We start from the raw sequence: 112,301 nt of genomic DNA, 5'->3' as shown, positions 1-112,301 counted from the left end.
GTGAACTTTAGATGATTCCTCAAGAAAATGCAGCGCTGTGTAACTCAGGCTTTTCTTGCAGGGACCCCCGCCTTGCTCTGTCTGATCTGGGCAGGGACGTGGCTGCAGCCTGCTGGGCCAGGCCCCGCCCTGCGGTCCCCCAGCGCCGGAGCCTGGGGCAGGCAGCAGGAGCTCCGTGCGGTTGGCCCTTCCTGTCTGGGCCAGCCCTCACGTTCTCAGAGTACAAGAGAGCTTTATATTCTCAGCCAGGCCCTCAGTGGGACGTTAAGGGCCAAAGATTAAGCAACCCACGAGGGAGTCTTGCTTCCTGGAACTCTGGGTGGGTAGCACACGGCAAGAGAAATTATGGTTCTCTTTTTCTTTTTAAAACTCCATTGCCTTCCTGATGGTCTCTCCTTGGCTCTTGGGCAGCAGGGAAATGGGAGGAGTCTGTTTCCTGGTACAAGGCCAGGGCAGGCCCGATTGTGGAGGCCGTGCCCTGGGTAGGCTGGGGAGGAGGTCCTAGAGGAGCCACTCAGAAGCCTGGAACTCTCTGCTCTGGGGCTTATCCTGCAGGAGCCGCATGGGAGCTGGGCTGCATCCGGCCTGCCTGGGACTGTTCTCACCCGGCCAGTCCCTCGGTCACTGCACCACATGCCCCTGTCATTGTGCGGCCCTGGGGGTGCAAGGCACCCACTGTGCCAGCGGGGCTGCGGTGGCCTCTCCAGAGGCACGTAGCCCACCATCTCTCAATCTCTGAGCTAGAAAGCTGAGTGGAAGAGGCTGCCTGCTTTAACCGCCTCTCGATATGTGATGTCCTTTTCCATTGATTTCCATGTGCCTTCCTGGAACAAGCAGCTCATTACTCTACAAAATAGCTGGTTCCATCATTAGACGCTTGGCTTTTTATAAAGTCCCCCTGTGCTGAGGCAGTTCCCTGGTGCACCAGAACAGTCGTTTAAGCGGTCAGCAAATGTCAGCAATATACAGCCTTGACATGCTCCTTTCCCGATTTGGAACCAGTCACCCTGCTTATTTAACTTAGATGCAGAGTACATCATGTGGAATGCCGGGCAGGATGAAGCACAGGCTGCAATCAAGACTGCCGGGAAAAATAGCAATAACCTCAGATACACAGATGACACCACCCTTACGGCAGAAAGCGAAGAAGAACTAAAGAGCCTCTTGATGAAAGTGAAAGAGGAGAGAGAAAAAGTTGGCTTAAAGCTCAACATTCAGAAAACTAAGATTATGGCATCTGGTCCCATCACTTCATGGCAAATAGACGGGGAAACAATGGAAACAGTGACAGACTTTATTTCTTGGGCTCCAAAATCATTGCAGATGGTGAGTGCAGGCATGAAATTAAAAGACACCTGCTCCCTGGAAGAAAAGCTATGACCAATCTAGACAGCATATTAAAAAGCTGAGACATTACTTTGCCAATAAAGGTCTGTCTAGTCAAAGCTGTGGTTTTTACAGTAGTCATGTATGGATGTGAGAGTTGGACCATAAATAAAGCTGAGCACTGAAGAATCAATGCTTTTGAACTGTGGTGTTGGAGAAGACTCTTGAGAGTCCCTTGGACTGCAAGGAGATCCAACTAGTCCATCCTAAAGGAGATCAGTCCTGAATATTCATTGGAAGGACTGATGCTGAAGCTGAAACTCTAATAGTTTGGCCACCTGATGTGAAGAACTAACTCATTGGAAAAGACTCTGATGCTGGGAAAGACTGAAGGCAGGAGGAGAACGGGACGACAGAGGATGAGATGGCTGGATGGCATCCCTGACTCAATGTACATGAGTTTGAGTAAACTCTGGGAGATGGTGATGGACAGGGAAGCCTGGCGTGCTGCAGTCCACGGTGTCGCAAAGAGTCAGACTCGACTGAGTGACTGAACTGACAACTGAAATGTTGGCACCTGGCCTTCCGGTCCCTCCTTGATTGTCTCTTCTCCTTGGTCCTTCTCTTCCTTCCAACTTTCCTTCTAAGGTATGGTTCCTGGACTTTTTATCTTCTTGAAAGCATCTTTGGATAGAATTCTGCTTGCCACAGTCCTCACTGTGTTTGTGTTTGTGCGTGTTCTCAAGGACTCTGCTGTGGACAGGGGCCTGTGTCCCCTGTGTTCAGAATGGACACGCTATTCAGAAAGGCACTCTTTGTAGACACAGCATGCCTCATTTGCTGCCTACGTTGAGCTTAGGGCTGTTAACCCCCTGGGTCCTCTTGTCCAGGCCTAGTTTGCCCCGGCCAGGTGAGGACCATTTCGGCCACCTGCAGTGGACTCACCACCCTCCCAGCTTAAAAGACCTTCTCGTGGACCGTCCCCCAGGCCTCTACCAGCGGAAGGGCACCAAGCAGGGGGCGCTTCAGCCAGGAGATCATGCGGGGTTACCGTTCACAAGTCAAAGGAAAGGTCTTTGCACTCACACCCCACCCTCAGGGCCCAGTATTCTCCCATCAATTTCCCTGCACAAAGAATCATTTTGGCAACAAAGCCAGAGGCAGAAAAATCTGAAGAGAGCTCGGAAAGGCACATTTCAGTTTTGTTTTCTCCCTCCCAAGCTGCTGGAGATCTGAGTTATATAAAACAAGCACTGGCCACCCCACCCACGTCGTGCACGGATGAAAACATCCCCCACCCCCAACCCTCTTCGCGCACAGATGTTTCCTCTTAGCTCCGCTGGCCCTGGGTCAACAGAAATGTGGCTCGCCTATGGAGCAGAGAACTTTCCACACTCTGTTCAAAGGTAAGAACATCCAGGCTGCACATCTCCAAGAATACTGCAAGGGCCAAAGACCAGCATCCTGTTGCCACGGTCTCAGTGACCCTCATTAGGAAAGTCACTCGTTCCTTTCCGAAACTTTTGTTGGCCTGGTTCTGTCATTCATTCAGCGAGTACTGCCTGTGCCCCTGTGTGCCAGGCCCTCAGGCACCCACAGCGCGGAAGGCAGTACACCATCTGGCCAGGTTCTCGGCTCCATGGGGCCACGTTTCTGGTTGTTTTGTCCCTAAAGGTCAGCAGTACCCTAGTGGAAAGAGAGCTGGGAGCCTTGGATTCTAAGCAGAGCTCAGACATCCAGCACTTGGGTCTTCTGGGGCAAGTTATTCCAGACCCGGATATCTCTTTCATAAAACAGGATAATAATCTCTACCCTGCCTACACAACGGGATTAAAAAAAACAAAAAACCTTTTTACTTTATTTTTGAGTATAGTCGATTAACAGTGTTGTGATGGTTTCCGGTGAACAGCCGAGGGACTCATGTATCCATTATCCATATATACAATGTATCCATTCTCCCCCAAACTCTCCTCTCATCCAGGCTGCCACATAACATTGAGCAGAATTTCATGTTATACAGCAGGTCCTTGTTGGTTATCCATTTTGAATACAGCAGTGTGTCCATCCCAGACTCCCTATCTCTTGCCCCTCCCCCAACCAACCATGAGTTTGCTCTCTAAGCCTCTGCGTCTGTTTCTTCCGTAAGTTCATCTGTCATTTCTTCGTAGACTTCGCATATAAGGGATGTCATCCAGTGCTCCTCTGCACAGTGGAACCCTGGGTGTGAGGTGGCCGGGCCACCTGGAAAGGTGTGGGAGGCTGGAGGATGGGGGTGAGATGGTGCACGGCCCTCAGGGCTCCACGGCCTCTGTCCGCCGCCTTCCTCCTCCCACCCCAGGGCTGAGACACTAAATGACCTGACCTGTAAATTTGGGAGGAGTCAGTCTTGCCTGTGCAGCCCAGTTCTGCACTTACCTGATGTCTTCAGCTGTTAACAGCTCACGCAGGAATAGAAAATCTGATTAACTGTGTAGGATACTATAGATGGCCATCTGCCTTTTTGACACCTTTCCCCCACCCTTCCGCAAATGGCCTTAAAATTCAGCAAATACAAACCCGGTTGTGCATTTAGGGATCCTGAACATTTCATGTTATCACACGAGCCATGCACAATCTCAGTTTTGCTGGTTTCTTTTTTCCCTCATAGAACCCCTCTCTGTGCACCAGGTCTGATCCTTAGCTCATGTCCAGAATCTGTGTCCCCAGGGAAGGAATGGGCTGGTGGCAGACTGCTCCCATCCAAAGCTCTGCCTCCTCTGGAATTTTTCAGAGAACAAGCTTTTTTTTCCATTGATTTTCTCTATTGATTTCCTGTTTTCAATTTTGTTGACATCTATATTGCTACGTTGATTTTTTATAATTTCTCTCCCTCTGCTGACTTTGGATTTAATTTGCTCTTCTTTTTCTGATTTCCTAAAGGTGGGAGCTTAGGTGGCTGATTTTAGATCTTTCATCTGTCCTAATATTCAATGATTTAAATTTCCTTCTAAGCACTGCTTTTGCTGCATCCCACAAATTTTGATAAATAGTGTTTTCCTTTTCATTTAGTTCAAAATAAAGGTTTCATCTGAGGTGTTTTTTCTTTGACCCAAGTATTACTTAAAACTGTGCTGTTGAATCCCCAAGTGTGTGTGTGGTTTCCAGCTACTTTCTGTGATTGATTTACAGTAGAATTCTATCATGGTCTGGGAGCAGGTCACTGTGATTTCTGTTGTATTAGATTTGTTGAGGTGCATTTTATGGTTCAGAACGTGGTCTGTCTGCATGAATGTTTCCAAGTGAGCCTGAGAGGAATGTGTGTCCAGCTGTTGATGGATAAAGCGGTCTGTGGGTGCCAAGTCCCTTCAGTCGGGTGCGACTCTTTGTGATGCAATGGACTGTCTTTGCAACCCACCGGGCCCTTCTGTCCAGGGGATTCCTTCAGGCAAGAATACTGAAGTGGGTTGCCGTGCCTTCCTCCAGCGGAATCTCCCCCACCCAGGGATCGAACGCCCATCTCTTATGCCTTCTGCATTGGCAGGTGGGTTCTTTACCACCAGCGCCACCTGGGAAGCCCCAGAAGCAGTCTGTAGATGTCCGTTATATCCAGATTGATGCTGTTGGCAAGTCCAAACACGCCCTTACCAATTTCCTGCCTGCTCCATCTGTTCATCTCTGACAGAGCGATGTTGAATTCTCCGGCTATGATAGTGGGCTCGCGTATTCCTCCTTGCTATCCTGTCAGAGTTTTTTACCTCATGTATTTTAATGCTCTGTTGTTAGGCATATACACGTTACAGATTTTTATGTCTTCTTGGATTTTTATGTCTTTTTATTTTTTGGCTTTATCATTATGTAATGCTCTTTATCCCTGATAACTTTCCTTGCTCTGAAGTCTCCTCTGTCTGAAATTAAGATAGCTACTGTAGCTTTCTTTTGATGAATGCTACCATGGTTTATCTTTCTTCCTCCATTTACTTTTATTCTATATGTGTCTCCTGGTTAGTGAGCTTCACGCAGCTTTATTGATTTCTCTGGATTTGCCTGTGGGCCTCCCCAGTTTGGGGAGCAGTGGTTGCCTCGGTCCTCTCCTCTCTTCCAGCTCTGAGAAGCCTTGCTGCTCTTCCAGCCTGTTCAGTTCTGGCTTCTCCTCCTCATTTACTCCAGGTGCCGGCGAGGCCCAACTTCAGGGGCTGTCCCAGCAGTGAATTAGGAAAACTTCAGATCTCCGTGCCAGGACATTCGGCCCCCGCCCAGCCCTGACCCTGGTCCAGCGCCCTCAGAGCCACTCCCAGCTCTGTTTCCTTGGTACCTGCCAAGCCAGGTCTTGCGACTATTTTGATGAGTCGTGTCTTTCTTCCCAGGGCAGGGCCTGTTTCCCTGCTCAGGCTGGGCTGTCATCAGTCCCTAGTTATGGGCCTGGAGCCAAGGAGGGAAGGTGTTATCACTTTATGAGAAATCTGCCTCAGGTATGGTGCCTGTGTGGAAACTGGTATAGTGTTTCTCTGGGGAATGCTTCTCTACAGGTGGGAGTTTCTTCTGCCTGCCCAAAGCATCCAGAGGAATATGAGGGGCCAAGATGCTGTCTTTCTCCCAGGTCAGAGTCCCTTTCTCCTGACCAAAGCCCCATCTCTGACAGAGGACCCTGCCAAGGGTATCCCTTTAGTTTCCTGTGCTGCTCGGCCTTTCTCGCACAAGCACTGGGATGAACTTCTGTTTTTACTCTTTGGTGACATTTCCAGAACTCAATTATTAGGTCAACGGGCATGAAAGTTTTAAGACTTTTAATACACGCTGCCAGACTATCTTAAAAAAAATATTGAATAACATAGATTTACGCTCAACTGGCAGTTATAAGATTGCTGGGAGAAATATCAATAACCTCAGTATGCAGATGACACCACCCTTATGGAAGAAAGTGCAGAGGAACTAAAAAGCCTCTTGATGAAAGTGAAGGAGAGTGAAAAAGTTGGCTTAAAGCTCAAAGTTCAGAAAACTAAGATCATGGCATCTGGTTCCATCACTTCATGGCAAATAGATGGGGAAACAGTGGAAACAGTGGCAGACTTTATTTTTTTGGGCTCCAAAATCACTGCAGCCATGAAATTAAAAGACGCTTACTTGGAAGGAAAGTTACGACCAACCTAGATAGCATATTGAAAAGCAGAGACATTACTTTGCCAACAAAGGTCCATCTAGTCAAGGCTATGGTTTTTCCAGTAGTCATGTATGGATGTGAGAGTTGGACTATAAAGAAAGCTGAGCACCGAAGAATTGATGCTTTTGGACTGTGGTGTTGGAGAAGACTCTTGAGAGTCCCTTGGACTGCAAGGAGATCTAACCAGTCCATCCTAAAGATCAGTCCTGGGTGTTCTTTGGAAGGAATGATGCTAAAGCTGAAACTCCAGTACTTTGGCCACCTCATGCAAAGAGTTGACTCACTGGAAAAGACCCTGATGCTGGGAGGGATTGGGGGCAGGAGGAGAAGGGGACGACAGAGGATGAGATGGCTGGATGGCATCACCAACTCGATCGATGTGAGTGTGAGTGAACTCTGGGAGTTGGTGATGGACAGGGAGGCCTGGTGTGCTGCAATTCATGGGGTCGCAGAGAGTAGGACATGACTGAGCGACTGAACTGAACTGAACCAGCAGTTATATGGGAGACCACTGCTTTTACTGAGCAAAACGCAAACTGCTGTCAATTTTCGAAATTCATGTGCTTTGTAGGCTTGAATTTACACGATTTGAGAGACCAAGGAATCAGAGAAAGAATAAAAGCAATTAGAATATTCTGTAATACTCCATTCCTTCCATGCCCACCCTCACTGAGCCCCCCGCCCACAAGCTCCTGATGGCCTTCTGGCTGATTATAGCTCTTCTCCCCAACACTGATTTAATGGCCACTAAAGACAGCTCTGGTTCTGCTGAATGAAGTAGTGGATTTCTCTGGGACAGTATTTTCCCAAGTCTTTGCCAGTCTCTGCCTTCAGTTCTCTTTCCTTATTCTGAGAGCTGCAGTAACCAGACAATTCCAGGAAAGCCTCTCTGGAGAGACCCTGCTTACTTGGTGTTTTGTTTCATTTGTGATGGACGCTTCTTCCAGGCAGGGTGGCCCTCAAGGAAAGGTACGGATGGGGCGGTAGAGACATGCCGACATCTGCCTCTCCCCTTCATCTGCACTGGACGGGCTCCGCCAGCAGGCCCAGGAGGGTAGCTGTGGCACAGCTGGACTGGGACAGCGTCACCTGTCTGTCGCAACTCTCTGATGTCTCTGATCACCGAAACCGAAGGCTTCTCAACCGTGTTCACGTTCTGGTTGCAGCTGCGCAGCCCCACTGTGAACGCTCCATCACAGGCAGCCAACCAGCGCCAGGGGAAGAGGAACAGGCTGATTGCCGCCTCGCTGGCAGCACCGTGGCAGCACCCGTGAGGACTCTCCCTGGAAATAAAGCAAAAGAAGCAAGCCCCGGCCGTTCTCTCCACAGGGCAGCAGCTCCAAGTCTAGGCAGCCGCTCCTCTCCACTGGGCACCCCTGGCCAGGCCGGGAGGAGGCGCCCACGCCAGGACCTCTGCAGTCAGCCTGCAAGGGCTTCAGTGCACATTATGTTCTTTCCACCTGGCAATAAAAATTCCTAACTCCTTACCCTGTTTGTTTAATGATATGAAGAGAGTAAAATGCCACGCTGAAACACTCCTTCATGAATCAGCTCCTTCCCCAGGGCTCTCTTGATCGATTGGGGAGTTTCAGTTCCCCCAGAAAAGGAATACCAAGACTGCTTCAACCCATGAATAGACTGAATTCCAGCACGCTGTCCTGTGAGTAGAACACGGGCTCACAGAAAGCGCGTTCTGAAAGCCAGAAGAATGGCTTCCCCTTCTGTCCCCAGAGTATGAAGGCGGGCTGAGTAATCAAATGGCAACATCTCTAAAGCAGCCTTCTTAATATTGATAAAACCTGGAAATCTTACAAAACACCAGGGAGTGGTTATAAAACATGAAGCAATTTCCAAACAAGAGTGATAAGAAAGGCTGGCTCAGGACCAGACCCTAGGGGAGCTCGGCTGGGATCTCTTAGAGGGCCAGTAGCAAGAACTGGGCTTGCCCAAAACTCGGGAAGGCTCACCAGCCAGGCAGAAGCCCTGGGTCGGTACCCAGGGCAGAATGTCTTCTCCATCTCCTCAACCAGGAAGCCCCCAAATGCACGAGCTGCATTTATATTGTGTGTGAGTGTCATCTTGAAAGCTCGAAGGGGGAGAAAATTGACAATATATATATCATAAGAAGATGGTGATTGCAGCCATGAAATTAAAAGACGCTTACTCCTTGGAAGGAAAGTTATGACCAACCTAGATAGCATATTAAAAAACAGAGACATTACTTTGCCAACAAAGGTCTATCTAGTCAAGGCTATGGTTTTCCCAGTGGTCATGTATGGATGTGAGCGTTGGACTATAAAGAAAGCGGAGCGCCGAAGAATTGATGCTTTTGAACTGTGGTGTTGGAGAAGACTCTTGCGAGTCCCTTGGACTGCAAGGAGATCCAACCAGTCCATCCTAAAGGAGATCAGTCCTGGGTGTTCATTGGAAGGACTGATGTTGAAGCTGGAACTCCAATACTTTGGCCACCTCATGCGAAGAGCTGACTCATTTGAAAAGACCCTGATGCTGGGAAAGATTGAGGGCAGGAGGAGAAGGGGACGACAGAGGATGAGATGGTTGGATGGCATCACTGACTCAATGGATGTGGGTTTGGGTGAACTCTGGGAGTTGGTGATGGACAGGGAGGCCTGGTGTGCTGCAGTTCGTGGGGTCGCAAAGAGTCAGATACGACTGAGCGACTGAACTGATACTGATATCATAAGCATTTCCTTTGAACTATTTTTCTGCTAGGTCTTATTTTAGTGTGTGTGTTTGTTGTTCTGATTTCCTGCAGCAGGAGACAAGTCTCCCTGGAGAGGCCTGGGACCAGAGTCCTCCACTGGAGCAGGTCTCTGGACTTAGTTGTCATTTCCTAGATAAGGGTCAGTTGTGGCGGAGCCACAAATGGCATCCTGGCGTACAGCTGAAGAAGTCAAGCCATACCACACGCAAGACCAGAAAATAGACTTTAATTTCACATGTACAAATGTTGCCTTAAATTCACAGCAGTTAAGAAAACAATGTTACAAACTTCAGCTTCCAGGGAAAAGGAGAAGGCGAACATTCCGCAGTTGGAGGCTGCTGTGCATATCAGCCCAGGAATCCGACTTTCTGTCTCTTGGGCCCCAGGCTCTCCTCCTTGTGTAGAATACTCTGCAGGGAGGCATGCAGCACCTTGCCCACGCGCTTGCCAGTCTGCAGGACGGAGAAGGGCAGACAGAAGAGGGCACACGCCCGCCCGTGAGGCACGCGTACTCTGACTGAGAGAAGCGTCCCTGCCAACCAGCCATTCCAAAGCTGCACACATTCCATCGGCCTTACAGGACTTTCATTCAACATAAAAACCCCAGGGAGTTCCTGGTGGTCCAGAGGCTGAGACTCTGCACTCCCAATGCAGGGGGTTCGAGTTCGATCCCTGGACAGGGAACTGTAGATCCCACATGCCACCACTAAAGATCCTGCATGCTGCAACTAAGACCAGGTGCTGCCAAAAAAAACCAACCCTCCAAACCCCAACACCACAATAGTTAACCTTCTGGGAAGGCCTCTATTCTGAGAAAGGGGAAAAAGAAGAAGGCAGCCCCCAAGCAGCAAGCAGCAAGGAACCAAAGTGGCCTCGGTCCTTAGCTGCTGCCACTGGAAGCAGCAGAACAGTCAGCCCAGTCAGAACTTGGCTACAGCCACTGCGTTGCAGAGAGAAGGCCTGGGCAGACCACGGGGAATCCAGAATCTGTCTGATGAAGGAGCGGATGGTGCTGGGAACCCTTCTTAACAAGCAGTGTCTAATCTGCCTGCCACCAAAGGAGACCTGCTCAGATAGGACCAAAGTCAATACCTGAATAGAGTCTTTGATGTTACTGCCATGCAGAGATGCTAAAAGCATACGTTGCTGGAATCAAGGCATGTCACGAGGTCAGACAACGCCATAGATTTCCTAATTAGCCCCCTACACAGCAGACAGAAGGGGGCTTTGACAAAAAAATCCCAACTATATAAAAATCTTTCTTCATGCAACTGTTTTTGGGTCACGTGAATCAGTTCAAGAACATTATGAACCGACTACAAGTTTCCTCTCCAAGCCTTCCACGGTCTCATACCAGCTTTAGTTCACTTGTGCTACTGGTTCCATTCCCGACAATGTCAGGGAGAAAGACACCCAGGCCCTGGCACCACCCCAGTCCTCCTAGTCATCGGTGGACTCTCCCCAGGGCTGTGGGGCTTTTCCCCTGACCCCGGACTATAACAAGGGATGAGACCCCCATATCACGAAAACTCATATGAAGAGAAGCTTAGTGTAAAGACCAGGAAGGGACTGAGTCTATGAAATGCGAAATCAGGATTAAGGTCCAAAGTGACTTTGGAAAGATTTTTATCGCAACATTAAGAAAAGGAAAAAATGTCCAAGTAGGGGACACTGACTAGGGAAACTGATTATTCATAGGAATGAAGACGGAGAGAACAGGAAATGAGACAAACAGGCCACCAGGGCTTGCGAGATCTGGACCTGGATTTGCAGGAGAGGTTACAGTGGCTGGGGCGGCAGACACACAACCAGCTGAGTGTCTAAGCTTTATCAGGAGTGGAGGGGATGGGAGTGCCAACCAGTCAGTTCAGGAGCAGCTGGAAAGCGCCCGAGTGCTGCTGCCAGGCCTGGGGGCACCGAGGGGAGCAACCCACCCAGAGGCCGTGGGGGGCTTTCCCCCATCCTTCTTCATCTCCATTTACATGCTTCCAGGCCCACACAGAATGGGGAGACCACCATCCTGTGCCCCCAGCTCCACCTCTGCCCACTCTCCTTAGCAGGCAGGAAGCAGTCAGCCAGGATTTCAGTTCTCTCATCCAATCACCGAAGCCTGGGATTTGGCAGTTACAAGTGACTCTTAACATTATCAGTCCAACATTCTTATTCAGAAACGTGGCACTGGGGTCAGAGAAGGAGAGGATAAGGAACTCTTATGGGCCAGTCGCTACCTCCTGGTCCCAAGCTCAGCGACATCTGCCTTATACCAGCTGCCCTCCAATCCCCAAAACTGGGGTGAAGAGGGGAAAATGGGGAGAATGTCCCGTGTGACCAAGGGGGCAGGAGGCAGCAAGCGCCCCCAGCCAGGTACCAGCACCCACTTCAGAACCAAACGCACCTCCAGCATCTCGAAGATGCTCTCTGGGTCCAGGCTGCCCTTTCCCACCTTCCTCACGCACGTCACGACTCCCTTGCTGGTCACGGACACCAGCAAACTGGCCAAGGAGCAGGCCTCCTCCTGAAGAGTAGCGTCCACCACGTGCCGATAGCCAATCTGCAAGATGAGGGCAGCAGTGCGCACGCGTGGGCAACGCACACCCCGAGGGCCTCGCAGAGGCAATGCCCATACACCCATTCAGGCCTAATGTTAGATTCTGTTCATAAGGAGAATATCTGAAGCACTGTTTGCCGTGCTGTTGAAAGGCTGTGTAAACTGTAACAGAAGCATGAAATGGAAATACATGGTGCGGGGGATGGTGGTCAGAATTAAAATTCAGAGACCTTCCAAGTCAGGGGCTATCCAGGGGTCTCCAGCAGAGGTCTCCTGGATGTTTCACTGATGACAGAGATGAATGCTGAGGGCCCATGCTGATGGACGCGCTCAAGAATGAGTCAAGGGCAGGTGGCTCTGGTCGTCCCAACATTTCACAAAGCCCAGGCTCATGTAGCGATCCTGGTGGAATTAAACCTGGCTTGTCAGCCTGATCTGTATCCAGTGAATCCCGAGTGGAATCATGACAGTCTCAGTCAGAACAGGCCTCTTTGCACAGTCCTGGGCGGTGCCAGTCACGCCTCAGCGTCAGCTAGCCGCTCCGCTCCACAGGCCTCGGCGCTCCACGCTTGATGTATTAGACACCCAGGCCCTGCTCCAGCCCTCATTTCACAGATGTGCTCATTAGGGCCCACAGAGGGGACAGTGTCCGCCTTTCAACCACCTTTTTACTATTCAAGCAGCCCAGACACCAGAGTTGAAAGAAGTAAAGGAAATATGCACTCAAGATATTTTGGTGAAATGCCTGGTAGACAGAAGGAGCTCTGCAAACTCTGGCTACTGTTACTATGAACCCATTCATGTGCTCCTGAGACCAGAGCCACATCTTCCAGTTAAAAAGAGAAAGCTGTTTATGGTAGTAGTCTCTAATATAACAAAATTAGTGGATTTAGGTTAAAGGTACTTCTGTACGGGTTGTAAACCATAACTTCTCAACCTACTAGGTAACCTTAACGGGCCACGGTTGGAGGAGATTGACAGGGAAGAAAAAACCATGAGGTGTAAGCTCATACTTTGCACAGGGTGACGATGCAGGGGACATTCTCCACGCTTAGCTGGATGCAGTCGTAGGGGTCATCGGACAGTTCAATGTCCTTCGACCCTTCTTCGTCTTCCAGAACACGAACTCTTGGTATCCTAGAAGCAGAATTAAAATTCCCAGTTACTGAAAGGAAGCATGGTAACTTCTTTTTCTTGAGTTGGAATCCCTGTGCCTCAGAAGATGAAGTCATGCTGTGCTTGAGTTTGCCCTCAGCCCTGCCAAAAGGGTGCAGTGAGGAAAGGAGGTCTTTTAAAAAGTGATGCTGGGCAGAGGCAAGTGGAGAGGGGCTAGAGAGGGGGGAGATCGAGAGGCACAAACTAAGTACTGTGAATGAGATAAGTAAGCTTCACGGATACATTGTACAGCACAGAGAATATAGTCAATATTTTAGAGTAACTGTAAATGGAGTATAATATATAAAAATACTAAATCACTATGTTATACACCTGAAGCTACATGAATTATACCTCAGCCAACAACAAAAAATTTAAAAATGAAATTTAAAACAATACTTGGTCAACAGAGATCCAAAAATGAGCCCTGATCCCTACCTTCTCACCAAACACAAAAATCCATACTAAACGGACCACAGATGTAAAAGGTGAAACAATAAAGCTTTTAACTAAGAACATCTTCACGACCTTCAAGTAGACAAAGATTATTAAATAGGACACAGAGTACTCGTTGTAAAGGAAACAAAACTAGCCTTCAATTATAACTGAACACACACACACACATCTTGGCGACACGGCAGGTCTGGTTGCAGACATCACAATAAAGCAAGTCCCATGAAAACTCGGCCACTCCCCAGTGCATATGCAGCCATGTTTATACTATAGTGCAGTCTATAAGCTTGGCGCAAGCATTATACCTAGAAAATGAAAAAAGAAAAAAGTGCACATACCTTAATTTTAAAAGACTCTTAAAACAAACTGGAGGATATTTTTAACTGGAGGATAACTGCTTTACAATATTGTGTTGGTTTCTGCCGTGTACCAACATGAATTAGCCATAGGTATGCGTATGTCCCCGCCCTCTTGAACCTCCCTCCCACCTCCCACCCCATCCCACCCACCTCGGTTGTCACAGAACACTGGATTTGAGCTCGCTGTGAAAAACACATTAAAAAATGTTAAACATCATGTGAACCTTCTTGCAATAGTAACGTCAAAAATTACTGATCACAGGTCACTGTGACAAATATGTACATAAGGAAGAAGTCTGAATACTGCAAGAGACGTGAGGTGAGAAGATGCCGTTGGGAAAATGGTGCTGACGGACCTGCTGGCTGCAGCACGGCCACAGATCTTCACTTTGCAGAGAAGGCCGCACCTGCTAAGCACAATCCAGCGGCGTGCAGTGAGACAAGGTGCGCCTGTGCATGTGCACGATGTAACACAGACGATAAGCTTCTGTTTGTCAAAAGGCATTATCTGGAAACTAAAAGATCATCCAGAATGGAGAAAACAAATTATTTCTCTGTGTGAGTGTATAAACTGACACATTACACAAAGAATTCCTACCGAACAGAAAAGACAGACGACTCAACAGAAATGGGCGAAAGACTTCAACAGGAACCTCAAAAAAGAGCCTATTCACATAGCCGATAAGACACTCAGAAAGGTGCTCAACTTAAAATATTCATCAGGAAAGTGCAAAATAAAACTACAATGTGATACCAAGACACACCTACCAGAATGGCTAATATTAAAAAGACCAAAAAAAAAAGGGGGGGGGGGTGGGCTGGCAAAGACGCAGAGCAGCTCAGACTCTACACAAAGCTAGCAGTATCATTTGGTAAAAGCAATCTGGAAAACTGTTTCACAGTATCTGCTACCACTATTTGCAGGAGCTCAAAACTGGCAACTACTCAGGTGCTCGTCAGCAGAAGAATGGATACATCAGTGTGGCATATTCACCGGCAGTGGAACAGCACACAGCAAAACAGAGGGCCATGACCACAAGCCACAACACAGAAGTCTCGAAACATAATGCTCAGTGACCGAGGCAGACATCAGCGAGAAAACACCACGGGATTCCGTGTGGACCACGCACAAAGCGACCTATTGCTTTAGGGCTGTGGTTATCCTCGGGGGGTGCAGTGACTGCATGGGGGTACAGGGTGGGAGGACTTCCGGGGGCGGGCGCTGTTCTTGTTTCTTGAGCTGGGTGCTAGAAACACAGTGGCGCCATAAAGCCGGCTCATTCCAGTGTGGGGTGGGGCCAGGAAGGAAGAGGCGGTCCATCCAGCTCCGGTTATGGAAGCAGCGCCGGTGCTTTTCCCTGTGACTCTGACAAGAGCCCCCTCTGATTCAGTCCTGGTGCCTGTCCCTACACACGCCAAGGTCCAGAGCAGAGGGGTTTCAGCCAGAGAACGTGCTGCTAGGGTCCTGCCCCGAGGAGTCCTGCTATGGTCTGCCCCGCGTGAAGTCTCCATGCCAGGGGCCCCCAGGGTTGAAGTACTAAGTAATATCAGGTGAACAGTTTGAATTCTGATACGGTAAAAAATAGGCACGCATACACACACACACACCCCTTCCCATCACACACGCACAAAGCACACATACACACTCACACATACCCCTTCCCATCTCTCTCACACACACACACAATCACACATACCCCTTCCCATCTCACACACACACCCCTTCCCATCACATACACACTAAGCACGAATACACACTCACACATACCCCTTCCCATCTCTTACATACACACACACACACCCCTTCCCATCACACACAAAGCACACATACACACTCACACATTCCCCTTCCCATCTCACACACACACACACACCCCTTCCCATCATATACGCACTAAGCACGCATACACACACACATACCCCTTCCCATCTCTTACACACACACACACACACACCCCTTCCCATCACAAAGCACGCATACACACTCACACATACCCCTTCCCATCTCACACACACACACACACACCCCCACCCCTTCCCAATCCTCTGGCCATAATGTGGTTCATCAGAAGGGCTAGAGGATGTTCTCGAGAGAATGGCCGCCACCCTTCTAGCAGGCCCTGACTATACAGAGTCCTCTCCACACACCAGGGGCACCGAGTGCCTTGCAGAGTCCGCACCCCCTGCTGCCGGCATGGCTGCTGTGCTCTGGGAATGGGACTTGAAAGCTATGCCCACGACAGCTGTCCTCCCCAGCCTGAGCAGCTGGGTTTACCATTCTGATGTACAGTTTGCCCAACACTTCCCCTACAGCCCAACAGCCTCATCTGGTTCTCCTCTCCCTTTCTGCCTTGGTGCCCATGGCAACCAGCTGGCAAGACAGGGAGTGATTTCTGAGGCTTGAGGTACAACAGACGGCAACTTCCTTTCTTCTCCAACAGAGCCCAAGGCCAGGCTGCTGCGGACAGCATCTGGGACGCGAGGCCTCACAGTGGCCACGAGGGCCAGGCCTGCCCTTGGCTAGTGTCGGCCAGGAGTCTAAAGGCCCAGCAAGGGGAAGGGGACTCTACAGCTTTCGTCTCAACAGAGCTTTGATCCTGCAACATCTGACCTACATTTATTCAACTTTGTTTTTGTTTGTTGTATTTTAAACTGTGCAAGTGGTCTAAATTCCACCACAGGAAAACTCTGAAATCACTTTTTTAATCACCCATAATGTGAGCACTTGAAAATAACCGTAATGTCCATTTGGGGGTATTTATGTTTGTCATCGTTGTTGTTCAGTTGCTAAGTCGTGTCTGACTCTTTGGGACCCTGTGGATTGTAGCCCATCAGGCTCCTCTATCCATGAGATTTCTCGGGCAAGAACACTGGAGTGCATTGCCATTTCCTTCTCCAGGAGGTCTTCCCAACCCAGGGATCGAACCCATGTCCCCCGAGTTGGCGGGTGGGTTCTTGACCCCTGAGCCACGAGGGAGGCCCAGAGAGCAGAGTACAAAGCGAGCAAAGCCCTGGCCCCTGTGGAGCTTTATCTAGTGAGAGTATCTGGACGGTTGGCTGGGCCACTGGTTTCGACTCATTCTGCTGTTCTGTGGTTTTCGAACATTTTTCTACATGGTGCATGTTTACTTATGAAAATAATAATCCAAAATATAAACACAGAAATATATCTATTTTTAACTTATGAAATCTGTTTTCTGAAGCTTAAAATTAAATACCACCACTGTCGACGGGGAAGCCCCTTATTATCCTCTCCGACGAGCTTCAGTCGTAACGCCATCCGCGGTCCACTGCAAGTGCCCCTCAGGGTCTCCACGGGCCCCGGCGCTGTCTGCAGCAAGGCTTACCTTGTGTTGAAGAGCGCAGCCTTCACAGCTATGGAGATGGCATCGAACAAATTCCCACCACATTCCAGCAGCTAAGGGAGACAGGGAGTGAGGCGGGGAGAAGCAGTGAGCATCATTTCTCACCTTATGAAAGCACGCTGGTTCCTAAAAAATATGGACCAAGTGTTTATACAGACCAGGAAGCCGGGCTGCTCGGGCGGCTCGCCGCCACACACAGGCTCTTCACCCTAACTGCAAGCGCTGCCTGCTGCCCCAGCTGTGGGACCACCGCTCAGAGGCCCCAGACTGTGTGGACAGGCAGTCGGGCCTACGCTAAGGGAAAAACTGCTCACTGGCGTTTTGCCCCAGCTAACTCTCAGAAGCACTCGGCAAGCATTCCGGTCATCGCTGCTTGCATATACCCAGCCTCCAGACAGGTTACAGAACTGCGGCCACTGATGCTGCCGCCGCCACCAGGATCACGCTGACGACCGCAGTCACTGCTGCTCGTAATGACCGATGTAAATCTGATGCTCAAACACCTCTCACTCCATGGTCTCTGTTAAGCGTAGCAACAACCAAGGTCTTTCGCACGTCTTCACCCATGAGCAAAAGTATTAACTGTACTCGAGTGCTCCTGTCCAGGGAGGGTTGGAGCCCATCATTAAGTGGAGGGCAACACACCCTTCTTCCTTACTCTCAAGAAGCCTTGGCCTGAGGTTATGGAATAAAGCCAATGGGAAGAGAGGAGAGGAAGTCACGTGGAGAAAGAAAAGCAGTGTATTTCCATGGGTGTTTATTTAGGGTCTGTCTCCTCTTCATCTCAACTACTGATCCCTGAGGCTGGCCGCTGTCGGCTCTGTTTATTCTTTTCTCTTCAGAGCCCAGCAGAAGGGCTGCTGGGAAGGAGGAGCTTGGCAATTATTTATGGAAGACAGGCAGGCTCAAAGCCCGGGCCTTCCCAACTCTGAGAATCAACAGTCACACCTGGCATGTCTCACGCACTGCGTCCACGCCCAGTACCGACTCTAATTCCCACCTTTAAGCTTTCTGGGCAAGCCTCCAGTAGACTCCAAGCATCTCTCCTCCACCTCATATAATTACTGCTTATCAGAATATGATCTCCCAGCCTGTATTACCAGCTGGCTTGATAACTGCAGCATGTTGGTCGAGCAGCCGGACTAGCTCCCCTGCACCCTGGTTCACGTACAGACTGCTGCACGGCTAGACGCTGGCGCTGGACAGGCTGCTTCGATTCCTGTCTTTGCTAGGTGACTGCTGACTTCCCCAGTCTGGACCCACTTTTCCAGGGTTCACAAAGGGTGAAAGCCACTCTATCTTCCAGAGGTGTTCAACATATGAGTCTTTGTAAAGTCCTCCACAGTGTCGGGCACACAGGAGGCATCAGCTAAGTGTTTTAAAAATGTATCCTAATTTGCTCTTTCATCTTCCCTTTGTTCTCCTCCCACTGTCCAGTGTGTCCACAGCTTCTCCATCTTCATTGCTGACAACCCCTTTGGAGAAGAAATTCCGATGCAGAAGGCCTGCGGGTGACCAGGACTCAGTGCACCCTGAGCTGTTCCTGTTCACCATGTATCCCTGCTCATGGGAGAAGCCTACGGTTCTAAGGTGAGACAGTGTCTCTTTGATGTTCACCAGTTTTGCAAGAGGCTGCACTGAGAGGACAAGCCTGTCCAAATCAAAAGTGCATGAGGCCCCCGCGCTGGGCCAGCCTCCTAACGAACCACACGTGTGTGGGGTGGCACCTCCCTGGGCAGCTGTGAAGCATGACTCTTGGCAATGACTACAGGCTACCAGTTCCCGCCCTCCTCAAAACCAGCACCTGTAAAACTACCTGCTTAGTAGGAATCAAACTCCTTTTTCTTAGTAGGAAGCAAACTCCTTTTTCTTAGTAGGAAGCAAACTCCAAATACAGACTGGAGATGAAAAAAAGGAAATGAACTTGTGATTTCATTATTTTTACCCCAAAGCATCAGCATTCAGAACAGACCCAAACCTGCTGGACAGTTAAGCACTGCTCTTTTGGCTAGCTCTGCCCCATCTATGAGCAAACTAATTTAAAAGTTTCCAGAAAGCCCTGCCCTGTTTCACACAGGGCCGACAATTAGACAGCCAGGCTGTTCCCAGTAATGAAGCTCACTATCAGCCCACAAGATCAGCCTTATCTTCATACTCATGAAAGGACTTGTTTGGTCCCTGGCTTTGCCCTCTGCCCTCAATATGAAGTGGAAGATGTAGTCACTCACCTCAAGGTTCACAAGATTAAAGGGAAGGAGACCTAGTAAGAGCCTGTACATGAGCAAGAAACTGGCAAAGCAAAGCTGTCAGAGGAATTACTGCCACGTGCCCAAAACCGGGCAGACAAGTGACTGGGAGGGAAGCACCAGGAAGGAAATGGAGGGCTAGGCCAGAAAGACGCCTGCAGGCACAGACTTTGGAGAAGGAAAGAGGCAGGGCCTTGGGTCCTCATGGGAAAACAAGGGGGTCAGGGTAGGTGGGCTACAGTGTTTTCAAGGGATGATGAGGTGAGGTCACGAGTTGGCTCTGGTGTTAAACAGCCCTGGCTTTGGAGCCCAGGATCACTGCTCACGAGCTGAGATCCCCTGGCAGAGTCCCTTGACTTCTCTGTGTCTCAGTGCCTCACTTATAAGTGGGGAAGGCTAGTGCCCACTGGCAGAGCATCTGTAACAGCTACAGAGAAATGCAGGTGAATGCTCATCTTCCTCGTCGCAACTCTGCCGATCAGCTCTGCTGGCACCGTCTGCAGAACATCTCTTGCTTCCTTCTTCCCAGACAACCCCTGTGGATCATTTTGGGCGCTACCATGGTGCAGCTGTTGGCAGATTTACTGGCAGGTGGCATCATCCGTGCCCTCCTGCACGTCTGTTGTGTGTAAGTTAAAAACCATTGTGGGAGGCCAGTGTTCCCCCAAGTAGTCTCACCCTGGAAACTGAGAGTATCCACCTGAAGACGGGAAAAGCACAGGGAGGAAAGCAGGCCCACGGGTTTCCCAGAGACGTGGGGCGTGGCCGGCGCAGTGGCGTGAGACCTACCAGCACGTCCACGTAGAGAACCCAGCAGTGCTCGCGGGGGCTCATGCACAGGGACTTGAGGTCGATGCTGCTCTTGTTAAATATCCGGTACAAGGTGTTAGCAATCTCCGTGCCAAGGTCATCGCCTCCGCGACCTTCAAACTCAGGGGCAGCACTGGCGGAACTACACAGAAGGGCGACAGGGAAGGGGTGAGTCTTGTCGCATGCAGAGCAGAGAGGCAGGCTTTGTTCCGGGTTCCCTGGGGGGCGCTGGGAGGAAAGCCCGTGTGGGAAGGCTGCACCTGCCCCTCTTCCAGCGTCCAGACACAGGCCATGAGCCAGGCCAGGACCGTGCCTGGCTGTGCTGCTGTGTGTGGTGGGAGTGCCCACTGACTTCTCACAGAAGCCATCTTTATCCAGAGAGAAGCAAGAACACTGGTGAAATGAACCACCGCCAGCAATAATGAACTCTCATATCTTGAACGTTTACTAGACTCTTCTCTGGCAGGCCAAGGAAGGAGGAGGCCAAGAGACTGAGTCTGGTCTACAGAGGGGTGACAGTGTACACACCAAGCCTAGATGATGATACTCTCAAGACAAAGCCACAGTGCAGGCACAGTAACTTTCCTGGGGTTATTGAGGATATGCACATATACACATATATCTGATTCATGTTGATGTATGCGGAAACTAACACAGTACTGTAAAGCAATTATCCTCCAATTAAAACTGTTTTTAAAAAGAGACATATATAATAGTATGTCAGAGTTCTGTCATAAACTTTAGATTATCATGGTACTGAAAGGCAGGAAACTAAGAACTGTTGGCTGACTTAAATATCTCTTCACTTTGGTTATCGCTTTTACTTTGTTATTTTTCAAGAGAAGTGCTTTTGCCTTCTTAGCTTCCTGAATTTTATGCCAAACGACCTCAACAAAGAAGGAGCAAGCATCAGCATGTGTGACCCCCCCGGCCGCCGCCCCGCCCCAAGCACTACTCAGTGTTTTAATAGGAAATTTTTGAGGGTTTTGCCTTAACAAAAATAAGCCCTTGGTACATGTGTGGAGTACGTAGACACCCCAGTAATTATTTTATTGTAATGAATTTAAGGCCCAGGAAGACAAGAAATCAGTTGTTTCAGTAGGTCTCTACAAAACCACACGTGGAAGCTCTCTGGTCCCTGTCCACCTGTCCATCCGCTCATCCTCCCGGAAGGTTCCAGGCCCTGGACTAGGCACTAGCGACCTAGAGACAGTGGGACAGGTACAGACCCAAGTCAGCAGTTCCAGGGACGCAGCAGGGAGTCACATGGAAACAGGCACACAGAAACGGTCGGGGAGGGTCACAGGGGATGTCAGTCGGTGTTGAGGGTTGGAGGGAGTCTCGAACCTGAAGATGAGACAAGCTGGTCTGACCATAGACGGGCAGGGGGATTCCAGCCTGAGCAAAACCTCTGTGGAGGCCAAAGGCTGTGCCCACCCCATCTGTATGCTGAACCAAACCTCACCTCCTCACAGGTTTCACTGTCCCTTCTGTCCGGTCCATTCTAATACAGATATAAGAATCCTGAAACAAGAGTGTAGCGCTGTGTAATAACATTGCTCCTCTCATCATACAGTCTTCCCCGACCACTACAAGCCAGGAGAACGCCCCCATTTAAAAATCCCTAAGAGAAACTTCACCACGGCCATAGCAACCTCACCGTTCCTTTCCTCCCGGCCTCGGCCAGACTTGGGCACCGAGCCATGAAAAGAAGCTCATTGATGGTAAATTAATCAAGTCACTAGGGACCAAGTTCATTATTTTGCAGAGCCAGCAAAAGACAACCTGTTTCTAATGTAAACCCTAAGCCATCAATATTAAGTCCTATCTTTTAAGTGTTTAAAAGCGCATCTGTACAGAGCTCTGGGTGGACGAATCCTGCAGAGGTCCTTATGCCTAAAATGTTTATCCTTCCCTCATTACAGTAGGCTGAGTCCTCCTGGGTGTGACTAATGACGGGATGGATTCATTAACTCTTCTACAGCCCAAAGGGATGGTTTAAGAACTTCCCAAGCCAGTTGGCTAAATTAATCTACCAACAAAACCACACCCCACTGTTTTTTTTGACACTGGTCTGGTTTAAAGTGGAAAATTTTCCCATTTTAAATGATTTCTCCCCCCAACCCTTAAAAAAAAACAAACACACAAAAACAGGTTAACCCTTTCTGCATAGCTGGCAGCCAGAGAAAGGAGGATTTAGAAGCCCATGAGACCATGGAAAGCTCCCGGGCCCTCCCCGAATGTGTCATTCAGCATGCTTGGCTTGTATCCTAGCATCAGTCAGGTGAGTGCTCTTGGGCCCGTCTTATGTCTTATGTCTCAAGGTAATGAACGGGTGCTCTGGTCTTAGGACTTATGACTAGACCGCAAATGTTGGAGTCAATGAATGCAGACCAAGGGACTCCTAAATAAAACAGCTTCTCTATTTAGTACCAAGTTGAGAGAGAGAGAAAGAATGCAGGCTGGTAACCTTAGCCCCCTGTTCACAGGCATCACTGTATATTCTTCAGTCGAGGAACATACACAGGGTTTTATGGCATAAAACAAGTGCTTTCTATAATTACAGTTACTGAAACTGATTCGGATCCTTTATAAAGTATGATCCAGCCCCTCTTCCAGGGCTGCTGGGAAATCGCTTATGGAGCTGGATAAACAGAAAAATCCTGGGAAGGCTGCCACTCCCAGTTCTCCAGCCTCCTGACTCATCACCTCCACCCTGCTCCTCCTGCTTGGCATATCTCTGCTCTGACTGGATTAGGCTGAGATCAAGGCCATGTCTACCTGGAGCAGGACTTGAGACACTAGGCCCACTGTTGTTCCCCTTGCAATCGATCTCGCCCGCAGAGCCGTGACATCTTACAGCCAGGTGGGCCAGGGGTGACTCCGGGCCTCACCCTCTAGGCCCCTAGCCCCTAGGCAGGTCCCAGCTCCCCTGACTCCTCTGGGGGCACACTGCTCATTTCCAAGCCTGCTGAAGCGCCCCAAGGGTATGGGAACAGTGGCACTTTCTGAGTGTTTCATCTTAAGCCCTCGTTTGAAGTTTCTGGGAGAGTTACCTCGTCAGCTCTGCAGACTTTCAGAGCCCAGCAAGCCTCAAATGACTTCTGCAGGTTACCTCTCTGCTTTGCCCCCACCCTCGACCCTTCGGCCGAGAACGGTGCCCGCTTCAAGCAGCATGAAGTAGGTAAGGAACAGAAATCGAGTGGCTCCACCCACCAATTCAGGGCTTGAAACCAATCCAGGTTCAGCGTGAGTGAAGAAAACAAGTGATCACACTTAAAAGCAGTTAAGATTCTGGACGAGTGAAAAGCGAGGGACACACTGAAATGTCCATGAATCAAGTGTGTTCTCCCCAACTGCCCCAGCTAAAACCCGAAGCTTCTCGAGACCAAACACAGTCCCTAAACCCATCAACCGGTGGCCAAAGAGCCGGGAAGGGACCTGACGGACGGCCCCTGGGGGTAACCAGAGTGACACACTGAGCTCACGAAGTCTCACCTTCTGGCCTTCAGATGGAACCATCTTTCCCAAAGTTTCAGCCTTCTTATAACACAGCCTACTCTCAGACTACAACTAACGAGCCAGACACAGAGGCAGGAGTTAGAAGGTCCGAGTCCGCTCCCAGCTAAAGGTGCTACCAGCTATCTCTGGAGCAGAGCTCAGGAACCCCATTGTTTTCCTCTTCCACGGGTACAGGGATCAGGCTCATGTCTCAGGTACCCTTCCCTCAGGGCATCACCTCTGAGACCCAGGGAAAATCACTGGGGTGGGGAAGGTGTCTACCCCAGGCTCCGTATTTGATTCCAAGCAGATGAAAAGAAGTAGAAGCAATTAGAAGAAAAGCAATTAGTTTTCCGTGACCTCTCTACCACTGGGAATTGAAATAACTAAAAATATGAAGGTTGCTGGCAAGTAGTTAAGTCAAGCTGGGCTCAGGCAAGCAGGAGGGGGTCCCACCACCCCCCAATTGCTTTTCTCCCACTGGGTAACACCTCTCTTTCAGCCTGTGGATGGGTGTGTGCCTTGAGCTCTCTGGCAGAAGCCCCACGCTTGGGGCCCAGGTGGGGTTTGGGGCAGCACCCTGAAGCCTGGGCATAGCCACAGGTGCCCGGAAGCCATTCTTATTCACTGCGTCAAAGTGTAGGGGGTTTGTTTACACAACTATGAGTTGCTCTTTGAAGACGCAAATAAGCTTCTGATAAAGGTGGCAGCCAGAGGTGCCTGGTGACCTCTTGTTTGCAGGAAAATGAGGTTTTATGAATCTCACGGTGATTCCGTGAAGAAGGGTGCCACCTTGAGAAACAGATTCAGGAGAACTTCCCCGAAAAGTGGGGCTTCTAGGCCTGCTGAGGTTCTCTTGAGACTTACAGAGGAGAAAGAGAGCAGCCACTCTCAGTCAGGAGAGAGGGGCTTACTTCTACAAGCCAGATCTGGGGAAGAGGCTGCTCAAAGGCTCCGCCCGCCTTAGAGCCACCCTCTCCAGCCGGGACTAGAAAGGGCCACGGGCAGTGGGCCAACCTCGAGCCATGTTCAGACGCAGAGCCACAGGGAAACGTGGCCCCTGCAGCAAGCATGAGTGCAGCACTCTCCCTGGCCTGGCCACACTGCCTGCCTTTGATCTGCCTGAGAGGAATGAGGCAGGAGATAACGAAGAGGAAGAAAGGAGAGCAGATGACAGCCCCTAACACGTGGTATCTGCTCTTCGTTGACTATTTACCACACTGAACAGGCAGATCAAAGCAAGAGAGGCATTTTTTTCTTCCTCCATGAGCAAAGGAAAGGATAAGCTGGAGGCCTGAACAAGGTCACCACCATGTACAGCTACTTAAAAGATGGGCTGGTTCCACTGGATGACCCGGAATGCCGAGAGCGGCTGGGCAGAACCGAGGGGAGACTGCTCCAGGGGACCGGGACTAGGGGCAGCAACGCACTGGGAGGAAAACTAGCCCGAAAGATGAACAGACACATTCTGGAAACCGCGCAGGGCGTCCCACTAACGCTGGCTTCTGCAGGCTGTATGAAATAGGAAGAGCAAAGGCTCACAGCTGGACCTGAGCTGGCATGACTAGCTGTGTGAACCCAGGAAAGTCACTTACCCTCTCGGAACCCCTTGTGTCATCTCTTCCTGGAGTTTTGTGAGGACCAACGTCTGTGTTTGGAAGTGAAGCCTGCAAGTCTGCAACTCAGCATGCAAGTGTGGGTCAGCATCTTTGCAGGAAAGGGCTGACATCACAGGCGGCTGCTACCTTTAGGAGGGCCTGCTTGCGAGGCTGGCCCTTGGCTCGCATCTGAGCACTCGGCTCTTAAGAGAGGACCCAGTCAGCGGTAAACTGGGCCGAGACTGTGCAGATATCGTACGGTGTATGCCAGACGCCTGCTTTCCTTCTGGGAGTCCGCAGCTTCACTGTGTGTAAAGCAGACGGTGCCTGTGTCACCAGTCAAAGTCTTGGGTGTTGAGTCTCTAATGGGTTTCCTCAGGCAAAATTATTACACACGGGTTGCTGTGTTTCTGTAACAATCATAGCTCTGAGTACAACGACATGCTCCACGCTGAGTCCTCTGAGTCTGTTCAGGAACTCTCTGACTGTGGGGGCGGTCTTGCCCCTCCACCAGTGAAGTATCAATATTACATATCTGCACCCAGCATGAACCAAGAGAGCCTCATCCATTTCAAGAAGGCTCGCTGTCGCCCCTGCTGGCTGGAAGAGGGAGTTACAGGCAGAAGATGAGACTGGGCCGGCAGCCGGGTGAAAAGCCCCATGCCTTCGAAGGGGAGGTGGAGAGAAAGAACACTTTGGAAAGCCCATGGAATGTGTAAGGACTGGGTGCTCGCTCTATTTTCATCACCTAACTTCCTCATCATCACCCCAGTATCATCATCTCCATTCTTTAGATCGCAAGATTTAGGCACAGACGGGCTGGGTAACCAGCCCGAGGTCACACAGCTGGCGGAGAAGGCAGTGACGAGGCCAGCCGGCTGGCTGCTGAGGGTGCGGAGTCTTTGCTCTTCCCTGCGCCCACGCAGCTTGCCTGGCTGCCACCCCCCCCAGCCTGCGAGATGCTTGGCTGGTCCTCATCCCCGCTCTGCCGAGCGAGTCACGAAAAGTTTTCTGCAAAGCTAGAGCCGGAAGACCGATGGGGCCTTATAGCACAGATGAGTCTTGTCAGGTATAAATGATTATTTTTCAAAGCTCAGTGACACCCATCATTTCCTATGACTCTTGTAACTACCGTGTGCTGGATGGCCTGGCAGGCACCTTCCTTTTTCAGACGGGGAAAATGAGGCCCGGCTTGGCTTATCAGGACAAAGGCAGGCCCTATGCCCAGGCCTCCTCCTGCATTTCCTGGGGCCTGGCACAGCAGAGAACTCTGCACATACCTGCTGGCCGGATAAAGGATGATTAAACACAAAATAAAAGTGGGCTCAGCAGGAAACCAGAGGTTCATTCTCTGAATCTTCTATCTTTTAAATCGCTTTTCTTTAAAACCATGTGCAGAGTACTGACCAGTCAACAAAGAACTCCAAGTAACCTTCGTTTGGTTTCTCCAGCTTCGGCGTCCCCATTTCTGCCTTCACGCCCACCAAGATGTCGGTGTGACCCTGTGGACACAAGCAAGAAGGGGCCTCACTCGGGGCCGACAGCCTGCCACCCAACCACGCCCTCGTCTCCCAGACACACACCTCCGGGGACTCCTTAGGATCAGTGGTGGGACTTGAAAAGGGGCCCTTTAAGAAGGAGAGGCGTCCTTCAGATCTACACAGATGCCCTCCCAGAGTTGGCTGTGGGTCTGTTTCCCCTGGAACAAAATGGACCCTGAAAGCCCAGAGGGGCTGGCTCCTGAGAGCTGACCCATTCCTCAACATCAGTACAAACCGTGGGCCCAGCACTCACCAGCTTGACTCTGGCAGACCCACTGGTGTTGGACACCACGTCGGTCTCCACTTCGACACATCGGTAGTCGTCACAGCCGCGGCCGTCCACACGGAGGTCTTCCTGGGTGCAACAACCAACATCCTAAGGCTGTGGGCCTAAACCTCCAAGAGGCTCCTCAACTGACTCCCTCCTTTCCCCCCTAGAGAAATACACGGTACAACAGCTCCTTTTAGGGATTCGTCCAGAAATCCTGTCCTGAGAGCTGATAACATCACTGTCTTACATATGAGGAAATGGAGACTCAGAGAAGTTAAATGACTTGTGTTCAAGGTCCCATGGCTAGGGAGAGTAAAGCTCAGCTTCCCATCTAGGTCTGAAGTGCAGTCCAAACTATATACCACCATCCAGAACAGGGACACATGAAATCCGAACAAGAGACATTATAAATAAGAGCTGTTTCTTTCCAAATCTGCAATTCTGAAGCCACAAGAAACACTGATTGTCAGTTACAAGTTCACCTGTCTCCGCTTGTAGCCCTCCTACCCCCTAAACGCAACCAGATCTACTCTGTAAACGGCTGGAAACAATCAGCTGGTGTCTTCTAACACAGGCATTCTCGAGGACGGGGTCAGCAGTTAGGCCCCCAGGCTGCTCGGTCTGTAAGCTGTCCCACGGGAACCCAGCCATGCCTGTTCACGCAGGGATTCTGCGGCTGCTCGCACACACCAGCAGAACTGAGGGGCCGGGACAGAGACCACATGACCTGCAGCCCCCACATCCCTACCGCCTAGCCTTTCACGGGAAAAGTCGGCCGACCCCTGCTGCAGAGGACGGGCTTCAGAGTGGGCTACGTGCTGCCTGGCTTTACCCCCAGTTATTTACTTCCTCAAGTATTTACCCCTATCTGTATAACTCATAGATGATCATTTTACGTTGTGGCTTCTAGCATTTATCTCGTTGCTCAACGAGTTCCACATCACTGGGAGTTCCCAAGGGTTGGTTAACCCTCAGATCTCTTTAGAGCACTTCTTTACTTCTGATAACATGAGGAGTTCCAGCCTCTAGGAGTTTCCCTGCCCCAACCCCGGGATCAGCCCATTTCCTAAGGAGCCGTGGTTCCCTTTATGGGAGAACGGTACTTAAAAACCAAGATCTGGGTGCTAAGTAGATTCACTGCTACTAGGGTATCATTGCTTCTAGATCTCAGTAGAACAGAGCCAGAAAAAAACATGTGTGTACTAACCCATGCATATACACATACCTTTATTTATGTGGATTATCAGTCCACATGTGGATTAAAGAGCCATGTGTTCATACTGAGAGTTGGTTCCAACCTTCCTCCCTGCCTTATCTGTAACTTCTCTCAGGGAGAAACCTGGCTCTCATTATCTATAGTGTATCTGTTAAGTCTCGGAATACACATAGTTTCAGAATTGTTACTGCCATACCCCTATGAGAAACAAGTTTACTAATACAGTATTTGCGCAGATTTCTTTTTGTCTTCAGCCTTACATGTTGTTGTTCAGTCGCTCAGTTGTGTCCGATGCTTTGCGACCCCATGGACTGCAGCACGCCAGGCTTCCCCGTTCATGTCCATTGAGTCGGTGATGCCATCCAACCAGCTCATCCTCTGTTGCCCCCTGCTTCTCCTGCCTTCTACCTTACATAACCCACTCAAAAACACCTTTTCCAGCTGTCCTCCCTGCACCTGTTACTCACTTGCACCCCTTTCAGGTTCCATTATAACTGCTGATGCTCCATTTTGAGTCCACCACATCCTGGCTGCTTTTAACTCCTACTGACCTCTGGGCTAGGTGGCCTGTCACTAGGGCTCTAGGAGTCACCGCTGCCAGGAGAGGTGCTCAGACAAATGTCCCTACCCCCTCATCCCTAGTTCATGCTCCCCTCTTCCTACTTCCTCCCACCCACTCCGTCTCTTTAGCTCCTGGTCCACCGTTCTTGTATTTTCTTTGCACAAATGAACCTTTACATGAGTATTTTTAATATCCTTTTCTTTCTTATACAAAAGATAGCATACTACAGATACTCTTTTACACTTTGCTTCTTTTTAAACACTAATGCCTGTGCAGGGAACCACTACACATCAGCTCATACAGACTGTTCTCATTCCTTGTAAACTTTTTTCCTGAAAGCTCCTTCTTTCAGAAAAAGAATCATCACCTCATTAGATTCTCAAAGAGGGTAATGTTCCTCAAAATGTTAAAAAACAAGCACAAAAGAAACCAAAAACAAGCAAAAAAAAAAAAAAAAAATCCAAAACAAAAAAGCAAACCACTGTTCTAAAGTATGTAACTATCGGAAACTTATCTTTGAACTGCTTGACTAACTGCATCTCTGACTTTTTTTATTTTGAGAAATTAAAGGAAAACACTGCCTGCTCTCGCCACACAGTACCAACTACTACCATCTGTCGTTTTTGTTTCAGCTCTTTCGCTCTTTCAACTCCTATTAAAGGAGAGAAAATAAACAATCCTAAATCAGGCTGAAGTCCCTTTGCAGCCCTGCCGCTCCGTCGTCTCCTTGGAGGCAACCCCTACCTGGACTCTGGGGAGAGGGGTTCTTAAAAAGCAACAGAATTTCCTATCTAGGAGAATGAGTCTCCTGAACTCTGTAGAGAGATCTCTCTTCCCTGGAGGATCCAAAGCTATGTAACTGTGTCTCTTTACAACCCCACCTACCCCATCCACCCCCATCCACATGAAGACTTCCTAGGTCCATCTCTGCTTGCTCCATCCCTAAGGTATGCATGCGTGCATGCTAAGTCTCTCCAGTCGTGTCCGACTCTTTGAGACCCTATGGACCATAGCTCACAAGGCAAGAATTCTCCAGGCAAGAATACTGGAGTGGGTTGCCACGCCCTCCCCCAGGGGATCGTCCCGTCCAGAGACTGAAGCAGCATCTCATTTCTTACGTGTCCTGCATTGCAGGCAGGTTCTTTACCACTAGGGCCACCTGGGAAGCCCATCCCCAAGGTATATCCTGATGGAAAGTAAAAATCTGGCTCAGAAGCATTTACCTTGAGTCTTCGGTGGCTTACAAGTGTGATGCACACTTGTGAGCATCACCAGGAGCCTGAGTCACGGACTCCAGGCCTGGTCCTGCCTGACTCGCTGCTCGACCTCAAAGGTGCTTCTCTAATTCCATGGATGTACACATGAAAAGAACCACCACTGTTTGCAAGAACTAAAATAGCAGTGACTGCGTAATGTGTATTTACTGTCTACCAGGCTTCTCCGGTGGCTCAGTGGTAAAGAATCTGCTGGCAATGCCGGAGATATGCAGGAGACGTGAGTTCGATCCCTGGATTGGGAAGATCCCCTGGAGTAAGAAATGGCAACCCACTCCAGTATTCTTGCCTGGAAAATCCATGGACAGAGGAGCCTGGCAGGCTACAGTTCATGGGGTAGAAAAGAATCAGACACAACTGAGAGACTAAACAACAAGGAAAAAACTACTATCTACCAGATAATGTGTTAGGAAATTCATACACATCAATATGTCGAATCCTCACCATAACCCATAACGTAAGATTTTTCATTCCAGTCTACAAACGAGGATCAGGTTGAGAGATGCTAAATGGCCCAAGGTCAGAGCCAGTCAATAGCACTTGAATTCCAAGCCAGAGCTCTTAGCCCCGCTTCCGCAGTCTCCTGTGTTCTAAAGGGTCTCACTGTGCCGGTCAGGCAGCACAGGCCTCCTGCGAGGACGAGCTGGCTGGTGGCCGCTTGGCTCTAGTGAGGATGCTGACAACTATGAGAGCAGCGGGGCCACAAGGCTGCAGGGCTTCCAACTATGCTTTAGATTACCACCCGCTCTGGAAAGACCTAATCAGAACCCTTAGACGTGAGAAGGGATGTCAGAAAACTGGGCCACCAGGGCTTCTCTTTCCATCACTTAAACCACTCTCTGAGCCCTCTTCCCTCAGCTGGGAAGGCTTGGGTGACACGTAAGAGATAAACAAGCAAGCTACAAATTTCCCTTTCCAGAGATGCACATTTTTGTTGTTTTCCATCAAAAAAAGCACACAAAAGGAGAAAAACAAACAAAATCCCCGAATCACTGCACACAGGACTTTTTCAAAATCCACTTTTTCTCATAGAAGACTCTAGGAATCACCCAAACCTGGCGATTTGGCCTGGCTCAGAGCTTGACACCCTACCACAATTTTTTATCCACCTGCAGTACTCAAATGAAGGAACCAATCCATGTGTGAACACTTAAACACTGGCTGCCTTGAAGTGAAAGCTCCATCTAAAAAATCAATAGGGGAAAAAAAAAGTCAATAGAGGTGTCTACAGGTGACTGACCACACCAGGGAGCAGAGGAGCCTTGTCCTCAGGGGACAGGGGACTGAGCACTTTTCCAGGTAAAGGCCTTCTGCCGGGAGCCAGCGTGAGGAATTCCACCCGTGACAAGGTCATGCGGCAAGAGCTCTGATGGCAAGGCTAATCAGACCTCAGGTTTTCCTCCTGGAATTTCCTGAGCATCCATCCCCCCCCAAAAATAAGAATCTGCCTGCTTTTCCACTCTTCTGATATTCTCTGGAAAGTCAACTCAGGGCTTTAGTCTTCTGCATTTGAAAGGGATGTTTCAGTTAAAACCCCTCTGATAGCTCTCTAGCTTGCCTAACAGGTTCCCCTGGACCGCTTACAGCTTGTGAACTGCTTACAGCCCCCCAACCCCGAGAGGCACAAAGCTTGAAAGCATCTTAAAGATACAGAGCCTTTTCTAAAGAGTTAAAAATCATATTGGTGACGGGTTTTCACTGTTGACTCAAGGATTGCTGCCAGACCTCCATATTCTTTATCTTTTAGGCACCTGGGAGGATGTTACTCAACGTAAGCAGGATGTAGAAAAAGATACATAGTTTTGATGTTAGCAACACTAGACTTTTGAGTTAATTGCTTCTCTTTTGCTGTAAATCACTGTACTCCCTCTACTTGTTATAAGTTGCTGTATCTTTGCTGTGTAAGAATGTAACTTTATTTAGTGCTTTCTGAGAGTGGCACCAGACCTTGGGAAGATCAACACAAATAAGTCTTCTGGTTGACAAACCCTTATCAGAAAAAAGGCTGTCAAATGTTAATTGGCCCTTTTGGCTGGAAGATGATGTCAATTACCTAAGACTTGTGTATACAATTAGGTATGCAGAGAGAAAAGCCTGGTTTTGATAAGAGTCTGGACTGCTAACGCTGCATAATTTTGTGTTACCCATTGATCTCCATGTTTTATCAAAAGTATAAAAGGCCTTCTGAATAATAGGGGCCGGAGCCAGTCGCTGGACTGGTTTCCCCCGTGTCTCTCTCTCTTTTCTCTCCTCTTCACTCTAATTTCAGGCTGAATTCCCATCTGGGGCGCGGAGGCTCGCCAAGTCTACTTACTTGCCCTGGCTGTTAAGACCCGCGCGAAAGGGAGCCTAAGGTGAGGCACCCTTAGATATTCAAGCGAGCGCCGGTGGCCCGACACAGATGGTGCCAATTCCTTGTCTGGAATTGTACTGGTCCTCCGCGTAATCCAAGCTATTCAGCCTCTTCCTCCACTTAATCTTCCTACTACACTGTTGTTTCTTAATCTAATCTTATATCAATCAATCAATAAGTTTTTCTCACGCCAACGCCGTCCACCCTTCGAATTCCCTGGATCCACTGGGGCTGGACCCCGGCAGCCTTCTGAATGCTAGAATGGGTCCTGGTGACTCAAGTTGTTCACTTTGTGATTGCAACAACCCTGCTGGTTGGGTGTGACACTGAATCACCTTCAACCTGTATTTAAAACTCCACTGTGCACACCAGCTTTGGGACCTTGGGCAGGTTAATTCCTGAACATCTCTGAGTCTGTCTCCTTGTGCAGAAGAGGGAATAACCCTGAACCTGCAAAGTCAGAGGAGACTCTCCCGCACAGGGCAGCTCATAGGAGTCCCTGCTCAGGATTTCCTTCTGCTTCTGGCTACATGTATTAACCCACTGACTCCTTAGAAACAACCCAGAGAGAGGTTACCAATGAGGACACCAAGGCGCCAGGTTTAACTCCTGTTTGACACAGGACAGATGACCCAGCCCAGAGTTGCTATCCCTCACACCCAGGTAACCCAGTCCTACTCCGTAATAGCAGCTGGCAGTCGGCTCTTGTAATCCAACACATGAAGTGGTCCTCTGAGGTGATGTTAACCCCTCACTACCTTGCAGAGATACCACTTTGCCACCAAAGGTCCGTCTAGTCACAGCTAAGGTTTTTCCAGTAGTCATCTATGGATGTGAGAGCTGAACCATAAAGAAGGCTGAGCACCGAAGAACTGATCCTTTCCAATCATGCTGGAGGAGACTCTTGGAGGGTCCCTTGGAGTGCAAGGAGATCGAACCAGTTAACCCTGAAGGAAATCAACCCTGAATATTCATTTGAAAGACTGATGCTAAAGCTCCAGTACTCTGGCCACCTGATGTGAAGAGCCGACTCACTGGAAAAGCCCGATGCTGGGAAAGATTGAGGGCAGGAGGAGAAGGGGCCGACAGACGATGAGATGGTTGGATGGCATCACTGAGTCGATGAACATGAACTTAGGCAGACTCCGGGAGATGGTGAAGGACAGGGAAGCCTGGCACGCTGCAGTCCATGGGGTCACAAAGAGTCGGCTGTGACTGAGCGACTGAACCACAGAGCGCAAAGCTCACTGGAGGAGAACGGAGACCAGCTGGCCTCCCTACTAGGAAGCCACCCCACTTTAGAAGGAGCCGGCCTCTGCAGGCCCAGGCCCAAGACCCAGCAGGCAAACCAGATGTTGTCCTCGTTCCACTCTCCAAGCCTGCTGGGTGGGCCCGCATTCCTTTAGGATGGGCCCGCATTCCTTTAGGATGGGCCCGCATTCCTTTAGGATGGGATGCTGTTTGCCTTGCAAAGCTACAAAGCGCCTGACCCAAAAGCACACAGGCCAGAGAGTGGCCAGCTCTCTGGGGCCCGAAACTGATTCCCTCCTTAGAATCTGATCTCTGATCTGGGAAATACCTGGCAGGGAAAGAGAGTTAAAGAGGAGCTGATAGGTCATGATGTGGAGGGAGGCTGGAGAGGCCTCACAGAAGTAAAGATGGGCAGATGGCGTGCACCCAGGTGGAGGGCAGCCTGACAGCAAGTGGTTGCGGAGAAGGGAGACACTTCAGCAGAGAGAAGTAGGGGTGTCTCCAGAGACAGAAAGGCAGGCAGAGTCACACAGACACGTGATGCATGCTGGGGCCCCGGAGAGGCAGCGTCCAGGAGCTGCCTAGGGACAGCTACACCCAACAATTTAACAACCTCTCAGTTTTCAGTTCAGTTACTCAGTTGTGTCCAACTCTTTGCGACCCGACTCAATCTCCCCAAATACAAAGAGCTTAAATCTCAACAGCCACAGGCTGAACCCCTCATGGGGTCACTGTGAAGGCTGCAGATACAGTACGGATGGTTCCGGACGAAGCCACACTTCTGACGGGAAAACCTCAACTGGGAGCCAGCGCCTCTTCTGGGCTGAGCGCACGCCAGGTGGTCCATGTTCCCTTTCCTCGTCACTCCTCACAGTCCTGTTCTGTCCCCCAGACAGAAGTGTTCTCATTTTACACAGGGGGAGCTAGCTTACTACACTCTTACTGTGAATGGTGGAGCTGGGAGGAGCCCTGCTCAGTCCACTCCAAGTCCTCATCCAAACAGAAGCTGGAGGCCACGGACCTTGTTATGGGAAACACTATAGCAGAAACCACCTGCCCTGGCCAGACCATTAAGGCTCCTATAATAACCATTTGCAGGAGATATGTTATCTTACAACAGGACGTCCTGGTAAGGAAATGCGGAACTAATAAGCTACTGCTATCTTCTCCTTTTGGGAAAAGTCAAAAGGAGAGAGGGGATGCCAGCCCATACATACTACTAACGTCCCAGAATCCTCCTTGCTGGAATCCACCTTGGCTGAGTGATGTGTGCGCCACCAGGAAGGATGCTGCGTCAGGACGACTGGCCAGAGGCAGCCCAGAAACTAACTTCATCACCGTGAAACCCGAGGCTGCGAGCTGCACAGCAGAGCAGTTCTCCCGGGTTCCCTCGCCCTGCTGCTCTCCACTTGGGTGCCCCTTCCCGATAAAGTCTCTTGCTCTGTCAGCACGTGTGTCTCCTTGGACAATTCATTTGCAAGTGTTAGACAACAGCCTACTCGCTGGCCCTGAAAGGGGTCCCCCTTTCTACAACCTCCTCAGGCAGAGGGGCAAAGATTTCTACAGCAGACTCCAGGCAGGCTGGACCAAGCCAGTGGCTGGTCCAAGGTCCAATGTCTAGTGACTGCATCAAAATCTCCCAACATTTATGAAAATACCCATTCCCAGGCTCCAGCCCCAGCCCCAGCCCCAGCCCCAAGGATTCTGATCCAGAAGATCCAGGTAAAGCCCAGGAAGCTGTATTTTGTGAGTAAAAGGCACTTCAAGGTCTCAGAATTACTGGGCTAAGACAGAGGTTAGCACTGTCTTTCCAAGGAGGGAGAAAGCACACATTTAGCCAGTTAAGCAAACCTGAAAAGAAGATTAAATGCTAATTCTGGAAATTCTGAAACCTGCCCCCAATTCCTGAATATAAGAACCAGCTTGGGACTTCCCTTGTGGTCCAGTGGTTAAGACTCTGCTCCCAATGCAGGGGGCCTGGGCTGGATCCTGGTCAGGGAACTAAAATCCCATAGGTCTCAAATAAAGATCTCACATGCTGCATCAAAGACTGACGATCCCTCAGCTGAGACCCAGCATAGCCACGTAAACAAAATACTTAAAAAACAAAACCAGTCAGATACAAGTAAGTAAAACAAGAGCTGTACAAAAAAATGCTAACTAGGGTTCTAAAGAAGCTTAGAACCAACGTGGGAAAAACACTACCTAAAAAGGTAATAGTAATATATGTCCATATACTATTTAAGGCCTAGAAAAAATGCGGCGGGGGGGTGGGGGTCAGAACTTGCCCTCCCTGCTCCTGTTTTGCCGACGTGCTTTCAGAGGACAGAGCAAAGAAAGAGAAGTGGAAGCAGTGGGCATTCTCCCTGGCTTTTATTTCTGGGTGCCTATTTTTAAAAAGGGAAAATAGCACAAGGCTTGAGCTGGGCTTTACAGTCAGATCTGGATTTATATCCCAGTTCCACTGTACAAAGAGAGGGTGGGGGGTTCCGGAAAAAGGCAACCAGGCATGCATGACTTTCTGGACACAAGGGAAGCCATTTTAGTCCTCAGCCTTTTTGTGATCTACACCTGGCCACAATGCTTGCCCTTGAACATGTCACGGTAATTAATCATCTTGAGGGAACTACAGAATTCAGGAAAAAATGGAAAAGCAATGAAGAAACAACAGTTTTCAGATAAAACGGAGCCCTAGTTTTTCTTCAATGGATATACTTAACAGTTTGATACGAACCTTTGAGTTGTTCTACAAGAACTCAGGGGCCCACTCAGCTGGAGGATGGTAACTCCAGGATAAGACCCCAAAGTGGTCACAACCTGAAGATGATGTTGCCCTTCTCTTCCCCTTGGTGAAGTGAAGCAAAGTGACAGTCGCTTATTCGTGTCTGACTCTTTATGACCCCATGGACCATACAGTCCATGGAATTCTCCAGGCCAGAATACTGAAGCCATTCCCTTCTCCAGGGAATCGTCCCAACCCAGGGATCGAACCCAGGTCTCCTGCACTGTAGGTGGATCGTTTAGCAGCTGAGCCACCAGGGAAGCCGTCCCCTTGGTGACTCCAATCAACTAAGGCCTGGACTCCGCTGACCTCTGCCCCGACTTTAGGCCTCCTCCTCTGCTCAAGCCCCTTCATGACTATACACGTGCCCTTAGCCTGTTTTCCAGTTTTGCTATTGGTAGACATTGCTTCTGAAAAGATTCCCAGAGTCCCCTTGCTGCTAAGTTGCTTCAGTTGTGTCCGACTCTGTGCGACCCCATAGATGGTAGCCCACCAGGCTCCCCCGTCCCCGGGATTCTCCAGGCAAGAACACTGGAGTGGGTTGCCATTTCCTTCTCCAATGCATGAAAGTGAGAAGTGAAAGTGAAGTAGCTCAGCCCTGTCAGACTCTTAGCGACCCCATGGACTGCAGCCTACCAGGCTCCTCTGCCCATGGGATTTTCCAGGCAAGAGTACTGGAGTGGGGTGCCATTGCCTCCTCCGAAAGTCCCCTTACTTGATGCAATTAATAAATTCCTCCTTCTCCCATTCTCTGGCTTGGTTGTGTTTTTTGGTTCAACATCCAAGGGTCAACCCCGGAGAAGCGGCGGCTACCCACTCGAGTATTCTGGCCTGGAGAATTCCATGGACTGAATAGTCCATGGGGTCGCAAAGAGTCGGACAGGATTGAGCGACTTTCACGACCAAGAGTCAAACCCCAGTTTTCCGGTAATACCACCACACACTTACCTTACGGCCTCAGACAACTGACTTAACCTCTCTGAACTTAGTTCCTTATATGTAAAGCAGACATAACACTCACCTTCAGGACTTAACAAAAATTCAATGAGATTAAAAACTATGACAGAGTATGTATCTAACAAAAGTGAGACAGCTCAGCCTTCAAAGGCTGAGAGGGGATTTAACAGAATCAGGGACTGCCCACCGCTTCCTACCCGAGCTTGGAACCCTGTAGACCCGGAAAGATCCAAGTACGCATACAGTCTTAAACGGATGCTCGCCGCCTGGTCCCAAAGACGCCGGCACGGGCGGCTTTAGAGCTGCACATGCCGGCCGCACAGCGGTCTAATCAAAGGTAAACCCAGCCTGCCGCAGTCTTTCCGGGCAAGCCGAGGCCCGGCATCGACCCGCAGGGCCAAGGGAACCCGGAGGCCGGCGCCAGTACTGCCCGCTGCCGCTACCTGAACGCCATGCACGATGTACACCTTCTCCGCCTCGCTCAGCGCCACCGACGCCATGCTGCCGAGCCGCCCCCGCCGCTTGACGTCATCCGCCCGCGTCGCCCCCCGCCAGGCACAAGCCCCCTCCCCGCCACCCACCCCGCGCCCATGCGTCATCAGCCTGCGCGGCGGCCGCTCCTGCAGCTGCCGCCGCCACCACCGCCGGGGAGCTCGATGGGCTTCTCCTGCGCGCCGCCCTGTGTCTGGCCGAGTCCAGGGAGCCGCGGCGCCTCGTTCCTGGGAGCCATCGCTGCAGCCCAGGGCCGGGTCCCGGGTCGGGGGCTGAAAGGGGAGCGACGACGGCAGCGGCAGCCGGAGCCCCACCGAGGGGGCTGGGACTGGGGAACTGCCTCCGGCTTCACGGTCAGTCGGGTGAGGAAACTGGGATCCGGTGAGAAAGCTGGGGCGAGACGACAGGCGCGGGCCGGGGCCGGAGCTCGAAGGACTAGCGGTGGAAGAGGCGTGCGGCGCAGTTTGCTCAGAGCTGGAGTTGAAGTGGCCGGTCGTGTGCGTGCGTGTGTGTGAAGAAAGAGACCGACCCCAAGTGAGAGGTGGCGGACGTCGCGATTGGCCTGAGGCTGTCTCTTGGCTCTCTTTCCTGCCCTCATGTCATGTATTTCTCTGGCCCATGGGATGGTGGGGAGGAAAGAAGCGATCAAGCCCTCTTTAGGTCGTTCTCGGTGATAAGGATCTGGGCCGGGAGTGAATGCCCGTCTAGTCCCGAGACGTCTTCAACTGCACCCCAGGGATTCCCCCCCCCCCCGCTCTCTCTGGGGCTGGCTGACCGAACGCTGACCCCCCCCCCCCCCCCCGCCCCGGAACCTTGCAGGATCCCCATGTCCCGGATGGTTGCCGGAGCTTTGTCCCAAAGAGAGTAGAGGGGAGAGTCTTGGTCAGCGCTGGCGGGGGGGGGTTGCGGGGGCGCAGTGCCCCGGCGTCCCCAGCGCTTCCCAGCAGGGACTGGAAGCCCTGGCTTGACCGGGTGATCGCTGGGAACCGTGGACAAAAAAAAAAGAAATGCCGGCCCCGGTCGTGACCAAGTAGGAATATGGGCCTTGAATATCCAGAAAGGATACCTGCAAGGTGAACGTGGGGTCACTGAAGGAGCCCATTAAGGCGGGGTTGATAAGGCAGGAAACAGATTTTAAAGGGGCCACGTAGATAAATGGAGGAAAGTTAACCCAGAACGATAGTAGCAATGAGGGGATCTGATGACTTTTCCAAGTGCCCCACTTTTGAGGAACCTCCTTGTTGTCAGAAGTGAAACTAACCCTTGACTGCTTGATCCTCCAAAGAATGGTCGGTGTCTCAGATAGTAGCCTCAATACAGTTTCACAGATAACTCCTGGGAGCCTACTGTTGATGGGCTTTGTGCTAGCTTTGAGACACTGAGACAAGTGAAACACAGCTTCTACCCAGAGAAGCTCCCAGGCAGAGGGAAGGCTCCAGACCCAGCATAAACGTGGGGGTGAAGAGCTGTGACAGTGGCTCCGGTGAACATAGTGGGACCGGGAGGTGGTATACCCTTTGAAGAGGGTATGGAGAGGACGTACCTGCCCACATTCTGAAGCCCTAAGCTGCCGAGCCCCCAAATAAATCATCTCTTCTTAGTGGACTGGACCTTTCGTTGTTTCCGGTCTCTTGGTAACTCTCTGCAGGTGTACCTATAGGGAGGATGTCTTGCAGTGTTGAATTCTGCCCTCCAGGAGACTTGGAGAGGTAAACCCAGAAGGGTTTCCTCCTTCATGAAAGTACAGGTGCCCCACCTGTTGGGACACATGCACCTGGAGGCCTTTGGGTGATTGAACACCTGGATTCTAATGAGCACCTGGGTGATGAGATAACAGGGCACTTCTGGTGTTAGAAACGGTGTCTTGCGCTCGAGATCGCTCAGAAAGAAGAGACCCCGGATGTGAAATTTTAATAGGTGGGACATCTAAGAGGAGCGAGGGTTTAAAAAGTGGCAGCGAATAGATCAGAAAAGTCAGGGAAAGAAAATTCTGGGTTTGGATACCATGGGATCATCTTTATGTAAAAATCTTTCAGTGTGTCTTTCAAACTATAGAACATACATTTGAAGTGTCTCCCAGATAAATGACTAAAGATTCTCTGCTGGAGGATTGGCAGTATTTGCTAAATAACATTACAAACAATGTCTGACATGTTAGCCTAAATCGATAGAAGAGATACAAACAATCGAATGTTTGTTTTAAATTTTCTGCTAAAACAATGACACCTTCACTAACTGTTGTACTTTAGTGCAGCCAGAACATTTTTTATCACATTTGTTGTGATCATACATTAGATATTTCAGAACCCCATAAATTCAGAGTTCTTTTTGGTTTACTGAAGCAGTTCAAAGACTGTACGTTTGCCAGAAAATCAAAACACCAAGGATGGCATATTATTCTATTAACCAGCTTGTTTTCCCATCACTGTCAGATTCTTTTGGCTGCATGCTGATTTGTAGGTCCGTCTGTCCTAAATCTCTGTATTCTTATTAATTATATCTAGTAATAACGGAAGCATAATAGTGCTTACTATCTGCCCAGCTCTGTTCTGAAACACTTCACAAAGACTAACTGATTCAGTCCTATTAACAATAGCCCTGTGAGGCAGGTGTTATTATCCTATTTTACAGATTGGGAAACTGAGGTACAGAGAGATTGTCTTGACCAAGGTCCCAGGTCACATAACTGGGAAGCAGTAGAGTCAGGATTTGAGAGCATACCTGCATACTCCCATACCTGCATTCCTAACCACCCCTTTATGCAGGTGTCCCCTTTCATTCACCAGAGTATTTGAAGGAGGCCTGTGTTTCTTATGGGCTTCCCTTGTGGCTCAGCTGGTAAAGAATCCGCCTGCAATGCGGGGGATCTGGGTTCGATCCCTGGGTTGGGGAGATCCCCGGGGGAAGGGAAAGGCTACCCACTCCTGTATTCTGGCCTGGAGAATTCCACGGACTGTATAGTCCATGGGGTCGCAAGAGTTGGACACAACTGAGCAACATTCACTTTCACACTTCACTTTATGTTTCTTGTAGGTTTCCCAGGTGGCTCAGTGGTAAAGAATCCACCTGCAATACAGGAGATGTGGGTTCGATCCCTGGGTCGTGAAGAGCCCTTGGAGAAGGAAATGGCAACCCACTCCAGTTTTCTTGCCTGGGAAACCCTATGGACAGAGGAGCCTGGTGGGCTACAGTCCATGGAGTCGAAAGAGAGTCAGACATGACTGAGCAGCTAAACAACGTATTTGTTATGGGAGTGGTGATGCCATATAAGCTATAGTGTTCATTCTGAAAGCAAGGGGTGTGTTCCTTTCTCTAGGGGAATGTTGAGGGTGGTGCTTGTAGGAAGCCCCTGTGTCTGTTTCAGCCAGCTCTTTTAGGTAAGGAGAAAGGTTACACACAGACCAAGTAGAGCTTAACTCAATGTAGGCGAGAGCCCTCAACAGCAGAGAAGGCCAGTGGATCTGGTAGAGAGGGCTGAGATAGGCGTGGAGACCCAGATTCCAGCCACGTGCTTATTCCCAGAGTAAATATCTAAGAAGCTCTTCAGACAATCAGGAAGTATTTGTTTGCATGCCTGTGTGTCCCTAGTGTTCCCGTGGGCCTGAAGTGATAAGGAAACTGCAAACACACACCTGCCTAAGAGAAGCTGAAGATTGTCTTCTAACCGGGGAGCTCAGGCTCTTGAACTAGTACACGAACAAGACAATAAACTAAAGTGCTCACTTGAGGCCCATGGCAATTAGATGCGAGGCCTGCCTAGAATGAGGTGCTAATTGGGCAGGCCAGGCATCAAGGGCAACAGGTAAAGAGCTGCTGTTGGCCACCGGCAGCAACAATAACTTTACAGCTATAGAGGAAATCTGTCCCACCTACCCTTGTTAATTACAGCAATAAAAGTCAGTTTAGGGGAGAGCTTGGGGCAGTGCTGAGTCCATGGTGCTGAAATTACAGAGAGCTCTTGAAAGAGAGCTCTTAAGATCTCAGCAAGAGAACCCTTTGTTCCTGGTCTTAAGCAGAGGAAGCCAAGTTTTGGGCCTTTTCCTTTGCATTCTTCCACTTAGCACCAGAAAAGCAAAAGTGAGCTATTGCTGGGGACTGCCCTGGCAGACCAGTGGTTAAGACTTTGCCTTCCGAGGCAGGGGATGCGAGTTCATATCCCTGGTCAGGGAGCTAGGATCCCGCATGCATTGTGGCCAAAAAACCAAAACAGAGAAAAAAAAAAGAAACAGTACTGTGACAAATTCAATAAAGACTTTTAAAAAATGGTCCACATCAAATCAATCTTTACCACAAAAAAAAAAAAAAAAAGAGCTATTGTTTTCTCTGTAGCTCTGTTTCCTTTAAACACTTTGCACTTGTCCTGCCTTGCCTTGTCTTAAAGAACACTCAGTATAAATAACCTGCCACAGGCCAGCAGGTCTGTCTGTCTCGCTGTTGTAGAAACCATGCCTTGTGATTCCAGTGATAGGAAAATTGATGGGAATACACGGGTAAAGCTTATTCCACTGTAGAGGAAGGGTCTTCCTGTGTGTTTCATTTTAAGAGAGTGGCAGGGTGCTTCCCATGTCCTTCATGAGGGCATGTAGTATGAGAAAGGGGCGCTCGTGGGTCCTGACGAGCCTATCTAGAAACATTTAAACACACGTACATCCCGGTGGGCTACAGTCCACGGGGTCACAGAGTCGGACATGACTGAGCCACCGACGCACACACACCCCCCCTGGAGAAGGTGTAAAGTCTGGCCATTGACCTGTTGGGGGAACTAAGGAGGCTAATACCACTCCACCTCGGGTTTCTTCCTGTTCTGTCTGTCTGTTTTGTTTTTCATTTTTAAATCACTTCCAGAGATAAATGACCAGGTTATTACTGGCTCTCAGCTGTAAAGGTAAGAAGACCACCTTGCATGTCCCACCTACCCCAGTCATTCATCTAGGCAATGTGAGGAAATATCAGGAAAACTGCCTCTTTTCATAGTTTCCTCCAAATTAAATGGGCTTCCCTGGTGGCTCAGTAGTAAAGATTCTGCCTGTAATGCCAGAGACACGAGTCCGATCCCTGGGTCAGGAAGATCCCCTGGAGAAGGGAATGGCTACCCACTCTTAGTTTTCTTGCCTGGAGACTCCCATGGATAGAGGAGCCTGGCGGGCTACGGTCCACGGGGTCACAAAGAGTCGGACACGACTGAGCACTCTTACACACACTCCAAAGTGTAACCATTCAGCTGTGTAGAGACTTGTTGATTGAACTCTTCAAATTTTCTGGTCAGTTTGAGACATGAATACCTCCTGTACAGGGTCAGTGGTTGAAATGCCCTTGGGTAGGATTGGTTTTTCACCTTTGGACAGGGGCCCTAGGGGGACAAGTACAGTTGTGGCTGCAGTTCCCTTGCAGCAAGTTTGGACTTTGTACAGAGCGTGCATTTCTAAGTCAAGAAGAGTAGCAAAGCATCTGGAAAGACGGGTTGGCTAGGAAGATAATGACCTATGCTGGAAAGACTATTGGGCATCTCTTCCAGTGAGCCAGACCTTGCCACTAACTTCCTTTGTGACCTTGAGCAGCTCAAGCTCTCTAAACCTCATTTTACACGAAAATGACCTCTCTTAGCAGGTTATAGAAATCCCAGTGGATCTTGAATTTATAGACATTTAAACATTGAAAAGTGGTCATGTTTGACTTTATATTTTAAGACTTTTCTTGAACCACTTTCTAATGTTTGATGTATTTTAATAGTGCTTTTCCCGCTCCACAAAACGTTAAATGAAAGAACAGAGGAAGCGGTAATTACATGCCATATTTCATTGAAGAAATTGAACATGCTCAGGAAAATTGCTAACGGTTGTTGGTGGGTTTCTTTCTGAATATTAACAAAGAATTGGGGTAGGACATTAAAAGGATACTTTTGATAATTTTTTTAAGAATCCAAGAAATTAACAGAGGTGTTGAATTTGTTCCTGAGAACAGAGAAATCAGAATCTGAGCCCTGCAGCAGACCTTAGCAGTCAGCTTAGTCTTCCCTCTTGCTTTATGGATAAGGAAATGGAGCCCATGGAGGGTAACTGTCTTACCCCAAATTGTGAGTTAGTGAGCAGCAAGGTGCAGAGTAGAATTCTGGCTGCTTGACTCGAAACCGAGTCTTCATTCCACTTTAGTCTGTCTCCAAAGCCCTCCAACAATTCGTCACCTGGCAGGCAGGGGCGGTGGACATGTGAGGCCTTGCTTCCTCAGGCCAGACTCCTCCAAGGCCCTGCTCTTGCAGGACTTACATGACTTGGGGTGAGTGGAATCAGCAGGGACCCTCCTTGAAGCCTGGCACAATGGTCACAACTGGTTTTCTCTTCTCCTTCCTTAATTCGTCTTTCAGATCCCTCCAAGCACTTTTGCTTTTAGTCCCTAAAAAAGCCAAGTTTTTGCCTGGGTGATGTCACAGAGGCTGTATGTCTGTGCATGGCACAATGTGGGTCTGGGTGCCATTTTCAACACCCTCAGGTGGGACCCTTTGCTGGGTGCTCTCAGCCTAGCATGGGTGGGCTTTCCCCCCAAATAAGCAGCGTGCTGGAATTTGGCCCTCCCGGAAGTGTCCTCCAGCAGAAGCAGACTTTAGGGCCTCAATCTTAGGGTGGCTCTTCTGGCTGAAGCTCCATAGTCCTCCTGCTCCCTCAGTTAAGGCAGGACCAGTCTTCTGAACGTTGGTTGGTGTTCAGCCAAGGCCCCACCTTAGGGCCCAAAATGCTTATGTTCAGCTCTGTGGTCTGTGAACAGCGCTGCACGTGGCCCACGCGATAGTGCCATCTCTGCTGTGACCATGTGTGGGCAAGAGATTGAAACTGTAAGTAAGCCAGGGTCACTGGCAGAAACACCACCACCCCTCCCCATTCTGGTTCTAGTTAATGGGCAATGTTAACGATCGCAGAGAGCAGTTAAAGGTAGGCTCTGGAATGAGAACAGGCTTGGGAGTGTATCCTGTCTCCACTGCTTCCTAGCAGTGTTTTTCTTGTTTCATCACTCGGTTCATGCCCAGCTCTTTGCGACCCCATGGCCTGTAGCCCGCCAGGCTCCTCTGTCCATGGAATTTCCCAGCAGTGTGAACATAGGCTAATCGTCCCTAAAAGAGGGTGGGAAGGTGCGTGCTTATCCTACAAGATAGGACGGGAGTTTCGAGCAGGCTGAGGCGTGTCCAGCATACAGCCCAGTAGGTGAGGCCTTCAGTGAGAGTCAGGGCCCTGCTCCACTTTCCACGTGGCCTGTGCTGGGGCAGCAGCCAAGCCAGATGCCCATCTCGGAACCTACCCTGACAGAGGCCAAGGGCAGGTCAGTGTCAAGTGAGACCATTCACCTGATTTCAGAGGGTTCCACGTACTTAGAGAGTGTCAAACTGGCTGACAGATATTAATTGGCTAGCTAAATCAGTTTGATGCTTTTGCCTTTTTAAAGGTTTCCCTGCTGGGTTGCAGACTTCCTGGAAGGAGGGGTTAATGGAGGGTGATGGCGCATAAGCAACCGATAGGTGATGTTCAGTCGCTCCGTCATGTCCGACTCTTTGCGACCCCATGGACTGTAGCCCGCCAGGCTCCTCTGTCCATGGGATTTCCCAGGCAAGAGTACCAGAGCGGGTTGCCATTTCCTTTTCCAGAGGATCTTCCCGACCCAGGGATAGAACCCACATTGGCAGATAGATTCTTCACCTCTGAGCCACCAGGGAAGCCCGATTAATCGGTATCATCCATTAGACCTAGAAAGGAAGTTAGCCATCTCTCTAACTGTTTTGTGGAAACCAACTGACTCCCTGAGCTTCGTTTCTTTATCCATCTGTAGAGGAGCCTAGGCTAGAGTCTGGAAGGGGTCAGCCAGTCCCAGCAGTCTCTTCCCGAAAGGCCGTGGATTTGAGGGTCGGGTGCTGTGCGCCATTAAAGAGACAGCCCATTGGCAGTGAAATGATTCACAGGAGAAAGAAGCCTCCTTTTTTTTTTTCTTTTTAACAGTATTACAAGCTCCTAGGAGTGGAAGGAAAGTCTGCTTAGGGTCCATTTCTCAAGTTCTTAAAAGAGCCACAAAGTTTAGAGAACTGGTCGTCCCCAGTCGCTTGAAAGATAACATTAAAGCTACGTTTCATTTAATGCAGTGACCTCTCCTTAGCACCATGAAATGTGTGCGAGGAAGTAGGAAGCAGGACTCGAATATTCTGCTTGGTCATTCTCCTGGCCCCCTCTTGCAAAAAACAAGAAGAGAGAGAGAGAGAGAGAGAGAAAGGAAAGGCAGCCACGTACCGTTTTCAAAACGTGGTCTGTGGAGGCAGGCAGAGCTGGTTTTGGATCCTGGTTTTCTCTGACCTGGGGAATATTATTAAAAGCCTCTCCACCCACCCCCACCGCCCCCCCCCGGCCCCTGCCCCCTGCCCCGTCTCTACGATGACGAATAAAAGCTGCTGTGCTAGGCTGGCGTGAGCGCTGAGAGCTGCCGCTTTGTGCGCCTCCTCGATCTTAAGGGGCTCACGGTTACTGTTAGTGCCCACCGCCGTTCTTTATCGGAAAGCAGAAGAATTTGACTAAAATCTATTAGATGGTCTTTATGGTTCTTCCTCACTCTGAAATTCTGACTCAGCGATTGTTTTTACCAGTTGATCTCATGCGTGGTCTTGTTTTAATATTTTTCTCATCGTGGCAACATACGATAAAACATGCCCATAAAAAACAGTGAATGTGTTACCCAAATGAATGGTAGTTTCTACTGATTCCCAGCGTTTCTGACATGGATTGTGTGTGTGTGTGTGTGGCTGTGTTAGTTTTTCAGTCGTGTCCGACTCTTTGCGACTCCATGGACTGTACCTGCCAGGCTTCTCCGTCCATGGGATTCTCCAGGCCAGAATACTGGAGTGGGTTGCCATTCCCTTCCCCAGGGGATCTTCCCAACCCGGGGATCGAGTTCAGGTCTCCCTCATTGCAGGCAGATTCTTCACCATCTGAGCCACCAGGGAAGCCTGTGACATAGATTATGTCATCCTATCTGTGGGTGTGTGTGTTGTTTTTTTTTTAATAGATCCGGAAAGCCTAGAGGCAGTACACCAGCCAGTTTTGGTACAGTAGTACTCAGCTGTAGTAAGCGGAGGAGCTGTTAGCCTCCGTGAGTTTTCAAATCCAAAACTTTTTTCTGAAATGGAGACTCATTGTTGGGAGTGTGAGTTTCTGCATGAGTGGGTTTTATAAGAAGGTGTCTGATTATGAGACAAGAAGGCCACTTTAGCTTACCGACCACTTCCTGGTTCCCTCAGTGAATTTTAATGGGTATAGGATTTGCTTTTCAGGTGTGATGTGTTTCTTTTCTTTCTTTCTTCCTCTCTCTCTCCCTCCCCGCTCCTTCCTCCCCTCCCTCTCTCCCTCCTTTCCTTGCTTTCCTTCTGTTTTTGTTGAAGTTAAGTATGACAGAGACAGGAGGCAGGCAGGGGAAGCCAGACCCTCTTATAGAGAGACGCAGTGTAGACCGCTTGGTCGAGACCCAGAAGAGGCCAGCAGCTCTGCCTGGCTGGATGCCTTCCTGGCTTGGCAGGGTACAGTGCCAAGGGGAAGATAAGGCACCTTGCCTTTGGACCACACGCTTACCTTTGAGAAAAACTTGAGCGACTCGTTCTGGTTCTTTATGAAGCATTTCGAACATAATGCTGTGTGGCTCGTTCTTTTTCTGAGAATCACCTAAACATGGGTATAAAATTCACAGTCCTTTTGGGTCCATATGCAAATTCACCGAAATTGTAAGTAAAGAAATAGATAAATCCGGTTTTCACTTGATCGGATTCTTTTCCAAACCCTCCGGGGAGTGGACCTTTTATTCATCTGTGCAGTTGCAGGGCTGGCTTGTGAGTCCTTTCCTACTTGAAGTCCATTCTTGTAGAACATGAGAGGTTCTGAATCTGTACAGTTCCAAGATCTGCTTGTATGCTGTGCTTAAATGCACGTGCATACATGAGAGCGTGAGTGGGTGTGGTGTTTTCGGAAGGGAATCCTCACAAAGTTCTTTGAATTGCTTGTAGGACTTCGGTTTAGATCTAGCTAAGCCATGCGTGTGTGTGTGTGTCTGTGTCTGTGTCTGTGTGTGTCTGTCAGTGTGTGTGTGTGTGTCTGTGTGTGTGTCTGTGTGTGTGTGTCTGTGTGTCTCTGTGTCTGTGTGTGTCTGTCAGTGTGTGTCAGTGTGTGTGTGTGTGTGTGTGTGTCTGTGTGTCTCTGTGTCTGTGTGTGTGTGCGTGTGCATTATATGTGTGTATGTATGCGTGCGTGAACACTCAGTCATATCTGACTCTTTTCAACCCCATGGACTGTAGCCCACCAGGCTCCTCTGTCCGTGAGATTTCCCAGGCAAGAATACTGAAGTGGGTTGCCATTTCCTTCTCCAGGGGATCTTCCTGACCCAGGCATCAAACCCACATCTCTTGTGTCTCCTGCATTGGCAGGCAGGTTCTCTACCAGCTGAGTCACCAGGGAAACCCATGAGTTTAGTGTAATATCTTGTCTCACAAAAACAGCTGGCAATCTGAGAGGGTCTGGGGTTCTTTGGGTATTCATTAGATTAAGAACAGTAGGTATCTGGGGGCTCTAATAACCTGACACTGAACTTCTGTGTGCTGGTCATGCCTTTGACCCTTGTTCACGAAGCATGGACTTTTGGTCAGGTTTCTTAGGCCAGGTGATAGATTCATAAGGATTTGCCCCTCACTCAACAAATGATGATTAATGGAACTTCCCTGGTGGTCCAGTGGCTAAAACCCAGGGGGCCTGGGTTCAGTCCCTTGTCAGGGAAATAGATCCCGCATGCCACAACTGAGACCTGGGGCAGCCAAATAAATATTTTTTAAAAATATGTAAAGTGATTAACTACAGGCATATAGCTGGATTTTGCCTGTCACAAAGTGTCAACACCGGGCCGGGCCAGGAGTCTCGGCTGGCCAACAGTCAGCTGTGGGCCACAGTGGAATGGGGCCTGTAAGCTTGGCCTTTGAGTCGCCACTTTGAAACCCTTTGAGCTGCAGCCGTGGATAGGCAGCGTGGACCTGAGTCCTGAGCGCTGTACTGCAAGGGCTCACGGGACCCTCGGTGGCATCTCACCAAGTACATTTTCGTCTGCTCATCTGGATTTGTGGAAGGGCACGGTTGTGGTCAAGCATAAGGAAGCACATGTGTTACAGCTGAATCTGGGGGCCCTTCTCTGGACCAGAAGCAGTGGCGTTTTGGGGACGTTAACGCTCGTATCAGTCATTTCCTGATTTTTTGCTTCTGAATCTCCAAGAAGGAAGAGGAGATGATTTCCTGAGACAGCCCACACACTGCCCCCCACCGCAGAGCTCAGCTTGTCATTCTGGACACCGTCTGCCTTATCATTGGTGTCACTATCTCTGGGGAGCTCCAGGACACCTGTGGGCCTGCGACTCTCTCTGCTTTACTTCTGTGGCCTCAAGGCTTACTCCTTTTACCTTCCTGGCCCTCGGGTGTGCTCCTCTGTCGGGAGGGAAGAATGGTTACTTTGGGCTTGAATTACTAACCTGTGAGAAAGCCGTCTCTCTTTATTTTAATTACCGTGGTTCATACCTTTGTATTCTTTTTAAAACATGGTTATTTCTTTGCTTGGCTGCATCAGGTCTCAGTTGGGGCCCGGGATCGCCGTTGCGCCATGTAGGGTCTTCCGTTGCACAACAGACTCCCTAGTTGTGGTGCACGGGCTCAGCAGTTGTGGGGATCTGGCTTAGCTGCCCTCGGCATGTGGGGTCCCAGTTCCCCAACCGGGGATCAAACCCACGTCCCCTGCATTGAAAGGTGATTCTTAACCCCTGGACCATCAGTGGTTAAGCCATCTATTTTTAATGCTACAAAACCCTTGACCAAAAAAATACAATTTTATTAAGCTTCTCAGACTTGCATTTTTGACAGATTAAAAGGTTTGTGGTAACCCTGCCTTGAGCAAAGTCTGCTGGTATCATTTTCCAGCAGCATTTCCTCTCTGTATCACATTGTGGTAATTTTTGCGATATTTCAAGCTTTTTCATTATTATTGTATTTTCTGTGGTGATCTGTAATCAATGATCTTTGATGTTACTACTGTGACACTCTGAAGGCTCTGAAGGCTCAGTCAGTCAGTTCAGTCACTCAGTCGTGTCTGACTCTGCAGCCCTCATGGACTGCAGCACGCTAGGCTTGCCTTTCCATCACCAACTCCTGGAGCTTGCTCAAACTCATGTCCATTGAGTTGGTGATGCCATCCAACCATCTCATCCTCTGTCGTCCCCTTCTCCTCCTGCCTTCAGTCTTTCCCAGCATTAGGGTTTTTTCAAAGGAGTCAGTTCTTCACATCACTATTGGAGTTTCAGCTTTAGCATCAGTCCTTCCAGTGAATATTCAGGACTGATTTCCTTTAGGATTGACTTGTTTGATCTCCTTGCAATCCTTGGGACTCTCAAGAATCTTCTCCAACACCACAGTTCAGAAGCATCAGTTCTTTGGTGCTTAGCTTTCTTTATAGTTCAACTTTCACATCCACTCATGACTATTGGAAAAACTATAGCTTTGACTAGATGGACCTTTGTTGGCAAAGTAACGTCTCTGCTTTTTAATATGTTGTCTAGGTTTGTCACAGCTTTTCTTCCAAGGAGCAAGTGTCTTTTAATTTCATGGCTTCAATCACCATCTGCAGTGATTTTGGAGCCTAAGAAAATAAAGTCTGTCACTGTTTCCATTGTTTCCCCATCTATTTGCCATGAAGTGATGGGACCAGATGCCAGGATCTTTGTTTTTTGAATGTTGAGTTTTAAGCCAACTTTTTCACTCTCCTCTTTCACTTTCATCAAGAGGCTCTTTAGTTCCTCTTCGCTTTCTGCCATAAGAGTGGTGTCATCTGTGTATATGAGGTTATTGATATTTCTCCTGGCAATCATGATTCCAGCTTGTGCTTCATCCAGCCCGGCATTTCACATGATGTACTCTGAATATAAGCTAAATAAGCAGGGTGACAATATACAGCCTTGATGTACTCCTTTCCCAATTTGGAACCAGTCTGTTGTTCCATGTCTGGTTCTAACTGTTGCCTTCTTGACCTGCATTCAGATTTCTCAGGAGACAGGTCAGGTGGTCTGGTATTCCCATCTCTTGAAGAATTTTCCACAGTTTGTTGTGATCTACGCAGTCAAACGCTTTGGTGTAATCAATAAAGCAGAAGTAGATGTTTTTCTGGAATTCTCTTGGTTTTTCGATGATCCAGTGGCTGTTGGCAATTTGATCTCTGGTTCCTCTGCCTATTCTAAATCCAGCTTGAACATCTGGAAAGTTCTTAGTTCACATACTGTTGAAGCCTGGCTTGGAGAATTTTGAGCATTACGTTGCTAACGTGTGAAATGAGTGCAATTGTGTGGTAATTTGAGCATTCTTTGGCATTGCCTTTCTTTGGGATTGGAATGAAAACTGATGTTTTCCAGTCCTGTGGCCACTGCTGAGTTTTCCAAATTTGCTGGCATATTGAATGCAGCTTTTTGTCAGCGTCATCTTTTAGGATTTGAAATAGCTCAGCTGGAGTTCCATCACCTCCACTAGCTTTGTTCGTAGTGATGTTTCCTAAGGCCCATTTGACTTTGCATTCCAGGATGTCTGGCTCTAGATGAGTGATCACACCATCATGGTTATCTGGGTCATACAGATCTTTTTTGAATAGTTCTTCTGTGTATTCTTGCCACCTCTTCTTAATATCTTCTGCTTCTGTTAGGTCCATACCATTTCTGTCCTTTATTGTGCCCATCTTTGCATGAAATGTTCCCTTGGTATCTCTAATTTTCTTGAAGAGATCTCTAGTCTTTCCCTGAAAGGCTCAGATGGTAGCGGGTTTTTTTTGTTTTTTTGTTTTTTTTAGAAGTAATGTATTTTTAATTAAGATATGCACATTGTTTTTTAGACATACTATTGCACACTTAATAGACTACAAGATAGTATAAAAATGACTTTTATATGCACTGGGAACCCAAAACTTCATAGACTTACTTTGGTGTAATACTCAGTTTGTTGAAGTGGTCTTGAACCAAGACCACAGTATCCTAGCTCTGCCTGTAAGTAAAATTGCAAAATGATCACTGCTCTCAGTCTTTCTTTGGAAAACTGGTAACCCCTTACAAGAAGAGAAAACCTAGTTCCTCCAAAGCAGAGCTCAGGCCTGTTGCCTTAGTGCCTCCCTGGGCTCGATGGCCTCTGGTCTCAGAGCCCTCTCGTTTGTCTTGCCTGTCACCGCTGGCATCGCCTTGCTAGAGTGCGCGCATGTTCCCCTCACAACTTTCCTCAGAAGCTTTAGTGGTTCACCAGAACCTCCAGGGTGAACTCCCAACTCATGAAATCCAGGCCTTCTAAAACACAACCTACTCCCTACTTTTAAAGCTACACTGTTCCCAACAAAGCCCGCGTACGCGCATGCTCACGCATCCAGGCCTGGACGCCCAGCCTGCCCCCAGCACTGCCTCTCTCCACGCCAGGTCCACCCGCCCCCTTGACTGTGTCTGAGCAGCACACCTCACCTAGCTCCATGCCCTGCTCTCATCCCTCCGCTTTGAAGTCCTTGCTTCGGAGAAGTCTGTTTATCTCCATTCTGGGTTGTGTGTGGGGGCGGGGACGGATTTGGGATTTTGGGGGGGTACTGTTTTCCCCTCTGTTGTGCTGTTCATTCGACACCTATGTGTTAGGATTATCATGGGGCGGGTCTGTCTGGTTTGTGAAGGAGCCGTTGATTCGAGCACTCACTCATGCCATACACCAAGATACGAAGCTAAACAAAGTGGGACTTGCAGGTTAGTAGAAAAAAGCAGATGGGACTGGTCCTACCAGACTGGGGGCTGTGGGAGGGCAGGGCAGGGCCCGACCGGAGCAGCTCACTTACAATTGTCCTCATCCCCTCTGGGTGTGCGCGCCCCGAACAGCTCCTAGCGCTTAGTGGTTGCTCCATGCATTTTGAGTTGAGATGAAGAGAGGGGGCTTGAGCAAACAGGGGCCAGGGCATGGGGTGCAGAGGGCAGGGAGGGAGACTGCAGGAAGTGGCCCCTTCTGAGTGAGGTCTGAGCAGGCTGGCTGGAGGGGTGCAGGGGCTGCAGGGACCCACTAGCCTCCCTGTGGGCCTGCCCCCTAGGCTGAGCCGCCAGTCCTGCCCGTTTCTGCTCACACGAGGACTCATGTCAGGAGTGGGTCTTTGACCAAGAGCCTCAGCCCCAAGGATTGATATTTCCCTAATTGGAAAAGGAAACGAGCGCCGTGTTCACCTGTTGTCCATTGCTGTTATAGCAGCAGGATGAAGGGAATGTGTCCAGTTTGCGTTTCATGGTGGGTCTCCCCCTACATTTCTCAAATTTTCAGTTGGCTGACATAAGGAAAGGACACCGAAAGCTCAGCTTCTCTGTACACTGGCGCTGATTCGATTCTTAGGGACTGAGATTTGGGTGAAGTAGAAATGAGTGACTTTATTGCTTCCCCAGGCAAAAGGGGACACAGCAGGCTTGTGCCCTCAAAACCGTGTGTCCCAGCTTAGGGAAGATAGTGAGAAGTTTATCATAGGAATTGTTCAAAGAGGGCCTGGTCAGCTCGTGGACATTTCTTCTGATGGGTTGGTGGTGAGGTCCAGTAGCAGTCAACATTGTCACCTTGCAGGTCCAGCTTGTCTGGGGTCTGCATGCCTGTGGGCAGCCTACCATTACCGTCTCCCACCTGGAGGGTTCAGTATCTGCAGACTAGCTCAAAGTTACTGTTTATGTATCCTGCGATGGGGAAGGAGGACTCCACTCCAAGGCTGCCCTTGGCTGTTTGCTCCTCCCTGGTCTCACATCCTCTCCCTTCCCTGATGAACAACTTCATGAACCTGCCCCTTGGAACTCAGGGAAGGTCCTGGAAGCTGAGTGAAGGTTGTTTCCTGTAATCAGAGAAATGGGGGGGACACAGGCCTTGTGCCCAGGAGCCCCACAGGGCCCTGCTCGGTATCAGAAAGCTGCTTCTGCTGCTTTTGGAGGGGCTGGGGGTGACGAAAGGTTTTTAGAGCAGCATGTCTTCCTGGGTTTTGACTGGACTACTCGAAGCTCTAAAGTGTGGGTTGGAACATGCTCTTCAGTTCAGCTTAGTGTCTGGCTCTGCACGTGCAGCCTTGCTGGGGTCCTTGCCCGGATCTCAGGCTCCCACTCACCAGTGAGGGGCAGAGCAAACACAGCACCTCTGTCCGGCCTTTGGTCTCACGTGGTCTGAAGGTGAAACATCTGGAACCACAAGTACGAGTCACAGCCCCTCCATCACGGTCCTGTCGGGGGCACCCTCCACCGTCTGGGTCACAGCCACAGCCCTGAGAGTAGCCACACGTGGCCTCCGGGAGGGGGGCCTAGGACCACCCATCTCTTGCATCTTCCCCTCGAATTTGTGTAGCGAACACAGGTTGTAGATGGTTACTGTGTGCCAGGCCCTGGGCTAATGGAAAGGCAAGGCTCCCCGCCCACAAGCACTATGTGGTAGGAGAGCATAGCAAGTGTCCTCTAAAGGCCTGTTACCTAAAGTGAATACCTTTCTTTTATAAACAAGTCTAGCAAGACTTAGTTTTCTTTGCTTTTCCAGCCCACAGCCAATGAGCAGTAGTAAATAAAGGGTATATTGGGGGTAGCCGTAGACACAGAAATGACAGCCAGGAATGGAGGGGGAAGACGAAGAGCCACAGGAAGGAGACCCCAGAATTAGAATTGGAATAGTCTGCACAGGCCAGTCGGTTAAAACCAAGAGCACAGTGAATCTCTGCCCGCCTGAGGACATCAAGACCTAACACGCTCCAGTAACTGATGTTCCCAGTAATGACTCTATATCGTTCCAAAGAAATGGATGGTTACTGTACTTAAGACAAAAGCAGCTATAATATATATATTGTTTTTAATTTTACTTTTAAGATTTCCAACTTAACCATCCAAATGGTTAAAATGTGTTTCTGCTTAGGAACAAAGCACAGTTGCCTGGGACATTTACTTATGTGGAAGGACCTGTTCCTCCGGAAAACCACACATATGGAACACAACTCAGGTTTAGTCACATCATCACCATATGACTGGTGGTGGCTCAGCCGGTAAAGAATCTGCCTAGAATGCAGGAGACCCAGGTTTGGTCCCAGGGTTGGGAAGATCTCCTGGAGAAGGAATAGCTACCCACTCCAGTATTCTTGCCTGGAGAATCCCATGGACAGAGGAGACTGGCGGGCTACAGTCCACGGGGTCGCAAAGAGGCGGACACGACTGAGTGGCTAACACTTTCACTTTTCACAATAAGAATGGGCAGTTGTCAGAGGACAGATAGGATACAGTCAACTACTCTGAAAATATACTCACTGGAAGTATATAAGTTGTAGAAGTGTTGCTCTGAATTTGTCTGTTTCCATCAGAGCCCTTGGGTGAGTACACGTGTCGGTGAGAAGTGCTGTTTGGAAAGGAATCTTTTTTTCTGAGCGGTGGGTCTCACCAGGGGCTTAAAATAGTCAGTAAACTGTGTTGTCAACAGATGTGCTATCGGTCCAGCTTTGCTCCCGTTTCCAGAGCATAGGCAGAGTAGATCCAGGGTGAGTCTTAAGGACCTTGGGGTTTTCAGAATGGCGAATGAGCACTGGCTGCAACTTCGAGTCACCAGCTTACTTGGCCTCTGACCAGAGTCAGCCTGTCCTTGGAAGCTTTGAAGTGAGGTATTGACTTCTCTCGAGCTATGGGAAGTCCTAGACGGCATCTTCTCCCAACAGAAGGCTGTTTCATCTACACTGGAAATTTGTTCTTTAGCGTAGCCACCTTCATGAATTATCTCAGCTGGATCTTCTGGATAACGTGCTGACGTAGCTTCCACGTCAGCACTTGCTGCTTCACCTTTCACTTTTATGTTATGGAGATGGCTTCTTAAGTTACACTTCATGAATCAAACTCTGCCAAGCTCAGACTTTTCTTCTGCAGCGGCCTCACCTCTCGAAGCCTTCACAGAAATGAAGGTTCTGAATTAGGCTTTTGCTTGCAGGAATGTTACAGCTGGTTGGTCTTCCACCCGGAGCACTAAAGCTCTCTCCACCTTGGCAGTAAGGCAGTTTCGCTTTTTTATCATCTGTGTGTTCACTGGAGTAGCACTTTTTGTTTTCTTGAAGAACTTTTCCTTTGCATTCACAACTTGACTGTTTCATGCAAGAAGCTTAGCTTTCCGGTCTGTCTCAGCTTTCGAAATGTCTTCCTTACTAAGCTTAATCATTTCTAGCTTTTAATTTAAAGTGAGAAGACATGCTACTCTTCCTTTCATTTGAACACTTAGAGGCCATTGGAGGCTGACTGATTGGCCTAATTTCCATATTATTGTATCTAAGGGAATAGAGAGGCACAGGGGGAGTTAGAGAGGCAAACAGCAGCGTCGTGGAGCAGTCAGAATACCAGAATGTTCACCATTTAAGTTTGCTGTCTTATATGGGGGGTAGTTCATGCTGCTCTGAAACAACAAAATAGTCATATCAAAGATTGCTGATCTCAGGTCACCATAACAATAAAATAACAATGAAAAGGCTTGAAATGTCATGGGGATTACGAAAGTGTAGAGACTAAGTGAGCGGATGCTGTTGGAAAATGACACCAATAGACTTGCTCAACACAGGGTTGCCAGAGACGTTCAATCTGCATGTCTTGTAGCGTAATAAAGTGAAGTGAAATAAAGCAGGGCATACCTGTATTTTTTTCAGTGAGTGACAACTATCCCAGAACCAGCAAATTTCTGTAAAGAGCCAGAGTAAATACTTGAAGCTGATGAGTCTTGCCGTCACAGCTACTCAGCCTTGCCATTATAATGCAGGACAGACACAGACCCTGTAATATGCGTGATCAAATAGTGTGGCAGTGATCCAAGAAAACCCTACTGGTTTAGAGCTTAGACAGCAATCGTTGGGGCCTGGGTGATATGCATACAAATCAGTATGGCAACAGGAAAAACCAGGAGAACGCTTGCATTTGGACGTTGTCAAGATGGTGAGCCTTGATCAGCTCTTGAATCATAATGAAATTTCAGCTTTTCGTTTGTTGGGTTCGGGTTGTGCACAGTCTGGAAGTGTAGAATCTCCTGCTGCCCTTCTCTTCGGTGCCGCAGACGGTATCCCTGCATCTTCTAATGCCTCGAAGTCATCTCTGGCAACACGGATGGTCACTCTCTTGTGAAGAGCACAAGGCTGCGTTATTGGAAAATTCTGGGTGAATGTGATAGTCACTCTGAATATTTGTTGAGTCAGTGTTTCTTTTTTTTTTAATTTTTTTTTTCAGTGTTCCTTTGGAAATGCACGCAATCCACATTACCTGCCTTTCAGCCATGAATTCCCTGCCAGCCTGGGAGGGGAGGCCCCGGCCTTATTCTTTCAGTAGTAGTCTGCACAACTTTTGGCTCTGGGATGTCTGTCCCTTGAGTCACAGTTACTGTTCTCCCCTCTCAGCTTTCTGGACACGTCCGTCCTTTTCATGACTGTACTGTATTCAGTTCAGATCCTCTTTCTTTGCTGGGGGTGAGGGCAGTCGAGGGAGGAGGAAAATTGGGCAAAGGGCGAGGAGAAGCCGTTGCGAGCTCACTCTTGTCCTTCAGGAAAGCAGACAGAGCCAGCGCCGCTGTTGAGGGATTTCCTCTGCTGTGAAGGGACTCAAGTTCTCTACAAACTGAGGTGTCGCCTGCCTGCCTGCCTCAGAGACTGTGTTCCGGGGTGGTCCTCGGCTCCTATGTCTGGCAGAGAACTGGAGGCCACCACAGTTTCTGAGAAACCTGGTGGGTGAAGCGACAGGCCACAGAGTGTAAGAGAAAGAGCCGGAGGAGGGGAGTCTGGACTTGCTGTCTTGCAGCGCACACCGTGGACAGATAGACTTCCGTAATCGAGTCTTAGTGATTTCACGGCTGTCTCCAGAGACTCGGCTGGAGCCTTGAGAGAGTGGGCACCTTGCTCAGCACATGCTTCCGGAGGAATGGTTGTCTTTCCTAGAGAGAGGACGTGCACACCGTCTGTGATGTGTGCACAGACACCCATAGCGTCCATAGCTCCCTCGACCTTCACACCTACCCTGTCCTGAGGAGGGCCCTGGGGCTGGGGTATAGGTCTTGTCCTAGGTCGGGAGACCAGAACTCACCCAGCCCCACAGCCAGGTGGTGGGGAAACACCTCTGGGCTCGCTGGCCAACATTCCTACACTTTGCTTTGTCACCACAGGTAGAGCCTAACTCAGAGTCGTTTATTCCTGGAAAATTAACCATTTTGGCCAGAGGGCTAAAACAAGCTTGGCTTGTTTCTAGAACATTCCCCATGCTGCTGAGTGTTGTGCCTTTATTATTGGCTAATGCACTACAGAAAATTAGAACAGCTTAACCCTAGGCCTTCTGTCCTCCTACTCAAACCCAAAGAGCCTCAGCATGAGTCTTGGGTGGGTCCGCAGTGTGGAGGCAACAGTGTAACTGATGAGTTTTTCCAGAGGGCCTGGTACTCCACCGCCCACCCCCACCCCTGGTCTTGTAGGTCAAAATTTGAACATGTCTATTAGTCCTGCCTCCCATCTGGTGTACTGTGTGTGTGCCTGCTGCTCTGGCTGACCTTGGGTGAAGTGTTTGCCTTTTTTTTTTTAATTTACTTTTGGCTGTGCCGGTTCTCTGTTGTTGCGAGGGCTCTCGCTAGTTGTGGCGCGCTGGGGCTACTCTCTAGTTGCGGGATGCAGGCGTCTCACTGCTGGCTTCTCTTGTTGCAGAGCGCAGGCTTTAAGGTACACGGGTTTCCGAGGCTGGGGCTCCTTGGCTCCAGAGTGTAGGCTCAGCAGCTGCGGTCCACGGGCTTAGTCGCTCCGCAGCATGTGGGATCTTCCCAGACAAGGGATCAAACCCGTGTCTCCCGCACCGGCAGGTGGATTCTTTACCACTGGACCACCAGGGAAGCTCGGCATTTGCCCTTTTCAAGCTCCCCTGCCTTTCGTTATCTGTCACGTGAAGGCTTTGGGCAAGGCGGCCCTGTCTCACAGAGGTTAACTTAGCTCTCAGGAGTAGGGACGAGAGCTCAACGTTGGAAACGAACAGAAGGTGTAGGCAGCTTTCCGATTAGAAGTTCACACCCAGATCCTCACGGCTCCCTTGGGAAAGGTAGCTTCATCAAGCCTCCCAGACGACCAGACCACGCCACCATTTCTGGACCCTTCCCTCTCTCTTCCAGATGCCAGTATGGACAGAATAGTTTATGATGCTTATCCCCGCCCACCACTTCCGAGACATTGAGCGGAAGCCGCAGTACCTCCAGCCGGAGAAGTGCATCCCGCCTCCCCACCCCCGTCCCGCGGGAGCCATGTGGTTCATCCGCGACGGCTGCGGCATCGCCTGTGCCATCGTCACCTGGTTCCTGGTCCTCTACGCAGAGTTCGTGGTCCTCTTCGTCATGCTGATCCCGTCCCGGGACTACGTGTACAGCGTCATCAACGGGCTCGTGTTCAACCTGCTGGCCTTCCTGGCCCTGGCTTCCCACTGCCGGGCCATGCTGACGGACCCCGTGAGTATGTCTGGGCTCGTTTTCACCAGCCCGCACTCTCCTCCTCTGGCCCGGGCATGGCCGCAGCCTGCATGTGCCCCCTGACCTTGGGGACGCGGAGAATCGGAGGGCCTGTTCTCTTCCCCCCGGGGGTGGGAAACTGGACGCGGGCCCCTGCAAGGGGACCCCGTCTGTGCCGCGGCCTGTCTGGGTTGGTTGAACAATACTGTCTATACGTGGGTGTCTGCATGAATGGAGCCTTCCGTGGGAGGGGTCTGGCCAGGGCAAGCCCAACCTCTGGTTAGAAAGGCACGGTGAGGGCCCCACGAGGCTGGGGCCGCATGATCCGAGCAGAAAGCACGCTGCCCCTTGGGTGGGGTTGGGGGCTCCTAGTGAAGACAGGACTGGCGCTAGGTGGAGATGAAATTAAAGCCCTACCCAGGCCCAGAAACCTGCATGGCAGTGGCCTTTACCTCGCTTGGACGAGACTCGTCTTTTCCTGAAAAGCTGGACAGGCCGGTTTCAGGCCGTGGCAGGCATCTCTCAGTACATATCTGTGGGCAAAGCCACGGTTTTCTGGCCAAGGACTTAGCTAAATATACCAAGCTGTGCAAGTGGCTATTGAGTGTCGCCTACCCTGGTATTAAATCCTCTGTTCCTGCTCATTACTGTGTATGGGAAAAGCAAGAGAGTGCGTTATTTGATAAAGACCTCCTGTGGCTTGTCTCAGTAGGAGGGACGTGTGTGTTTAAATTAGGAAAGGGAAAGCTCTCTGAATGGCAGTGGCCCCGGCCACACAGACCTCGATTCTCTGAGTCCCGGGGAAGGCACGGTCAAAATGCTGGGTCCTGAACTAGTTCACTTCTCCAAGAGCTCCACTTCCTGCTGGTTTGGGGTGGGGGGTGGTGGTCAGGGTTGGGGGGCTGGATCATTAATCTGTCCCTGAGGAAAGCTGTTTCCCCGGCTCGATCACAAGTCAGTGCCCAGCCCAGATGGCACCTCTGCTCACACATGCGCCTGTGGAGATGGCACACACTGGCAGGCAGGGGCCTGTTGACCCAGTGTTAGCGCTGCTTGTGGGATTCTTGGAACACTTGTCACCTGAAGGAAACAAAGTATAAGGTTATGAGTGCCCCAAACACAAGGGTACGAACGATTTTCCCAGCAGCATACTGGAAGCAACTTACGGGCTCTTTCACAAGATTTTCCGGTGCCCTTGCAAGGCTGAAAAACGCTATTTGTCTCAGCTTATAATTCTGGTGTCTGCTGCGCCCCAGGCAGGCTTTCTTCCCTCACGGTGCCCTGACAGGCGAGGTCCACCCTGTGTGATGAAGGCTGCGGCAAAGGAAGCATGAGTAGGTGTGAAAGAAATCACCAGCCTAGGAAGGGGGGGCTGCCTGGAGGAGGTGCCGCCCAGGCCAGCTCTGATCAGAACAGTGGACAGGGGCAGGGAAGGTGGTGGGGGGGGGTGGGCAGGAAGACACTGTGAGTGTTCCAGGCATAGGGAGCGGCGTGCAGAGAGACACATGAGTGTTGGGGTGTGGTCGTCTGGAGTGGAGAGAACCCAGGAGGATGGACTTGGGTTGGTCACGTGGCCGGAGTGCCAAAAAAGTGGGGTAGGAGTGGGATAATGGGGGCCGTCAAGAGGCACTGAGGATTTTAAACGCAGGAGTGATGAGATCAGGTTGTCGCTGTACAAGGATCACCCCAGCAGCAGTGAGCGGGCGCTGCGGGCTGGGGTCAAATGAATGCCGGTGTGTATCGGGTGCCTACCATATTCAGGGTCCTGAGCAGCCAGTTCAGCTGTGAGCAAGGCATACTGCGATCCCTGCCCTCCTGCCCAGCTCCCGGTCTAGGGCTTCGGGCAGTGAAGAACAAGTGAAGGAACAAGGCAATTCCAGGGAGCGAAAGGGGCTTTTAAAGATCCAGGGGCTCTGGTGGGTGACTTTCTGGAGCGAAGCCAGACCGTTTGGAGGAAGGTGATCTGAGAAGGACCCCTGAGGCTGAGAGATATGAAGCAGTGCTCAGAGGCAGCACCCTGCAGACAGAGGACAGATACAGAGGCCCAGAGACAGGAGCGTGGTTGGCATGTTTGAGAAACAGGACTCACACCAGGCTGACCAGAGCGTGGTGAGTGGGGGTGAGAGGGGCTGGAAGAGGCAGGGAGGGCTGCGGAAGTCAGGCCGGGTAGGGCCTATGGCCTCGTGAGAACCTTGGTCTCTCTCGTCAATTCAGTGAGAAGCCATCCGAGAGGCATGATGTGACCTAGTTTTGAAAAGGGTGCTGCCTGGCTTGCGATAGGGGGGACTGAGGTGGAGCCGGGAGAAGCAGGAAGGTGAGGGCTGCGGCAGTGGGCCAGGCTGGACGTGGTGGCGGCTCAGACCAAGGTGGAAGCAGTGAGGTGGGGGGAGGAGAAGCTGCTGGACTTCAAATATGTTTGAAACATCAATGCTCGGGTTTGCCCACACGTTAGAATCCCCTTGGGCAGCTTTTGAAAAGTACTGATGCCATGGGCCTACCCCCAGAGATTCCACTCTGATTGGTCTGAGGTGGGGCCCTGGGATTGAGGTGCTTTAAAGCTCCCAGGTGTCCCTCCTATTCAGCCAGATCTGAGAACCGCCAGAGTGGCAGAAGGCGTGAGGGATCAGGGAGGGTGCCTTCCAGAGTCTTGGCGGGAGCAGCTGGGAGGTCTGCTGGTGCCGCTTGTTGGACGGGAGAGCCTGGGGAGATCAGATTTTGGAGGAGAAATCAAGGCTTCTGTTCTGGCCAAACTGCAGGTCTATTACGTGTAAGCAGGGGCACCAGGTGGGCAGTAGGTAGCCAGGTCTGGGGCTGGTGGGGATTGGGGGTCAGAGCCTAGAGTGTGGAGGGAGGTTACTGGTTTCTATGAATAGAGGGCGTTGGGTGTCAGGCGGGAGGGAGAGGAGGCTTCCACCCTGGCATTCCTGCTACCCTCACATGCGTATGTTCTTTAACCCCTCTATGGTGCCCCCTCCAGGGTCTTCCTCAGCCTGGCCCCTGGCAGTCAGATACAGGAGAGAATGAGCCTCAAGGGCCTGTTGCTCGGCTTCCAACCCCAAACGCGTGAGAGCCGGAGTTGTCATATCCCAGACACCAGCCAGCTTCTCAGAGGTTTGTCTTGCTGTTGGCCCCAAAGAAAACTGGGCAAACAAGTAATAAAGCCTCTGTCAAAGAAATACCCACAGCAGTAAGGGGAGCAGCTCAGAGCATGTCCTGCCGACCTGCCCCGTCTCAGGCTCCGCATGCTGCCTCCTGCCTGTCCCCAGTCCCAGCGGGTGACACCTCATGCAAAAGAGAGACAGATGGGCTGCAGAGCCCTGGGACACCCCCACGCCAGGTTCCAAGGGGCGGAGCTGGAAGCCCAGATCTCACCCTGAAAGCAGACACTAGGGGCTCCTTATTAACACTGCAGGCAGGGTCTGGTTTTAGAAAGACAGCGCTTCAGGATTCTAAGGAGTTTCCTATAGGGCTGTAATGTTTTGTAGGTCAGTTCATGCTGTGTATAATTTTTCAGAAAAGTTTATGCCCAGAGGTTATAAACAATGTATCATAACGTATATATAATGTATATTGGTCAGAAAAACTTGTGTCCTAAGGGGTAAACAGTGTATAACAACATATGCATTGTGTATCATTTTGGTTTGTTAGTATTACTAGTAAAAGAAAACAAAACAAAACAAAAGCCCTCCCATAGTCTCCTGCAGTTGCTGGTACTACTTTGAGCTCTGATGTTCCTATTCCAAATGTAGCATCAGAACAGGTCGCAACCACTGCAGCTTTCTGGACCGTGTAGCAGTCACTTACTCCAGTGTAGTTGTAAACAGGTCCACAGAGAGCTTGAACAGAAAAGGGAAGAAAGGACGGACCCGGATGCGGAGCTCCCCTTTGAGCAGCGGGGTGAGAGGGTGCTGCCTGGAGGGGCGGGGTGTGGGGCACACGGCAGACTGGTGTTTGAGCGACGTCCTCAGAGAAGCACCACTGGCCCGGAGGAGGCCACCCCTTGAAGACAGCCCGGACTCCAGCTCTTAGCTCAGCTCCTTCTCTCTCCCCGCCCCATCCCGATTTCACCACCTGTCCTTTTCCTGTTATAAGTACTCATCCTGGGAATGCTGGAATCCTCAGGAATCCTGAAGGATTCCATTTAAAATGTAGTTCTGGGTGGCTTCCCTGGGGGTCCAGTGGTTAAGAATCTGCCTGCCAATGCCAGGAACATGGGTTCGATCCCTGCTTGGAGAAGACCCCCCACGTGCCTCGAGGCAGCTAAGCCCGGGCACCACAGCTGCTGAGCCTGCACGCCACAGAGCCTGTGCGCTGCAGTAAGAGAAGCCACTGCAAGGAGAGGGCTTCCAGGGTGGCCCTAGTGATAAAGAACCCGCCTGCCAGTGCAGGAGACGGCTCTCACGTGTTTGGGGTTGGAAGCTGAGCAACAGGCCAGTGAGGCTCGTTCTCTCCTGCATCTGACTGCCAGGGGCCAGGCTGAGGAAGAGATGCGGGTTCGATCCCTGGGTCGGGAAGGTTCCCAAGAGAAGCGCATGGCAACCCACTCCAGTTTTGTTGCCTGGAGAATCCCCTGGACAGAGGAGCCTGGCGGGCCACAGTCCACGGGGTCACACAGAGTCAGACACGACTGAAGTGACTTAGCGCAGACGCACACACACACTGCAATGAGAAGCCCCCACACCACAACAAAGAGGAGCCCCTACTCGCCGCAGTTAGAGAAAGCCCATACACAGCAACAAAGATCCAGTGCAGCCCCAAAATAACAACTGCAGGTCTGGGACAGTGTCTGTCTCCCTGCAGATGCTTAAAGCTGAGAGCTGGTTTCTTTCTGTCCTGTCTTCTGGAAGCCCAAAGCCAGGTATACTACATGATCGCAGCAGTTGTGGCAACCTTAGGATCAGTTGCCCCCCCCCCCCAACCCCCCCCCCCGGACCGCACCTCCATTCTTTGGACCTAATTGTTTATTACCTCAAATCTGAGATTAGAGAACAAGAGGACTAGAAGTCAGTTCAGTTTAACCACATCGTGAAGGGAAAGAAAAATCATCTGCCTGCCTGCCAGTGCCCCTCCCTGACTTTGAACCCCACCCTGTGAACACCTGGTTATAAACAGGCCTCACGTAACTATCTGAGACCACCGCAGGCCTGCGACTGGAGTTTCAGCCGCCGAAACTGGAATAACGGACCTCACTGCAGCATGCAGTTGCTCGTCCCTTCTGGAGTCTCAGTGAGCTTAGTGAGTGTCTGCTCAGGCTCGTCCCTCGGCAGAATGATGTCAGGCCCGTGGAAACACAGGGCGAGCAGCATGGGGCCGCCCCAAGTGCCGTGAGGTGTGTGTGGCACTGAGTGCTGGACGCAGCCAAAGAAGGGCCTTGCACACTTGTCCCCCAGGCACTGGCACTTTCCCTGGGTGGGTCAGGGGTTTGCTCAGGGTTCACTTGAGGAGGGTGCTACATTCTCCCTCGTGCCTGGCAGCTTCTCATACCTGCCAGTGAGTAATCCATCAGTCCCAGCTGGAAAATGTCTCTAGCCCCAGAGAGAAGAGGGTGACGAACTTGGGGGTTGCCCACCCCCTGCCTTTCTGCAGAGGAGACAGGCGGCCTTGTGGCGCAGGCCGGGGCCGGTCACCTGTTCCTGGTAGGGGCAGAGCTCCTGCCCAGACCAGCCAGTGTGCAGGGGCTGTGATCCCGTGGCCCCTGAGACAGTATAAGCAAGTCTTCGTACTTGTTGCCTGAAATGGAATGGTTGGTGCCTCTTGGTAACCTGTCCCTTCCGCGTTCCAAGTGTGTCCTTTTTATGTCATCATATTATCCTGGATACTAATTAAAGGAGGCCTTATCATCTGGGGTCTGTTTCAGTCTTAATGTTCGTGCAGTGAGACACTCCTTAGCAGGGGAATGGTGTTATGGGATCAAGGCAATTCAGAAGTCTCTTCGATCAGTTAACAGAAATATCTCATAGATACATGAGTTGCCCTTTGATTGCTGTTGTTCAGTCGCTCAGTTGTGTCCAACTCTCTACAACTCCGTGGACTGCAGCACGCCAGGCATCCCTGTCCTTCACCATCTCCCAGAGTTTGCTCAAACTCATGTCCATTGAGTATGATACCATCCAGCCATCTCATCTTCTGTCGCCCCCTTCTCTTCCTGCCCTCAGTCTTTCCCAGCATCAGGGTCTTTTCCAATGAGTCAGTTCTTCACATCAGGTGCCCAAAGTATTGGAGCCTCAGCTTCAGCGTCAGTCCTTCCAGTGACTGTTCAGGGCTGATTCCCTTTAGATTCTGGACGTGGGTCTGAATCCTGCCTCTGCCACTTAATAGTCATGCGATCTCAGAAACTTGCTTAACTTTTCTGCCTTAGTTACCTCACCTATAATATGAGGAATAGCATACACTCTCTCATAGGTTTATTGTCAGAATTAATTGACAGTGTACAGTGAAGGAAGCCCTTGGAAGTGTGCCTGGCATAGAAGCAATCAATAAATGTCTGTTATTTCATCACTATTAACCTGGCTTGGATTTATTGAAGACTCGCTCCCTGCTAGGCCCTGGGCAATTCATTGGGCTGCAGATTACAGACACTGTCTCTGTCTTCCAGGAATTTACAGTCCTGTAGACGAGATCAGTGCATATGAGACGAAGAGAAACTGTGGTAGCACAAAGGCCAAGTGATGGCCCTGTCTCGGGCGTAGCCTGGGGCCATTAGAAGGCAGAGGATGTGGTCCAGGCTTGGTGCAGGCCCAGGGCTTCCCTTGTGGCTCAGGTGGTAAAGAATCTTGTCTGCCAAATCAGGAGACGCAGGTTTGACCCCTGAATCCGGAAGATCCCCTGGAAAGGAAATGGCAATCCACTCGTGTTCTTGCTTGGAGGGTTCCATGGACAGAGCAGCCTGGTGGGCTGTAGTCCGTGGGGTCGCAAAGAGTCGGACACGGCTGAGCATCTGACGCACAGCAGGAGGCAGGGACGAGCCTGAGACCGGAGGGGAGGTGCCGGTGTGGGTCCCTGAGGGCACAAGAGGGAGCCTTGCAGAGCACAGAGCTCCGGCGCGTCCGGGGGGTGGGGCTCTCGGGAGAGAGACGACATTGAAGGCGTGGTTCAGGGCTGGGTCTCAGTGACCTTACCTGGGCGCCGCCCAGGAGCTTGGACTCTGTACCACGTGAGGGCTCTGGGGAGCCAGGGAAGGCTTTTTTTAGGCAAAGGGAATAACATGATCAGATTGACATTTCAGAAAGTTGACTCTGGAAAACAGTTAGGGGGAGGCATAGAGGTGAGGCTGCCAGATGCAAGGGAGAGCTTGGAGGCAGGCAGACCTGGGGACTCTAGTATCTGGGACGCACGGTGATGGGGCTCAACTAAGGCCATGAGCATGGCGTGGAGGGGAGGATATTGGAGTCGGGGCATAATACGGGAGCATGTTAACTCAGTGGAGTAGGTGGGAGTGTGGGGCGGAGGGTTAGGAGAATTGAAGATGACTAGTGGGCATCTACCCCCGGTGACCAGGCAGATGGGTGTCCCATGGGCTGGGGCGGGGGGGTGGGCAGAGAATAGGAAGGAGAGTTTGGGGAGCAAGGGGAGGGGTCAGTTCTAGCAGGTTGAATTGGGAGGAGGGGAAGGGGTTGGATTATTTTGTCTGAATGCTTTTGAACAACCAGGTAGAAACACGTTCAGCTGCAAAAGAAGTCCGAGTTGGAGCTGGTGGCAGGGGAAGGTTGTCTGGGGAGTGCAGGATGAACAGAGATGAGGGCAGCTGGTGGAGCCCCGAGAAACACCCAGGTCCAGGTTGGGCAGAGACCCTGAGGGCATGGAGCAGCCACGGGAGGGTGACAGGCGAGGGACCGGGAAGAGAGGGCGGAGGACTGGCGTTTGGACTTGGCCACAGGGGGTTCTCATCGACCTGATGAGGGTGGTTCCCTGTTACGGAGGCAGTAGGGGCCAGAGAGCGTGAAACGGAGTCGGGGCGAGCAGAGCGCACGCAACCTCGGAGAACCTTAGCTGTGACGGGGAAAGCCTGGAGTCTCCTCTAAGCTCAGAGAAGGGAAAGCTCCGAGGTAGACGGATGAGCCCCTGGGTGTCCAGGGATCGGGGTAGGGAGAGGAGGAGTCTGGAGGGGGTTACTTCAGCAGCCTCAGTTTCCTCTGACATAGACAGGGAAGTGAGTAGGGGTTGAGAAAGGTACTGAAAGTTTGGGCTAGCCACTGAAGGGAATGGATGATGGAGGCATATCATGCCTCCTGCCCCCAGATTCAAATGGATTCCACTGCAGGGTGAAATCGGTTTTAGAAGCTTATGAGCATTTTTTATGGGTGTATAGATTTTTTAAAAAGTGTTTGTAGCTTACTATGTGGGCTTCCCAGGTGGCACGAGTAGTAAAGAACCCACCTGCCAATGCAGGAGGCGTAAGAGACGCGGGTTCGATCCCTGGGTTGGGAAGATCCCCTGGAGGAGGCCAGAGCAACCCACTCCAGTATTCTTGCCTATGACATCCCATGAAACAGAGGAGCCTGGTGGGCTACCATCCATGGGGTGGCAGAGTCAGACATGACCGAAGCGACTTAGCACACGCAGCTTACTGTGTACAAGGAGGAAAGACTGGAAGACTGTACTCGAAAGTGTTAATAGTACTCATCTTTGGATGATAGAATCAGAGGGGTGGGCTTCCCCCGTTTTAAAATTCTCTTCTCTCTGCATTTTTAAAAGTTTTGAACAAGTATTATTTTGGAAATGAGGAAAAGATGAGTAAGTTTTGCTCTGCTGGGGTGCGGTAACGTGGAAGCTTTGAGCCATCCCTGTGAGATATAAGCGGTGGGTGGACATAGAGAGTGTTTCTCTTAATGCAAGTGCGACAACCGTGCCATCACCGGCAGAAATGTCTCGGCGGGCCTTCCAACTCCGTGTCGTCTTATCAGGAATCAAATGGAACAAACTTCCTTACCGTGAACTAGTACATTCTGAAATCTGTGGAGATGAGCCCAGGAGAGCCTGTTTTTTTGTTTGTTTGTTTTTTTAAAGAAGGACAGAGAAAGGGAGGAAGGACGGATCCCCCAGCTCAGGGACTGGTCCGGCTCGTCTCTAGCTCTGCAAGGGGGGCTTCCTGGGTGGGTGGGGTCTCGCCTGGATGGGAGTGTGCCTCCAAGCAGATGTGTGCAAGAGGGAGTTTCATGGAGGGGAAACTTTTGGAAAAAAGACTGTGGTCTTGAATCGAAGTATCTCTGGCTGGGGTCTGGAATAGCAGGTGGGAATGAGAAGACCAAAAGACAGCCCCGGTTGCCCTTGGTGTTGTAAAGCTCTTGTAGCTGTTATGGGGGGAGAGGGGTCTCCTGAGGTTTACAGCAAATTCTGGTGGCAGGGACCTGAAACACGGGACCTAAGGAAGAAACCAAGAGCAACTTCCATTTAGGAAACCCGCCCCATTGCCTCATCTCCTTGGGGAGACGGTGTTCTTAGTGCTTTTCCCTCGTACGCGTGACGACAGTGACTTCCAGATGTGGTTCTTTGGCTTCAGAATCCATGAAAGGTCACGTGGTTGCCCAAACTCACTTGCTTTTTTACATTAAAGAGAATTTAACATGCAGGCCTCTGGACTTTCCTGCAACCCTTCTTCCTGGGTCAGCGCCCTTCCCAGCCCCCTTTCAAAGTCCATCAGGGTGGTCTGGGCCCTGGTTTGCCTCTGAAGACTTCTAGACCCAGATGCTCCACTGGTGCCTTAGTGGAGACCCTCAGCTGTCTCAGGATGAGACACGTCACAGCACCTCGGTTGCAAAATCCAGGAAAGTTGCCCATACTCCTGCTCTGGATAGCTCCTTCCTGAGTATCTATTTTTCTTGGTTTTTCAAATGAGTTTTTTTTTCCTTATTGTAGAAGCCACATGTTCATACTGGAATATTTAAGAAATATAAGTTAATTAAAAATTACTGTGATTTTACTACATGAGATAACCATTAATACTTGAGATGCACATGTGCGTCTGTATCTGTGTAAGTGTGATCTTCACCACAATGGGCTTGTAGTCTGCGTGCTGTTTGAGGATCTACTTTCCCCTGTAACAGTCTGCCATAGGTGTTTCCTATGTCAATGACGGTGCACTTTCACGGCATATGTGATGTCAGCTGTTGGTCGCGCATTCATGTCCAACTCTTCGTGACCCCGTGGACCATAGCCCGCCAGGCTCCTCTGTCCATGGAATTCTCCAGGCAAGAATACTGGAGTGGGTTGCCATTCCTTTCTGCAGGGGCTATTCCCGACCCAGGGATTGAACCTGGGTCTCCTGAATTGCAGGTGGATTCTTTTACTATGAGCCACCAGGGAAGTCTGCCCAACTATGTCCTAAATAACCTTATATGTACCAGGTAATCCTTGCCTACCAAAGTTTGTTTGCTTTTAAAATTTCTGTGATGAGTTCTTCTGGTGTCTGTTCTTCTGGTATCTGTATTCTGCAGACCAGATTTTTTTACTTCTCTTTTGAACTTTTAGAAAAAATTATAATGAACTACTTGAGACAGTCCAAAGGGCATCAAGGATAATATGATGACCATTCATGTGTTCACCTCCCAGCTTTGTAAATTAAAAAAAAAAAACTACAAAGGTTAGCCCCTTTGTATGCCCCACCCTCACCCTACTCCATTGCACCCCTAGCCTCCCCACCACCCCAGAGCTGATCATTTTCCTGGGTCACATCTGCTTTTCACCATCTTGGTGTGGAGAGCACATTGAATATTTGAGGGCAGTGGTTCACAGTTGCTTGTGGATTCATAAGGAGAAAACACAGATTACCAGTCCATGACAACAGTCCTGGTAAAAAAGAAAATAACCCTTGATTCCATTTTAAACAGAACCCAGTAACATTCAGAGCTGTGAATTTTGACCTGGGTGAACTGGACTGTTTGATGTGATAATCCCCAGTGAACATTGACAAGAACTGAAGCAGTCCCTGGGAAATCTAATGTAGGCCAAAATAGTAGTTAGTAAGTCAGATCCTCAGTGAAATATTTACTGATACATAGGAGAGGATGCATTCAGTGAAAACAATTTTAGTAGAATGGAAATAAAAGGTCATCAGAACCGATATAACTGTGCAGTGTGGACAATTACTCACTTTTCCTAGGGTAATTTTCCCAAGGTAAATTGTTATCGTCGGTGTTGGCATAACTCTGAACGGAATCCCCATGTTGTTGGCATGAAGATGTCCTGTCCCCGTGTGTGGAGCTGCTACTTTCGAATGACGGCCGCCTCTGTGGTATGTCACAACCGAGGGCGTCCCTAGCCTGACCCCGACGTCTCTCTTCTTTACAGGGGGCAGTCCCCAAAGGAAATGCCACTAAGGAATTCATCGAGAGTTTGCAGCTGAAGCCCGGGCAGGTGGTGTACAAATGCCCCAAGTGCTGCAGCATCAAGCCTGACCGAGCCCACCACTGCAGGTACGCTGTGCCCACCCGGGCCCTGCTCGCCCCTGCCCCCGCCATAGCCCTCCACACTCCCCGACGGGCGCCATCACCCGCAGGACTTCTGAACGCGCCCTGCTCTGGGCACGCAGTGACCGCTGCAGCTCTCCCTCCCGCCTCCACAGGCGGGCAGGGATGGGAAAGGGTGTTGGGTCTGGGCCCAGGACACCTATCACACGAGTCGGCTTTGCCACGCTGACTGGAGAGCCCCACCCAGGCCCTCGCCCTTCTCTGCTCTGTGTCCATGTCTGAAACTGAGTGGATTTCTGCCCTTCCTGCCTCACAGCGTTATTACTGTGTGAAGGGTGCTCGAGGCAAAGCTGTAGAAAGTCATTCTGGGCATGTCTAGTGCCTGACGTCCTTGAGGGGCAGGTCCAGTTTCACAGAAATTGGAGATTTCACCTGCTTTCTTCCTGGCATTGAGGACCATGGAAGCCCATGGGCGTCCTCAGGGTGGGTGGGTCATGCTAACGTGGATGGCCAGAGGGAAATGAAGGGGTTATCCTTGAAGGAAAAGAACAACTTTTCTTAAAAACAAAACTTCTAGAGGTCTGACCATTGTAGAATTCAGCCAAAAAAGCCATTTCCCCATTTTATGTGCAGTGATTTTTCCCTTTTGGTTTTCAGATTTCTTTGTTCTTTTGAGTCTTCTATGCCAAAAAAAAAATAAACTTGTAGGTAAATATTGCGCTTCATCATGACAAGAGAACTTTAATGCTAAATTACAGAAATACAAGCGTGTTACTTGGTCCCTTTTTCACATGAGTGTGTGGGGGCTGGAGAGGGGCTGCAGAGGAATGAACTGCCTCCGAGTGTCAGAAGGTATCGTCAGCCTGATGCTGTGGAAGCATCTGGGCTTTGTGAGAGGTCCGAGCGGCTGAAAGGTGGCTTTTCTGTGTGGGCTGTGCTGCCCACCTCTCGGAGAAAAGCAGTCAGTCTCCACATCCGGGTGCCATGGTCGGCTCCCAACAGCTGCTGTGTCCCGGGCACCTCAGCCCACCCCATCTCATCATCGTCGTTCCCGTGGTCACCCCCAGAGATGGCTTCGCCATAGCACCGAGTCTCCCTGGATGAGGAATTAAGGCTGTCTGTCTTTCCGTCTGTCTGAGAGAGCAAGCTGAAGCCCGTCTCAGCTACTTGCTACTTCTCAAGGGTAAGGGCCAAGGCGGGCAGAGGCCACGGGAATTGCTGTCTTCCGTGGGGTCTTCTGTCCCTGGGTCAGCTTGTTTCTGAGATCTGTATTAGAAACTAATTCAAAGAGGGAGGCACCCATCTAGCCTTACCCCTGAGGCTTGGGAAGCCAGCTGCCTTCACCTCCCAGGTGCCGTGGTTCCTCGGGGTATCCCGGTGTGGTGGAGCAATGCTGAGGTCAGCACTGGAGGGGCAGTGCTGTCCCGGTCACACCGGGGACCATCTCTCAGAGCCTCTGCTCTCTCCTTTATAAAAAGGGTTGTTCCTCCTAGCTCGTGAGGATTCAATATGAATATCTGTCTGTTAGTGGAGGAATGTGTGAGCGTTGGGGATGTGCTGGGTTTACACAGGCTGGACCAGAAACAGGGAAGGGTGAGCTTTGTAGAAAGCGCTCGGGCAACCACAGTGGTCCTCTTCTCTTTGCTCCCCACCGCCGGGCATTTCCTCACCGCCTCCTCCTCACGTCCTCCACAGGATGATCTGAGGGAGGTATTCTTGAGTGCTAGTAAACAAACTCAAACTCAGAGAAACTCGCGCGACAGTGCCTGTGCGTGGCCTGTTCCTGTCTCGGGAAACGTGTGCTGGCAGCCGTTCCTTGGTGATCGCTCGCGGTGGCCCGGGCCATCTAGGCACCCACGGTTTTGGGTGAGCAGAGTCCCCAGCACACCAGAGCTGGGCTTGTGGCTGGTAGGGCCAAGGGGCCTGTTGCCCTGCTGGAGAGAGTGGGCATCAGTCCTCCTGCTCGGGTGAAGGGGCCACTGTTTGTGCCCAGACCTCTGCTTCCTCTCTCCCAGAAGAGTCTGTGGAATTTGAAACCATCTCTTTGCCCTCAGCTCTGATGGGTGCCACGCATATTCCCTGACATTGACTTGTGGGTGTTCCTTCCAGCCTGGTGGTCTGTGAGTGGGTCTTCCTTCCAACCAGGCTGCTTTCTTCTTGACATCGAGGGCCACAGAGGCATGTGGAAGTCCTCAGGGTGGGCAGGCCATGCTGACACGATGGTCAGGGCGTTAGGCTTATGTGTTAGGTTCTTTCTGCACAAGGAGGTGGAGATGTCTGACCTTGGTGAAACCTCATGTTCCTCCCCACCTCCCAACACACACACGCACATGGACACACACACACACACACAGGCTGAGACTACTGTGGGCTGCTTAGGCCCCTGCCAGCTTGTGTCGTCTTTCTCGTGCCCTGTTTGAGCACTTATTGTTGTTGTGTAGTCACTCAGCGGTGTCTGACTTTTTTCTACCCCACGGATTTTAGTCCACCAGGCTCCTCTGTCCAGGGCATTCTCTATGCAAGAATATGGGAGTGGGTAGCCATGTCCTTCTCCAGGGGATCTTCCCAACCCAGGGATCGAACCCTGGTCTCCTGCTCGGCAGGCAGATTGTTTACATCTGAGCCACCAGGGAAGCCCACCCGGGCACGGCCTTACCCCAGATTGTTTCTGAGCTGGGACCAGAATGCTGGAGATGTCTTTTTTGCTTATAATTTTAATTACAGTGAATGAGGTGTGAGATGAAAGCCTATACGCAGAGCGTGGTCTCCTTGGGACCTACTAGCTGTGTTCCTTTCTCTTTCTGTGCTGTGGTGTCCCCGCCTGGGGCGGTGGAGCCTGTCTCCTCATCTGTAGTGTCAGAGCCTTCACTCCGCTGACCCTTGCTAAGGTAACCCCAGGCTTGGCTCTGGGCTATAGTGGTGGAGGGGAGACGGCCCTGACTCATGAGCTTACCACCCAGGCAGGACAGATACAGCTTGATGGGTGCTGCTGTAGGGAGGGTGGGCAGAAGCCCTCAGCCGCTTCTTGGAGCCTGAGGGCCAAGGAAGGGCCCCTGTGTCTCCCTGGAGGAGGAGGCACGAGCCCCAGGAGACCTGAATGCATGGGATCCAGTAAGCTTGTCCGGCTCTTCCAGGCTTTCCTGGGAAGCACTTTGGGGATGGACACTGGCAGGGAACCTGGAGGAGGAGGGGAGAAGCCCCCTCCCTCATCTGAAACCAGGAGGGACCTGGGGGGACCCTGGAGTCAGGAGCACCCAAAATAACCTCCAGGGAGGACCCTTGGTCCTTTCAGCGACTGCCATGGCGCACTTAGGAGGTGCCTGTGCCCACAGCGTCTCGCACGGGAGCCGCTAGAGCTGGCGCAGGAGAGGAGCCAGGGGTGGCGGGTTTCACCAGGAGGTGAGCGTGGAGAGAGGACCCTCTGGGAGCCCGTGTGGCCACTGTGTCAGGGGGAAGGGACACAGTGAGCCTCCTGCCCGCTGGGGACTGGGCAAAAGGCTAGTTCTGGGGTGTAAGTTCCCAGTCAGTGGGGTGTCAGGGGCTGTGGAAGACCCACATGTTTTCCTCCTCCCCCTGACGGCTGGTGCCTGGAATGAAGTATCCAGGCAAGTGAGGGCGGTCTCCCCCGGGGCGTGGAGCATCCTTCACCTGGCGGCCTGCAGACCTACCCCAGGCCTTGCCCCTGGCACTCTCCCAGCCCCAGTCCCACAGCCGCTCAGACCAGGCGTTCATGAGCCATGGGTCTGTTGGCCTCCAAGGAGAGCCTCCAAGCCTCCTGCGTGGATGGATCTCCCCACCCATGTGTGCCACCACTCGACCCAGGAGCCCCGCTTCTGAACAAGTCTGTAAGCCAGAGTGGGGGCAGCGTCTTGGCCTGTCCTGTCTCTGCAAATAGGAAAGAAACTCGGAGACCGGCACTCTGGACAGCGTTTGCAGCTCTCAGTTGGCTGTACTCCTGCCTGCTCCCGGAAGGACAAGCCGTGTTCTGATTTGACTGCCCAGAGAGGCTCGCCCATGGTGAAACCCATCTTCCCAGATTCACACTTGGCCTCTTCACGGAGGCTGTGAGGGGAGTGCAGAGGACAGATTCGCTTAGCCTCTGACAGCTCTCAGAGAATGCCAGGCGCCTTGGCACCTTTCTGCTGCTGAGCACATGCCTCTGACAGCTCTCAGAGGATGCCAGGCGCCTTGGCACCTCTCTTCTACTGAGCACACACTGTCCTGGAGCACCCACCTTAAATCCCTTTTACAAAATAGTGTGAGTGGAATAGAAGCTGCTCAAGAGCCTAGAGCAGGGAGCTAGTCACCCTCAGGGGTTCCCTTGATGGGGAGAGTGTGGAGAAACCCCAGAGCAGAGGAAGGGCGTGGAAAAGATGGTGTACAGGGCTGGTTCCACGGTGGGAATGTGTTGCGTGAGGCCCAGGACGCAGGAAGCTTAGCTGCCTGCTCGGCGGCGCTTGCCAGATTGTACACTGGGAGCAAGGAAAACCTACTCATTCATTCATTCATTCAGATTGGTGACAGAGAGGTTGACCAGGTGTTGGTGCTGGCACCTGGCCTTCTGTTTATTGCCCTCCCTGTCCCTTTCATGCATCCTTTTCTTACGCTGCCTTTCTGGCTCCCAAGGAGACTCTGGCGCTGGGCTAGCATCTCTGAAGTGTGCTCATTTCTCACAGGCCTGTGTTATCACGAGCCTCTGAAGCTGTGGGAAGAACGAGGGTGGAGACCAGCTTGACGCCCCGCTGGTCTGAGCCAGTATCTCTCCTCACTTTCCCTACGTGTCCTCTGGGGCGGGGGCGGCGGGGGGAGAGGTCTGCCTTGCCAGCAGAGCCCCTGCTGGGCTTTGGAAAGGCCACACCCCTTCAGAGTGGTCTGTGCTTCCTGACCTGTAGTCCGGGAACAGCTCTCCTGCAGCCCCCCGCCCACTTCAGTCATAACCTGAGATAAAGTTGGTTATGGAAACTAGTGGAAATAAAAGCTGGTGTGAACTCAGGGCCTTTCAAAAATACATATAACAAGCTTGTATTTACAGTATTTCAAACTGTTCTGAACACGTAATGCCCCCAAGATAAATTGTTACGGAGGCTATTTTAATGAATTGAAAAAGAAACGGTTCTCGATGAGTCCATCTGTTGGCAGATGGCTCTCCCTGAACTTGAGCTTTGGGAATAGCTGTTTTCAGCTGCTTTCGAGCCCTTATTTAAGCTTTGTGCTCTTGTTTCAGATTGTTACTTGTGTCGTCCAGAAGGGAAAGGGAGGGCATTTTTTTAAATCAAATATCATAGCTTCAAACAGTCCCAAGCCAAAAACTATCCCAGCAACAGGTTAATAACTGTTTGCAAATTAGTGGGATTTCTGGTCAACACTTAAGCTCAGATGACTCTTCTGCTCTTTTCGGCTAAGTGGATATTATCTCAGAGCTGAAAGGTCCTTAGAGGGGGACTTCCTGCAGCCCCGTGACACGCAGTTCTTGACTCCACTCTGAACTCTTCAAGTGTTCACTTTCTCTCTCTCTCTCTTTCGTCAGCCACACTCTGGCAAGTTCCGTCAGGCCCGCCCGTAGGGTTTTTGGCCTCTGGGAGAAATGAGGAGTAGCTCTGTCCCATCTCATCCTGTCAGGTTTTTGGAACTGCTGCTTTTCTTCTGTCCTCTCAGTAAACCAGAGTCTCAGCCCACTCTTCCCTCAGGGGAGCAGTGTCCTTCTCAGGCGAGTCAGTTCCAGCCTTTCTCTTTGTGAAACAAGATAAGAGGCCTCAGGGGTCGCCGCCTGTCCCCCTTTCTGGAATGACTGTGACCTCGGGGGTCTTGTCCCTTCCAGGCCCTTCCAGCACACACGCAGCGAAACGCTGGGCTGCTGGGGAGGAGTGGTGCTGGAGCGTGGGTTCTAGGTCCCCTTGACCCTCCTGCCTCCGTGGGGACCCCCCCTCAAGGTCTGCTTTGCGGCTCTTTCAGCGTCTGCAAGCGGTGCATTCGGAAAATGGACCACCACTGTCCCTGGGTCAATAACTGTGTCGGCGAGAACAACCAGAAGTACTTCGTCCTGTTTACAGTAAGTCAGCTTCCGAATGCCGTCCCCACCCTGCGGGGAGCACTCGCCGTTTGCCTTGCTGCTGGTAGGACGGTGCCTGGCCACGCAGACCTCTGCCTTTCTGCCAGAGCTCTCCCTGGTTCCACACGGGCCCACTCCCACGCCCTTCCCTCGAGCTCCTAGAAACTGCCTCCAGCTGATTAGCTCTAAGCAAAGGGCCGTGTTCTGGGCTCCCAGGCCTGGTGTCGAGCTCAGTAGCCAAGAAGGCAGCCACCCTCCCTCAGCTGCAGGTAGGTGGAGGGCATTTAGCGTCGAGGGCTGGAGGGACCGCAGGCAGTCAGTGCCCTGACCCTTCAGGCGAGAAGAGGCAGCGGGCCAGGAGCCCCCAGGACAGCCCAGGCCCCACCCGCCCCCAGGGAATGGCCGCGCACCTCAGACCTGGGGGCGCAGGCTGGCTGGGGGGAACCACCAGGTGGCTCTCCGGCCCCTCCCTGCTCAGCCCTCGGCCTGAGCGTTCCTGCATGGGAGGTTGCAAGCACCCTGTCCTGGGCTCCCGCACGGCCAGGCAGTTCTCTCAGCAATGGCGTCTGCCCTGCTTTCCTGTTGCAGATGTACATAGCTCTCATTTCCTTGCACGCCCTCATCATGGTGGGATTCCACTTCCTGCACTGCTTTGAAGAAGACTGGACAAGTGAGTACATGCCAGGATCCCTGCTCCAGGAGGGGTGCATGACCGGAGCGGGGGTGGGCTCTCTGTCTGTGTCCTGGTGCCAGGGGCCGACCTCATTTTACTAGATCTCCTGCGAGCATATGGACTGACCAGGGAAGAAACAGCAGAGGCCCGAATGTCTCTTCATGAAATAAAGCAGCCCCTTAAAGTCAGTTCCACAGGTAAAGTTGTGAGTTGGACAGACCCTCCTGGGTCTGAGCGGGCCCAGCAAAAATGCAGGCCCCCCAGCAGGGAAGCGCATCCCAGGAGCAGACCCATGCCCTTAAGGGAAGAGCTTTAATTGAAGGTCATTGCATCCCAACCTTGCAGAAATCCATTTTTAACTTTCTGGCTAGGACGTATGTGGGGTTTTTGTTCATTTAGGTGTTTTTGTGTGCGATAATTTTTTTAACTGGTTAATCACCAATGTATGTTAAGATTGTAGACAAATTCTTTCTGCTTTTGAAGTATCTCGTTCAAAGATGCAAATGCTGAGGAGGGAACTCCGATCACAAGACTGCATAAATCCTGAGGGGAAAAATATAGATGCTGAATGTATAATTAAAATTTGAAATTTTTTAAGAAGGATAAAAATAAGATATAAGAAAACAATTTTTAATGTGGTAGTCCCCGCTTATCTGCAGGAGGCATGTTCCAGGACGCTCCATGGATGCCTGACACCTCCGATAGTACAGAACCCTACATACACAATGTGTTTTGTTTTTTTTTTAATACAGATGTACCTATGATAGGGGCTTCCTGGGTAGTTCAGCTGGTAAAGAATCTGCCTGCAATGCAAGAGAGCCCGATTTGATTCCTGGGTCAGGAAGTTCCCCTGGAGAAGGGATAGGGCACCCACTCAGTATTCTTGGGCTTCTCTGGGGGCTCGGATGGTAAAGAATCTGCCTGTAATGCAGAGACCTGGATTTGATCCCTGGGTTGGGAGGATCCCCTCGGTGCGGGGGGGGGAAGTGGTGCATGGCAACCAACTCCAGCATTCTTGCCTGGAGAATCCCCATGGACAAAGAAGCCTGGCGGTCTGTGGTCCATGGGGTCACGAAGAGTCGGACATGATTGAGCAACTAAGCACAGCACAGCATACCTCTGATAAAGTTTACTTTGTGAATCAGGCACAGTAAGAGAGTATCCGAACAGCTGGCATCATCACTCCTGCACTTTGGAGCTGTTGTTAAGTAGCAGAAGAGTTACTTGAACGTAGGCACTCTGATACCGTGGCAGTCGACTTAGTCACCAAAATGGTAGCATATGCCGCGTGAACGTGCTGGACAAAGGGATGGTTCACGTCTCATGTGGACAGAGCCAGGTGTGAGATTTCATCATGCTTCTCAGGAGAGTTTGTGCTTTAAAACTTATTATTTCTGGAATTTTCCAGTTAATATTTTTGCACCAAGGCTGACTGTAGGTAACTGAAACTGCGGAAAGCAAAACCAAGGATAAGGGAGAGACTGCTGTAGTTGCTGGAGGGATGAGGAGAGGCTGCCTGCTGGGCTCCTCCTTTCACACGCAGTCTGTGAGACAAACACCTTGAGCAGAAACATCGTATTTCCACCCTTTTACCATTGATTGGTCCCCTTCTTCGTGTCATCATTTTTTATGAGTTTTGCTCTTCCTGCATATACTGACTTCTTAGGGATCTTTAGCTCCTGACCAGATATTAAGAGATTTTTCTAGCCTCTGTTCCTAGCTTGCATCTGCCCCCTTCTGTCTCACTGGTCCACCTGGCTTGACCTCATCTAGGGGAAGAAAAACCCCATGAGTACTGGTCACCTCAGGCTGCTGCAATAAGATGCCATAGACTGGAAGGCTTAAGCATTTAGTTCTCACAGTTCAAGAGTCTGGAAAGTCCAAGGTACCGGTCAGTTCCATCCCTTGCGAGGACCCTTTTCCCAGCTTGCAAATGGCCCTATTCTTATGTGTCCCCACCCAGCAGAGAGAGAGAAAAGCAAGCTCTCTGGTATTTCTTCATAAGAGGTCGTGAGGGTGGGGCCCTCGCAGTAGAGTTCATGCCCTTAGGAAGAGACGTGCACAGTGCTGAGAGTACTGAGGGCCGCTGGTGGGGCAGTGGAGTTGGCTGGGACCCCTGTTTCTGTGTTCTCACTTAGTGCACAGGAGACTGTCAGCAGGGCCTTATCTCAACCTTGTAACAAGCCTGCAGGGTAGGAGAGATACTCCCCCGACCTTGCAGATGACAGAAGTCGGTGTTCACAGAGGCTGAGCAAGTTACCCTGTCACGTGGCTAAGAAGGGGGCCTGTGATTCGGGCCTTAGTCCGGAGCGGGCTTCTCCTGCCCTGTTTGGAAGACTCCACCACCCAGGCTCTTACCTGCACGCCCTGGATTGCCTGTGGTCAATCCAGAAGGGGTGGATTTCCTCCATCAGTGGATTTCCTGATGGAGGTGGCTTGAGGCCCCCAGTTCCTCTGATCTCAGGGCAGGGGAGGTGCCGGACAGTCCCCAGAGTACAGGCTGTCTGTGCAGTTAATACCATCTCTGTTCAGCCCTGGATCAGTGGGGCATCCAGCTCGTGTAAGAGGAATCCCCCAGGATGAGGGCATCTTGAACTGATGTTCAGAGAAGGGTAAGGAGGCAGTTCTGCCTTCCCTCGATCTGCTTCCCACCTCCCCAGACTCCACTTGCAGTTCCACGGCCAGCCCAGGAGAAGGGTACTTGCAGCTGTGCCAGGATGGTGGCCAGGCCACTGCTCCGGGGTAGCTGTAGGGGATCAGGAAGCACGGCACCCATGTCTGGGAGCAGCATCCACTTGCTCATGCTGGGCCAAGGTGGAGTCAGGCAGAATTCTTCTCGCAAACCCTCGACCGTTCCACAATACAGAAAGGAAAACTAAAGCTCAGAACGCCCCAACCTCTCGCCCAGATTCTTTTGTTGTCATGCATCACTCCAAGGCTGATGGCCAACACCAAGCCGAACAGAAAGTCCCTGCCCTCCTGGAGCCTGGGGGTGGAGCGGGCGGGGCAGACATCAGACAAGGGCAGAAGGAAGCAGGCGACTCCCGACGCATGGGCTGTGATGGGGTGTTAGTTAGTGCGAGCTCATGGTGTTGGGGGCTGGTGCGGGGCCCTGGAGGCCGGCGAGGAACCCGGTCCTGCGGGGCCAGAGGCAGAGTGGAGCCCCGAGCCCCACGTGTCCCCTCTCTTTCAGAGTGCAGCTCCTTCTCGCCGCCCACCACGGTGATCCTCCTCATCCTGCTCTGCTTCGAGGGGCTGCTCTTCCTCATTTTCACGTCCGTCATGTTCGGGACCCAGGTGCACTCCATCTGCACGGATGAGACGGTGAGCACGGGGGCAGCCTGCCACCACTCCCTCCACGGCTGGGGTTGTGGGGCGGGGGGCTGCCTGCAGGTCAGACCTGGGCACTCAGGTCACACAGGTATGGGGCCCAGCAGCCTCTCTGTTACGAGCCCCTCCCCACCTCCCATGAAGGTTCAGTCTTGTCCAGAGCTCTGTGTCACTCTACGAGGCACTGGGGTGCCCTTCCTGTCTAGCGGCCATGGGCCTGGAGAAGGGTGATGGACAAAGGGTGCCCTGCCCCGCATGGCACAGGCAGGGTCAGCTTCCCAGTGAGAGCGTCTTTACTATCCGATCCTGAGAGTGGGGTCAGGAGACAGCCCAGTGGGGACCCCCAGAGCAGTGGGCGCAAGGCCGGTTCTGGTCCCCATCTGCGGCCTCCCGCCTACCCCCTCCTCCCGCCCGTTCACAACTCCTTCCCTGGGAGCTTCAAAACTGCTGGAGCCCCCACCCCTGGCACCACCGCTGCCACCTCTAAACCCTCCTAAGGCGTCCAGAAGCCTCCTGGTGGCCAGTCCGTGGCTGTGATGTGGGCATTTGTTCCCTCTTTGGCTTTGGGGTCTCAGTGAAGGGCCCCAGGCGGAAGGGGTAGCCTGAGTTCTGGGGGGAGGTCGTGAGTCCATCCTCAACAGTCACCTCGGGGTCTTCGGGGGGACGTTGGCCGGTTGGGTAGTCAGCCTTAGCTGGAGGCTCATAGGAAGACTCAGCCTTCACTGCTGCTGCGGCCCCACCGCTGAGGGTGTAGAGACTCAGCGTGCAGAGGAGGATGGTATGCCGGCTGCCAAGCCACCATCATTGGGATCTGGGGCAGTTCCCGGTGGCTTAGAAGGTTGCGTGCTTCTCAGCACCTTTTTTTCTTTTATAACTATTAGTACCATTATAAAAGAGTGTCTGTAAAAATAGTAGCCGATGGGGTTCATCCAGCCGTGTGTCTGTGCAGGGCACAGACCAGCTTCTGTCTGTGAGACCTGCAGGGAACCCAGAGGTGACCGTCTGGCCCCACCGGCTGTCGGAACGCCACCGGGCCACACAGGCTGCAGCCTAGGTGGGTCGGGAGGCAAATCATGGCCCTGGTCCGCGTCGTTCTTCCCCCTCAAGGCCATTCCTAAAGGGAGCCGTGCTGAAAGGAAGGGAGAGAGGAGTCGAGGGCCTGCCGCGCGTGGCAAGGGCGTCCCGCCCTTGACCAGTATGGTGTGGTCCCAGCGCCTTAGGCTGTGAACAGAGTTGGACTGGGCTGTCCCCTCGGGCCCGCCCCGTTCCTCCACCTCACAGAGACCCCCAGATAGACCCCCGGTCAGGCTCCTGCCAAGCTGCTTCCGCCGTGTCCTCTGGCCGCTCGCCAGCTCCTTCCGGAGAAGGGGACAGGAAGGGACCGACCTGCTCCCCCAGCTCGTCTTTCCCGTGAGACTTGGCTGGGGGTGGTGTGGGCTCAGTGACAACTGCTGAGGCTGCCTCGGGTCACATTTGTCCGCAGAGGAGCCCAGGAAGGCCTTGGCCGCGGCCGAGGCTGAGCGGTCTGCCGGTGCGGCCCCTCTAACCTGTACTAATCCCTCTCCTTCCTCCGTGCTGACCTCTTCCTCCTGTTCACCTCCTCCGCTGCACCTGGCCAGCCCCCTACGCCGGGCGCTCCTTGGCCTCCCCGGCCGGCGGGACACACCGCGCCAGAGCAGTCTTTTCACTTGGTTCTTTTTTTTTTGTCTGCAAAGTGGTCATAGCACCTTCAGAGTTCCCACGAACCGATCCTTGGCTCTCACGAGCTCAAGCTCCCCATGAGCTGAGGCTCCCCGCGCCCCAGCCTTCAGAGTGCTCCCACACACAGCTCGGCGCTGGGCCCAAACCCCCCGGCCAGGGCTCACTTAACACAACACCAGATTGCATGACTAGGAGCAGCGGCTTCGGGGCCTGCTGACTTTCTTACGTGTCCCTTCCTGCCTGGAGGGACTTACACAGACATGCCTGTGTGCCCACCCAAAGGAAAAATGATGATTCCTTTTTGTCTTTAGCACTTTTTATGAGAGAAAGAGAAGAAGAAAAAGAGTAGTGTGTAGATAAGCTTCATGGCTTTAAAAAGGAAGCATTTACTCCATTCACCTCAAGCTAATGGATTTCTCTCCCCCAAAGCCACAGCAGTGAAGTGCTTGACTGAAAGTATGATTGTTCTTGTTTTCAGGGAATAGAACAATTGAAAAAGGAAGAGAGAAGATGGGCTAAAAAAACAAAATGGATGAACATGAAAGCCGTTTTTGGCCACCCCTTCTCTCTAGGCTGGGCTAGCCCCTTTGCCACGCCAGACCAAGGGAAGGCAGACCCGTACCAGTATGTGGTCTGAAGGACCCTGAGCAGCATTGCCACTCAGACACAAACCGCATCCCAGCACCACCGTCCGATCCGTTCTCATGAATGTCTAAACCGAAAAAGCAACACAACTACTCTGAAACTTTTTTTTTAATGTCTCAAGTAAAATGGCTGAACATTGCAGAGAAAAAAAAAAACTCCTCATGGTTTTTATTTTTGAAAAGATCATCCTTTCTATTTTTCGGTGACCGACGCTGCTTTCCTTTTTTCCCCTATTTAAAATCACTTCTCTGGCCTCTGGTTTCCTCTTTGCTGTCTGTCTGGCATGACTAACGTGGAGGCCACTGTCTCCAGGCCACGCCCCCTTGTACTAACTGAGTCGTGACGCTTGTGCGTGGACGGACCAGCCCAGACGCCTGGTCGGGGACCCATAGGAGAGAGCCAAGAGGGCCTGTGACCTCCCACTGCCCAGGAGGCAGTGGCAGGTGCCTGGATGGGACTTAAAACCTCGCTGAAGATGGATGTTCACCCCTTGTGGCCTGGGAGGCCCGAGATCAGGGCTGGAGCCCTAAGAAGGGCCCTTGACCACAGCAGCCTCGTGCCCCGTGTGAACACGATTTGCCTCTGAATTCACAGAATCAGTTGCCTGCCTTGTACTTTGTGGGCTCTGGGTGCGTAGAATGATTTTGGGGGTTGGGGGGGATGGAGATGAAAGGGGTTTTATTTGTATTCCAAATCACTGGTTATATTCCAACTGATCATTTGGAAGAATGTGAAGGAAAGAAGTTTTTCCAGTTCAAAATGCCTTACACAATCACGAGAAGAAAACGACGCGGCTTCAGGCGAGCTATACGTTTCCTTTATTCCCTCTGCTTCCCGTCTGGGCGTCCCACCTCCCTCACTCTCCGAGCGTCCCACCTCCCTCGCTCTCCTAGTGCGGTGTCCGTTCAGCAGTGTTACTGCCAAGTGAACCAGCCACAGCCCCACCGTCGACCCCCTCCTTCCTCATTTTTGTAGATCTCCGCTGTCGGTTTACTTTCGGATGTTTTAGACCCATAAATGTGCACGTCTCCATGTCTTGTCTGTATTTTAACCTGGGAGTCCGTGGACCTGCGTGGGCTGCCTGTGATGCAAAGGCACCATCGCCAAGTTGAGAGACACCCACCCATCCAGTGGAACCGGCAGATTCCTAAGCCTGCGGCGCCGAGACTGACTAGTGTTTCCATTTGCACACTTGTGTGTTGAGTCTAATTCGAAGGAGGAAAGGCCTGAAGACCGTGAGGGGAGGGGAGGGGATGGGAAACACGCATTAAATGCGGAAGCCACAGAAATCTGACTGCCGACTGTCTCACACAGGGAATTGTTTTTAAATAATCACCACAAACATTTTTTTTTTTTTTTTAATCTGCTTGGGGTGGGTTTTAGGGTGAGGTTCACGAAATCAGCCCGGGGTGGGGAGAGATTTCGTCTATCTGTGTGATCTTTCAGAAAAGCAAGTGGAACATGCTGCCTCTTTTCAATTCTGTCAGTGCTTCCACATGGAAACCAAATGCAATAAAATTTTTCCAAAACCTGTTCTGGCTGAGCCCCCCGTCTCTCACGGAGTCCCCCCTTGGGTGGAGCTAATGGTCTGGTCAACATGAAGGTGCTCTGTTTGGGTGTTTCTTTCATCGCTTTTAAAGGGCATTTGTGCATGCTCCCTTTTGCATCATCACCTCTAAAGGATGCTTACAGCCCTCGTTCGGACAAACTGGCCCCACTGGGCCTCTCTTCTCTGGCTCTTTCTGCAGCCTGAGTACCTTCCCTGGTGGGTGTGGATTCCCAGTTGGAACAGAAAGAAAACTCATCAGGTCTGCAAAATTTGCTTCTCCAATTGGGCCTGGGAGAGAGACCTTTTTTCCCTCTGCCCACCCACCAAAAAGCAAAGTGAAGCCAGAGGAAATGACTGGGAACTTCCACACACATCCTGGGATGTGGCTTTGAGGTGCTTGCCACCACCCCTCAGATGTTTAGGCAAAGAACCCTTTTCTTAGCAATCTTTTCTGAGTCAGTCAGCTTTGACCTGCCTCTGCTGTGCTGTTTCCGCTACAGTCAAGCCTGCAGTTTGGGCTTTTTTCTCTCAATGCTGTTTTTAAATCTAGTCCCTAGCGTTTGTTCCCTATGCGCTTCCCCCACCACACCAACCCCACCCCTTACACTGATGAAAGAAATGTGGTTGTTGAATGACCCTAGAGCATTTTAGAAAGCCCTCACTCTGCTGTGTTCCCTCAAGGATCTATCCCTGGGAGGAGAGAGTGCTTTTGCTATGCTCCCTTTTGCCAGGGAGGAGAGAGTAGGACTCGGGGAATATTGTCAAGTATTTGAAGGCCTCAAAATACCCCATCTTCAAGGGCATTTTTTCTTTAAATGAGTCACATTGGTTCTTCTCCCCATGGAATTTCTAAGGAATACAGTAGATTATGCTAAAGATTTATCGAATTTTGTTTTCAAGTCCTCGAAATAGAAACTCACTGTTTACACCTGAGCGTACCACCTATATCTTTCCCAGAGAGTCTCCTTCTGACATCCAATGTGATTCTGTCTCTGGGTTTTTACAAGCCCTTGGCTGAAAGAATGAATGTTCCCTAGTTCTCAAGCCAGAGTGAAGAGCTGCACTCAGGACATAGGAAATATCCCCAAACTCCCTGTGTTCTTCCTATTTTATCTTGTTGAGATGGAGAATGTTTTGCCAGGAACCCAGTGAGTGGAGGCTTCCCAGGTGGCTCAGAGGTACAGAATCCACCTGCCAGTGCAGAAGACTCAAGAGACAGAGGTTTGATCCCTGGGTTGGGAAGATCCCCTGGAGAAGGGCATGGCAACCCATTCCAGTATTCTTGCCTGGGAAATCCCATGGACAGAGGAGCCTGGCGGGCTCCAGTCCATGGGGTCAGATACAACTTAGCGACTATAGCAACAGCAGCAGCAGCAGCCAGCGATGAGGAATGTAGCTGTTCTCTGCAGCACGGTGGTTGAGCTTCCGCCTGGGATCCACCCAGGAAGAAACAGGCATCCCCAAGCCCTCCTCAGTCTCCCAGGATGGCAGACGAAGAAGGACATCTCTACACAAAAGCAACCCAGCCTTTTGCTTCGGCGCCGGAGTCCCGACAGCACCGAATGGTGCACACGTGGGAAAATGAGCCAATAGTAGCCACGGTCTTCCAGAACGTGGGCTCTGAGGAGTGGAAAGGGGAAATAAAGAGGAAGGTGACTTGATCATTTGGACTGGTGACTCCTTCCCACCTGTCAACTTCTGGTTCGTTTTCATAGCAACCAGACTGAACATGCAAAAAGCTTAGGAGCAAACAAATCTCTGCGTATTTACATGGGCTTGGTGACATCATGTGCAAGGTAGACGCGGGTAGAAATGCATGTCTTCGTCTCCTTCTAGTCATGTACTATTTCATCTTTGTAATACTTTTTTCATGGAAGAACGCAAAGTGAGACATCTTGACTTAGTAGCTTTTAAAACCCACCTTCCTCATGAAGTAAATTAGACGGTGTTTATTGAACACTTATGTGAGGTCGGTATCACACAGAAACCCCAGACCTTAAGGCTGGGCTGGGTTCTTTCAGCCAGGCTGATGGGTTTTATGTTTTTCTCACTTCAAAGCTTGTAGTACATAAGCCTACATAGTGACCTAGCCTGTAGAAGTGAGGGGTTCCGACCTAGAAGGGGCCCTTAGTTAACAAAGATATTTGAAGAGAGGAAGATTTTGCTAGAATCCCTCTTGAGAATCTTCCTGCTGAGGGATATACTGAGGCAGTGCATCTCCAAGTGTGGTCCATAGACCAGCAGCAGCTGCCTGTCCTTGGGGACTTAACAGAGATGCAGATTACCAGGTGCCACCCCAGACCTGCTGAATCAGAAACTGGTCGGGGAGCAGCGATCTGGATGCTCACAGTCCTCCAGGTGATGGTGACCCTTGTTCAAGTCTTAGAATCCACTTAGGGGCTACAGGGGTCACCCACAGGCCTGCCAATGATGTGGTCCTGGGTGCTGCTGGTGTCAGCATGGTGCTAGCTGGGGTTTTGCCCACTGTGAGCCCCTCTTCACTCATAACCGGCAGCCTCCCTGGCCAGTGAGGGCTGAGAAAATAAGGAAAGTGTTTGAAGGGGAGCCAGACTATTTACCTGTCCAGTGATCTTCCCGCATATCTCATCTGACCCACTGGTTTCTGCACCAGGAGGGCCCTTTGGGTGAAGAACCATCCCAGAAGAAGATGGAAAAGAGTGGCGCCAGGGTCCTCCCAGCGGGAGCGGTGGCCAGTGAGTGAGTGAGCCTTGGGGCAGACACAAGAATGTCCTGGCCTTTGGTTTCTGTCTCTGGACCTCAACTCCCATGTGGCCTTTTCTTGCATCTTTTAAATACATATCTGCCTGAGAATCACCTAATAGAGGATGATGGATTCACAGTAAAATGAAAATAACCCATTCACAAGTCTACAGGCGTCCCTGGTGGCTCAGAGGTAAAGGATTTGCCTGCCAATGCAGGAGACACAAGAGACACAAATTTGATCTCTGGGAAGATCCCCTGGAGAAGGAAATGGCAACCCACTTCAGTATTCTTGCCAGAAAAATCCCATGGACAGAGGAGCCTGGTGGGCTACAGCCCATGGGTTTGCAAAGAGCTGGACACAATTGAGCGAGTAAAGAAATCTACATTCCCAAACTGAAGACTTCCATTTCCCCCATCTTCTCACTCAATTAAAAAAGAAAATCATTGATAACTTGAGACTTCCGATTATACTAGCAAAGCAGAGTGAGCCCCAGGGATCCCTCATCTGTGCCGGTGGGAGCTGAGGATGGGTGGGAGCTGAGGACGCTGATCCAAGGAATTATGAACAGTGTTGCAGAATAGCTGATCCATGGAATTATGAACAATGTCCCCAGGATAGTGTTTGCAAAAACCTTTAGGATGAAGATACACACTCTGACATGGACGTAAAAGATGCCCTGAATTCCTGCAGCTGAGGTTGTGTGGTGATGGGTTCTTGGGCCCTCTGTCTTTGGTTCTGGTCTGGCTCAACTCCTTCCTTCCTGTGACCTTAAGCAGTAGTTTGTTTAAGCCTCTGCTCATCTGTGAAATCCCGGAGATAATCTAACTCACAAGGTTGCTCTGAGGATTCAGAGAGGAATGGATGTGGGTGTTAGGATGGTGTCTGGCCTGTTGTGGCTCTAGAGAGCGTTAGCTCTGAGATAATCTAACTCACGAGGTTGCTCTGAGGATTCAGAGAGGAATGGATGTGGATGTTAGGATGGGGTCTGGCATGTTGTGGCTCTAGAGAGCGTTAGCTCTGGCGAAGCTGTGCTTTTCAGACCATGTGCACAGTTGTTGGTGTGTGAGATCAGTTTACTGGTTTGCAACAGCATTTTTTAAACAGAAAAAATAATGCCTTACACCTTGTAAAAGATGTATTTTCATGAAACTTTGGTGTGTGTGTGTGGTAGGCTGCAACAGAATAGTATTCCCTATTGTTGTTTCATCGTTCAGTCACTCAGTCGTCACAACTCTTTGTGACCCCATGGACTATAGCCCGCCAGGCTCTGTGGGATTTCCCAGGCAAGAATACTAGAGTGGGTTGCCATTTCCTACTCCAGAGAATCTTCCCGACCCAGGGATAGAGCTTGCGTCTCCCTGCATTGGCAGGCAGATTCTTTACCACTGAGCCACCAAGGAAGCCCATTTCCTATTGTGGGTTGCACTAAAAACATGTGAAACTGCTGATGAGGAGAGGGTTGTTTGGCTGTCTCCAAGGAGGGCACGTTTGCGTGGGCTGCAGCAACTCCAGCTTTCTATGTCTGAGATGCAGGGACCTCCTGCTCTTCCTCTGAGGGCTTCAGCCAAGTCCTTACAGAGCATGCGCCTGGTCTCCGTCTCCTGGGGAGCCACAGTCCTGGTTCATCCATTCTGGGGCATTGATCAGTTGGTTTACAGATCACTGCTCACGTGGCACCCAGGCCAATCAGGCCCGAAAGGCCAAAGTCACACACTGCCCACTAGAAACGCTGGTTTAGCCAGTTGCCCCCTTACCAGGAATCAGCCAACCATTCCTGTTGGCTTGAGTGGGAAGTGGGTATCACTGCTGCCTCCACAACCCTCTAGCTTAAGATCTCTGCCTCCAGGACACCTTGAAATCCATACAGAACTCAAAAGTGAGTCCTACCAGGGAAAAGAAACCCCACTGGCTCCTCTGAACCTGATGGTCCAGATCTTCAACCTTTCTCTTTTTTTATCTTTTTGTTTGTTTGTTTGTTTACCTATTTGGCCATCGTGTGGCATGTGGGATCTTAGTTCCCCACCAGGGACCAAACCCGTGCCTCCTGCAGTGAGAGCACAGTCTTAACACCTGGACCGCCAGGGAAGCCCCCCTCTGCCTTTCTTTTGCATCAGATTCATTTGGAGTATTTTCTCCTCTTCAGACAGACACTCGTGGATGTTTGTCCACTTCACTTCTGAGGAAGTTTGTCTGGTGGGCAGGCCAGGCTCTGTCTGGAACATTTTTTCAAGCTTGCTGAGGAGGTTGAGTATTGTTCTGTGGGCTCTCTTTTTATTTTTTAACTTGTTTATTTACTCTTTGGCCACACTGGGTCTTCATTGCTGTGTGCAGGCTGTCTCTAGTTATGGAGAGTTGGGGCTACTCTCCGTTGTGGGCTCTAGACACGTGGGCTCAGTAGTTGTGGCGCATGGCCCATGACATGTGGGATCTTCCCGGACCAGGGATCGAAACCATGTCCCCTTTGTTGGCAGGCAGATCCTTAACCACTGGGCCACCAGGGAAGTCCCCTTCTTTATATTTTTAATTAAAAAAATTTCATTGAAGAATAGTTGATGTATGGTATTATATGTTAAAATATAGTGATTCAAAAATTTTAAAGGTTATACTCCATTTATAGTTATTACAAAATCCTGGCTATATTCCCTGTGTTGTATAATATATCCTTGTAGCTTATTTTATATACAGTATTTTGTGCCTCTTAATAACTTACCCCTGTATTGCTCCTCTCCCTTCCCCTCTCCCCATGCTGCTGCTAAGTCACTTCAGTCGTGTCCGACTGTGTGCGACCCCATAGACGGCAGCCCACCAGGCCCCCTTCGTCCCTGGGATTCTCCAGGCAAGAACACTGGAGTGGGTGGCCATTTCCTTCTCCAATGCATGAAAGTGAAAAGTGAAAGTGAAGTCGCTCAGTTGTGTCTGACCCCTCAGCGACCCCGTGGATTACAGCCTTCCAGGGTCCGCCATCCATGGGATTTTCCAGGCAAGAGTACTGGAGTGGGGTGCCATTGCCTTCTCCGTCCCCTCTCCCCATGGATAACCACTAATTTGTCCGCTGTATCTACGAGTCTGTTTCTTTTTTTTTGGTATATTCACTAGCTTGGGTTTTTTTTGTTTGTTTGTTTTTTTAAGATTCCACATAGAGGTGATATCATACATTATTTTTCTTTCTCTGACTGATCTGACTTAGTGAATTCAGTTATTTCAACTTAAGAGTCCATCCATGTTGTTGCAAAAGGAAAAAATTCTTTTATGGCTGAGTAGTATTCCATTGTATATATATACACACACCACTATTTCTTTATCCATTCGTCAGCTGTAGATACTTAGGTTGCTTCCATGTCTTGGCTATCGTAAATAGTGCTACTGTGAATACTGCAGTATCTTTTGAAATCAGGGTTTTTGTTTCTTTCAGATATATCCCCAGGAGTGGAATTGCTGGGTCATATGGTAGTTCTATTTTTAGTTTTTTTAAGAAACCTCCATACTGTTTTCCACAGTGATTGCACTAATTTACATTCCTACCAACAGTGCACAAGTGTTCCTGTTTCTCCACATCCTTGCTAACACTTATTTGCATTGTTTTTGACAATAGCCACTCTTACAGGTGAGAGGTGACATCTCCTTGTTGGGGATTTTTGGGGGCTGTGTCTGGTCTTCGTTGGGGCACGTGGGATCTTTGCTGTGGCATGAGGGCTTCTCTCTAGTTGTAGGCTTGCAAGCTCCAGAGCATGCAGCCTCAGTAGTTGCAGCACTTAGTTGCTCTGAGGCATGTGGGATCTTAGTTCCCTGACCAGGGATTGAACCTGCATCCCATGCATTGGAAGGCAGATTCTTAACCACTGAACCACCAGGGAAGTTGCTCACTGTGGTTTTGACTTGCATTTCCCTGACGATGAATGACATTGAGAATCTCTTCACATGCCTATTGGCCATCTGCACGTTCTCTTTGGGGAACTATTCAAGTCTTCTGCCAATTTTTTAAGCAGGTTGTTTGTTTTTAATGTTGAGTTGTAAGAGCTGTTTATATGTTTTTAATATTAACCCTTTTTTGGTCATATCATTTGCAAATACTTCTCCCATTCTGTAGGCTGTCTTCATTTTGTGAGTGGTTTTCTTTGTTGTGCAAACGCTAAGTTTAATTAGATCCTACTTGTTTATTTTTGCTTTTATTTCCTTTGCTCTAGGAGACAGATCCAGAAAATATTGCTACAATTTGTATCAAGGAGTATTGTATGTTTTCCTCTAGGAGTTTTATGATTTCTGGTCTTCATTTAGCTCTTTATTTTGAGTTTGTTTTTGTATATGGTGTTAGAGAATGTTCTAATTTCATTATTTTACAGGTGGCTGTCCAGTTTTTCCAGCACCACTTATTGAAGAGACTGTCTTTTCTCCTCTGTATATTCTTGCCTCCTTTGTGTTAGATTAATTTACCAAAAATGTGTGGGCTTTATTCCTGGGCTCTCTATTCTGTTCCATTGATTTGTCTGTTTTTATGCTAGTTCCATACTGTTTTGATTACTATAGCTTTGTAGTATAGTCTGAAGTCAGGGGGCCTGATTCCTCCAGCTCTTGTTCTCAAGATTGCTTTGGCTATTCAGGGTCTTTTGTTTCCATATAAACTTAAAATTTTTTGTGAAAAAATTTGAAAAATGCCATTGGTATTTTGATAGGGATTTCATTGAATCCACAGATTGCCTTGCATAGTATGGTCATTTTAACAATATTAATTCTTCTAATATAAGAACACGGTATTTCTTTCCATCTGTTTGTGTTGTTCTGTGGGCTCTTTTGCTTCATTTTCCTCTCCAGCTTTTCCCTGCCTTTGAGTGAAGATTTGCGGTAGGATTGAAAACGCAGAGGGCGCACCAGTTCCCATCCTGGTTCTGAAGCACAACCAGCAGGACTAGCTTCGGCCGCTGTCACAGCCTCCCAGCACCCGTGTCTTCTATGCCAGTACTAACACCCACCTCCTCTCAGGGGGTTGTGAGGATCCACACCGATAACTTTGAGTGAGCCCAGTCAGTGCAGACCCCCCATTCTGGCATTTCTGGATGTCCCCTCTGTAGCCTGGCCAGCCGCATAGCCATGCTCCAACCCCTCCTCTCTCAACAGGCTGCAACTGATCACTCAGGAAGGAATGCGGGATCCCTAGAGCAAGTCCCTCAGCTGGCCATCACTGATCCTGCTAAGGAGGGAGGCCTGGTGAGGGACCCGATTGTGACTATCATGGCCTCCTGTGCCCCAGACCCACATGAGCCTCCCTCAAGAGTCGTGTCTACATGGCCCATTTCCTGACACAGCTTTCTCGTTCTCATTATAAAAGTCACACCTGTTCATTGGTGAAAACTTGAAACAGAAATAAATCTAAAATCTCATTCCCAAACCCCAGATCCTAAGATGATGTCACATGCAACTTTGCTTTTTTTCCTTGTCACCACATGGACAAGCATTTGCAGTGTGTATAAACCTGTATCGATGCCACTTGTTTAGAATTTTTATTGAAGTATAGTTGATTTACAGTGTTGCATTAATTTCCCTGTACAGCAGGGTGATTCAGTTATGTCAGTACATATGTATGTTCTTTTTCACATTCTTCTCCATTATGGTTTATCACAGGAAATTGAATACAGTTCCCTCTGCTGTACAGCGGGACCTTATTTATCTATTCTGTATATAATAGTTTGTGTCTACTAATCCCAAAGTTCCAGTTCTTCCCTCACTCACCTTTCCTTTCCCTTGGCAACCCCAAGTCTCCTCTGTGGGTTTGTTTCTCTTTTGTAGATACATTCATTAGTATTGTACTTTAGATTCCATATGTCAGTGATACCATAGAGTATTTGCCACTCTATGACTTAGGTCCCTTTCGTATGATCATCTCCAGGTCCATGCACGTAGTTGCAAATAGAATTATTTCATTCTTTTTTATGGCTGAGTGATAGCCCATTGTGTGTGTGTACACCACATCGTCTTTATCCATTCATCTGCTGATGGACCTTCAGGCTGTTTCCATGTCTTGGCTATTGTAAATAGTGCTTCTCTAAACATAGGGGTGCATGTATGTTTTCAAATTATAGTTTTGTCTGGGTATATGTCCAGGAGTGGGATTGCTGGGTCATATGGCAACTCTCTTTTTAGTTTTTTGAGGAGCCTCCATACTGTTTTCCATAGCAGCTGCATCAATTTACATTCCCGCCAACAGTGTAGGAGGGTTCCCTTTTCTCCACGCTCTCTACAACATTTATTATTTGTAGGCTTTTTGATGATGGTCATTCTGGCCCATGTGAGGTGGCACCTCATTCTAGTTTTGAGTTGCATTTCTCCAATAATTGGCAATAATGAGCATCTTCTCATATGCCTATTGGCTATCTGTATATCTTCTTTGGAGAAATGTCTGTTTAGGCCTTCTGTCCATTCCTCAATTGCATCGTTTTTTGTTTTTTTTTTTTGTCATTGAGTTGTATGAGTGAGCTGTTTGTATATTTTGGAAATTAAGCCCTTATTGATGCTGCTTTTATGAACTGTATTAGTGTTCTGCTTATAGAAAAACATATAGACAATTTACTTAGCCATCATTATTGGATATTTTGATTGTTTGAGTTCTCATTATTGTAATGCTGCATTCAAGACTATATTGCCTAAATCATGGTGTCTCAGATTTTTTTACCTTTCTACTGAGCTATCATTTCAGATTTAGTCAAGAAAATGGTAAAACTAGTACAAAGAGCTCCCATATGCCTTTCAGTCAGTCTTTCCAGATGTAAACATTTTATAAAAGCATAATACAGATATAGAAACTTGGAACTTTATTGATATAAGACCATTAACTGATACGATACTATTAACTAAGAGTGCTGGAGAGGAAGTGACTCAGGCATAGCCCCATCTCAGTCAGTACGTGTGTGTCAGTGTCTCCTGCACAACAGAGAGGACTGGGCCGGTTCGGTAAGGATCTTAACCTGGAAGAGAAAATCTAGAACTGGGTACTAAGAGGTCCTTCCGCGGTGGAAAGCACTGTCCGTGGGCAGGACGGGTGCCTGACCTTTGCCCCTGGCAGAATCCCTGGGCTCCAGAGGAGATGGAGCGGGGCAGCGCCCCGGGGGCGGTAGAGGGTGTTGTGGGTTTGGCCTGGCTGTGCCTGTAACTCCTGTGGCTTCTCCCCGCTCCCCGACACCCTCTCTGTGGCCTGGCGCACGGACACCCAGAGGCAGGTGAGTGGGCAGCGCGGGAGAGGCCTCAGAGCGTGTCTACCGCATGTGCAGGCGCGGCGGCCCTCGCCCCCCCGCAGAGCGGCCCCGCGCGCCCTCCGGCTGCCGTTGCATGTGGCGCTCGCTGTGCACGCGGCTGCCGCCTCCCCTCACCTGTCCCGTGTCCCCTGCGCTCCCCTTAACCCCAGCATCCCGCTTCAGGCCGGTTTCCCTGCGCCTGCTGTCAGAGGGGGGAGTGGCCCAGGATTCTCGGAGAAGGGTCATCTTTCCAGGTGGTCTCAGGAGAGGCCTGAAGGGTTACCCCTTGGTCGTTTGTCACCGGGAAGCCTGCTCGCTGTGCAGCAGCCATCTTGGGAACCCTTGATCGTGTGGAAGGGCGGGCAGGGGTAGGAAAGGCAAGCCCTGCTTGGTGTGCTGCTCGGCACCCCTCCACGCCCTCTGAGGAGCCTCCCCCCCCCCCCCGCCCCCGCCCATCCCCCCCCCGCCCCCGCCCATCCCCCCCGCCCCCGCCCATCCCCCCCCCGCCCCCGCCCATCCCCCCCCCGCCCCCGCCCATCCCCCCGCCCCCGCCCCTCCCCCCCGCCCCTCCCCCGCCCCCGCCCCTCCCCCCCGCCCCCGCCCCTCCCCCCCGCCCCCGCCCCTCCCCCCGCCCCCGCCCCTCTCCCCAACCGTGCCCCTCCCCACCCACCCGCGCCCCTTCCCGCCCTCTGAGGAGCCTCCCCGCCACCCCCCCCCCCCGGCCCTCCCCGCCCCCCCCCCGGCCCTCCCCGCCCCCCCCCCGGCCCTCCCCGCCCCCCCCCGGCCCTCCCCGCCCCCCCCCGGCCCTCCCCACCCCCCCCCGGCCCTCCCCACCACCCCCCCGGCCCCCCCCCCGGCCCTCCCCGCCCCCCCCCGTCCTCCCCGCCCCCCCCCGGCCCTCCCCGCCGCCCCCCCCCGTTCCCCCCCCCTCTGAGGAGCGCCCCCGCCCCCCCCGGCCCTCCCCGCCCCCCCCGGCCCTCCCCGCCCCCCCCCCGGCCCTCCCCGCCCCCCCCCCCCGGCCCTCCCCGCCCCCCCCCCCGGCCCTCCCCGCCCCCCCCCCGGCCCTCCCCGCCCCCCCCCGGCCCTCCCCGCCGCCTCCCCCGTCCCCCCCCCTCTGAGGAGTGCCCCCGCCCCCCCCCGGCCCTCCCCGCCCCCCCCCGTCCCCCCCCCCCGAGGAGCGCCCCCGCCCCCTCCCCCCGGCCCTCCCCGCCCCCCCCGTCCCCCCCACGGCCCTCCCCGCCCCCCCCCCCCGGCCCTCCCCGCCCCCCCCCCGGCCCTCCCCCCCCCCCCCCGGCCCTCCCCGCCGCCCCCCCCGTCCCCCCCCCTCTGAGGAGCGCCCCCGCCCCCCCCGGCCCTCCCCGCCCCCCCCCCGGCCCTCCCCGCCCCCCCCCGTCCTCCCCGCCCCCCCCCGTCCCCCCCCCCCTGAGGAGCGCCCCCGCCCCCTCCCACCGGCGCTCCCCCGCCCCCCCCCCGCCCGACCCCGCCCGCCCTCTGAGGAGCCCCCAGCCCTGGGCGCCCGCGCTCTGCCGTGCGGGGCCCAAGCACGCCGACCCTCTGTATCCCATTCTCCCCGCAGGGCATCGAGCGCCTCCAACGAAAGAAGCAGCGCAGGGAACGAAGGGGCAGCTGGAAGTCGGTCAAAGAGACCTTCGGCGGGGACTTTTCCCTGAACTGGTTCAACCCATTCTCTGGACCGCGTCACCCAAAGCCGCTCAGCGACAGAGACTGGGTGCGACAGGTGTCCTCGGTGTCGGACACGGAGAACACGGAGACGACGACGGAGGAGCCGTCGGAGGAGCCGAAGGACGAGGACTTCGCGGAGGTGGTCGATGAGTGACGCTGCGGGGCGGGGGCCGGCACCGGGCCTCGCTGGCGGCGGGCCCGGGGCGCCTGGGCACCCCGCGCGCTCCCCTCCCGCTCCTGACCTCCGACCCCCGTCCCTCTCCCCACGCTGGGCCAGGTCAGGCGGTGGGGTGGACGCAGCATGATGCAGGCAGACGAGAGACCTGCTCTGAGGCTCCCCACCCCGTGAGGGATTGTCAGGAACCATCCTCCGAGGCTGGGCGCGCTTCTCAGCCTGCACAGCCTCACCCAGAAAAGGAAGCTCCGAACAGGGCAGCCCAGGGGCAGAAAAGAACTTGCCTCTGTCCTTTCTTGGGGTGTCTGTCTTCTCTTGAGAAGGTTGGGGCCCAGGCTCCTGGCATTTGGGAACTAAGGCCGTGAGGCAGTGACAGAAGGATGGAGCAGGGCTGGCCTTGGGAACCCGGGGGGTCCCCAGCATCAGCAGAGATGGGCCTGGGCAGGAGGCAAGGATCCTGGCTGCTCCCCAGAAAGGGCTACCCGCCCCAACCCCCATGCCTGCCTTACTAGGAGACAGCCATGGCGGCCTTGGCTACCTCCGGGCTCCAGCTTGGCTTGAGAGAGGGCCCCACACATGTGGGACGTGCACGGTTGGGCACAAGCCTAAGCTGTGACAGCAGCACCCAAACTGAGCTCGCGTTCCACAGACACCAGAAGCCTCAGTCCGCTCGAGGTGCCTTGTCCTGGGGCTAAGAATCTGTCCACTCCCGGTGGAGGGGCAGAGGGACAACCTATGTAGAGCTCCTGGAACTCTGACCTCCCCCGTGAGAACTGCATTTAACTGTCCCTCCTGAAAGAGTCTAACCACCCACATGGGCAGATCTGACCAGAAAATCTGGCCTGAGAGTCTTAGGCCTGTTCTCCCAAGACAGTGTCCTTTCTTGGGGCGTCTCTCTCAAACCATGGATGGTGGCCAGGGCCTGCCAATTAAGAAGCAGGAAGGCCCCCTAGCACACATACAGACCTCCCACACTGCCAGGCTGAGCCGGGACCCTGGTCATCCCATGTGAAGCCTGAATTGTCCATGATCATTCCTGAAGGTCTGAGCAGCGCGTCCTGGGTTCACAGTCCCCGTTCTCATAGCAGCTGAAGCAGCATCTTCACAGAGTCCAGCAGAGGGTTGGTGCCCCGTGATGATCGTGGGTAGGAAAGGAGGGCCAGGCAGTGGCCTAGTTCTGGGAGGGCACCCTTGGGCATTCCATAAAGGTGGCGATTGTCAGAGAGACACTGCCATCCACCCCCAGTAACCTGCCAGGCTCTGGGTTTTCTTGCAGAGGGGCCGCTTCTTTCCTCATCCCAGCTCTAATGTCTCACAAGAGGGCGACAGCAGGACTCTGGCATTGATAGAGCAGTTGGCAGGCATGGGGCCTTCCGCACCCAGGCCGTAGGCCTCTTTTCTGGGATCGTATCAGCTTTAATATTTATTAATGGCCGCATAAGGGACCCTGGGGGGCTCTGAAGCCTGTTAACTCGCCATCTAGCCAGGGTGTGGCTACAGAGGCCTGCTAGTTTTTATCCTTACCCAAAAAAGCATCCAAGGCGCAGGCTTGATGGACCGTACACCTAAGAGACTCCACGCTGGGGAAGGAAAGCCGTCCCAACCCCTGGAGTCCCCAGGAGGCCGTGGTTAGGAGATACGGATCACTGGTCACTGTTTGTGGGCAGCTTCAGGGGTCTCCGCTGAGTCCAAGCCCCAGGTCAAAGGCATGTGCTGAACCACAGGGCCCCTGAGAAATGTCCCTGCGTGACAGGCTTGAAACTGGTCTTCCTCTGGCCGTCATGGCCTGAAAGCAGAGGTACCCACCAGGCCCAAAGCCACTTCTGCTTTCAGATTCGTGGATGCGGAGGCCTTTCACCCACACAAAGTAGGACCCAGACCCGACCCCTCTCCTCGCTGAGCCCATTTCCCTCCACACTAGACACATCACACTGTGTCCCAGGAGGGGCACCTGGGCCGTGTGGGAATCACCTGCCCAACACTAAGCCTCGTAGCCTCGCACCAGCAATCACAGTGGCCTTCTCTCCATGGTGGCTGTCGCCAGTGTGATATTCTGCTTAACCCCCAACTGACCACCGGGCGACTGATGTCAGCACAAGCTGAGGGCTGCAGGGAGGGAGGCCAGGCACAAGCCTCCACCTCTTTGTTTGAATAAAAAGCTCTCTGGTCCACCTCAGCTGCCAGAGTCTCGTGTCTTCATGGAGCTCCCAGTCTAGACCCCTGGGCGGCGTCCTGCCTCTCAGGTCACCTTGAGGACATCTCTAAGCCTCTTCTCTCCCATTTGTGGCCTAGGAGACAAGTGTCACATAGCTACACCCTTGTCTTGGGATTTTCTCCCTGTGGTATTTTCAGCAGGAAGAAAACTCACGTTTTATGCAGCAAGCATTGATGGAGCATCTACTGTGGACATTTGGGCCAAGAGTTCCCAGAACTGAAGGTCCTTGACTCTCTAGAGCCCAGGCCTCCACCTCTGAATTTCCTGCAAATTTCACATAAAATATCTCTCCTTCAGCCCACACGGTGCTACATGGTGCCTCTGCCAGAGTGTGTCCAGTTGGGGTTATGGCCTTAGAGGGAGGAGCAGGTGTCCCCAATGGGGTCCAGAACAAAGAAGCCTGACCCCAGAAAGAGACAGTCCCTTGACCTGGGAAGTTTGGAGGATCAGACGGCTCTCCAAGTTCCCACATGGTCCCAGCATAAGACACTAAGAAGCTTGTTCACAGAAAGAGAAGAGTGACCTGGAGGACCACATGGTCATCTCGAAGGCACTGGGATTTAGTTAAATGTACACTGATCATCTGAGCGTCTTGGGAGGGCAGCACCCAGAGGAGCTGCAGGTAACACAAGGGCTTTGTGTTGGCACAAGGAGGTGCCTCCTTCTGGGATGACCAACCCACCCCTCAGGAAGGGACAGACCCCTGCCCGAGGGAACGGGATTCTCCTTCCCAGGCTGGGCCACCTCCCTGTGGCCGAGAGCCTGTCAGCAGGCTGAGGCCATCTCTCCGGGTCCCTGTGCTCCTGCCCACAGCTCTGCTTCCCGGTCCACCATACGGGGCCACTAGCATCAGTCAGATGAGGTGGGGGCTAGATGGGAGCCTTCATGGGGGCACTCCTTGGGATTCTTCTTTACCCCAAAGGTTAGGATGGGTCACCCTTCTTTAACCCCCTTCTTTTCCTGGAGTTGGTTCAAATCAGGGCCCTTCGGGCTGGCCTGCCTGCTTTTGCACCCTGAGGTGGAGGCCCATGTGGTCACTAAGGCAGCTTTATTCCTGGGGGTCAAGGAGTGAATGGGAGGTACAGGGCAATAGATTTTAACCTCCTTGACCATGAGAGGGAGGAACTGAAGCAACAGGATCAGCAAATTCACTGACCGGTCTAGGGCCATGTCCAAGGTGGTTCACAAAGGCAGGCGTTCTTGAAAAGGGAAGCTCAGGTCTGGAGGCATTGGGGGACGCAGGGCTGACCCTGCTCAGCTGGGCAGGGGCCTGGGATGGGCCTGCTGGTGTGAGGAGCTGGGGTGCGGAGGGGGATGTTTGGGGTGTTAAGAGTGAGAGTGAAACATCTGGATAAGAACAAGGTGAGGAGCCTGTGGCTTCCTTGGAGAAGGTTCAGAGGCTGTTTGGAGGGAACAGGTAGGCAGGCTCCTGCACCAGGAGGGGTGGAGCCATTCACCATCTTCCCCCGTCCCTCCCCGTGCCCCGTGGCAGCCCCCTTGAAGTTTCCTGATTTTAACTTACCATGATCAAGTAGATGGGACCACTGGCTCACCCACCACCATCACCAGGGGGCTGGGGCTTCTTCCACGTGGAAGGCTGGAAATGGCCCCTGCGCTGCAGGTGCCTCGAAGGCCCACCAGCCGTGGGGAAGTGCAGGCAGGCAGGGGTCATGAATTTTGGTTTCAGGTGTCACAGTTTCAAGTTGCCTGAAGTTGTCAAAAGTCAAAGGCAAACAGATAGCACGTGGTCCTCAGTCCTGCGTCTGGTTTGGGCCCGGGCTTGGTGTGTGCTGAGGTCTATAGGAAAGGCCCTGTCCCCCTGCTGGCCCTCAGGTCCCCTTGGGGAGGAAGGAGAGGTGGGAATGAGGCATGGGGCAGAAGTCATCGGACTTCAGGCAAACACAGCGGAGAGAGAAGATATCTTCAGCAGGCCCAGCCAGGGTGGGCAGAAGGCTCCGGTCAGCTGCTGCTTCCAGGGCTGATGTGCACTGGGACTTCTCACGGGGCGAGTGGGCAGCAGCTCTGGGCTTCTGATAGCCTAGGGTCCAGGGAGGGCCTCTGGGGCTGTGGACCCCTTTGGTTCTGATCACAGACAGCCATGGTCCAAAACTCAAGGTGGCAGGGCAGGGCTCTGGGACCCAGGCTGGACATTTCTACTGTCAACAAGGTGACCCTGTGATTCCATGTGACCTAACCCAGTGGTCGTGTTGCTGTAGTTGGTTGGCCTTTGAATGGTATCTTTCACCCAGCTAGCTCTTGAATCTGCCCTCATATGAGTAATCAAACCTGATCATCTGAAATCTAATGAGTAATAAAATCTAATTATCTGAAAGCTAATATCTAAGGTTTCCTTGGAAGAAAAGCTATGACAAACGTAGACAGCATATTAAAAAGCAGAGACATCACTTTGCTGACAAAGGTCCGTATAGTCAAAGCTATGGTTTTTCCAGTAGTCATGTACAGATGTGAGAGTTGGACCATAAAGAAGGGCACCAAAGAATTGATGCTTTCGAACTATGGTGCTGGAGAAGACTCTTGAGATTCCCTTGGATAGGAAGGAGATCAAACCAGTCAATCCCAAAGGAAATCAACCCTGAATATTCATTGGAAGGGCTGATGCTGAAGCTCCAATACTTTGGCCACCTGATGCAAAGAGCTGACTCATTGGAAAAGACCTTGATGCTGGGAAAGATTGAAGGTGGGAGAAGGGGATGACAGAGGATGAGATGGTTGGATGGCATCACCAATTCAATGGACATGAGTTTGTGCAAACTCCAGGAGATGGTGAAGGACAGGGAAGCCTGGGGTGCTAGAGTTCATGCGGTCGCAAAGAGTCAGACACCACTGAGTGACTAAACAAAAATCCCTAGGCAAGAAATGCTGAAATGTTCAACCAAGGCTCAGAACCCGTCACAGCTGCCACCTCCTTCCGGGGCATCAGGCAAAGTCTCGTTGGTGTTGAGAACAGCCTTCTCAGCAGGAACCTCTTTCACCTTATTGGAACTAAACTTGATGAGAAGTTTCTTGAGTCCAGTTTTTGTTGGGATGCCTTGTATGTGGAATCTGATGGTCTTCCCTGGCTTCACTGTCCTGGAAAATTCAGACACACAACCATACAGTTGGCGGGAAGTGCTGCGGGAGGGGAGGGGCGCTGTGTGAGAAGCTGGGAGTCCCAGCCTCAGCTCAGCCTTTTTGAAGGGTCCTGCCTGGTCCTGAGCAGGGCACATGGGCGTCCTGCTGAGAAGTACCTAGGAGCTTTAGACAGTTACTAATGATGAGACCCAGGCTGGAGAGTCAGTTGCAGCCGTCAGGGCTGGAACACGCTGCCAGGGCCGGGCGGGGATGTCAGTAGTATTTCTGCCATTGGGAGCACTGGGTATAAACCGACTAGCTGAAAACAAATTCAACCTCCAACTTGCTGAGTCTGATCCACACACTGAGTTTTACAACTTGAATTACTACAGAAGACCTTCACACTGTAGAAAAACACACATGCTCCTCTAGCTTATTCTGAAAGATCAGATCCAGAAGTGCAGCACCCTAGTTCCTACACAGTCTCAGCTAGCCAAAGAGAGCTGCAGCACCTACTGTTTACAAGGTACCTCAAATATCCCCAGAGACATGACTGCCTGGAGACACATGTGTTTTCCCCAACTCCTCTCAGGAGGTGGGAGTTTTCTGCTAAGCCACTTAGGTGAGGGTGGAGAGTGAAATTCCCCAAGAGAAACTCTTGACGCTTAAGTCATGAAAGACCCCTCACTGCCTTTGCGGGTGGGGTGGGGTGGGGGGTGTGGGAAGGGCAGGAGGTGCACACCTGCAGGGAAGAGTTGCTAAGAAGCTTTTCACTGTAACTTTTGCATCTTTAGAATTTTGTACTACATGCAAATAATTACTTATTCCAAAAATTAAAATGTTAAAGATTCAGTTGAGCAAAAACTAAAAAAAAAATTGCCTATTGATGCATCACTTCTTCAGAAATTCTAATTTGGAAAAGCAAGGTGTTATTTTTCTTAGGAATACACCTGGCCTGAAGAATAAGCCAACCAGGGCACCCCCCAGGGGTCTTAGGGACCCACCCCAAGCCAAGACTGAGCTCCAGGCAGGATCCCTGTCTGCCTCTAGTGGCTCACCTCTACTGGGAGCTTAGCGTACCAGAAAGATACAAATTCCTGAGAGGCGGTCATTTCTTTGGACTCTAAAATTTCTGCAACGATGAAACCTTTGATGATTGGTTCATCATCAAACATAGGCAGTCCAAGTAGGTATTGGAATCCAAGGACACAGTCTCTTCAGATGCTGCCAAAGAGCTAGAGAGAAGGGATGTGGTCATTTACTACAGTTCCCGCAAACGAGTTAACATCAAGCACAGAATTAGATGAAATCTGGATGGACAGAACTGGGTCACTTTGCTTAAGTCTCTTCCTCTCTCCGGAAAACAAGCAGCTGAGCTCAAGATGAAATAATAATTGACTACATTTTCCAGGCTCCCATCCTGAGTCCATGGAGACATCACCAGCTGTAGGACTTTCTGCCCATTCTCAACTGCCCTGGCTACCCACAAGCCACTGGTTAGAGTAGGTATTTGAGACAAAATCTTCGCCATCATTAAAGACTTCCAAAGCTACTTCTAGCACCCCTGATTCGTGACTGTGATGGACCCCACGTTTCTGGACTAGTAGTCTCTTTGGCCCCCATTTTCTCTGTGCATAGATTCCTTGTAACTATCAAGCGGTAGCTACTTAGGAAATGTTCATTTGTGTTAACTCACAAACCATGAAAACCAAGTCCTCTGAAGCAGGGACACACGTGCACATGGGGGTTATCGTCCACCCTTGGACACAGGCAGACCAGTCTCAGGAGGAAGCTATGTGGCCTGGTGGTAGGGGGTGGGGTCCTGCAAGGTATCCACGAGAGGTTTGGAACAGTAAGGGTTGGGAGATCAGACGTGGGAGGCAAGAGTTAAGACAGGAATCAAAGAGATGTTCACTTCCTGAGCCAGCTGTGCAGGACTTCCACGGGCAGATGTGGGACAGTCCTAGCACAAACATAATTAATAACAGGAACAATCGTAAACCACTGGGGACAAATGAGATCCTTGAGCTCATGCAGAGAGATTGTTTCATAGATGGATAGATGATTGATAGATCAGACAGACAGATGATAGACTGGGGTGAAGGAAGGGCTTTGGTTACAGAATACCAGGGCCCAGCAGGTAAGCGTGGAGGGAGAGCTGAAGTTGGGAAATGACTGTGAAACCATCAGAGGCTGGTTCAGACATGAGTCATGCATGCACACTCAGTCGTGTCTGACTCTTTGTGACCCTGTGCACTGTAGCCCGCCGGGCTTCTCTGTCCATGGGATCCTCCAGGCAAGGATACTGGAGTGAGTTGCCACGCCCTTCTCCAGGGGATCTTCCTGACCCAGGGACTGAACCCGCATTTCCTGCATTGGCAGGTGGGATCTTTACCACTGAGCCACCTGGGAAGCCCCAGCATGAGCTGTCAGTGGAGAGTAAATTGTTGGGGGGGTGGGCACGGCGGGGAAGGACAGGAATGATATTTCATGAGGACCAGGATATTTGCATGACCTCATTTACTTGTTTACTCCAACGAACTTTGTCCTTTCTGAAATGCAATGGGGAGAAGTTGAGATGCGTCAGGGAGTGTGAGGTGGCAAACACAGATGCTGGCTGACAGAGCAGAGCGAAGTAATGGAGACAGCCAGGGGACACTCAAGAGCCTTGAGAAACCGCAAGAGCCACGGAAGGACGCTCCAAGGAGCCTCCCAAGAGGAGCTGGCCGTGACCACGCCTTGATTTTAGGCTTCCAGCCCCACAACTGTGAGAGAATACGTTTCTGTTGGTTTAGCCACCAATTTTGTGGCCATTCATTTCTGCCCTAGGAAGGGAATTCAGGGCACAGAGTCCACGTGCCCTGAGCACTGGAGCATCCTCCCCGCCCACCGCCTCCTTGAGGCCCTGCAGTGACACAGCACCCTCACACGGGTGGGTTCACGAGGTCAGAGCAGTGCTGGGACTGCAGGAAGCCATACCTCAGCCATAACTGTTATTTTTTAATGCTTTTGTTTTCTGTAGTTATTGCACCTGAGTGGGTGGATAAGACTGAAATGTCAACTGCTTGTAATGTCATATCATAAATGCTGGGGAACCATCCTGATAAGGGTAAGCTGTGAGGAAAGTGTTGGCAGGATACAACTTCCTTGTTTTTCGCCACCAGTGGGCGAGTTGGAATTGAAATCCTCTGAGTATTAAAAAACAAAACCAGTTTGCATAATGGATGATGTTTGCTGTAACTTCTGCCTCTTGGAGCCTTAGGAGAGAGATGACAGATGGAGACGCACTGTTAGGGTTTTAAAAGGCAAAGCTGCTCTTAAACCAAAGTTAGCGATAGTTGCTAAGTGCTCTTGTGAGACCATCAGCCTATGACTTTTCAGCTTGTGTGCAGATTTCTGGCGGGTGGGGGACTGTCCAATCAGGACTCAAAAATGGCAAGAGGGCAACTTCAGGACTCAAAAATGACAAGACAGCAACTTCCCTGGCAGCGGGGGTGGCGGTGGGGGGGTGGGTCCAGTGGTTAGGACTCTGTGCTCTCACTGCCAAGGACCAAGGTTCAATCCCTGCTCAGGGAACTAAAATCCCAGAGGCCAAGTGGCGCAGTCATAACATAACATAAAATATTATAAGAGATATGCACAGGTATGCTCCTGAATTTGAAGAACACTCGCCTGGGCAGAGTCAGGAAGGAACTGGCAGGCAGAGAGCAGCCAAGCCCCAGGCCTAGAACTGAGGATGGGATTTCAACTCCCCTCCGAGAACTGTAGCTCACCCCAGTTGCTTACTCCAAAAAAAATGAGGAAAGGAAAAAAATCAGGACAGAATCGAGATCACACACTTGGCAGTTTAAACTTACAAAAACAAGCATTTATTAATCTATTTTTTCTTCTCTTGCTTTAATACAGAAGCATGAGGCTGATGGTCTGGTAACATCGATGTGAAGCCAAAAGCCCAACCAGTCCCGATTCCAAAATCCCGTGACTGGCCTTCGTTAGGCAACAGGATTGCAGTTACAGTGTGGTCTCAAGTCCATACAGGAAGCTGACCAACCCCAGGGTCTCCTGCACCTGCCCAGGCTTGCCGGGTGGGCTAGAGAACATGAGAATCAACACCACAGCGCAGACGGATGGAGGAGGCGGCTTCGGGCAGAACACTGCCGAGGTGTACTTCCCCTGCCAGAAGCTGGAGCTGTCCACGCACAAAGCTTCTTGGTCACGGGCCCACTTCCCTGGGCAGCATCCTCCTCTGGCCCGGGGTCGGAAGGCTGCGCACCCAGATCGCCCTGAGCTGCGGTCCCCACGTGCCAGCACGAGCCTGAGCCACCATGACTGTCTTTCCAGCGGGTCTGCTTGGCCAGCTGGTGCTACCGCTGCTTGTGTGGAAGGGGCTTCCTGGGCGGTGGGAGCTCCCTGTGGATCAGGGTGAGTCCACAGAGGATGAGGAACACTCCACCCCACCACAAGACCTCCTGGCACTCTCCATACAACACAAAACCCAGGAAGGCCTGTGGGACAGAGACAGCTGTGAGGCCAGGTGGACACGTGCCTGCAGGGTGGGTGGGCACCACCTGACTCCCCTGTGGCCCAGTGCCTCCCAGGGCAGGAAGAAAGGTCTGGAGCTGGAAGTCTTGGGCCTGAAACCCAGCTGTGATCTTCAACAAGTCTCATCTGTAGAAGTGGGGCGGGTACCTCCTCATGGCACTGGACCAGCAAAGGGGACGAGAGAGGCCAGAAGCCAGGCCCTACACACAGCTGGCCCAGCACGCCTGCCCTGCTTGGACTGCACGCTGACTGGCTCAGCCCCACTAGGAGGGAAGAACTTCCACCCTCCATGTCTGCTGCCTGAGTTCACAGATCCTTATGGAGCAGCAAACAAGTAGGCTTTTGACAGCTGGACTTCCTCACCATCTAACTTGAGAAGGTCACCAAGTTTGAGGTTGGAGGAGAAGCCACAGGAAGTCAAGATACTGCCCAACCTCTGCTTCGGTTCCGGTCCCTTCTCCTAGGTGGGAAAGCAGCGTGTTGCCCAAGGACAACCCACCCAGAACCCAGGTTTGGGACAGAGGAACCATACACTCAGGCTACTCACCGAGTTGAGGATGTTTGAAAAAGTCACCGTGACAGATGCAATGGCTGAAGACATGGACAAACTGAGGCCCCGGCTAAAGAACGTCCACATCAGAGAATTGGTGGTAGCCATCATAATAATGCCTAAGACGCAGAAGCCCACGTTCACCTGCAGGAGAAAGGGTCACTGCAGCCACAGTCAGCCCTGGACAGGCTTGACCAGCAGCCACCCTTACAGCCACCCAGGGTCACGGTCCCTGCTGGCAGCCAGGCCGCCGCAGCCTGGGGATCCTGAGCTTTCCTGCATAGGACTTACTTAACCCTCAGCCGGTAGCATGCTCATTTAACAGCTGAAGCAAACTCAGAGAAGACATTTATTTGGCCATTGTAGTAGCCATGTGACCTTGGGCAGAAGTGCTAATTCACATCCAGTTGTCTTCTATTGAACACCAGTCTGTTACGGCCCCACAGTGACCAGTGCGGTGGGGTAAGTTCAGTCTCAGTGGGCCAAGTAGTTACCCCCAGTCTGAGTAAATGAGGAGCAGAGTCCTCACATGCCAGAATCAGGTAACACAGGAATTGAGCAGCCTATAAGCCACTCAGCCCGGTCCCACCGGGCATTCTTGAGCTTTTACTCGGTAGCAGGCCCTGGGCTAAGTGTTACAAGTATATTTTTATTTATTCCTTAACTTCATTTTACACATAAGGAACCTGAGGCATTAAGGAACCTGCCTGAAGTGCCACAGCTTGGGGGAGCCACCAGGATTCAGCCCCAGGCAGTGGGACTCCATGCTCTGAACTAGGACACAACGTGGGAAACCACACCTTCGAGTGTCACTAGTGATCCCAGGCATCACTTGGAGAACATGCAGATTTCATTCATTCGTTTCAGGAGACTACTGAGAGAACAGAGGGTCTTTAGAAGCCTCCAACACAAAGGACATGCGGACCCCTTACTTGGTTTTGAGTTATTAACCTGCCTTCAGAGAGCCCCTTCCCTTGGGGATGGCACCCATCTACACCTCCTCTTCTTTCTCCTAACAGTTTTCCAGCAGCGGAATATATGGTGTCTTGAGGAAGGAGTGTCTCTGTATAATTTACACAGAAGCACCATTATGTGCCAGTGGCAGCCTACTTATGTACAGGCTTATGAAGGTCTGCTGCACAACTGAGAAAACAAGAAAACCTCATGGCTCACGGTCACTCATCTTACTTTGGACCACTCAGTCCAATGAGAATTATACACGCCAGGATACCAATCTCAAGCATGGCAGTGCCCACTGGATTAGCCCTTAACAAGCTTAAACCTAAAAAACCAGCCTGTCTACTGTCTCAGTTGGGGACTAACCCTGAGTTGCAGCGGCTGCAATGAAAACTCTTTACCAAGCAGAAGCTGGCCTGACTTGAGATGGGAGAGGACACCTTAGCAGATGTGGGGAGGCAGTTCAAGAGTTCTCAGCATTGGGGAAATATCCAGAACGGTTGTCTCAGTCTTCCTTTTATAGGACATCCCAAATTCCCAAGTTTCCTGGCAGGTGGGTTGACCAGTCAAAACACCCGTTAAAGACGGAGTTGGGCAACAGGCTTCTCACCTTTAGAGTCACGTGGAGAGAAATGCTCAGGCACAAAGGGCTTAAAATGAGAGGTAGAGAGTGGGTGGAGGAGGTGTGCGTCTTCCCCGAGAGTGAACTAGCCCAGTCGGAGGACAGATTTTTGGGGTCCCTGGTAAGGGAACAGGCCTCAGTCCCCGACGTCTCTTACCACCTACGTTGGACGAGGGCTGGGCGTGATTCCGAGTCGAAGTATGCTCTTCTGCCCCCGCTGTTCTGCAGCGCCCGGCTATGGATGGGCCCCCCAACGCACCCCCCAGAACAGACCCGCGGGGGTCGGACGGCCCCAGCGCCGCCAGCCCCGCCCCGCCCCGGAGCCCCGCCGCGCCCCTCCTCCGCCTGGCCCCTCCCGCCGGCCCACCGCAGCAGCGCCCCCGGCTCGACCTCTCTGCCGAAGGCCAGCTTGGCGGAGGCGGCGGCCAAGGCCCCGAACGCGCCGGCGCACAGGCAGTTGAACACGCCCCAGAAGCGGCGCCGCATCGCGCCGGCCTGGAGGTGCGGGGGGAATCCGGCAGAGGTGTTAGGGTAGGCGGCGGCGCACACCCCGCCGCCTCCGGGCAGCGGTCTTCCCGCCATGGCGCTCGCGGCCACCTCCTGGGGTGTCAGCCAGCGGCTGGGTCGGAGGCGCGACGATTGGACGGCGGCCTCACGTGAGCGCCGCACCACGTGAGTGGGATGGCCAATTGCGGCTCCGCGATGGCCTCGAGGGGTGGGGCCGCCGCAGTCTTCTGGCGGTGGCCGATTTTCCGCGTCAGGTTTAGGCTTTCGCGCGAGCACTCCGGGACCGATATATCCAAGGCTGACTGTGGTCGCTGTTGTAGAACAACTCTTCGTGACTCAGCAGTTTCAACCCCTGTTACTTGGTGGGGTCCAGCATCAGTTTCCCCTAAGAATTGTTTAAAATGCCGAATCCCAGGCCCTGCCCCACACCCACTGCATCAGAATCTACATTTTTAACAAAACCCCCCAGGAGACTGACCTGCACCTCCTAGAAGCACAAAATGGAGAGATGCAATGGCAGAGGGCGCTAGAGATCTGCAGGGTCACTAAGAAAGCGGAGTTGGAGTTGAGGGCTGAGGAGGGAGGTTAGGGCTTCTGGCAGATGGCCCAGATGGTTACATGCACACTGTAGGAAATTTAGAAAGTATAATTAGAAGAAAATGTTATCCATCATCACCCCACCGAGATAATCAGGATTGACATTACTTCCCCTTTCCCATACACTTAAATACTGCTAAAATGTTTTCCCTTAAGAAGTAGTACGTTTCTCTGAAAACAAACTGTCGTTGGGAATTTCCTGGCGGTCTAGTGGTTAAGACTGCTTCCACAGCATGGGGGGCACAGGCTTGATTCCTGGCTGGGAAACTAAGACTGGCATGCCATGTGACAGGGACAAAAATAATTAATTTAATTTTGAAAAGATATATGTGCTTAGTTGCTCAATTGTGTCCAGCTCTTCGAGGTCCCATAGGCTGTTCCAGCCAGGCTCCTCTGTCCATGGGATTCTCCAGCCCAGAATACTGGAGTGGGTTGCCATTCCCTACTCCAGGAGAATCTTCCGCACCCACGGATCCAACCCACATCTCTTGAGTCTCATGCCTAATCCCCAGCTCCTGTGAATGTGAATATATTTGGAAATGGGTCAACTGTAATCAAATTAAGATGAGGTCATTAGGATGGGCTCTAATCTGACTAGTGTCTTTAGAGAAGAGGAAGACACAGGGCACAATGCCCTGTGACCACAAAGGCAGAGATTGGAACACTGTATCTACAAGCAGAGAAACACAAGGGTTGCCAGCAACACCACAAGGTAAAAGAGGCATAGAACAGTTTGTACTCTGGAGGCGTGAGCCTTGCCAGCACCTGGATTTTAGACTTCTAGTCTCCAGAACTGTGAGAGAATGTGAATTGGTTGTGTTAAGCCACCTGGTTTGTGCCAGTTTGTTGTGGCAGACCTAGGGAATTCAAATAGCTGAGAAGACCCAAGCCTGTGTATTACCAGCTTCCCTAGCCCACCACCTTCTCTCACCTGCAAGGCTGCCGTCCCCTGTAAGATGGGGGGCCCTCCCACCGATCCAGCTGGCCCTGTGGATCACATAACTCCTATTGTTAAGTCAGTCACCACAAATCAGGGACCCCATTGATTCAGTCAGCACCCTTATATCACTTGACTCCCATATATTGATATTAAGCCAGCCCCCTGAACCCATCACTCTCCCTTTTAAGGAAGCTTAATAAAGGAAAGAAGAAAAGTGTCCAAAAGTAGTCAGTGCATCATCAAGGCTTCCTTTTTGGTATTCTTATAGAATGGTATTTTAATAGACCACAAATTTGTTGAAGATGTACCTACCTGATAACAGTCTTGTTTTAAAGGGGGATATTAATTTTTGGTTCTTGGTGCTTCCCTGGCGGTCCAGTGGTTAAGACTCCACACTTTGAATGCACCAATGTGGGGAGCATGGGTTTGATCCCTAAATGGCAACCCACTCCAGTACTCTTGCCTGGAAAATCCCATGGATGGAGGAGCCTGGTAGGCTATAGTCCATAGGGTTGCAAAGAGTTGGACACGACTGAGCGACTTCACTTTCTTCTTTCTTTCTTGGCAAACAGAATCACACACACACACACACACACACACACACACACACACACACATTTTCAAGATGCATCAATAGTAATTGTTTTATGTTATTGACATAGAGCTTATGTATTACCTTTTAGAATGCCATGACACTTTAAACAGTTTCAGATCTTTATAAAGCTACATATAAAATATATATGTGTATATATATACACACACACGTTAGTTTTCAAACCCATCTGAAGCATAATTTGACTGAAGCAAAAAATAGTATGTCAAAGAATAAGTGAAAGCAAACTACCTTGCTCCAAAGCTTCTGGTGCCAGTGGCTTTCCGGCTCACTGTGAGGTCATATCCCATTATCTCTCTGCCTTCAGCTTCTGCTCCTCTCTCCTTCCTCCCTCACTGGCCTCCTTATGTACCCAAGTGATAACTGGAGTATTCCAGATTAGAATAGTTGCATTTCTTCTCTCTGGGTTACTTACCCCCGACATCCACATGGCTTGCCGGATAACCATCTAATTTATTCAAATGTCACTTGCTCAGGGCTTTTATGGTTTCCTCTATGTTTGAAAATACAGGGAATTCCCTAGTGGTCCAGTGGTTAGGACTTGGTGCTTTCACTGTTGGGACCCAGCCTTGATCCCTAGTCAGGGAATTAGGTCTTCCCTTCCGTTGTTTAGTTTTTCTTCTCGCCATTATCACTTGCTAAATACACATTTTATTTTAATTTTGCTTGTTATCTGTCCTCTTGTTTTCTTTTCCCCACTAGAATGTAAAGATATACACTGCAAAAATTTATGATTTTCTTTTTTTTTTGCTGTGGTTTCCCTGGAGCCTAGATCTGTATCAGTCATATAGTAGGTACAAAGTAATATTTGTTGAATGAATGAATGAATGAACAGCTATAAAACAGATACAAAGAGACAACGCACAGGGTGAGATTGTTGGAACTAGAGTTTAGGGCCAAGAAGAAACCAGGAACTAAATATTCATCAATAATAAAAAATTGGTTCGTGTTTTAAAATTTATTGACAGAGACCATAATAGTAACCATTTTTTTCTCTTGCCTAATGTTTGCCTTTCTGAACATTATTTTGTGTAAAATAAAAGGGGGTTATGATACTTTAAAGGAGGGTCAGGTTAGAA

The 112,301-nt window shown here is 51.1% G+C and overlaps 3 protein-coding genes across 5 annotated transcripts; 1 reads left to right on the top strand and 2 right to left on the bottom strand.

Annotated features, from left to right (window-relative positions):
- Window positions 1-9,398: 9,398 nt before the first annotated feature.
- On the bottom strand, window positions 9,399-37,940 carry EXOSC7 (exosome component 7). Its single transcript, XM_052638901.1, has 8 exons — window positions 37,874-37,940; window positions 27,018-27,119; window positions 26,631-26,725; window positions 20,104-20,266; window positions 17,051-17,121; window positions 12,750-12,873; window positions 11,584-11,739; window positions 9,399-9,640 (listed from the first exon to the last, which is right to left on the bottom strand). Exons 1-8 carry the CDS (start codon window positions 37,928-37,930, stop codon window positions 9,536-9,538), a joined length of 873 nt encoding a protein of 290 aa, XP_052494861.1. The 5' UTR covers window positions 37,931-37,940; the 3' UTR covers window positions 9,399-9,535.
- Window positions 37,941-38,087: 147 nt separating this feature from the next.
- Window positions 38,088-96,655, top strand: ZDHHC3 (zinc finger DHHC-type palmitoyltransferase 3). 2 transcript variants are annotated; one of them, XM_052636685.1, is made up of 7 exons: window positions 38,088-38,284; window positions 59,120-59,449; window positions 70,736-70,860; window positions 76,807-76,903; window positions 77,492-77,573; window positions 80,770-80,900; window positions 96,326-96,655. In XM_052636685.1, exons 2-7 carry the CDS (start codon window positions 59,144-59,146, stop codon window positions 96,584-96,586), a joined length of 1,002 nt encoding a protein of 333 aa, XP_052492645.1. In that variant the 5' UTR covers window positions 38,088-38,284; window positions 59,120-59,143; the 3' UTR covers window positions 96,587-96,655. The 2 variants fall into 2 exon arrangements, with proteins under 2 accessions (XP_052492645.1, XP_052492653.1); XM_052636693.1 differs by lacking the exon at window positions 96,326-96,655 and adding an exon at window positions 83,086-84,776.
- Window positions 96,656-105,793: 9,138 nt separating this feature from the next.
- Window positions 105,794-109,147, bottom strand: TMEM42 (transmembrane protein 42). Of its 2 annotated transcripts, none has more exons than XM_052646017.1 (3): window positions 108,956-109,147; window positions 106,984-107,130; window positions 105,794-106,399 (listed from the first exon to the last, which is right to left on the bottom strand). In XM_052646017.1, the coding sequence occupies exons 1-3, from the start codon at window positions 109,145-109,147 to the stop codon at window positions 106,259-106,261; spliced, it is 480 nt and encodes a 159-aa protein (XP_052501977.1). In that variant the 3' UTR covers window positions 105,794-106,258. The 2 variants fall into 2 exon arrangements, with proteins under 2 accessions (XP_052501977.1, XP_052501968.1); XM_052646008.1 differs by having other exon boundaries at window positions 105,794-106,304; window positions 108,956-109,142.
- Window positions 109,148-112,301: the final 3,154 nt, after the last annotated feature.

This window comes from Budorcas taxicolor, chromosome 1, assembly GCF_023091745.1.
Source record: "Budorcas taxicolor isolate Tak-1 chromosome 1, Takin1.1, whole genome shotgun sequence".
Lineage (NCBI taxonomy): Eukaryota > Metazoa > Chordata > Mammalia > Artiodactyla > Bovidae > Budorcas > Budorcas taxicolor.
Note: the sequence above shows the minus strand (reverse complement) of the source record. Positions and strands in the feature narration are given on the sequence as shown.

What these genes read in the sequence shown, in the direction of transcription:
- EXOSC7 (XM_052638901.1), bottom strand. Translation starts at nt 37,930, where the DNA reads ATGGCGTCGGTGGCGCTGAGCGAGGCGGAGAAGGTGTACATCGTGCAT. An exon ending in ACATCGTGCATGGCGTTCAG is followed by an intron (nt 27,120 to 37,873) that starts GTAGCGGCAGCG and finishes TGTTGCACCCAG; the next exon opens with GAAGACCTCCGTGTGGACGG. An exon ending in GCTGCGCTCTTCAACACAAG is followed by an intron (nt 12,874 to 17,050) that starts GTAAGCCTTGCT and finishes TTCTGCTTCTAG; the next exon opens with GATACCAAGAGTTCGTGTTC.
- ZDHHC3 (XM_052636685.1), top strand. Translation starts at nt 59,144, where the DNA reads ATGATGCTTATCCCCGCCCACCACTTCCGAGACATTGAGCGGAAGCCG. An exon ending in CTTTGAAGAAGACTGGACAA is followed by an intron (nt 77,574 to 80,769) that starts GTGAGTACATGC and finishes CCTCTCTTTCAG; the next exon opens with AGTGCAGCTCCTTCTCGCCG. An exon ending in CCATCTGCACGGATGAGACG is followed by an intron (nt 80,901 to 96,325) that starts GTGAGCACGGGG and finishes TTCTCCCCGCAG; the next exon opens with GGCATCGAGCGCCTCCAACG.
- TMEM42 (XM_052646008.1), bottom strand. Translation starts at nt 109,051, where the DNA reads ATGCGGCGCCGCTTCTGGGGCGTGTTCAACTGCCTGTGCGCCGGCGCG. An exon ending in AGCTGGCCTTCGGCAGAGAG is followed by an intron (nt 107,131 to 108,955) that starts GTCGAGCCGGGG and finishes TTTCTCCTGCAG; the next exon opens with GTGAACGTGGGCTTCTGCGT. An exon ending in TTTCAAACATCCTCAACTCG is followed by an intron (nt 106,305 to 106,983) that starts GTGAGTAGCCTG and finishes CCTGATCCACAG; the next exon opens with GGAGCTCCCACCGCCCAGGA.